General features: G+C 42.7%; 2 protein-coding genes and 1 non-coding gene across 13 annotated transcripts; 1 reads left to right on the top strand and 2 right to left on the bottom strand.

Moving 5' to 3' along the window:
• Nucleotides 1-19,881: 19,881 nt before the first annotated feature.
• On the bottom strand, nt 19,882-62,770 carry ZCCHC4 (zinc finger CCHC-type containing 4). Of its 6 annotated transcripts, XM_056555813.1 has the most exons (15): nt 62,655-62,763; nt 60,435-60,726; nt 56,581-56,699; nt 52,632-52,714; nt 52,262-52,537; nt 47,113-47,193; nt 42,316-42,388; nt 39,550-39,700; nt 35,195-35,292; nt 33,383-33,504; nt 29,962-30,030; nt 28,928-29,003; nt 26,832-26,883; nt 22,712-22,862; nt 19,882-20,462 (listed from the first exon to the last, which is right to left on the bottom strand). In XM_056555813.1, exons 2-15 carry the CDS (start codon nt 60,628-60,630, stop codon nt 20,345-20,347), a joined length of 1,665 nt encoding a protein of 554 aa, XP_056411788.1. In that variant the 5' UTR covers nt 60,631-60,726; nt 62,655-62,763; the 3' UTR covers nt 19,882-20,344. The 6 variants fall into 6 exon arrangements, with proteins under 6 accessions (XP_056411788.1, XP_056411811.1, XP_056411797.1 ...); XM_056555836.1 differs by lacking the exon at nt 22,712-22,862 and having other exon boundaries at nt 62,655-62,770; XM_056555822.1 differs by lacking the exon at nt 29,962-30,030 and having other exon boundaries at nt 62,655-62,759.
• SEPSECS (Sep (O-phosphoserine) tRNA:Sec (selenocysteine) tRNA synthase) lies at nt 56,811-118,425 on the top strand. 6 transcript variants are annotated; one of them, XM_056555898.1, is made up of 10 exons: nt 56,811-57,113; nt 65,532-65,686; nt 68,280-68,398; nt 68,488-68,646; nt 76,353-76,506; nt 76,619-76,721; nt 77,176-77,397; nt 90,756-90,849; nt 105,859-105,949; nt 117,968-118,425. In XM_056555898.1, exons 2-10 carry the CDS (start codon nt 65,598-65,600, stop codon nt 118,272-118,274), a joined length of 1,338 nt encoding a protein of 445 aa, XP_056411873.1. In that variant the 5' UTR covers nt 56,811-57,113; nt 65,532-65,597; the 3' UTR covers nt 118,275-118,425. The 6 variants fall into 6 exon arrangements, with proteins under 6 accessions (XP_056411873.1, XP_056411837.1, XP_056411880.1 ...); XM_056555862.1 differs by lacking the exon at nt 56,811-57,113 and adding an exon at nt 62,642-62,773; XM_056555905.1 differs by lacking the exon at nt 56,811-57,113 and adding an exon at nt 62,900-62,919.
• TRNAI-AAU (transfer RNA isoleucine (anticodon AAU)) lies at nt 62,278-62,351 on the bottom strand. Its single transcript has one exon. It is a non-coding gene; the product is annotated as a tRNA-Ile (tRNA).
• Nucleotides 118,426-128,634: the final 10,209 nt, after the last annotated feature.

Here is a 128,634-nt window from a genome sequence, read left to right as displayed (position 1 = left end):
GTAATAACGACGCCGGAAAGCAAGGCCCGGACCCTGGAGAAGATGCGCAAGAAACCGGAGGATCGCAAAGCGGACCCGGAGCAGCGGGAATAGGTAAGCGAACCTGCCAGGGATGCTTAAACTGCTATCCGACAGCAGCTTAAGCATTTTGCGCTGTCGGATAGCAGTTAATGCGATGGCCCCGACATATAAAAGCATCGTATGTCGATGCTGACATCGACATGCGATGGCCTCTGAGAGGCCATCGTATGTCGATTTTATCATATGTCGGGGCCATCGTAGGTCGGGGGGTTACTGTAGTCTCCTATAGTGCCTATCCAGTCTCCTCACTGCCTACAACATCACATAATACCACTTGTGTGACGTGCGGCAATTAAAAGAAATCCTTGCTAGATGTGTGTGTGTGTGTATATGTATATATATATATATATATATATATATATATATATTGTCTGTGGTGGTAATAATGGTGGTTGTCAGCCTGTCAGGGGCGTGTCTGAGGGTGGGCTAGAGATGTGTCTTAGGGGGTTAGGGGCATGGCTGGGCTTTGGGCTCTAGCCCTGGGTCTTTTGAAGACCTATCAATACCCCTGTCTGCACGGATATTTTCCGTGCAGACATTCCGATGTGTGAACATAGCCTAAGAGATCTGTGGACCTTCACATGTTTCCGGCATGCCTGGACAGAGTTGTAGTTTTGTAACATCTGGAGGTCTACAGTTTGGAGACCATTGGTCTAGACTGCTTACTGCTGTTTTTCAATGCCCTCCAGGCTGCAGCTGCATTATAAGTTGTGTATAGTGTGTAGACAGATAGAAATGCCGGCTTCCCTCCTATGTGTGTATATGGAAGACCACATAGATATTAGGCTCCACCCACCAGCTGTAGGAGAACTGCAAATTATAGATGAAGCCTACAGAGAATAAATCTGCTAGAAATTACATATACAAGTTATTTAATGACCAGAAGTAGTGCAGCTTCTCATGTAGACATGGCAGCTTACCCTGAAAAGTCACCTGCAACCGCATGAAAACTAATTTAAAATACAGTATGTTGGTCCATATCACCATCAATGTATGATCAGCTTCATTAGGGAGGCCCTGTCCTTCATTAATATTAGGAAGGATCTTCTTAAGATGTGTGGGCGTTTGACACGGGAAAGTCAAAGTCTGAGGTTATACAGAGTCATAGTTTTTCTGAAATGATATGGTTGTATCTGCGTTGGAGGTGACCTTTGTGCCATCAGCTGTTTTTATTGCACAAGTATATGCATGACTGTCCTTGTGGTGTCTTTCACTAAATAAATATTTAAGAGTTTTTGGAGACTTTTTTGGAAACTTTCTAAGTTTGAGGACGAAATAAAGTAATAATACCCACAGTCACTTCAAACATTTATCTTCCTTGTGATAGCCAATGTGATTCCTAAGTGTAAATTACTTAATTTACTAAAAATGACTCCCTACCCAGGAGAAAACCTCTGGTCACTAGGTGGCTCACTTCCCTGCAGTCTGCAGTCTAACTGTTGTTAGTGAAATTCTGTCTATAGAAACAGACAGAGCAAGACAAAACACAGAAATGTTAGGCATGGCTTAGCAACTGCTTTGTGTTGGAGGGAGATAGAAGAATCTGAAAATTTCTGGGCTGTGTATCTACAAGGAGCATAAAACTGGTGCAGGCAGCATGATGCCGAGACACAATGAATTACTCAGATACACCTGGATTAATTCCGAAAGAGAAGACGTCATTCAGGTCAATGATATCTATGTGTATTCTCCTGACTGTCCCATCAGCTGTAGTCACTTGTAAGTTCTGTGGGGATGATGGAAAAAAGTGTACCCCAATCTGTGGATTTACAGCTGTTGCAATTATGTCTGAAAAGCCTCAGGCATAATGTGAGTTGTAGTTTTGAAACAACTGCAGAGCTACTAGCAATAAGGTGATCAGTCAGGGCCCCAGTAGTTGGACCCCCACCAAAAAAATGGGCTGCTTATTCAAAAATTCTTGGGCTTATTTTTGGTCCCAGTCTGGCCCTGTTGAGCACCACTGTCTGAATGCCCATCCATAGAGGTGATATATTTCCAGGCAATGTGCCAACTGTGCCATCTCTTGTATGAGGACTCATCTGATATTGATAACATTTCTTGAGCATTGGTCATCATTAAGCTTTACCATAGCTAACTTGGAATAATGTATTGCCCTGCAACATTTTGACAAGTCATAGCATTTTTAATAAGAACTTTTTTGTTTTTGTTGTTGTTTATATTTCTACAATTCAGGTTTAGTTTTAACCTGTTAAGGATGCATGGAGTACAGATATGCCCTTGCACCGGAGCCCTTAATGATGCAGGGCGTACATGTACGCCCTGGTCCCCTTACCAGCATTTAAAACATGCTCATGGGCTGCATTAAACACGGTTTTTTTTGCTGTTGTTGCTTATTTTTCTACAATCCAGGTTGAATTTTAACCTGTTAAGGACTCAGGGAGTACAGATATGCCCTTACACCCGAGTACTTAAGGATGCAGGGCATCCATGTATACTGTGGTCCCGTTACTGGTGTTTAAAACACACTCATGGGCTGAGCGTGCGTTAAACCCGGTGGGTCGCAACTGCTATCAACAGCTAGGACCCAGGGTTAGACGTTGCGATCAACTTTGATTGCGGCTTCTAAAGGGTTAATGCCGGGCATTGTCCCTATCGATTATGCCCGGCATTAACCCTTTAGACGCCGCAATCAAAATTGATTGCGGCATTTAAAATGAAAGTGAAACCATCACGATGTCCCGATCAGCTGAGAGGACAACGGGAGGGACCTTACCTGCCTTCTCGACGTCCAATAACACTGATCAATGCTATACTATGGCATAGCATTAAATAGTATATGCAATCAAAAGACTGCATGGTATAGCCCCCATGGGGGATTAAAAAAAATTATAAAAATTTTAATCACCCCCCCCCCATTTCCTATTTTTTAAATAAAATAATGTAATAAAAATATAAATAATCATATGTGGTACCGCCGCTTGTGTAAATGTCCTAACTATTAAAATGTAAGGTTGGCTAAACGTAAAAAAAATACCAGAGTCCAAAATTGTGCATTTTTGATCACTTCATATTCCATAAAAAATTTATAAAAAGAGATCAAAAAGGACCATCAAAACAAAAATGGTACCAATAAAATCTAAAGACCACGTTGCAAAAAATGGGCCCTCATATAGCCCTGTATGCGGAAAAATAAAAAAGTTATAGGGGTCAGAAAATTACAATTTTAAACATTCCAATTTTGGTGTATGTAGTTATAATTTTTTTTTTTAAAACCTACATAAATTGGGTATCCTTGTAACCATATGACCTACAGAACAAAGATAAGGTGTCAGTTTTACCGAAAAGTGCACTGTGTAGAAATGGAAGCCCTAAAAATTACAAAATGGCGTTTTTTTTTAAATTTCATTCCACATATAAGTGTTCTTTGTTTCGCCGGAGATTATTTTATAAAATAAGTGGTCGTTACAAAGTGCAATTGGTGACGCAAAAAAACAAGCCTTTATATTGGTCTGTAGGTGCAAAATTTAAAGCATTATGATTTTTTGAAGGAGAAGAGGAAAGTCCTTAAGATGAAAAGGGGCTGAGTCCTTAAAGGGGTACTCCCACCCAAGACATCTTATCCCCTACCCAAAGGATAGGGGATAAGATGTCTGATCGCGTGGGTCCCGCCGCTGGGGACCCCCGCATTATTCCATGCGGCACCTACCTCTTTTTACACCGGAACCGCTGAAGGCTCCGAGTCACGACTCCAGGACGGAAGTCCGTGACATCAGGACTCCGCCCCCGTGTGACGTCACGCCCGTCCCCTCAATGCAAGTCTATGGGACTCGCGACTCAGAGCCTTGTTTAGATCATTGTTTAAAGACAGAGTTGAAATTAATTCTGGTATGTCCCCCACTGTAAATGACATGGGGTGGCAATTGAAATGTACCTTATATGTATGCTTAGTATAGCTTATAAATGATATTTATACAAAATATTTGTTTTTAGTGGACCTGTCATTTCAAAATTATTTTAAAAACTAGCATTAACTCTTCTGAGTGATGATAAGGTGACTTTAGTGCTCTTCCTGCTGTCCATGGTACACAGCTTCAGTGGGGCAAAAAAGTATTTAGTCAGCCACCAATTGTGCAAGTTATTCCACTTAAAAACTTGAGAGAGGCCTGTAATTTTCATCATAGGTATACCTCAACTATGAGAGACATAATGAGAAAAAAAATCCATAAAATCACATCAAGAATTTATTTGCAAATTATGGTGGAAAATAAGTATTTGATCACCTACAAACAAGAAAGATTTCTGGCTCTCACTGACCTGTAACTTCTTCTTTAAGAGTCTCCTCTATCCTCCACTCATTACCTGTATTAATGGCACCTGTTTGAACTTGTTATCAGTATAAAAGACACCTGTCCACAACCTTAAACAGTCACACTCTAAACTCCACTATGGCCAAGACCAAAGAGCTGTCAAAGGACGCCAGAAACAAAATTGTAGACCTGCACCAGGCTTGGACGACTGAATCTGCAATAGGCAAGCAGCTTGGTGTGAAGAAATCAACTGTGGGAGCAATTATTAGAAAATGGAAGACATACAAGATCACTAATAATCTCCCTAGATCTGGGGCTCCACGCAAGATCTCACCCGTGAGGTCAAAATGATGACAAGAACTGTGAGCAAAAATCCCAGAACCTCACAGGGGACCTAGTGAATGACCTGCAAAGAGCTGGGACCAAAGAAACAAAGGCTACCATCAGTAACACACTACGCCGCCTGGGACTCAAATCATACAGTGCCAGATGTGTCCCCCTGCTTAAGCCAGTACATGTCTGGGCCCATCCGAAGTTTGCTAGAGAGCATTTGGATGATCCAGAAGAGTATTGGGAGAATGTCATATGATCAGATGAAACCAAAGTAGATCTTTTTGGTAAAAAAAATCAACTCGTCATGTTTGGAGGAGAAAGAATGCTGAGTTGCATTCAAAGAACGCCATACCTACTGTGAAGCATGGGGGTGAAAACATAATGCTTTGGGGCTGTTTAAGGGACCAGGATGACTGATCTGTGTAAAGGAAAGAATGAATGGGGCCATGTATTGTGAGATTTGACCTCCTTCCATCAGCAAGGGCATTGAAGATGTGGGGGAACTATACTGCCAACCTAATGTGGGGGGACTGTACAGCCAATCTAATGTGGGGGAACTAAACTGCCTACCTAATGTGGGGGAACTACAACCTAATGTGGAGGAACTATACTGCCAACCTAATGTGGTGGAACTATGCTGCCAACCTAATGTGGAGGAACTATACTGCCAACCTAATGTGGAGGAACTATACTCCCTACCTAATGTGGGGGGACTATACTGCCAACCTAATGTGGGGGAACTATACTGCCAACCTAATGTGGGGGGGAACTACATTGCCAACCTAATGTGGGGGAACTATACTGCCAACCTAATGTGGGGGAACTATACTGCCTACCTAATGTGGGGGAACTACAACCTAATGTGGGGGAACTATACTGCCAAACTAATGTGGGGGAACTACAACCTAATGTGGGGGAACTATACTGCCAACCTAATGTGGGGGGTCTATACAGCCAACCTAATGTGGAGGGAACTATACTGCCTACCTAATGTGGGGGAACTACAACCTAATGTGGGGGACTATGCGGCCAACCTAATGTTGGGGAACTGCAACCTAATGTGGGGGGAACTATACTGCCAACCTAATGTGGGGGAACTATGCTGCCAACCTAATATGGGGGAACTACAACCTAATGTGGGGGGAACTATACTGCCAACCTAATGTGGGGGAACTATACTGCACCTAATGTGGGGGGAACTGTACAAAAATATAAAATTGTACTATTCTGATACCTATAACTCTTTTATCTTTCTGTATATGGGGATGTATGAGGGTAATTTTTTGTGCTTTTATTCGTAGTTTTTATCGGTACCATTTTTGTTTTGATGGGACTTTTCAATTGCTTTTTAGATATTTTTTATGGTATTTGAAGTGACCAAAAATTTGCAAATCTGGTTAGTCCACTATTAAGACTTTTGGGGCCCCTCTTATATTTTTGCCTAGGGCCACGCTGAGCCTAAAACCGGCCCTGAGCAGGGGCTGACACGCCCCCTCCATGCATCTCTATGGGAGAGCCGGAGATACAACTCTCCTTTGGATATAGGGGATACGTTATTAAGTACCAGATTTCCCTCAAGGACACAGGCCATTTTCATTCTTGCATTCTTGTTTTTTGTGCCAAACCAAAAAAATCTTGTTTGTGTGGGAAATTGAAAAGAAACCACATTTTTTCCACCTTTGGAAGGTTTCCTGTTTATGCTGTATATTTTACTGCAAAAATGACTGGGGGTCAATATGATTAAAATGACGCCAATGTTAGCCTGGCACCGATAGCCAGGGGGAGAGAACAGGCAGCGGCACCGATAGCCAGGGGGAGAGAAGCGGCGGCAGAAGGGCTCTAGACCCCAGGACAGGCAGGGGCAGAGAAGCCGGCAGCGATGGCAGGTCTCTGCACCTGCAAAGCCGCTGCAGTTCATTGATTTAAAGCGCCCACTTTAAATCATTGAACTGCAGCGGCTTATCGGCGTATAACACGCAGGTAGACTTTAGGCTAAAAATTTTAGCCTAAAAAGTGCGTGTTATATGCCGATAAATACGGTATGTTAAAACTGCCCTATCCTGACCACCTATAACTTTCTCCTTTTTCCGTATACGGGGCTGTATGAGGGCTCATTTTTTGTGCTATGTTCTTTTGTTTCTATTGGTTCCACTTATGTGTATATGTAACTTTTAATCACTTTTAATTAATTATTTTGGGGATGTGACCAAAAAACTGCAATTTTGGGCTTTTTTTTATATTTACGCTGTTCACTGTACGCAACATTTACACACATGATAATACTAAATATGTTTATACATTTTTGGGGAAAATGGGAAAAAAGGTATGATTTAATTCTTTTATTGATAAGGGGCTTATTCACATTTTTTTTTACTATTTATTTTACACCTTTTATTTTCCCATAGGGGACTATTAAAAGCAATTTATTGATTGCTAATCAGTGCTATCAGTGCTATGCATATGCATAGCACTGATCAGGATTATCTGTGATATACTTCTCTGGTCTGCCAGAATGCAGACCAGTGAAGAAGACTGCAGGAGCAGGCCAAGAGCTGGTAAGTGGAGCTCTGCCGGCCATCTTTACTCATTAGACCACAGCAAACATGGCTTCAGATGCTGTGATCAGAATTGATTACAGCATCTGAAAGGTTAATGGCAGATTGCTGATGTCCGCCATTATCCATGAGGCTGATAACTGCAGCCAGCTGGTTCTGATCACAGCAACGTACATGGCCACATGTATCCCAATGCAATCTGTTGTGTGCATGTAAAATAATGCACAGGCAGCTGTTAGGGCATACTTTAGGCTGGTGTTTTTCATGGCTTTTTCAACAATATTTTTCCTTTGGGAGGAAATGTGTTCTTCATGATACAGCTCTATCGTAGCGCTATATACCATTTACACTGCTCAAAAAAAAAATACTTAAACAACACAATGTAACTCCAAATCAATCACACTTCTGTGAAACCACACTGTCCACTCAGGAAGCAACACTGATTGACAATCAATTTCACATGCTGTTATGCAAATGGAACAGACAACAGGTGGAAATCATAGGCAATTAGCATGACACCCTCAATAAAGGAGTTGTTCTGCAGGTGGGGACCACAGACCACTTCTCAGCATACGCATAGCACTGATCATAGCGTATGCATAGCACTGATTAGCACTGATTAGCAATCAATAAATTGCTTTAAATAGTCGTCCATGGGAAAATAAAAGGTGGAAAATAATAGTTAAAAAAAATGTGACTAAGCCTCTCACCAATAAAATAATTAAATCATAAATTTTTTCCCATTTTCCCCCCCAAAAAGTGTAATTTTTTTTATTTATTTATAATTTTTTTTGGCATTAAACAATAAAAGACACACTATGTTCAGTATATACCGAGGTTTCTGTGTTACACGTAACCCTACGTGTCAAGAAAGAGTAAGGGATAGAAATAACGGATACAGACCTCTAGGTATATAAGTGTAAATGTATGTTATGGCAGTGTTTATTTAGAGGATATAGAGAGTTGAGTGAAATGTAATTAAAATACAGGGTGGGCCATTTATATGGATACACCTTAATAAAATGGGAATGGTTGGTGATATTAACTTCCTGTTTGTGGCACATTAGTATATGCAAGGGGGGAAACTTTTCAAGATGGGTAGTGACCATGGCGGCCATTTTGAAGTTGGCCATTTTGAATCCAACTTAAATTTTTTTCAATAGGAGAGGGTCATGTGACATCAAACTTATTGGGAATTTCACAAGAAAAACAACGATGTTTTAACTTGGTTTTAACGTAACTTTATTTTTTCATGAGTTATTTATAAGTTTCTGACCAATTATAAAATGTGTTCAATGTGCTGCCCATTGTGTTGGATTGTCAACGCAACCCTCTTCTCCCACTCTTCACACACTGATAGCAACACCGCAGGAGAAATGCTAGCACAGTCTTCCAGTATCCGTAGTTTCAGGTGCTACACATCTCGTATGTTCACAGCATAGACAATTGCCTTCAGATGACCCCAAAGATAAAAGTCTAAGGGGGTCAGATCGGGAGACGTAGGTGGCCATTCAACTGGCCTACGACGACCAATCCACTTTCCAGGAAACAGTTCATCTAGGAATGCTCGGACCTGACACCCATAATGTGGTGGTGCACCATCTTGCTGAAAAAACTCAGGGAACATGCCAGCTTCAGTGCATAAAGAGGGAAACACATCATCATGTAGCAATTTCGCATATCTAGTGGCCTTGAGGTTTCCATTGATGAAGAATGGCCCCACTATCTTTGTACCCCATATACCACACCATACCATCAATTTTTGTATTCCAACAGTCTTGGAGGGATCTATCCAATGTGGGTTAGTGTCAGACCAATAGCTGTGGTTTTGTTTGTTAACTTCACCATTCACATAAAAGTTTGCCTCATCACTGAACAAAATCTTCTGCGTAAACTGAGGGTCCTGTTCCAATCTTTGTTTTGCCCATTCTGCAAATTCAGTGCGCTGATCTGGGTCATCCTCGTTGAGATGCTGCAGTAGCTGGAGTTTGTAAGGGTGCCATTTGTGAGTAGCTAATATCCACCGAAGAGATGTTCGACTAATGCCACTCTCCAGTGACATGCGGCGAGTGCTACGCTGTGGGCTCTTTCTGAATGAAGCTAGGACAGCCACTGATGTTCCTTCATTAGTGACAGATTTCATGCGTCCACATTTTGGCAAATCCAACACTGAACCAGTTTCACGAAACTTAGCAAGCAGTTTGCTAACTGTAGCCTGGTAGATGGGTGGTCTCGTAGGGTGTCTTGCATTGAAATCTGCTGCAATGACCCGGTTACTGCGTTCACCAGACATCAACACAATTTTTATCGTCTCCTCACGTGTTAACCTCGACGACATGTCAATGGCTGTAAGCAAAGAGAAACTTGTAAATAACTCATGAAAGAATAAAGTTACGTTAAAACCAAGCACATCATTGTTTTTCTTGTGAAATTCCCAATAAGTTTGATGTGTCACATGACCCTCTTCCTATTGAAAAAACAAAAGTTGGATTGAAAATAGCCAACTTCAAAATGGCCGACATGGTCACCACCCATCATGAAAAGTTTGCCCCCTCACATATACTAATGTGCCACAAAGAGGAAGTTAATACCACCAAACCATTCCCATTTTATTAGGTGTATCCATACAAATGGCCCACCCTGTATACTAGTTGTATAGATAATAGTAAAATAGTATTTATTGTGTAAAATTATTTGCACGGAAAAGTCCAACAGGGCCCTTGCTGTGGACTAACCGAATAGGCAATATTAATTACAATAATAATATGCAATATAAAAAGAGTCAGGATGAGTAAAATTAAATAAAATGATAATAAATTAATCCATATGACAGCCACCTATTGTTGTGCTTACAATATAGTGTTTTTGGATCCAATTTTGGCCGTATCTCAACAGTTTATGGTCGTATCATTAGCAAAAGTAAAGTATCAAATCTTCTGTCAGTGATTATGACAACAGATAGTAAATTTGTAATCCAAAAGAAACAAACTGTTAGATGAACGTTGTTGGTGCTTCTGCACCACTCACTGCTCCGTGGCAGAGGGATCCGGGGTTGGGGATCTGGTAAACAACCACATACATAAGTGGTGTTTATATATATAGAGGCCATAAAGAATAACATCTCAGAGTACCTGCTATTTCAGAGCTATCCTAGAGCAAGTACCAATACAAGTAGCCCCTAAGACCATAATCATAGGTGGTGTCTGCATATGAACGTTATATACAACATCACTCCTGAGTGGTGAACAGAATATCAATAGTGGCTTAAACGCCTGGAATAGGTCTGGCCAGTATCTTTATAAGCCTATTACATACATTGACCAGTGATTTATTTGTTTAGCCAAAGTGGTCAGATTCCTCAACCTCTATTGATCTATCTAAGTTGACCCTGTATGTCCACTCCTAATGAGCCTGGGGTCTCCAGTGGAGCAGTGTTTTTAAAACGTGTGTTCCTCACCTTTATTTATTAACTAGTACACAATAAAAAGTTAAGTTTTATTATCTGTGACTATGTATTATATAGGTTCTATCTTACCCTTCGGGGTTATATTGTTGTGGGTTGTATATACCTCTACATGTGTTATTGGGCCAAAATATAGTAGTGTGACTCCACATCCAGACCTCCATGGGTTGATAAATTTGATGTCCATGGATAATTTTTGTGTGATTTTGTTGTCAGCACATTCAACTATGTAAAGACGAAAGTATTTCATACAATTAGTTCATTCATCCAGATCTAGGATGTGTTATCTTAGTGTTCCCTATATTTTTTTGAGCAGTGTATATAGCTAGGTTAAAGGTTTATGTGATACAATGTTTTTTCTTTGGCAATATCTCTAAGGTGTGAGCTCCAAAAATAGATTATGCTCATGATTGCCAATATTTTTTCTTTTTGTGTTTTTTATTGAAGTTAAAGTGCAACAACTCTTTTATAAAAAATAAAAAAAAAGATGAAATGCAATAGGGAAGACAGATGAAATAGCATTGATATCATTTTATTACCAATCCCTACCACAAATGGCTTCTTCTACATGAGTAATTGTATTTCCATTGCTTAACAAAAGGGACATTTACAAAGGGCATTTATTGTGGAAAAAATAAATAAAATTGTCCTATCAAGTAAATGTTCCCAGTCATTAGGCAGTTAAGCATGTGCAGAAATTGCTCAATCAGATACAGTTTGAGAGTTACGGTAATCCTATCTAGACCTTCATGGCATATCCTACAGGTATCCCACAGGTATGGCATAGCCAATAACATTTCATACTGAGGCATTTTAAGTGTTTTATAAAAGCAACAAGTGGGAAAATGTGGACCACCATGATTTGACACCATGTTTTCTCAGCAGGGCTAGAATAAGGAAGCGTGACTCTACTCCCATCAATATGATAGCCAGGCTCCTGAAGTAACCTCTTCGGGTAGTTTAACCTGTGGTGTTGGGTGAGGGTAATGTGTGAATTAACCTTTTCGTGATGCCAGGGCATGGTTGATCTATACGCCACTCGAGGTAGACCCGCTTCTCCTGTGCCAGGCTGTGGGACAAATAATTACTCTGACGCTTGCTGGGACTTAGTTCATTGTGCTGTATATGATGGACTGGACTTGTATGCAGCCCACGCTAGAACTTGGAATTGGCTAACTTGACTGATCCCCGGACTTTAGTGCTTGCTGCAAGGCTTTGACTTACACCTGGGTACTGGGGTTAAGTGGTAGTAGAAGTGTGGTTGCTGGACTGGGCCTCAGGCCTTCTTCAGAATCACCTCTCAGACTTCTCTCAACTATCTCACCTGAAATTTGAACTCCGGTTACATTCTATGCGGGAGCTGCGTCTCCAGTTTCGGAAACCTCCGGGTTTCAAGGAATGGGGACGTGACGTCACGCCCCGCCTCCCTCCATTCATGTCTATGGGAGGTACATAGAACGCGGGTGCTGCAGGGAGATCGTGGGGGGCGTGGGAGATCGTGCTGCAGGGCGATCAGACATCTTATCCCCTATCCTTTGGATAGAGGATAAAATGTTTTTGCTGGGAATACCGCTTCAATAACTCTTAGATGCTTTTACTTTTCATTCTGATTCCGAAATAGTTTTTTTTGTGACATATTTTACTTTATGTTAGTGGTAAATTTTGTCGATACTTGCATCGTTTCTTGGTGAAAACTTCCAAAATTTGATAAAAAATTTGAAAGTTTAGCATTTTTTTAAATTTTGAAACTCTCTGCTTATAAGGATAATGGACATCCTAAATAAATTAAATATTGAATCACATATACAATATGTCTACTTTAGACACCAGAGGGCTTCAAAAGTTCAGCAGCAATTTTCCAATTTTTCACAAAATTTTCAAAATCAGAATTTTTCAGGGACCAGTTCAGTTTTGAAGTGGATTTGAGGGGTCTTCATATTAGAAATACCCCATAAATTACCCCATTATGAAAACTGCACCCCTCAAAGTATTCAAAATGACATTCAGTAAGTGTTTTAACCCTTTAGGTGTTTCACGGGAATAGCAACAAAGTGAAGGAGAAAATTCTAAATCTTCATTTTATACACTCGCATGTTCTTGTAGACCCAGTTTTTGAATTTTTTACAAGGGGTACAAGGATAGAAATCACCCTAAAATTTGTTTGTAACCCAATTTCTCTCAAGTAAGGAAATATCTCATATGTGTATGTCAAGTGCTCTGTGGGTGCACTACAAGGTTCAGAAGAGAAGGTGCGGCAATGGGATTTTGGAGAGTGAGTTTTCTGAAATGGTTTTTGTGGGGGGCATGTCACATTTAGGCTAAGTTTCTTTGTTTCTTTGTTATTTTTTTTTTTTTTGGGGGGGGGACACCAAGAAAAAAAGCCAATTCTGCCGCATGTTTTTTTTTTTTTTGGCTGAAAAATGCTGCGGCCAGATGTTAGCTGTAATCCAATGGGAAATCGCTAAATTCTTTTTCCACTTGGCATTTTTCAGTTTGGCATTTTTTTTTTATCCTTTTGGCATTTTTCAGCTCCTTGGCGGCTTTGCAAAATTGCAGCATTTTGAGCCACTGGTGTTTTTCCCCCCCGAAGTAGTGGCGTTTTTCTCCCATAGAGGTCTACCCGTAGAAGCCTAGGAAAGTAAAAAAACACCAAGAAACACGCCATGTGGGTTTTAACTTTGGCGTTTTTTTCAGGCGGTTTTTATTCTCTTTTGGACTTTAGCAATCTTAGTGTAGGGTACCATTAAAAAAATTATAAAAAAAAGATACAGTGATGATGGAAAAAATTGTATTTAATGAAATTCATCTTTTTTTATAACAAAATGTTTACATTATTTTTTATGTGTGTGGGCAGGGCACTAAAAATATAACCGACAATAATAAAAATTTAGTGTGTGTGTGTTTATCACTTCTTTATTTTTTAGATGGTACTACTACTCCCAGCATGGAAAACCCACGGTTCCATGATGAGAGTAGTAGTACCTGTACTAATTGACAGATCGTCCGGGGACCGTTGCGAACCTCCTGTATAATGTATAGACACGGCCGGCCGCTCTTCTATGGTCCCCTGCACTGCCGTATATATACACATATTCATATTTCCCGCAGAGAGCTGTGATTGGCCAGACGGTTTCAGCCAATCACAACTCTCTGTGGGAAATAATAATAGGTGTGTATATATAATATATATATATATATATATACATACACACACACACACACACACACGTCAGTGCAGGGGACCATAGAAGAGCAGCCAGCCGCATCTATACATTATACAGGGGGATCACAGCGGGTGTCAGGAGTGACATCCACTGTGATCTTTCCTTAACTGCAGGTACTACAGCTCCCAACATGGAGCAGAGCGTGCTCTATGATGGGAGTAGTACCTGCAATTAAGGACAGAACACAGCGGGTATCGCTCCTGACATCCGCTGTGATCGTACTTTCTATTGCAGAGATGCGGAGCAACTCTATACAGCGCTCGCATCTCTGCACTATACTCCGGCCAGTGATGTGAATAGAACATCGATGTGAATAGAACATCACTCATTCATATTTCCCTCTGAGAGCTGTGATTGGCTGCAACCATCCGGCCAATCCCCACTCTGGGCGGAAAATATGAATGAGTGATGTTCTATTCACATCACTGGCCGGAGTACAGAGCAGATGTGAGCGCTGTATAGAGCCGCGCCGCATCTCTGCTATATTATGGGCGATCGCATCGGCGATATGTCTATTAGTACAGGTACTACTACTCCCATCATGGAACTGTCTGTTCCATGCTGGGAGTAGTAGTACTACCTAAAAATTTACAAAAAATAGAGGGGAAAAAAGTGAAACATACACACACACTTTATAAAAAATTTAAGTTTTGTTATAAAAAATATAAATTTAGATAAAAAAAAATTTCCATCACTACTGCATCCTTTTTTTTGGTACCCGACAAATTTTGGGTACCAAAAAAAAAACAAAAAAAAAAAAAACGCCAAAGGGGCCAAAAATGCAATTTCCACACACATGAAAAAATGCCAGAAAAAACGCCAGACGCAGGAAATTGCACTGGCGTTTTTTCAGACGTTTTTTCTTTTCAAACCAAAAAACGCAGGACAAAAAAACAAGTAGACACTTTTAGCCTTAGGAAGCCCCTATGGTGCCAGAACAGCAAAAAAATAAATAAAAAAAATGGCATGCTATTTTGGAAAACATAACAAGGGAACGTAACAAGGGGTACAGTGAGCCTTAATACCCCACAGGTGTTTGACAACTTTTTGTTAAAATTGGATGTGTAAATGAATTTTTTTTTTCACTAAAATACTGTTTTTTTCCCCAAATTTTACATTTTTTACAATAGGAGAAAATGTTTTTTGTTTTTTGGAAAAACAATTTGCTGAAATGGTTTTGCTGAATTTTTTTAGTTAAAGTCGGATGTGTAAATGAAGAAAAATTAATTTTTCACTAAAATGCAGTTTTTTCCCAAATTTTACATTTTTACAAGGGGTAAAAGGAGAAAATGCCCCCCCAAATTTGTAACCCCATTTCTTCTGAGTTTGGAAATACACCATGTGTGGACGTCAAGTGCTTTGCTGGCGCACTACAATGCTCAGAAGAGAAGGAGCGTCAATGAGCTTTTAGAGAGAGAATTTCATTGGCATAGAAGTTGGGGGCCTTGTGCATTTACAAAGCCCCCCGTGGTGCCAGAACAGTGGACCCCACCACATGTGACGCCATTTTGGAAACTACACCCCTCACAGAATTTAATAATGGGTGCATTTACACCCCACTAGCGTTTGACAGGTCTTTGGAACAGTGGGCTGTGCAAATGAAAAATTACATTTTTCCTTTTCACGGCCTACTGTTCCAAAAATCTGCCAGTACCCCTTATAACATTCCGTGAGGGGTGTAGTTTCCAAAATGGGTTCACATGTGGGGGGGGGGGGGGTCTATTGTTCTGGCGCTATGTGGACTTTGTAAACACACATGGCCTTTAGTTCCGTACAAATTCTCTCACCAAAAGCCCAATGGCAGTCCCTCTCTTCTGAGCATTGTAGTTCACCCGCAGAGCACTTTACATCCACATATGGGGTATGTTCTTACTCAGAAGAAATGGGGTTACAAATTTTGGGAGGCTTGTTTCCTATTTTTCCTTGTGAAAATGAAAATATTTGGGTAACACTAGCATTTTAGTTGAAATTTTTTTTTTTCGTTTTCCCATCCAACTTTAACGATAATTCGTCAAACTTGGGTTGTTAAGGCTCACTATACCCCTTGTTACGTTCTGTGAGGGGTGTAGTTTCCAAAATGGGGTCACATGTGGATATAAATTTTTTTGCGTTTATGTCAGATCCGCTGTAAAATCAGCCACCCCTGTGCAAATCATCAATTTTGGCCTCAAATGTACATAGTGCGCTCTCACTCCTGAGCCCTGTTGTGCGCCTGCATAGCATTTTACGCCCACATGGGTATTTTCATACTCAGGAGAAATTGTGTTACAAATTTTTTGGGGGGGTCTTTTTTCCTTTTACCTGTTTTGAAAGTGAAAAGTATGGGGCAACACCAGCATGTTAGTGTAAAAAATGTAATTTTGTTACAATAACATGCTGGTGTATACCCCAACTTTGCCTTTTCATAAGGGGTAAAAGGAGAAAAAGACCCCACCAAATTTGTTAGGCAATTTCTCTCGAGTACATAAATACCCCATATGTGGCACTAAACTGTTGCCTTGAAATACGACAGGGCCCCGAAGTGAGAGAGCGCCATGCGCATTTGAGACCTAAATTAGTGATTTGCATAGGGACGGACCCGGATGCAAGTATGGTGTTTGCCTCATCGTCCACCAAAAATACCCTATGGTACTGATTCCCAAACAGGGTGCCTCCAGCTGTTGTAAAACTCCCAGCATGCCTGGACAGTCAATGGCTGTCCGGCAATACTGGGAGTTGTTGTTTTGAAACAGTTGGGAGGCTCAGTTTTGGAAATAATTTTCATATTTATTGGGGGGGGGGGGGGGGGGTAACCGTGTAGGGGTATGTGTAAGTGGTCCCTCAACATACGATGGTAATTCGTTCCGTCGTTTGTCGAATCCATCGTATGTTGAGGGATTCGTGCAATGTAAAGTATAGGAAGTTATACTCACCTGTCCCCGCCGCTCCGGACCGCGTCCTCACCGCTTCCGATGCTGTCCCGCTGCTCCGGCATCTTCTTTGGGGTCCTCCGGCTTCTTCCGCATCTTCTGCAGGGTCCGGGCCTCGCTTTCTGGTGATGTTATTACGCTGCTGCGCCGGCACGGCGTGCGTAGCGATGTAATAACGATGCCGGAAAGCGAGGCCTGGACCCTGGAGAAGATACAGAAGACGCCGGAGGATCTCGAAGTGGACCCGAAGCAGTGGGGATAGGTAAGCGAACCTGTCCGGGATGCTTAAACTGCTATCCGACAGCAGCTTAAGCATTTTGCGCAGTCGAATAGCAGTTAATGCGATGGCCCCAACATATAAAAGCATCGTATGTCGATGCTGACATCGACATGCGATGGCCTCTGAGAGGCCCTCGTATGTCGATTTGATCATATGTCGGGGCCATCACATGTCGGGGGGTTACTGTATATGTAGTGTTTTACTTTTTATTTTGTGTAGTGTTTTTAGGGTACATTAACATGGGCGGGGGTTTACAGCGAGTTTCCCGGTGGGAGTTTGAACTGCAGCGGAAAATTTGCTGCATCTCAAACTTGCAGTGAGAAACTGTTGCAAAACTACAACTCCCAGCATGCCCTTTTGCTGTCCGTGCATGCTGGGGATTGTAGTTTTGCAACAGCTGGAGGCACACTGTTTGCAAAACACTGGGAGTTTGTTACTTAGTGTTTCGCAACCAGTGTGCCTCCAGCTCTTGCAAAACTACAACTCCCAGCATATATGTTGGTGCATGCTGGGAGTTTTAAACAGCTGGAGGCACACTGGTTGCGAAACACTGAGTTAGGTAACAAACTCTGTTTTGCAACCAGTGTGCCTTCAGCTGTTGCAAAACTACAACTTTCAGCATGCACTTACTGCCGAAGGGCATGCTGGGACTTATAGTTATGCAACAGCTGGAGGCCCACTGCTGCAACTCCCAGCATGCCCTTTGGCTGTCGGTACATGCTGGGGGTTGTAGTTATGCAACAGCTAGAGGCACACTTTTTGCATAACTAAAACCCCCAGCATGCACAAACTACCAAAGGGAAGTGCTGAGAGTTTTAGTTGTAGCATGCACAAAAGGGCAACTCCCAGCATGCCCTTTTGTTCATGCTGGGAGTTGTTGCTAAGCAACAGCAGGAGGCCAGCCTTCCCTCCTGCTGCTGCTCCTGGATCCTCCTGCTTGCCGCTGCTCCTGGGGCCCCGATCCCGCCGCCGATGTCAGGGATCGCAGCCTCAGGTACTGACTCCGCCCCTACCAGAATAGGGGTGGAGCGGGTGCCGTTAGGGACACCCCCACAGCAGCAGTTCTGATTCGACGGCCGGTGATGGCCGACAAATAACTACGATTGTGAGGTGTCACCTCACTCCTGCTGCTAAAGGATGATATTACCTATTACCCTTTTTTTCGGGTCACAGAAATCGGGACCCGATTGACCCGGAATCGGCGCAAATCGCCGATCTGAATTGATCGGCCGACCTGTGGGAGGGGGGGTTGGGGATGCCTCAGGATTCCCACAGGTGTTGTCACGGAGTACGTATCTACAAAAGTACAGCAGAGCTTCTCATGGAATAGTATAACAGTACAGCTTCAGGCAGTAATGATAGAAGCAGAACTGCTCACCTTTTGTGGTTGTGTGACAGACACAACCACCAGTAATAGCGTTGGGTTACGGAGCAGCCTCCCCGATTTTAAGCAGTCAGGTACCTACTGCCAAACAGGGATAACATCAAAGGGGTATTCTAAGAGGAAACAAGTCCACGGTCCTCGGCGCAATCCGTGGAAGTAGGTTCACATGAAGCAATGTATTAAAACAAATGTTTCATTTATTCATGGTGCCAAACTGACGAATTTCGAGACAAGAGCGGTCTCTTTTTCGAAGTTAAAATGGCTCATACAGACACTGAAGACCATATGGTATATAAAAGAGTAAAAAGGGCGCTAAAAGAGTTCAACTAATTAGCTAGTTGAACTCTTTCAGCGCTCTTTTTACTCTTATATATGTTGTCTTCAGTGTCTGTTTGAGCCATTTTAACATTGAAAAAGAGACCGCTCTTGTCTCGAAATTCGTCAGTTTGGCACCATGAATAAATGAAACATTTGTTTTAATACATTGCTTCATGTGAACCTACTTCCATGGATTGCGCCGAGGACCCCCGAACTTGTTTCCTCTTGGAATACCCCTTTGATGTATCCCAGGCGTTGTCACAGGATGCCTGCTGAATGATTTCAGCCGGCATCCCGTTCCAGTCCCTGCCAGGCGAGCAGCGGGGAACGGAATTCCCAAGGACGTACAGGTACGCCCTGTGTCCTTAATGGGGTAAAGGACTTAGAGTGCACCTGTCACATTTTTGTTATTATATCTTTACATGTGACAACACTTAAGAAATGACACTACAATGTACAGTAGTGAGTGCACAACCTGTATAACAGTGTTCAATGTTGTGTCCCCTCAAAATAACTCAACACACAGCTATTAATGTCTAAACCTTGGCAACAAAAGTGAGTTGCCATCTCCCATTGTTTTCAATGAGATTCTACACCATTTACTCTACCGAATTTCCAAACCCCAGAACATGTTCCTTCTTTTAGCAGAATCTGCGCAGAAATGCATTGCCGCATATATCTACAGACGGCACCTGCTACAGATAGAATCTGTAATGTGAATGAACCTTAAGTATATGGATAGGGCAACTATTAAGGGAACACAAGTAGGATGTGACTTACTGTCATCTGTGACTTCAATTGAAGGGCAAATCCATATCACTTAATATGAGGTTTTGTATGTAAGCTGGTTGAACCAGTAGAGGATGTATTGATCTCATGGGATAACACTGGATTAGCTAGCTACATATATAGGCTAATTGAACTCTTGGAGAGTCAGGCAGAGTATACAAAGCTGAATATTTCTAGACTATAAAATGTCTATTTGTATACAGTGAAGAATAACTTGTTTGAACATGTATCATATGAAATGACTGATAATAACTGGTTCAGCACAACTGAGTCATATGACAGAAGTGAATTGGGTTGGTTTATTAATTATAAAGATGTAAGACAATATAAGGAAACATGCTGAGACATAGGAACAAAACAGCAGGATGTACCTAGATGTTAAAGGGAACCTGTCTCATTGAACATGGTGTTTGAGCTGCAGAAGGAGCTGAGCAGGTTGAAATATATGCTTGGGGGAAAAAAAACAGTATAACAGTATTTTATGTATCCAACATTGTTCTTATTTTGGGCTTAGAAGTCCAGTGGGTAGGATCTACTGAGTTCTTGACAGCTTAGTAATTTAGACCGTCAACTGGACTCCTAAGCCTAGAACGGGCAGGTATAAAGGTGAAATATACTGAATCTCTTAGCTATATATCTGTCTGCTTAGAAAATCCTGCTATATATTATAGTGTTGGCAGATCAGACTGCTAGTTCAATGTGATAAGTTCCCTTTAATAGAACGTTATTGTGCTATAAACTCAGGATACTGGTTTCTTCCTCTTCTTCTTCTGTTTCTTTTTAGTCTTCCAAGCGACTGGAATATGGGAACTTTTCTTTGTGCTAATTTTTAGATTTTTTTTGCCCTGATTTAGCATTCTGTAAGGATAAAACAGATAAGAGTTTTTTTTTATAGGAAATACTTTACATTGTACTCTATATGAACACAGTAAAGACACAGACAGTGCTCTATAAGGAGATTTTTTGTACCCGCCCACAGGAAGTGAGGTATCCAGTTTTGTCACAAAGCAGTAGGAGAAGCCAACCAAGAACATGTCTGAAGGACCCTAGAAAAGAATCTCAAATAAAAAAAACAACCACCGGATAGGATCATTCGGACAAAGAGTGTAGAAATGGGTGGGTGCGGTGTCCCCCAATGAAGCCTACGAGAAAAAGATTTTACAGGGGGATACAAAAAAAATCTCCTTTTCTCGGGCGCTCTTCATTGGGGGACACCTTACTGATGGGATGTACCAAAGCAGTCCCCTAGGGTGGGAAAAACAACCACCAGAGAAAAGGAATCAGTCCTGAGACCGAACTCACGTGTCCACAAGGCCTGCGGATGAGCCCCTAGGCCAGAGACAAACAAGGCCAAGCAATTGGGCTCCCGGAAGATCCCCCGTCCACAGGCCATATAACGAGACAGGAAAGGTCTGGTGCATGAGAACCAAGACCTGAACAGCTGCAGACCCAAAAAACCCTGTCCCAGGGCCCACTATGAGTACCCAGAAGGCGACAGTAGCCAGGCTGGTGTATTCCGGATGACCTGAACACTCCCTAACTCAGGAGGACACAAACCCTGAAGGAAGAAGGGAGCAGATTGCCCTGAAAAGGGGGTATCCCAGGAACCAGAGAGACAGACAAGTAAACTAGAGATGTCTGATGCACCCAGGAAGACGAACCCGCAAATCAGACGGCCAAGGAACAAGCAGAAGACCCCGAATAGGAACATCCCAGAACACTGGAGCGGCCAACATGGGAATTGGAGGTTCCCGAGTCACCTGAAGAGTAAGGAAAACAGACGTCCGCAAAAACTCTCTAGACGACAAGCTTCCCTGTGGAAACTTGAAGAAGTGAAGAAGTGCAGGACAGAAGGAACACACCACCAAAAGGGATCGTGGAGGAGCCCAGGCCGGGGCACTACACATACAAGAGACCTCAACCATAAATAAGGCCCAAGGATCGAAAGAGTCCCCTGAAAGGAAGGCACGCCACAGCATGCCAGGACAGGACAAACCGAACTAGGCTCCCAGTGGTCCGAACGGACCAGAGAACTCCGAAGAAAAGTCCCGCCAGAACGGAAATGGAGGGAAAAACAAAAGAGGATCCAGCCAGGACTCTCAGGTACTGGGCACAGGAAGGTAACTCCAGAAGACTATTGTGACAGTGCAGTACAACTGACACAGATAAAAGGGAAGGAAGAACACACCCTTCCATGGAGATTGCGCGAAGGGAGGAGAAGAGCAATGGCAGGACCCAAACAACAGATGGTGGCTAGACCAGCTGTCGCAGGCCATACAGGATAACATAAACTCCTCCAACAGAGGAGAGAGTCAAGGCCGTGTGAGCAGCAGTAGAAAAGCAAAAAAACTAAACGAGAGCCAGGCTGCAAAAGTTGACAGGAAGCACATCGCTCCCAGCAAACAACATGGGGCCAGCCAGATACCCCACCTATATAGTGGGAACAGAAAGATGGCATCATCCTGGCAGAAGAAAAAGCTCAACAAAAATAGTCCCCCTAAAGGAGGGAAAACAAGGGAAAAAAGACCAGGTCTGGGGAGCTTTCAGACCTGTGTCTTGCCTCCTGCTGACACTAGCTTAAACTGGTTACCTCACTTCCTGTAGGCGGGTATATCCTGCCAGGGAGGAGCTGACTTGTTTTCCTAGTGTCAGTGCCTCCTAGTGGCAAGAGCATATACCCATCAGTAAGGTGTCCCCCAATGAAGAGCGCCCGAGAAATTATATTTTTCAGTAAAGACACACAATATGCTCTAAACAATATAGACTGCAGTGAGCTCACAAAGCTCTATACAATATACTGTATCATACAACACATAAATAGCACAGTTCTCTAAACAATATAAAACTAAATGAAGCCATTCACAATGCTTTATAGTATATATAACACAATGCTCTCGACAATAAACAATACCATGAAGTCACTCATAGTGCTCTGTACAATATATAACACATATCACAACACACACAATATACAACACAATGAAGTCCCTAAATAGTCTATACAATATGTAACTCAATACAGTGTTCTAGACAATATGATGAGGTCACTTATAGTGCTCTTTACAATACAGTGGAGACACAAACTATACAATGTTGTCATAACTCACTTTTTGTGTCCCCCGGGGACAAGACGACGAGGACAGCTGCTGCGCTTATGACCTTTGTCTCCACAGAGAAAACAGCCTTCCTTCGCCAAAGTACTACCACAGGGATGGTCTTCAAGAGCGCAACGGCCACAAGAGGAACAATGACTCCATGCTGTGAAATAAAGCCCTTGATAAATTATATGATGCTCTGTTGTGTATATTGTGTTACATTATATACAATAAATCTGCCTGCTGCTAAATATTCTAAAAGCCATGCTAAGTTTTTTTTTTTTTGTTCAAATGTCAAACAGATTTCAAAACTACCCCAGTCCAACCCTAAAAGAAACAACACAGACTCATTTCGGACATGCTCTGAAATGTGACATATAGTTAAGTTAAATCCTATGGACACCTTTGCACTAAGGTTTTTTTTACTATCTGTTTCTTGAATTCAAAATAAAGCTATTTTCGAAATAGTCTTTATTAAAACATTTCTACCATTTAGCTGCTACTCAGAGAAAGAAAGAAAAGTCCATCAGATAGACTTTCTGCTCTCTCAGTGTGATTTGATGGCCAGAAAAGCCTAGCATGTTGTGTTACCCAATGAAAAGGAAAAAAGAAAGTGGACTATCATTGTCAATGAGGAAAAGAAGAACAGATCATAATAGAAGCAACAAAAATGGCTTACCTGCCAAAATGCTGCTGTTCTTTAGAACAATAAAGTGTGGCCCTTTATGCACCGGTTATGATGACCACATACAGTTCTCGTGGTACAACCAGACTATTGGATTTTACTGACCAGAACGAACAATTACATAATAATTAGCTATAGAAGTTGAAATTATAGTTTTATTGTATAATCCTAACATCAAAATATAGAGTTTGCTGAGTGTTCCAAAGAAGTAAAGGGAGTTCAATACACTTGTACAGTTCTGGTGAAGCTTTCCCAAATATGTGCTAAGTTCAGTAAATACATTGTCCCACTGAATTGATCTGAAATGCATACACATTACATGTCTGTGCAGACAAAGGGCCCTTGTACTGAATTCTTTGTGCAAGTATAAGTGGAGGTCAGAATGGGCTGAGCAAACATAATGTCCCTCTTGCTGATCTCACCTCCTCTCCCCCCCTTCAGCTCTTGTGCGAAATTACACATGAGAGGCGTGGATTACAGTACAGTCTACTAATAGTTAATCAGAGGGGTAGAGGAGGTAATGAGTGACAAGAGGGGCGCTAACAACAACAAGTGAAAAGGCAAAACTGTAATGTGCTCTCTAGCAGCAATAGGAACCGCCCAGTAGGTTCCTAAGTCTTATATGCATATCTTTTAAATAGGAATGAAGCAAAGATTATCGTGAAAAAAAGGTGCTTATGGCATTATGCTGATAATATCAGGGCGTGGCTTACAATAGGGGGCGTGGCTTTGTGTGCTCTGTATAATCAAGTGGCATGGAGGCAGGTTTGGTGGCGCCCAGGTTTGGCTGTCAGTTGGGGGAGGAGACGGGCAGGACATGGCTACAGCTGATCAACCAGCCGAGTTGCCCCTCTTTTCCCCGCCTTGCACTGAGCTCCAATACTACAGCCCTGGGATCTGGATGATCACTGTCCCATGGCCCAGGACGTGGACACTGAGCCTGGGGAGCACCACAGCCTAAGGTTTGTCCAAAACACCCGAGCCTCTCTCCCAGGGCACCACACACAGCAAAGAGTGGCAGCTCTGCCCTGTCCCCTCCTGTCACTGCCTGTCCTCTGTGTAGAGACCCGTCATCAACTCCCAGCATGCTTTGAGACAGCATATGGCTCTGCAGCTGACCCAAAACTAGTACTACAACTCCCAGTAAGTCATAAAACATTTTGGGTCAGCTGCAGAGCATATGTTAAGTAATCTGTAATGTGTTAAGTAATGTGTGATAAATAATCCGCTATAAAAACTATAAAAAAAGAAAAGAAAAAAAAAAAAAAAAAAAAAAGAGTAGTGGGCAGGGATCTCTCAGTACTGGAGGGATCAATTAACTAATAATAGGTATGTGGGCATTTAAGGCCAAAGGTCTTATACAGCCATGACCTTACTTTATAGCATAAAAACTTTATGACAGGTTCACTATGAGTATATAAAAACAATACACAGAAACAACAAATACTTTTGATGTAGCTGCTGTCGCCATGCTGTGGCCTGAATACAAAAATAAAATAAAAAAAACACAAATTTTTCTTCTAATAAATCCCTATGAATCAGAACTGATGTAAAATTTACAAGCAGATTTGCAGCCGCTCATTATGTCGTGCTTTTTGATTAATTTCACCGTGTTCTGCGTATATGGGTGAGATCCACACATTTTTGATGCATGTGAAATCACCCTAATCGGGTATATTCAGTTCATGTGCCTAGGGCAGAAAGAGCAATAAATGGATGACATGTCAAAAGTTTTAATTAAATCTGCGCAGATACAGAGGCAGCCTGTCAAAATTTGATGCCAGCATATCAGTGCACAGACAGGCATGAGCCAAATAGACTTCAATGGCCTTGTTTGTGCTTGGAGCCTTAAAAAGGTTTACTCCGCCCCTAGGCATCTTATCCCCTATCCATAGGGACCCCCGCAATTTCCCTGCTGCACCCGGTGTTCGTTTAGACCGTGGGGTGCAGCGCCGGAGGCTCGTGACATCATGGCCACGCCTGCTCATGACGTCACAGCCACACCCCCTCAACGCAAGTCTGGCGTGGCTGTGATGTCACGAGCCTCCGCCCCGCATCGCCAGTCATCCGGCACGGAGCATCCATGCACCGGAAGTCTGGGGTGCTGCAGCTAAGATCACGGGGGTCCCCAGCGGTGGGACCCCCGCTATAGGACATCTTATCGCCTATCCTTTGGATAGGGGATAACATGTCTAGGGGGAAGAGTAACCCTTTATAGCATTGTATGCTTCACTTTAGGGTCTAACTGTGAACATGTACAGTGGTCCCTCAAGTTGCAATATTAATTGGTTCCAGGACGACCATTGTATGTTGAAACCATTGTATGTTAAGACCAGAACTCTAAGGAAACCTGGTAATTGGTTCTGAAGCCACCAAAATGTCATCAAAAATAGGAAAAGGTGAGGATTAAAGAAAAATAAGTAGATAACTAATAGAGATAAAGCAAATCCTTACATATAAAAGTAAGAAAGATCTGCTGGGAGCTGTAATCACTGTCTATGTCAGTGTTTCCCAACCAGGGTGCCTCCAGCTGTTGCAAAACTACAACTCCCAGCATGCCCGGACAGCCAACGGCTGTCCGGGCATGCTGGGAGTTGTAGTTTTGCAACAGCTGGAGGCACTCTGGTTTGGAAACAATGGTTTATGTAGAGGACAGAAGCTTCTTCAGGGTCCTATACAGTACACACAGTGTCCCAAATGGAGCCGCCCTTACTTGGTGTCCAAAGGAGCAGCTAACCCTGGCACAGGTAAGGAGTAGTACGGAACTTGTAGTTCCTCCCTGTACTGTAGGGGGCGCTACCAGACAGCCAGTCAGTGCTTGTACTTCAGTAATAGAGGTGATTTACCAGTCTGAGTCTGGTTTCAAGTTACAATGGTCCAGAAAAAAAACATTGAATGTTGAAACTATTGTATGTTGAGGCCATTGTAAGTTGAGGGATCACTGTATATGTTTGAATAATGACCCGAATGTAGGCCCTAGCTAAGTACATTTGGGCCATTAAAGTCTATTTGGCCCTTGCCTGTCTGTTTACTAATACCTTGGCATCACATTACTAAAATCAACTAAACCTGTCAAATCCAGTGACCGATTCCCTTTAAAGTGGTTATAGGAAAGTTATAGTTAAAAAAAAAAAAAAAAAAAAAAGGAAGTGCAGATAAAATTGCCAACACCACTCATTTATATATGTGCAGGGGTGTGAGCACTTAATTTTGATAGATTATCTTTCTCATGAGAATTAAGTTTAGGTTTTTATCTATTTGCATATGGTTTATTGACCTCATGCCGGGTTCCGCCCAATACCTTTACATTTTAAAGACAACACATAATATGATGTATAAGGAAATGTATAAATACATTAGAAGGAAACTGTAGCTCACAAATAGTATAAACAACAGAATCCTTTTTAGAGACTGGTAATGTATACTGCTACAGAGGGTGATACTTACACGGCTTCACGCATTTATTACACAGGGAACAATGTGACCACATTCTGCCATCCTATAAGGAAATAAGAATATTTTTATAGTCTGACTCATATAATCCTCAAATGATTTCAGCAGAGTATAAGGGAGATTGTAATTCTGATTAGTTGTTTACAATGCACACATTCTGGATTAGTTCTGCACAATATGATTTCCAATGAAGGTTAGATCTATGAAATCTCCATACTGATCAAAAAGGTTTAAAATAATAGAATACAAAAAAGTATATATTACATTACATATTAGATATACATACATACACACGCCCCCAGGCTGCCTGATTAAACAATAAAAAATAAAAAAACACAACTGTACTTACCTCCCCTGTTTCCCTGTAGACTTCAGTATCGCCTCCATGCTTCACTTACTAGGGCTGGGAGGGTCAATACTTCACAGTGCTGTTCAGCTGATCACGAGTTGCATCAGCGCTTGGAACAAACTGCTCCGAAAGCTGGAGCCGCCGCCGGGAGCGTGTGACATCATAGCCCCGCACCCTCATGATCTCATGCCACGCCCCCTCAATGCAAGTCTATGGGAGGGAGCCTCCCATAGACTTGAATTGAGGGGGTGGGGCGTCATGAGGGGGCAGGGTTATGATGTCACAAGTAGTGCTGAGCGGTATACCGGTATGAACCGGATACCTTTTTTTTTCTCCCACGGTATGGATTTTTGACCATACCGCTATACCGGTCTGGCCCCTCCCCCACCCTCCGAGTCAATAAAAAAAAATTAAACTTACCCATAATGGGGGTGGTCCGGGCCATCCATCCTTCCTGTAGTGTCCGGTGGCATTCCGGGTGGAGGGTGAACCGGTCCGGGCTGTCCTTCTTCTCCAGGGGTGCTCTTCTCCACTCCGGGCAGGCTCCGGCCTAGTACGCTGCATAGACGCCGCTACGCCGTGACGTCAGGTGCGTCGATGCGCACTGACGTCACTGCGCAGCGGGGTCTATGCTGCGTTACTAGGCCAGAGCCTGCCCGGAGTGGAGAAGAGGACCACTGGAGAAGAAGGACAGCCCGAACCGGTTCACCCTCCACCCGGAATGCCGCCGGACACTACAGGAAGGATGGATGGTCCAGACCACCCTCCCCGGACGTTCCCTGCAGCAACTGGGAAGGTGAGTCAGGGTTCTGGGATGGACAGGGGTCTGTATAATATACTATACCTACAGTAGGCCCTCCAGCTGTTGAGGCCCTCCAGCTGTTGCAAAACTACAACTCCCAGCATGCTCGGACAGCCAACGGCTGTCCGGGCATGCTGGGAGTAGTAGTTTTGCAACAGCTGGAGGCACCCCTAGTTGGGAAACACTGACCTATACTATACACTACTATATAGTCCAACATGCTGGGAGTTGTAGTTTTGCAACAGCTGGAGGCTGTAGGGTTGTTTGTTACATCTATTTAAAAGGGTACTCCACTGCCCCAGTGTTCAGATCATTTAGTTCCAAAAGCCCATTTAGTTCCGCTACGTCACCTCAATGCAAGTCTCAATGTAAAAAAAAAAAATACCGTGATACTCATTTTTGGTCATATCACCCAGCACTAGTCACAAGCTCCCGGTGGCAGCTCCGGCGTTCGGAACAGTTTGTTCCAACCGCTGAGCAGCGGAGTACCACTTTAACTCTCTGGTGCTGTGGGGCAGTATGTTACATTGATGCTCAGCCAATCACTGGCTGAGGTGGGATGCTGCTGCAGCCAGTGATTGGCTGAGCTGCAATGTGACATATTGACCTACAGCACCAGGAAGTGGAGCCCAGCAGAGATCAGGCGCACGATAACAGAGGCTATAGGGAAGCGTGGGAGGTAATTAATCTTTTTTTTGTTTAAACAGGCAGCCCACATGATTTCTTTGGATATGTTCACATATATGCACAAATTATAGCGCTAAAACAATTTTTTCGCAGATAAATGGCCCAAAACACAAAAAAAAAATAAATAAAAATTGTGCACAAATGATAAATGCCCCCCATAGCGTGGCAACACTACACAATAAGAGGATTTTCAGGTGTCCACTTAAGTATTTAAAGGGGAAAAAAAAATAGCAATAGAGACCAAGCTATTACCTTGGAGGTACAAGCCATGCAGATTTCACAGTGTTTATTTTCAGCAGACACGTATCTCTTACAGATGGAGCAGAACCTAAATTTTCAAGTAACAAGTAAGTGTCAAGACCAAAAATATTAACATATAAACTATATAAATTAATTTATGAAGAAAGAATGTCTCATCCTCATCTATGGTTATAGAATAGAGAAGGACTTCAGAGGAAGCAGGATTTTCGGCGCTGACCACGGAGGAATAATTGGAGCCCAGGTAAAGGAATAAGATTTAATAGCAACGCATTTCCCCGCGCTTGCGCGGCTTCATCAGGGAGCCTGATGAAGCCGCGCAAGCGCGGTGAAACGCGTTGCTATTAAATCTTATTCCTTTACCTGGGCTCCAATTATTCCTCCGTGGTCAGCGCCGAAAATCCTGCTTCCTCTGAAGTCCTTCTCTATTCTACAATTCTTCAGGAAGGCTGCAGACCATAGGATTGTGATCCTTAAATCACATGCGTTCAGCATTGTTGTGTATGCCACTACACAACTTAGCAGGGTGAGCACGGATATTTCATCCTTCCCTTCCCCCACCCTCTTGCTGGCTATACTCCACAGGGAGCGCCTTCCTTTTTTCATCTATGATTATGGTAACATAGTAAACAAAAAAATCTAGCCTTTTGAACCTATTTTACTGTTCGCTGTGCTCCAACCTGTGAGTCTTCAGCTGTTGCAAGACTACAACTTCCATCAGACATGATGGGAGTTTGAGTTTTGCAACAGCTAGAGATTAATAGGTTGGGAAACCCTGGTCTACAACATTGCAAGAAGAGTAGATAGGCTGTAAAAATACGTGACGAAGGGTCAGACTACACTATTTGTAGTTTGTAGCCATGTAGACAAATTGAATATAAATGATTTTTAAACAATATCATTTGGATGGTTGCTTTATTTTGGTAGCAAAAGCACAGATAGCCTTTTAACTAGATCACCTTCATCCTAATGTTACTTTTATTCAACTTTTCCACAGAATTGACCCTGTTTTATGTGAATAAACCTACCTAGAAAATGTCCTGAAGCACAAGCCAAAATAAACAGCAGTGGCTTCAGACATCCATTTTAGGGAAGAACTGCATGGGAAAACCGGTTTGATGAATAATAATGTACAATATAAGTAACAAAGTGGATGTGGTATATTTTTGGATAATGTAGCGTAGAACTATACAAAAGCTTATTGTATCAAAAACATCTCAAAGAATGCAACACAACCAAGTTCCATACACTTCCCTAGCCGTAGGCCGAATGTTTACCTCATACACAAACATTTGGCTTGGCCAAGTTTTTCTAAATTCTAAACGGCAAGAGGTGAGAGTAGAAGCTGCTGCCAGACAGCTCTGCTGGTGGCTTATTTCCCCATAAACTAAGCAGATGAAACCCAACATGCTAGATCAGGGGTGTGGAAATTTTATAAAAAAACAAAGCAAAGCAAAATCTACTTGTCCCTCATGACGATCCACTTGTCCGGGCCAATTTTCGCTTTTACGCTCTAATTTTTTCCCCCTTGCCCTATAATAGCCATAACTACCAACTATAAGGATACCTTTTAATTTTTCAATAACATATTCTCTGAACCAAAAAATAAATAAAAATAAAAATATTATATATATTTATTAAGGGAAGTGAAATTGAAATAGTAAAAGATAATTTTGCAGATTTGGTGGTTTTCTTTTCTGCGCCATTTACCTTGTGGTTGAGGTAACATGTTAGGTTTATACTTTAGGCGCCTGATTACAGCGATACCAGATTTGTATCGTTTACGTCATGTTTTACTAATTCTGAACTTTTTCTAATTTTTTTAATTGCCATTTTTTAACCCCTGTAGCTTTATTTTTTTTCCGCATACCAGGCTGCATGAGGGCTAATTTTTTGCGCCATAATCTGTTTTTTGTATCGGTACCATTTTGGCATTGATCTGACTTTTTAATCGCTTTTTAACTTTTTTTTTCCTGGGATATTATAAAAATTGCAAATCTGTGGTTTGGTATATTTTTACATTTACCGTACGGGATACATAATGTTATATTTTAATAGGTTGTACAATTACGCACAAAGCGATAACAAATATGTTTATTTTTATTATGTTTGCATGTTTTTATATAGGAAAAGGGGGTGATTTGAACTTTTAACATGGAAGGGGTTAATGCAGCGGTCTTCAAACTGTGGCCCTCCAGATGTTGCAAAACTACAACTCCCAGCATGCCCGGACAGCCAACGGGCTAAGGGCCGGACAAATTCACCTGCCCGACGCCCAAAACTGCTAGTCCCGGTCGTCGGGCGATAGGAATTCCTCATCCCTGCAGATCCTTCTTCCCTCCAACATCATCTGCCACTGGAAGGAGGCGGTCACATACACATGAGATAGTAAGGTGGTCTAGCTGAAAATGTCAGGTTCAGACAATTTTTCACTAATGTGTATGGGGGCCTTAAAGAGTTACTGTCATTTCAAAAACATTTGACATGTCACACAGACATGTCAAAATTGCTGATCAGTCAGGGCCTCAATGCTGAGACCACCACTGATCTTTGGATATAGCTGGGAGAAGTATGCGGCAGCATGTATCACAACCCAGCTTGGCACTCAGTCCACCCCAGCACAGGCTAACAAGTGAGGGGTGAAAAGGCAGAGGATAATGCTGCCCTCTGGCACCTCCTGTACATGAATGTTTAGTGCAATGACATGACTGGAGGGGGCGTGGCATGATGTCACAAGGGGGCGTGGCATTAAGTCACATCTCCAGTTCCGAAAACTTCTGGTTTCCGAGCCTGGAGACTAAGCTCTGCACATAATGTGGCTGCTGCAGGGAGATCGCAAGGGGTCCCGGCGGGCCCCCTGCAATCAGACATCATCTTCCCTATCCCTTGGATAGGGGATAAAATATCTAAAGCTGGAATACCCCTTTAACTCCCATTCCTATGTTCCCCCTTTGCTCCGGTATCGGTGTCCCGTTCCTCCGCTGCTGCTCGGATCCATGCTTCTTAGGCTTGAGATGTCACACTGCGGTCAGCATATCGCCGGCCACAGCGATGTCCCATCACGGCCAGCGATAGACTGAGAACCCCTGTCATGTAAAGAGCCCGCCCGAGCTCCTTACATGACAGTGCGCTCAGTCTATTACCAGCTGAGATGGGATATCGCTGTGGCCGGCGATATGCTGACCGCAGTGTGAAGTTTGAAGCCTAAGAAGTATGGAGTTAAAGTTTGTTTTTTTGCAGCCGGGGCACAGGAGGACATAGAAGTTTTCCACTGCATATCTCTTCTAAACATTCTGCTGACTGTTTGGCGGCAGGTGCAGAGAAAAGTGCAGGGGACAGGATATGAGGATGGCATGGGGACAGGATATGAGGATGGCATGGGGACAGGATATGAGGATGGCATGGGGACAGGATATGAGGATGGCATGGGGACAGGATATGAGGATGGCATGGGGACAGGATATGAGGATGGCATGGGGACAGGATATGAGGATGGCATGGGGACAGAATATGAGGATGGCATGGGGACAGGATATGAGGATGGCATGGGGACAGGATATGAGGATGGCATGGGGACAGGATATGAGGATGGCATGGGGACAGGATATGAGGATGGCATGGGGACAGGATACGAGGATGGCATGGGGACAGGATACGAGGATGGCATGGGGACAGGATATGAGGATGGGGACAGGATATGAGGATGGCATGGGGACAGGATATGAGGATGGCATGGGGACAGGATATGAGGATGGCATGGGGACAGGATATGAGGATGGCATGGGGACAGGATATGAGGATGGGATGGGGACAGGATATGAGGATGGGATGGGGACAGGATATGAGGATGGCATGGGGACAGGATATGAGGATGGCATGGGGACAGGATATGAGGATGGCATGGGGACAGGATATGAGGATGGCATGGGGACAGGATATGAGGATGGGGACAGGATAGGAGGATGCCATTTGAGGACGGGACAGGAAGACCAGGCAATGCCGAGTACTCTGCAAGTCTCTACATATAGCCTCGTGAAGTACGCTGTCAAGCACTTCACTCCCTGGCTGGCTGCGATTTCCATTCAATTGCAGGAAATAGTCCCATAGACTCATAGGGAGCCATGTTCTGCAACTAGATGGAGGTTGTGGCCAGAGGGGGGGGGGGGGGGGACAGCTATATCTAAAGATCGTATGTGTCTGAATTCTCAGACCCCAGGTGATCAAAATTTTATTTAATGTCTTTGTGACATGGTAAAAAGTTTGTATAATGTCCTAGATGCATCTCACAAGAGACTGAGTTCCTCAACTGGCCCCCCTCTAAATAAATATATATCATATCTTAAAAGCAATATACTAATATTGTGCTCTATTATTCTATATGCATGAAGCATTCCATTGAAAGAAATGTAACATCAGCTTATTAAGTACACCACACACTCTACTTTGTACCTGTAGCCTTCGTTGGCTGGAAGAATGATACTTTCTGGGGTAATATTGGTGAAAATTCGGACAGGTGATTGCTTCCTCCCAGTTCTCCCATGTTTATACTGGGTGTGGTTATCATAATCTACCTGGAATGATATATAGCAGTTTATTTTGCAGAATAAGGATAGGTATGATAATACTACTAAAAAGGAAGGAAGTAGGAAAGAGAGGGAGGGAAAATGAATAGAAAGAAGGAAGCAAAGGGAAAGGAGGAAAAAGAAGTGAACAGAGGGAAGGAAAGGGAAAGGAGGGAAAAGGAAAGAAAGTATAGAAAGGAAGAAGGAAAGGAAGGGAGGGAGGGACGAAAAGAAGAAAATAAAGGAAAAAAAGAGGGAAGGAAAGAATAATGGAAGGGAAAAATCTGTTAACTCATAAAAATAAACTGTACAAATGACATAGGCCGGCATTTATCATTGTAGGTGTAAGTGAAGCATTTATCATTGTAGGTGTAAGTGAAGCATTTATCATTGTAGGTGTAAGTGAAGCATTTATCATTGTAGGTGTAAGTGAAGCATTTATCATTGTAGGTGTAAGTGAAGCATTTATCATTGTAGGTGTAAGTGAAGCATTTTTCTACACCTTTTTTGTGTGTTGGTAATGTGTAGGCGAACCAAATTTATTAAATGGGCACGGAGCATTTGATAAATTTTGTGCAGGTCACATTTTCTGAAATTTCTCTCTTCACATAAACCAAAAAGCTAAGCTAAGTCTGGGCTGGTGTAGTTTTAGAGACTTTACAGTGGCTTTGTGCCTTTTCACAAAAAGGTGCAGTTCATAAAACCCTTCTATATCATGTGTATTGCCAAAATCAGTGGATTGCAACTCAAAATCAGCAGAACTGTGTAAACCAAAAGGCGCAAATAAACCCAGCCTGCGCCTTTTTTAGACGCAAAAAACTGTCTAAAGACAATGATAAATGTCGGTCATTGTGTTTCAGAGAGACGTGAGTGCATGTCCCCTGCATTTTTAGTCTAAATCTACATATAACATCTGGTAACTTTGTAAATACTTTGCAATACTTCTACTTATCCTGTGTCACAGCTTGTATAAACTGTGCTTTATTATTTTCTTATTAAATATCTTTCTAAAATGTATTATTTTCCTAATTTACCCAGTCTGCCTAAAAAATAAACACTAACTTACCTTCCTCCCCTCCCTCATAGCTCCGATATCAGGGCGCCCCCGTCTCCAACTGGTTTCTGCCGACAGCCTGCATCACAAGGCTGGACGGTGCTGTATACGTGCAGTCACAGTGCCACTCAATCAATCCCCATTGGCCAGTGATTGGCGAGCGGCACTGTCCGTTTCCACGACTGTAGAGGTTCAGCTCTACAGTTCCGGGAAAAGTAGAGTCACCAGCCGCAGAGAGCGAGCCCTGATACTGGGGCTACGAGGGAGCGGAGGAAGGGGAGTTAAAATGTTTATTATTTTATTAGGCTGGCTGGGGACAAATGAAAAATAATACATTTTACCTCAATGTTTCTCTCTAAAGATTCCTGTTCAGTGCCACATGTTAAATCCCAGATTGCAAATCATCAGAGTATGTTCTGAGCAGACATTACTCCTACTACAACCCAGGAATGCTGGGAGATTTCAGCTCTGAAGCCTGCAGGATTTCTCATCTTTTGCAGCTCTGGACTGCAAAAGATGAGAAATATATTTGCAAATACATTGCAGAAATCTATTTACAAAGTTACTCAACCTTACTATAAAAAGGTCTGGATAAGGTGTTAAAATTATATTAAAGCAAGAATAGTTATACCGAGAGGGTCTCACCTGATAATCTAACATGCGGAAATCAGGAAAACACTGAAGGATACGAGACTCAAAGAAGTAGGGGAAGATCCACAACATGGGCAGCTCTGAAGAATCATCTGAAACAAAGAGACTTTATGGTTTAGTGTCCCTATAAATTGTGAGGGATCATCTGCAGGGATTAGGAAACTCTCCGAAAACTATCCCTCCCCCCGCCCCCCCTTCCGCCAGCCTCCACCCAAAAATAAATGACAAATATTATCCATTAGTCCAGATGGAAATGGGAACAGTGGCAGAGTGTGGAAATTTTGCGATGTCCCTGTTTGGCGGTGGCGCCAGTTCCTAAATGGCAACTCAAGCTTATTCAGCACACAGTGGACCCCCACAATTTGGGAGGCAAACACACCAGAATCATTTATTTATGCGCAGGCAAAACAATGAACACATAAGAACACTGGGAGATTAAGGTTCGGATAGTGATGTTATTCCACCGTATGAGACACTATCTGAATGTCAGTGAAGAAGCGCCTGAAGGCTAGGAAAACAAGATAGACATGGCATGCCCTCTAGTGGGCAAATGTTTATTTACAATAACAAAGCAGATCAACAAGATAAACACATGGAGAATGTTATCCGTCTTCTAGGTGAGAGGTTAGGGGCTCACATCAAGATTTTGCCATCTGACAGTCGGACTGTAAAATTTAATGAAATCAGATGTTGCAAAATCTGATTAAATCAAAAGTAAAATCAGAAGATAGAGCTTTTTTTTTGCATGATTTTGTCTGATTTCTTTTTTATTTAAATTTACTACTATTATGCGCAGTTTAACTGTTGAAAGTAATTCAGTAATGCATTTCAATACGATTTACATAGACATAAAATTATATGAAAGTTGGATGCGACTTCAATCTGATTTTGAAACACAAAATCATAGTCAACCAAGATTTTTCCCCCAACCAAAAATCTGATAAAAACGTAATTGGATGAAAATTGATGCACTTCTAAAATACATGTCTTTTATACATGTATTTTAGAGGCACTTGATCATTTGCAAGCAATATTTGAGTATTTTTCTCAAATTAAGTGTTCCAATGGTCTATAGAAAAAAAAGTGCAGTAATTTTACATTGAAATTACTGCAATTAATATATATGTGTGGTGCACATGTTTTTCCATATACTTTCATGAAACAAATTAAAGGGGTACACCCGTCGAAAACTTTTTTTTTTAAATCAACTGGTTCCCCAAAGTTAAACAGATTAGTAAATCACTTCTATTAAAAAATCTTAATCCTTCCAGCACTTATTAGGGGCTGTATACTAAAGAGAAATCCAAAAAAGAAATGCATTGCCTCTGATGTCATGACCACAGTGATCTCTGCTGATTTCTGCTGTCCATTTTAGGAACTGTCCAGAGCAGCATGTGTTTGATATGAGGATTTTCTCCTGCTCTGGACAGTTCCTAAAATGGACAGCAGAGGTCAGCACAGAGCACTGTGGTCATGACATCAGAGGAACTGAATTTCTTTTTTGGATTTCTCTTTAGTATACAGCCCCTAAAAAGTACTGGAAGGATTAAGATTTTTTAATAGAAGTGATTTACAAATCTGTTTAACTTTCTGGCACCAGATGATTTAAAAGAAAACGTTTTCCATGGGAGTACCCTTTAAGAGTAAAAAAAAAACAAAACAAAAAAAACTATAGTGTTTTTTTTTATTCATATTTTACTGCGTGTTTGTTTTTATTTTACACTGTGTGAACATAGCCAAAAGTATTAATAAGTCATGTCTTTAATTTCACTTAAATGGTCACTGTCAGATACAAAAACTTTTGATATGTTGTAAAGCATGTATAACCAATAGGTTTTGCAATTGCCTTCATTAGAAAATTTTCAGTATTTTATACTGAAAAAGCCAGTCAAACAACTGCCCCCCCCTGCCTGCTTGGACACATACTAGTCCTGCTGTGTCCATGCATCATGGACACACTTCCTTGATTGACAGCTGTGAGAGCAGGGCTCACAGCTGGAGGAAAAATCCTCCCACTGTCATCTTGTGTCCCTCTACTGTCAGTGAGGACAAGCTGGGAGTTGTAGTTGTGCTAATGCTAGGGGAGATGTGAGCAGACAGCATACTGAGGGAGGGGGCGGAGACCTGCACAGTCCGGCCGCGCCCCCTCCATTTGAGATGAATTCAGAATAGTGAGCTAAATTAAAAGTGTAATAAAAAAATGAATAAAGGTGCTAGACACATACAAATTAGATGTACATGGTCAGGATTAGGTACGGAGTGATATATTAAAAAAATATATATGTTTTGTTGAATCTGACGGGTACACTTTAAAATTATATGTATAAAATAAAACAACACCAGCTGTGCAAATTTGTCCCATGATGTCATTAGAAGTGAAACAGATTTATGGGAATAAAGTAGGTGAACTTAACACAACTATTTCCAGCAAATGGAAAATAACTAATAAAAAAAAAAACGATAAGAACCAATAAAAGATTTTTCCAGTTGCTTTATCTAATTGTCCTGATATTTTGATATGGTGTTTGCGTAGTATGATTGGAGATTATGAAATATTCTCCATTCAGCATTTCAGCTACTTTAAATATTTCTTACATAATGCAGCAGAGATGCCCAGTTTCTAGTGCAGTATTTCCAACCAGGGTGCCTCCAGCTGTTGCAAAGCTACAACTCCCAGCATGCCCGGACAGCCAAAGGCTGTCCGGGCATGCTGGGAGTTGTAGTTTTGCAACAGCTGGAAGCAGCCTGGTTGGGAAACACTGCTCTCCCTCCTATTCATTTTATTGGGGGGGGGGAAAAAGTGGCACACAAAAAACCACATTCAAAGCATTTACATTTTATTTAGAAATGTAAATGTATTATTTGCAGTTTTAGAAAGTCGTAATGTGACAGAATTTTAGCATCTGCTTTATGGATACAATAGCCAGCAATCCTGTAGTTCTGCCATAGAATCACATTATGTTCTGGGTAAGGTGGAGGCAATAAGGACCCCAAAACATGGTTGTAATCTGACTCTGGCCTTATTTTAATGTGCTGTGGAGCAGGGGTCTCTGTGTAATGGAAGTAAAGTATTACAAGGCACCAAGTGGAATATATGGAGTGATAATAATTAATAATAGTGTAATATACAGACATGGCAGATCTTCTATAGGTAAAGAAGCTCTATGCAGCGGCTCTACGCTATGGGAGATGGAGGGGGTTCCCAGACACAGGAGAACCCATTATAAAAAAAAAAGTATTGTTTATCAGGGGTCTCAAACTGCCGGCCTGCGGGCCATTGCGGCCCGCAGAACGAAATTTTGTGTCCCTCACCAGGGATGTGTAATTTGCATCACCCGACGCCCGGGACATGCAGTTTCGGGCGCCAGGCAGGTGATTTCTTCAGGCATTTAGCCCTGCTTCAGGGAAAATGCCAGAAGATGTCACACAATACTTGATGGGGGAGCATATCTGTCCCCTGTGTGTGTGTGTGTGTGTGTGTCTGGTCGCTCTTCATCTGTGTCTGTGATCAAAACCCCCCCACCCAGTTCAATAGAGCCCATTACCTTCACTCCCCCTCCCAATCTCCGGTCGGCCGGAACGAGTCTAATGAGGGACGTTGCGCCGGAGGACGAAAGTGACGTCACTGGTCAGGCCGCCGGCGGAGAGGGGAAGCGCTGCACAGGACAGGTAAGTGTGTCTGTCTGTGTGTCGGGGGGGATGTGACACAATGCTACCTAATGTAGGAAACTATACTACCTAATGTGGGGACACTATGTACCTAATGTGGGGAACCTATGTACCTAATGTGGGGAAACTATGCTACCTAATGTGGGGAACTATGTTACCTAATGTGGGGAACTATGCTACCTAATGTGGGGAACTATGCTACCTAATGTGGGGAACTATGCTACCTAATGTGGGGAACTATGCTACCTAATGTGGGGAACTATGCTACCTAATGTGGGGAACTATGCTACCTAATGTGGGGAACTATATTACCTAATGTAGGGAATCTATGCTACCTGATGTGGGGAAACTGCTGCCTACCTACCGTCCAGTCCCTCCAGCAGTAGCACCCCCATCATGCGTCAGCTCTTGCTATTACCACAGGGGGGTAGGGGGAATGGGGGGGTTGCTGTGGATGAAGGGGGGTGCTACTGCTGGTGGGGGTGTTGCTGATGGATGATGATGGACGCATGATGGGGGCATTATACGTGAGGGGCGCATGATGGGGGAATTGTATGTGAGGGGCACATGCGGCCCAGCCTCACACAGCAGCTACCAACAGTGGCCGCCAGATAATTTGAGTTTGAGACCCCTGCTGTAAATACTAAAGCAATAGGTTATATCCATTAGCTCTGGCTCACCTGTGTTCACTGTCATCCTCCACAGATCGCTCATTCTTTTAAAGCTGAAAGCCAGAGGTTCCACTAAGCCCCCAAAAGGAGGATCGGTCACCATTATGACCCCTTGTCCATCATCTTCCTGTAGAAACTTCTGACAGATGCTCCGTGCGGCCTGAAACACATTATCATGATCTGAGAATCTGAGACAGGACATACTAAGATAAATTATACATACACATACACACTGCTCAAAAAAATAAAGAGAACACTTAAACAACACAATGTAACTCCAAGTCAATCACACTTCTGTGAAATCACGCTGTCCACTCAGGAAGCAACACTGATTGACAATTTCACATGATGTTGGGCAAATGGAACAGACAACCGGAGGAAATAATAGGCAATTAGCAAGACACTCCCAATAAAGGAGTGGTTCTGCAGGTGGTGACCACAGACCACTTCTCAGTTCCTATGCTTCCTGGCTGATCTTTTGGTCACTTTTGAATGCTGGAGGTGCTTTCACTCTAGTGGTAGCATGAGACGGAGTCTACAACCCACACAAGTGGCTCAGGTAGTGCAGCTCATCCAGGATGGCACATCAATGCGAGCTGTGGCAAGAAGGTTTGCTGTGTCTGTCAATGTAGTGTCCAGAGCATGGAGGCGCTACCAGGAGGAACAGGAGGAGCACTGCCAGAGCCCTGCAAAGTGACCTCCAGCAGACTACAAATGTGCATGTGTCCAAACAGTCATAAACAGACTCCATGAGGGTGGTATGAGGGCCTGACATCCACAGGCGGGGGTTGTGCTTACAGCCCAACACCGTGCAGGATGTTTGGCATTTGCCAGAGAAAACCAAGATTGGCAAATTCGCCACTGGCACCATGTGCTCTTCACAGATGAAAGCAGGTTCACACTGAGCACATGACAGGCAGGACAGAGTCTGGCGATGCCATGAAGAACGTTCTGCTGCCTGCAACATCCTCCAGCATGACCGGTTTGGCGGTGGGTCAGTAATGGTGTGGGGTGGCATTTCTTGCCAGAGGTAGCCTGACTGCCATTAGGTACCGAGATTAGATCCTCAGACCCATTGTGAGACCATATGCTGGTGCAGTTGGCCCTGGGTTCCTCCTAATGCAAGACAATGCTAGACATCATGTTGCTGGAGTGTGTCAGCAGTTCCTGCAAGAGGAAGGCATAGATGCTATGGACTGGCCCGCCCGTTCCCCAGACCTGAATCCGATTGAGCACATCTGGGACATCATGTCTCGCTCCATCCACCAACGCCACATTGCACCACAGACTGTCCAGGCAGATGCTTTAGTCCAGGTCTGGGAGGACATCCCTCAGGAGACCATCCCCCACCTCATCAGGAGCATGCCCAGGCATTGTAGGGAGGTCATACAGGCACGTGGAGGCCACACACACTACTGAGCCTCATTTTGACTTGTTTTAAGGACATTACATCTAAGTTGGATCAGCCTGTAATGTGGTTTTCCACTTTGATTTTGAGTGTGACTCCATATCCAGACCTCCATGGGTTGATAAATTTGATTTCCATGGATAATTTTTGTGTGATTTTGTTGTCAGCACATTCAACTATGTAAAGATGAAAGTATTTCATACGATTAGTTCATTCATTCAGATCTAGGATGTGTTATCTTATTGTTCCTTTATTTTTTGAGCAGTAATATAAAATTATATATAAATATATATACACGTGTGTGTGTAAAGAAGAATACTACTACAGCATGTGGAACTACAATGAATACTGCAATTTAATGCGACAGCCCTTTTACATGGGCATATCCACGTCTATAAACAAGCACTGATCCAGTTTAAAGAGCCTTTACACAGATTGATCAGCTCGATCTCTGGAATATTCGTGCAGCCCTTGAAATTCATCATTGCTATCAGTACATCCGCTGATTTAGTCAGCCAATGTACAACAGTTTACTCATTCTTTGCTCGATGGTCCTTTTAGAGGAGCCATGTAGAGGGGCCTTTACTTTATAATGAATGTGCCATACACACAGCCCATCTAGTCTGCCCAATATTCTGAACACTATGACTAGTCCTTGTCCCTATCTTCTATAAAGGATATACTTACGCCTATCCCATGCACGCTTAAACTCCTTCACTGTATTTGCAGCTACCACTTCTGCAGGAAGGCTATTCCATGCATCCACTATTCTCTCAGTAAACCCATACTTCCTGATATTATTGCAGAAACATTTGACCCTCTAATTAAAAAAAACGATGTCCTCTTGTGGTAGTTTATCTTCTTTTAAAATATATCTTCTCCTTTTCAACTGGGAACTCCAACACACCATGGGAAGGGAAAAAAAAAGGTGCATTTTTGATGCTTTTTTTTTTTTCAGCCCTCCAAAAATGCAGTGCCAAAAGTATGTCTGAAAGAAGCATCAACAACCAGTGCTATTTATCGAAGAAAAGGTTTGAAATATCATATATACAGGGAAAATGTGTTAAACCTAGCACACGGCTGCTTTCTTTATACGACCTACAACCTATGGCCGTTAACATGTTGGAAAACTATATAGTCTGCCTCTGCCACAGGTTAGGTTCCTTTGTCAAATAAAATGCTTTCTGACCTGCAAGATAAATATATAAAATATATATTCTCCATTAAACAGATCCATTTTTGTGGTAAGTGTCCATGTAGAAGTTAGTAATGTGTATGGTGCTGCACCTTAAGACAAATTGATTTAAAACCACCTAAAGAAATTATATTCTGATCATAGATGCAAAACAAACATGTAAAATAGTTACCTCTCCACCAAAAAAATGATGGTTAAACATATTATAATGACAAAATTCATCCTGGCCATAGAACTGAGAATACCTGAAAGAAGAGGAAAAATAAACGTAACTTTAAAATAGTTTATGAAACAGCAGACATTCAATACCTATAAGGCAACATTCACATTAACCCCTTAAGGACCAGGCCATTTTACACCTTAGGACCAGAGCATTTTTTGGACATCTGACCACTGTCACTTTAAACATTAATAACTCTGAAATGCTTTTAGTTATCATTCTGATTCCGAGATTGTTTTTTCGTGACATATTCTACTTTAACATAGTGGTAAAATTTTGTGGTAACTTGCATCCTTTCTTGGTGAAAAATCCCAAAATTTGATGAAAAATTTGAAAAGTTTGCATTTTTCTAACTTTGAAGCTCTCTGCTTGTAAGGAAAATGGATATTCCAAATAAAAAAAAATTTGATTCACATATAAAATATGTCCACTTTATGTTTGCATCATAAAATTGACGTGTTTTTAATTTTGGAAGACACCAGAGGGCTTCAAAGTTCAGCAGCAGTTTTCCAATTTTTCACAAAATTTTCAAACTCACTATTTTTCATGGACCAGTTCAGGTTTGAAGTGGATTTGAAGGGTCTTCAAATTAGAAATACCCCACAAATGACCCCATTATAAAAACTGCACCCCCCCCAAAGTATTCAAAATGACATTCAGTCAGCGTTTTAACCCTTTAGGTGTTTCACAGGAATAGCAGCAAAGTGAAGGAGAGAATTCACAATCTTCATTTTTTACACTCGCATGTTCTTGTAGACTCAATTTTTTTTTATTTTTAAAAGGGGTAGAAGGAGAAAATTTATACTTATATTTGTAGCCCAATTTCTCTCGAGTAAGCACATACCTCATATGTCTATGTAAAGTGTTCGGCGGGCGCAGTAGAGGGCTCAGAAGCGAAGGAGCGACAAGGGAATTTTGGAGAGTACGTTTTTCTGAAATGGTTTTTGGGGGGCATGTTGCATTTAGGAAGCCCCTATGGTGCCAGAACAGCAAAAAAAAAAAAAAAAAAAAAAAAAACATGCCATACCATTTTGGAAACTACACCCCTTGAGGAACGTAACAAGGAATTAAGTGAGCCTTAATACCCCACAGGGGTTTCACGACTTTTGCATATGTAAAAAAAAAAAAAAAAAAATTTCACAAAAATGTGTGTTTCCCCGCAAATTTCAAATTTTTGCTGGGGTTAATAGCAGAAAAGACCCCCCCCCCCAAATTTGTAACCCCATCTCTTCTGAGTATGGAAATACCCCATGTGTGGACGTCAAGTGCTCTGCTGGCGAACTACAATGCTCAGAAGAGAAGGAGTGCCATTGACCTTTTGGGAAAAAAATTGTTTGGAATGGAAGTCAGGGGCCATGTGCGTTTACAAAGCCCCCCGTGGTGCCAGAACAGTGGACCCCCCACATGTGACCCTATTTTGGAAACTACACCCCTCACAGAATTTAATAAGGGGTGCAGTGAGTATTTACACCCCACTGGCGTTTGACAGATCTTTGGAACAGTGGGCTGTGCAAATGAAAAATAAAAATTTTCATTTTCACGGACCACTGTTCCAAAAATCTGTCAGACACCTGTGGGGCGTAAATGCTCACTGTACCCCTTATTACATCACGTGAGGGGTGTAGTTTCCAAAATGGGGTCACATGTGGGTATTTATTTTTTTGCGTCTATGTCAGAACCGCTGTAAAATCAGCCACCTCTGTGCAAATCACCAATTTAGGCCTCAAATGTACATAGTGCGCTCTCAATCCTGAGCCTTGTTGTGCGTCCGCAGAGCATTTTACGACCACATATGGGGTATGTCTGTACTCAGGAGAAATTGCGTTACAAATTTTGGGGGTCTTTTTTTTTCCTTTTAACACTTGTGAAAATAAAAGGTAAAGGACAACACCAGCATGTTAGTTTAACATTTTTTTTATTTTTTTACACTAACAAGCTGGTGTAGCCCCAACTTTTCCTTTTCATAAGGGGTAAAAGGAGAAAAAGCCCCCCAAAATTTGTAGTGCAATTTCTCCCGAGAACGGAAATACCCCATATGTGGCCCTAAACTGTTTCCTTGAAATACGACAGGGCTCCGAAGTGAGAGAGCACCATGCACATTTGAGGACTAAATTAGGGATTGCATAGGGGTGGACGTAGGGGTATTCCACGCCAGTGATTCACAAACAGGGTGCCTCCAGCTGTTGCTAAATTCCCAGCATGCCTGGACAGTCAGTGGCTGTCCGGAAATGCTGGGAGTTGTTTTGCAACAGCTGGAGGCTCCGTTTTGGAAACACTGCCATACAATACGGTTTTCATTTATATTGGGGGGGGGGAGACAGTGTAAGGGGGTGTATATGTAGTGTTTTACCCTTTATTATGTGTTAGTGTAGTGTAGTGTAGTGTTTTTAGGGTACATTCGCACTGACGTTTGAGCTGCGGCGAAACTTGAAGCAGGAAACTTACTGTAAACCCGCCAGTGTGAATGTACCCTGTACGTTTACATGGGGAGGCAAACCTCCAGCTGTTTCAAAACTACAACTCCCAGCATGTACTGACAGACCGTGCATGCTGGGAGTTGTACTTTTGCAACAGCTGGAGACACACTGTTTGGAAAACCTTCAGTTAGGTTCTGTTACCTAACTCAGTATTTTCTAACCAGTGTGCCTCCAGCTGTTGCAAAACTACAACTCCCAGCATGTACTGATCGCTGAAGGGCATGCTGGGAGATGTAGTTATGCAATAGCTGGAGGTACGCAACTACAACTCCCAGCATGCCGAGACAGCTGATTGCTGTTTGGACATGCTGGGATTTGCAGTTTTGCAAAATCTGGAGGGCTACAGTTTTAGAGAACACTGCAAAGTGATCTCTAAACTGTGGTCCTCCAGCTGTTGCAAAACTACAATTCCCAGCATGCCCCGACAGCAAACAGTTGTTTGGGCATGCTAGGAGTTGTAGTTTTGCAAGATCTGGAGGGCTACAGTTTAGGGACCACTATATAGTGGTCTCGAACTGTAGCCCTCCAGCTGTTGCAAAACTACTTATTCCAGCATGCCCAAACAGCTGTCTGGGCATGCTGGGAGTTGTAGTTTCGCAACATCTGGAGGGCTACAGTTAGAGACCACTGTATAATGGTCTCAAGCTGTACCCTCCAGATGTTGCTAGGCAACTCACTGACTTCCGTCGGATCCAGCCGCACGTTATCGCCGCCCTCCGATCTCCGTCGCCCGCAGCCTCCGTCGCCCGCCCTGATCGGTAAGTGGATCTTCGGCGCCGGTCCCTGTCGTTTCCCCGTCCTGCCCCGTCTATTGTGGGAGGGCAGGACGGGGAAAACTAAAGTAAACCCCCCCGCCTCCGATCTGCTATTGGTGGTCTAGACTCTAGATAGCCGGTGTTCAGCACACTGCGGGACAACATCGCGGAGGTGATCGCAATGTGAACCTAACATACCGGTGCCCGGGAGCGGTGAGATATAACGTATCCTGTTCTATTACATATTTGCTATGTCCGCACTTACAGTGTAAATCTGTCCAATTTGCTACTATCCTGCTGGCAGAATTATTTGAACATTAATGACTTCTTGCATACAAAAATGATTGACCCAAAATATTCAGGCTGGTGAACCTCTGTGCATGGTTACTCTTGGTTACCAACACCTTAGTTTGGATTTTGTGGAGATTAATTGGAATACATTGCTAACCGATTTTGAATGGATGCTACTGGTTACTGATATCAGACTGAAACTGACTTATATTGCAATATCCTGGAGAGAAAGGATAATTGCATTTTCCAGATGAACTTGAATTTTTTCCTACATCAAATTTTTATTGATAATTATTTATGAAGTGGTCTCATTTTTAACTTAGATTTTATATTGTATTTCTTATATTAATTCTTATTTTAATATTATAATATTGTAACAGTTGGAGTGGTGTTATCAGAAGGGCCCTGTGAGACACTTATCTCCACTAGTTTACCATATATCTATATCAGTATTAATAAATTCAATTTACCTATATTTTATCTTTGCCATTTGTTCAAGACCTTGAGCCCCAATTTATTTTTATTTTTAGATTTGTAAATTACTTCTATTAAAAAACTCTTTACCCTTCCAGTACATTTTAACAGCAGTATGCTAAAGAGGAAATTCTTTTCTTTTTGAATAAATTTTTTGTCTTGTCCACAGTGCTCTCTGCTGACACCTCTGTCCATGTCAGGAACATTCCAGAGCAGCATAGGTTTGCAATGGGGATTTTCTCCTGCTCTGGACAGTTCCTGATACGGGCATCAGGTGTCAGCAGAGAGCACTCTGTAGCATACAGCTGCTAAAAAGTACTGGAAGGGTGAAGATTTTTTAATAGAAGTAATTTACAAATCTGTTTAACTTTCTAGCACCAGCTGATTTAAAATAAATAAATAAATATATATATATATATATATATATATATATATATATATTTTTTTTTTTATTTTATTTTTTTTTTTCCACCGGAATACCCCTTTACGTTCAAAACATTGGACAAAAAAAGAAGCAAGCACTATTTTTTAGCTGGTAAAGTTCATGAAAATGACGGACACCATGCAGGAAACTAAATAAATCCCACTAAAGTCAATGGGGTCCATCCAACTCCTCCACTGTGTAGCGGATTAAACAGATTTTTTTTCTACGCCAATGATGGACAGGTGAATAGAAAGAGAAGTGAGCCATTAACGCAGGTAAGCATACAATGTAAGCCCATCTTTCTAGGTACATAAACATTCTTCCTTACCTAAAGTCAATGTCTAACAAGAAACTCTTCACCTTTGGATTTGAGTTTTCAAGGGACTTAAACCTTATCCACTCGTGTAATCTGAAAAATAATGCAGACAGTGCTCAATATGGCAGACAGGCTATTATATTATCAGTTCAAAAAGGCCACCGCTCACCTATTTCCAATTGGTGCACGGAGACCAATTCCGTAAGGCTGAGGTCACATCTGTGTTGGACCAGCGAGTCCTGACTGGACAACTAACGCTGCAAGCAGTACTTTTTATGTCTAGTACAGGCATAGGCAACATTCAGCATGGCAGATGTATTGGACTATATCTCCCATGATGCTTTGGCAGTATATTGGCTGTAAAAGCATTGAGGGGGATGTTGTCCAAAACATATGTAGTGCCGTAGGTTGCCTTTGCCTGGTCTAGTAAATCCAGTTAAATAAACAGTCACCAAACAGAAACCCAACAGACCCTATTAATCAATGGGATCTCTTGGGATCTGTTGTACAATGGACCATCTGGCTTCTTTTTGATTACCGCATTTTTCGCCGTATAAGACGCAATTTTTCTTCCACAAAACTGTGGGGGGGGGGGGGGGGGAGTTGGTGCATCTTATACGGCAAATACACATTAAAACCATGTCCTATCGCGGTGGTCCCTGCGGCCATCAACGGCCGGGACCCGCGGCTAATACAGGACATCACCGATCGTGATGCCCTGTATTAACCCTTCAGACGCGGCGATCAAAGCTGACCGCCGCGTCTGAAGCGAAAGGGACACTAACCTGGCTGCTCAGTCGGGCTGTTCGGGATGGCCGCGGTGAAATTGCGGCGTCCCGAACAGCTTACAGGACACCGGGAGGGACCTTACCTGCCTTCTCGTGTCCGATCGGTGAATGACTGCTCCGTGCCGGGATCCCCTGCATGGCCGGCGCTCTCCGTCGTCATCACGTCGTCGCGCACGCCGTCCCGTGATCCAATAGGAGCGGCGTGCGTAGCGAAGTGATGGCGGCAACGGAGAGCGAGGATACCAGGCAGCAGAGACGTTCCGGAGCGACGGGGGTACCCCGGGGACGCGGCGACAGCGATGGAGGGCGACATTCAGGGCAGCGGGGACGATCCGGAGCAGCGGGGACACGTGAGTACTACCTCCTATACTAGTGGTCTTCAACATGCGGACCTCCAGATGTTGCAAAACTACAACTCCTGGCATGCCCGGACAGCCAACGGCTGTCCGGGCATGCTGGGAGTTGTAGTTTTGCAACATCTGGAGGTCCGCATGTTGAAGATCACTGTCCTATACTTTACATTGTATTTGGTTCAGAATCTTTTTTTTTCTAGATTTTCCTCCTTTAAAATTGGGTGCGTCTTATATGCCGGAGCGTCTTATATGGCGAAAAATACGGTATTTTGACAGAGGCTGCGAAACAGATGTAAACATAAGTAGAACCAAGAAAATTGTGGTGCCCAGCACCTTTGTCTTCTTAAACTACTAGTCTTTATTAATTCACAATAAAAGCCAAAAATTCGGAGGTACAAAGAACTGCTATATGGATGTAGCTGGAGAAACAAAATAAAGACGGACACTTTTCAGGTCTTCATGATTATTATGCAGTCTATGAAACATCTCTGTTTTTTCTCCTGCTACATGCCTTAGTGCAATTTTTTTTTTTTTTTACTTTTTTTGTAATGGCTTTCAATATGGATTAAAAACATGAGTAGATTTTGTCTGCTATAGTTCCCATCTGTGCCGAAGCCTCCATCACAATACTAAAAAACAGAGCCAGAATGGTCCATTACAACAGATGCCCAAGGATCCAGAGGAATCCAGTTGACTATATTGGGGTCCTTCAGGTTTCTGTCTGGTGTTCGTCTATTTAACCTCTTAAGGACCCAGGACGAATGGGTACGTCCTGGGTCCCGGTCCTGCGATATAACGCGGGGTCACACGGTGACCTCGCATCATATCGCGGCGGGCCCGGTGTCATAGTGAAGCCGGGATCCGCCTCTAATAGCGTGCGGCACTGATCGCTGTGCCGCGCGCTATTAACCCTTTAGCCGCACGCTCAAAGCTGAGCGGCTAAAAACGAAAGTGAAAGTTGCCGGTTAGCTCAGGGAGCTGTTCGGGATCGCCGCGGTATAATCGCGGCATCCCGAACAGCTGTAGCACAGGAGGAAGTCTTCTTACCTTCTCCTGTGCTGTCCAATCGCCGAATGAATGCTTCAAGCCTGAGATCCAGGCTTGAGCATTCAATCGCCGAAAACACCGATTGATCCATTCCTATGGAGATGGATCAATCAGTGTAAAAGATCAGTAAATGCAATGTTATAGCCCCTTATGGGAGCTATAATACTGCATAAGAAAAAAGTGTAAAAAAATCATTAACCCTTTCAATTATCCCTTCCCCTAATAAAAGTTTGAATCACCCGGCATTTCCAAGAATAAAAAAAACACACTGTAAATAAAAATAAAAATAAACATATGTGGTATCGCCGCGTGTGGAAATGTCCGAATTATAAAAATATACCACTTTTTAAACCGCTCGTTCAATGGCGTACGCGCCAAAAAATTCCAAAGTCCAAAATAGCGAATTTTTGATCACTTTTTATACCACAAAAAAGTGAATAAAAAGTGATCAAAAAGTCTGATCAGAACAAAAATGGTACCGCTAAATACTTCAGATGACGGCGCAAAAAATGAGCCCTCATAGCGCCCTGAACACAGAAAAATAAAAAAGTTATAGGGGTCAAAAGATGACCACTGTTTTAAGTCTGGTCCCAAAACCAGATACGGGGCAAAAATGAGCCGACTGGAGTCACTATCACTATATTCAAATGAATCAGAGGGGGTACGGGTCCAGCTGGGATACGGCGGCGCCCGGTTTTGAAATTTTCCAACCGGAACCGGCAGCCGTAGCCACTAACCATGTTGTGAATACAGTCTAAGGCTGGGTTCACACCACGTTTTTTGCAATACAGTTCCCGTATAAGTTTTCAATTTGAAAACCGTACGGAACCGTATTGAAAACCATATGCATTGACTCTCCATTGAAAACGATGCATCTGGTTGTGTCTGTTTTTTTCCCGTACCCAAAACCGTAGCCTACCCCGGTTTTTGGTCCGGGTGAAAAACCTATTGAAACGTATATGTTTTTTTTTTTTTTTTTTTTAACATGGGAGTCAATGGGAACCGTACAGAACCGTATGTGCGTACGATTCCATTCAGTTTTCACCACACGGTTTTTGACTTTGCATAGTTTTTTTTTCTTAGAATTTCAATCAAACAAGTGAAACTTTATTCATATTGGAGTGAAAAGTTAAAAACGTATAAAAAAAATTTCCTAAAAAACGGATGCAACCAGACATCATTTTTCAAACCGTATACAGTTTTCAACCGTATACGAATTAAAATTTGTACACGTTTTGATACAGTTTTTGAGGAATCCGTTTTTTTTTTTGTTTTTTTTTTTTTATCAAAAACCTGATACGGGAACTGTATTGCAAAAATGTGGTGTGAACCCAGCCTTACAGGATTTGTCCAGACAAAAGATACTGCTTGTAGTGTTTTTTTGTCTGGTCAGGTTTCGCCATTTAAATAAAATTTGTGACAGAGCTCCCACCTCTGAACATAGCTCTGACACATATGTTAACTATATGCTATATAACACATGTCAAGCTATTTTGTCTGTTATCACCAGTGATATCACCACTCCAATAGTAATCACAGTATCATATTATTTACCTGTATGGGCGAATTCATAAAGGGATGAAAAAAAAACTTCAGATGTGTGCAGATAAATATGGGAACAAACAAGCAAGTGAGATTACAAAAATCCCACCGGCATGCTTTTTTTTAAATGAACTGGTGCCAGAAAGTTAAACAAATTTGTAAATTACTTCTATTAAAAAAAAAAATCTTAATCCTTCCAGTACTTATTAGCTGCTGAATACTACAGAGGAAATTATTTTCTTTTTGGAACACAGAGCTCTCTGCTGAATCACGAGCACAGTGCTCTCTGCTGACATCTCTGTCCATGTTAGGAACTGTCCAGAGCAGCATATTTTTGCTATGGAGATTTTCTCCTACTCTGGACAGTTCTTAAAACAGAGATGGACAGAGATGTCAGCAGAGAGCACTGTGCTTGTGATTCAGCAGAGAGCTCTGTGTTCCACAAAGAAAATAATTTTGTATTCAGCAGCTAATAAGTACTGGAAGGATTAAGATTTTTTAATAGAAGTAATTTACAAATCTGTTTAACTTTCTGGCACCAGTTGATTTAAAAAAAAAAAAAAAAGTTTTCCACCTAAGTACCCCTTTAATTGAGATGCAGATTTGTATTCCCCCAGTAGAACAATTCTGTTGTGGAAAGAGTCCAATGATGATCATGATAAAATTCACAATGAAAACCGCGGGTAATGTACAGTTACAGAGTTTGCTGTGGATCTTAGTCGCAGACTCACAACACCATCTGTGAATTTCCAAAACATTCATTCCCCCCCTTTTCAGATTTCACATGAAAGTATGAATCTGCAAATCAACACCAAATCTGCACAGACATCTATCTGCATGATTCAGTGTGAATCGGACGGTCGGATTTCCATGCAGATTGTGATTAGAGATGAGCGAACTTACAGTAAATTCGATTCGTCACGAACTTCTCGGCTCGGCAGTTGATGACTTTTCCTGCATAAATTAGTTCAGCTTTCTGGATGCTCCGGTGGGCTGGAAAAGGTGGATACAGTCCTAGGAGACTCTTTCCTAGGACTGTATCCACCTTTTCCAGCCCTCCGGAGCACCTGAAGGCTGAACTTAATTTACGCAGGATAAGTCATCAACTGCCGAGCAGAGAAGTTCGTGACGAATCGAATTTACTGTAAGTTCTCTAATTGTGATCCATGCAAATCCGAACGATATGGCCTTTTCTTTAGAGCAGTGTTTCCCAACCTGGGTGCCTCCAGCTGTTGCAAAACTACAACTCCCAGCATGCCCGGACAGCCGTTGGCTGTCCGGGCATGCTGGGAGTTGTAGTTTTGCAACAGCTGGAGGCAGCCTGGTTGAGAAACACTGCCTTAGAGTAAGCATTCTGAAGAATATGATCGCCATGAGGACATACAGTCATAATCATTAGTGTAATAGCGGTGCGTTTATTGTCTGGCATACCTGGGAGTGCCCACACACAGTACCCGGGTAAAGCCCAGGCTGATAATTGTGTCCAGGAAAAATGTGCAGCTCCTATCTGTAAACAGGTACTGGGCATTACTCTTCTTGTTCTTCAGTGGGACCAGCAGCTGACTGGGTCTCTTCATTTGAGATAGAGAGACATCACCAAGTAGATGGTGACCCGGGTGCTCCGGCCAGTCCCCCTCCAGTAAAAGCAGCTGGCACTCTCTGCAAAACTTCCTCTTTGCTAGTGGGAGTGCAATGAATTCTTGAAACCTGTTGTAGAGATTTCCGTATAGATTTTAATTGATCAGATCAGAACAAAATTTTCTTCAATAACTCCACACAGTTCTGTCTTGTAATAAGGTACCTTGCCACGTACTGTTGATGGGTTATAGGCGGCTGACAGCTGCGATTATGCTCCTCTCTTGCTAGAAGACGGGCTTGTGAGACCTGTCAACAAATCTTGTTAAGGTGCCTTATACCGACTATGTTATGTATCTGCATCAGCCACAAACATTAAAGGGTACCTTTCATCAAAAACACTTTTGATATATTATAGATTAATGTACGCAGAATAACTTTCCAATAGCATGTTATTAAAAAATATGCTTCTTTCTATTTAATTTTCCACTTTGAAAAAAAATGACCACTAGGGGTCTCCCTACCAGTCCCTTTTTTATAGATTTCAGACTCATGCTGGAGTCCTAAATCTCAGACTGCAGCCGGGACACAGACAAACTCACCAATACACACTGCCAGGGAGCAGTGTTAAGCTTGTCTGTGTCTCGGCTGCAGTCTGAGATTTAGGACTCCAGCATGAGTCTGAAATCTATAAAAAAAAGGACTGGTAGGGAGACCCCTAGTGGTCATTTTGTCAAAGTGGAAAATTAAATAGAAAGAAGAATATTTTTTAATAACATGCTATTGGAAAGTTATTCTGCGTACATTAATCTATAATATATCAAAAGTTTTTTTTATGAAAGGTACCCTTTAAAGGAGTTATCCATTGAAAAACTTTTTTTTTCATATCAACTGGCTTCAGAAAGTTAAACAGATTTGTAAATTACTTCTATTAAAAAATCTTAATCCTACCAGTACCTATCAGCTGCTGAAGTTGAGTTGTTCTTTTCTGTCTGACAACAGTGCTCTCTACCGACACCTCTGTCTGTCTCAGGAACTGTCCAGAATAGAAGCAAATCCCCATAGCAAACCTCTCCTGCCCTGGACTGTTTCTGAGACAGACAGAGGTGTCAGCAGAGAGCACTGTGGTCAGACAGAAATGAACAATTCATCTTTAGCAGCTGCTAAATTATAATCCTTCCAGGACTTATCAGCTGCTAAAGATGAGTTGTTCTTTTCTGTCTGACCACAGTGCTCTCTGCTGACACCTCTGTATGTCTCACAAACATTCCAGGGCAGGAGAGGTTTGCTATGGGGATTTGCTTCTATTCTGGACAGTTCCTGAGACAGACAGAGGTGTCAGCAGTAAGCACTGTTGTCAGACAGAAAAGAACAACTCAACTTCAGCAGCTGATAGGTACTGGTAGGATTAAGATTTTTTAGTAGAAGTAATTTACAAATCTGTTTAACTTTCTGGAGCCAGTTGATATGAAAAAAAAAACGCTCTTTGTTTTTGCGGGTTTTCCGCTGCGTATTTGAAAGGGGCGGGCTCTTCTCGGCTGTCCATAGCAGATTTTCCTCTGCCGCAGTCCCTACTGACTTCAATGGGGCTTGCGGCGGATTTTCCGCAGCGTAAATTCCTCCGTGGAAAATCTGCTGCGGATAGCCGAGAAGAGCTCGCACCCTTTCAAATATGCAGCGGAAAACCCGGAAAATCAACACTCATAAAAGTGTTTTGCTGCAGTTGAGCTATAAACCTACCATTCTTTTGTGCCATCTATTTTTTGGAAAGCTGAACTACAGCCAACATGACCGTTTTTATAGCTGCCATCTGCACTTCGCATTCCTAGACCAAGGCCTAGTAACATAGGGGGGAGAATTTATTAAAACCTGTCCAGAGGAAAAGTTGCTCAGTTGCCTATAGCAACCAATCAGATCGCTTCTTTCTTAAGGCCTCTGCAAAATGAAAGAAGCGATCCAATTGGTTGCTATGGGCAACTCAGCAACTTTTCCTCTGGACAGGTTTTGATAAACCTCCCCCATGGACCCTATACCGCGTAGGCTAATAACGTCCAAATGCAATGGTGTCCGCTCACCTCCGGAGCCGAATCTCCGGCACACCTGTGCTGTCACGGACCCGCCGGTCCCGCCCCGGCTTCAACAGCGTATAGAAGGAAGGATTGTCCGGCACCAGGTATGCTCTAAAAGATTTCTTTTATTCAAGCCATAGCAAGGAAACAGACATCACAGGACTGTAGTAATCTGACGCGTTTCGCTCTCTCTTGAGCTTAAACGTAGTCTGTTTCCTTGCTATGGCTTGAATAAAAGAAATCTTTTAGAGCATACCTGGTGCCGGACAATCCTTCCTTCTATGCGTAGGCTAATAAGACCTACATCTGTTCCCTATGTTAGACAAAAAACTATTGTGTTTCACACAGACAAAACTAGTTCTTGCAGTTGACAAAGTAAAGTAACAACTTGAAAAAAACAACTTGGCTGAATAAATAAACACCCTTTTTTATTATTATTATTATTTAGGGGTGAACACCATTGGCTGGACAGTGGCTTCACATTAGAGCCTTGCCAAATGTCCCGCAGGATCCAATAGAAAACTTGCGGTGGTAATGAGATTGTTGCGGGTGGGCAGTCACAAAACATACAGCGGGTCCCAAAAAATCCCATGCAGTCCAACAAACCTCAAATGCTACAAGAGGCTGATGAAATGACACGGGGGGTACTTTTTTTTTTTTTAAACTGTGACAAAATGTTTACAGGAGCGAGTAAGATTGGACACACACCTTGCAGGAGGAGGCGGTGGTAATGGTAAGAAATACATTGGGAGAAGGATTATACTTTACATATATTGGTAATGCTGAAACATTAGATTTATTAGGATTACATTGGTGGCCAAAAGGCACTGGCACCATCACAGTGACAGGCATGGTGACTGATCATCAGCCTTTCTTATGAAGTGGGCAGTCAAAATCTAGAAAACGGGTATTCCAGTCATTGACACTTAGGGCCAATGGCTGGAGATAACAAGCAACAATCTCACCTTTGAAATTCTTAATTATCGGCCGCACATCCCTTTTACAAAGGCTTTGTTGGCCGTGTGATGGGCTAACAAACAGGCAATTGCTTATTAGTCAGACAAAAGCTGGCCTTTTTACATAAGCCGAATATTGGGAACAATCATTACTAGAAACACTCAATCACCCAATAGTCGACCTATGTAAAGTTGCAGTCACATGTACTGCACGTGCTGCTGATCTGACTACGCAGGAAATCTGCAGCGGATCCCTACACACTTACCTTAATGAGTCCTCAGAAAATCTGCCACTATTGCGGAATTTCTGCGCACCCATTAGAGGGGTTGTCCAGGGAGCAGAAAAGGTCATATTTGTTCCGCCCCCCCGATTCACCATTTTCGCTTCCCGGTTGTCTCAGAAGTATATTGTTCACTACATCCCCACATTCTGCAGAGAGACAAGATCATGTGACGTCGGCCCATCAGGATGTACAGATGGACCGCATCCGTCATCAGGGGGCTGGCTTGTCAAAAAAGACATCAGCTGCTGTCTCGAGCCACAAAGGATCGCAGAATAGACGGGAGACAAATGTCAAGACCTGAATGGAATGCTTAACCTTGAGGCACCGTATAAAGAAGAAAAAGTGGACGATCTGCACCAGAGCCGTACAGCAAGTAAATGTTCTGCTAACATAACTTTTCATAATGGGCAGGATAGCTTAAAGGAGTAGTCCAGTCCTGAAAACATATCCCCTCTCCTAAGGATAGAGTGATCTCCTGTACAGGGCCCCGGAAACCTCCGCACAAAGCAGTGGCTGACACGCCACATCAATGCAACGCTATGGCAGAGCCGGAATGTTGCCTTCCGCAATCTCCGGCTCTGCCATAGCGCTGTATTGAGGGGGCATGTTGGCCGCCACTTCGTGCTTTGGTCAACACGCCCCCTTCCCACCGGCTGCCGGGGCCCTGTACAGGAGATCACGGGGGGCCCCAGCAGTCGGACCCCCTGCGATCTGAAACTTATGCTCTATCCTTAGGAGAAAGGATGTTTTCAGGACTGGACTACTCCTTTAAAGTTAGTTTACCCTGATACAACCCTTTAAGGGGCTATATACACACAGCGGGGAGATCACTTGCACAGACAGCGAGGTTTTAAACTCACACTTACCTTTTCATCCGCCCACTGGAAAAAGCGGCAATCCTTCCTGTCGCGACAGGCCGAACACGCGTAGAATCTTCTTCCGTGCTCCTTCCCTTTAGATGTCTTTACAAATAATAAAGTTGGACCTGTGGGACCATAAGAATACAGAGACTCTTACATTTACTATACAGTCTATCATTCCTATATTGTACCCTTTATTATAAGGCAAAGAAACATACTAAGGCTGGGTTCACATCACGATTTTGCTATACGGTTCCTGTATCAGGTTTTTGGTTAAAAAAAACAAAAACGGATTCCTCAAAACCTGTATCAAAACATATATACAAATTTTTATCTGTATACGGTTGAAAACCGTATACGGTTTGAAAAATGATGTCCGGTTGCATCCGTTTTTTAAGAAAAAAAACGTATACGTTTTGAACTTTTCACTCCATTATGAATAAAGTTTCACTTGTTTGATTGAAATTCCAAAAAAAATAAAATGTGGAAAGTCAAAAACCGTATGGTGATAGCTGGATGGAACCGTACGCAACATACAGGTCTGCACGGTTCCCTTTGACTCCCATGTTTAAAAAAAAAAAACATATACGGGTCAAAACGGTTTTTCACCCGGACCAAAAACCGTGGTAGGCCACAGTTTTCTGTCCAGGAAAAAAAAAAAAAAAAAGTACCATGAGGGAGATTTATCAAACTTTGTGAGAGAAAAAATAGAGTGATGTTCCCACAGCGACCAATCACAGCTCAGCTTTCACTTTACCTCAGCTCGTTAGCTGAGCTGTGATTGGTCGCTGTGGGAAAATCTCTCCATTTTTTTCTCTCACACAGTTTGATAAATCTCCCTCCATGTGTATAAAAACATGTGGTTTGAAAAATGGAGACAACCGTATACATTATGGTGCATATGGTTTTGAATGGAAAGTCTATAGCCACGGTTTGCTGTACGCTTGCATACGTTTTTTTTGTTTTTGTTTTTTAAACGTATCCAAAAACTGTATAGAAAAATTGTGGTGTGAACCCACCCTAAATAAGATCGAGAGTGCATTAGGAGCAGTGGTGCAAAGTTTTGCAGCATTGTTCCATTCAAGTGGAGGGACAACTTTACAGGACCTTGACCCAGGTCTACTTATAGTACTATAAGAACAGGTATGAGCTCTGGATAACCAAACCCTCTCATATACAGTGCTCCCTCAAGTTACAATATTAATTGGTTCCGGGACGACCATTGTATGTTGAAACCATTGTATGTTGAGACCAGAACTCTATGGAAACCTGGTAATTGGTTCTAAAGGCACCAAAATGTCATCCAAAAATAGGAAAAAGTGAGGATTAAAGAAAAAGAGAGTAGATAACTAATATAGATAAAGCAAATCTTTACATATAAAAGTAATAAAGATCTGCTGGGAGCTGTAAATCACTGTCTATGTCAGTGTTTCCCAAGCAGGGAGCCTCCAGCTGTTGCAAAACTACAACTCCCAGCATGCCCGGACAGCCAACGGCTGTCCGGGCATGCTGGGAGTTGTAGTTTTGCAACAGCTGAGGCCACCCTGCTTGGGAAACACTGGTCTATGTAGAGGACAGAAGCTTCTTCAGGGTCCTGTACAGTACACAGTGTCCTAAAAAGTAATGGAGTCGCCCTCACCTGGTGTCCAAAGGAGCAGCTAACCCTGGTACAGGTAAATAAAGTGTACAGAACATGTAATACCTCCCTGTACTGTAGGGGGTGCTACCAGACACCAGTCAGTGCATACGCTTCAGTAATACAGGGGTTTTACCAGTGAATGCCCATTCTGATTGGTCAGTTCTTCCAGCCATTGACAGGTATCGCAGATCTGGACTGTCTGTACATTGTATGTCGAGTCTGGTTTCAACTTATGATGGCCCAGAAAAGACCATTGTATGTTGAAACCATTGTATGTTGAGACCATTGTAAGTTGAGGGATCACTGTATAGGCATCACAGATGACCAGTAAGGGAAACCATGAGGGTACTATGACTGTATACAGACTGTAAGCCCAGGTTCCTGCTGAGCAGTGGATCTATTGTTCACTGTTATCAGCCTTTTCCCCCATACTGTGGGGCTGCTGATTGCACAGTTATTCAAAGAAATTACTGACAAGGGCTAGAAAAATTTCGACTGCTTTGCGGACTATTGTATCCCATAAATCTGTTATGGAAGGTTCACACTGTGCTCCTCTAAAGGAATCTTTGTCACTCCAGGACAGGAGTGGAACAATACCGGACACTTGTCAGACCCCATTGTCAAAAAACAGATACTCTACGGACCCCATTCAAGTCAATTTGATCCGTCAGGACCCAGTGGTTTCAACTGTGCTCCGTCTTGTTCAGGGTCCCTACGGCTTACCAGTGTGAACGTTACTTTTTAAATTTATTGTTACATTACATCTGATGACAGGGTTCAGGATATTGTCTCATATATATATATATATATATATATATATATATATATATATATAGTGGTCCCTCAAGTTACAATATTAAAGGAGTACTCTGGTGCCAAGAGTATTCCTGCTCCGTCCTGCCTGGGCTGCAACAAAAATGAAAATAAACCATCTCTCACCTTCCTGGGTTCCCGCGGAGCGCCACTACAGCTGATCGGTCCTCCGGTCCATCCTCTTCATACTTCCGTGTGAGCGAAGCGTCACATGGCGCTCAGCCTATCGCCGGCTGAGGGAGAACATCACGGCTGCGGGCGATAGGCTGAGCGCCATGTGACGCTTCGTTCACACGGAAGTATGAAGAGGATGGACCGGAGGACCGATCAGCTGTAGTGGCGCTCCGCGGGAACCCAGGGAGGTGAGAGATGGTTTATTTTCATTATTTTTTTTTTTTGCAGCCCGGGCAGGAAGGAGCAGAAATACTCTGCACCAGAGTACTCCTTGAATTGGTTCCAGGACAACCATTGTATGTTAATTGGTTCTGAAGCCACCAAAATGTCATCCGAAAATAGGAAAAAGTGAGGATTAAAGAAAACCAAGTAGATAACTAATACAGATAAAGCAAATCCTTACATATAAAAGAAAGATCTGCTGGGAGCTGTAAATCACTGTCTATGTCAGGGTTTCTTAACCAGGGTGCCTCCAGCTGTTGCAAAACTACAACTCCCAGCATGCCCGGACAGCCTTCGGCTTAGTTTGGCAACAGCTGGAGGCACCCTCTTTGGGAAACACTGGTCTATGTAGAGGACAGAAGCTTCTTCAGGGTCCTGTACAGTACATGCAGTGTCCTTAAAAAAAAAAAAAAAAAAAAAAAAGGAGCCGCCCTCACCTGGTGTCCAAAGGAGCAGCTAACCCTGGTACAGGTAAAGTGTACAGAACATGTAATACCCCCCTATACTGTAGGGGGCGCTACCAGACACCAGTCAGTGCATACACTTCAGTAATACAGGTAAAGAGTAGTACATCCCTGTAGGGGGCGCTACCAGACAGTCAGTGCATGCACCTTAGGACTACAGGGGTTTTACCAGTGAAATGTCCATTCTGATTGGTCGGTTCTTCCAGCCATTGACACGTTTCGCAGATTCCATAGCATTGTATGTTGAGTCTGGTTTCAAGTTACAATGTTCCAGAAAAGACCATTGTATTTTGAAACTATTGTATGTTGAGGCCATTGTAAGTTGAGGCATCACTGTGTATATATATGTGTATATATATATATATATAGTGATGCTTTACTATAGAGCAGTGTTTCCCAATCATGCTGCCTGCAGCTGTTGCAAAACTACAACTCCAAGCATGCTGTCTGGGTGTGCTGGGAGTTGTATTTTTGCAACAGCTGGGGGCACACCGGTTGAGAAACACTGATGAAGAGGCTCCATACACTTCCGAAGGTTTGTGTCTCACCGTGTGGGCAGTGCGGGGCATGCTCTCTGCTCTGGTCACTCAGCAGCACTTGGATGCCCTCAGTCTGCACTTCTTCCCCAGCCATGTCCATGCTGCCGGCTGCAGTGTGTGATGATGTCACTGTGTCATGTGACTGATCCTGGCCAGGCCCACATTGTGTCATGTGACTCATCCTGGGAGGACCACACTGTATCATGTGACCGGTCAGTCCATGAGAGTACTGTTCATGCTGAAAGTTATAGGGTGGTGTTCACATGTTCAGGTTTTTATTTGCAATTATAGAATACAAAGCCTGGAATAGATAATAAAAGAAACGTATAAAGGAAAGACTGGGTATTCCCCTCTTTTCAAGCCCATTCGTGTATATAATAATTGAACTTAAATACATAAAAGTGGGAAAACACTCATAGAAAAATGGAGTTTTGCATCTAATATTTAACCCCTTCCCTCCCCAGGGCGTATGCATACATCCTTGCTGCCCACACGTTCACACTACAGGACGTGTGCATATTGTCTGCTGCGCACGGCGCAGATGAATGGCGACGGGAATCCCTCCACAGTTGCAGAGACTGAGATCGCGTTGGTCTCAGCAGAATTAACCCCACAGATGCCATGATCAGTCACGGCATGTATCGGATTGACACGGGGAGGGGGCTCCCCCTGTCTCCCAACGGCGACCCCTGATGCGTTTGCGGGATCTCAATGGTATTGACTGCAGCCTTTGAGGTGGATTGCACTGGCTGCTTGTCAGTGTAACACTGACAGTCATACTGTGTTTTACAGATGTATAGTATAACCTGTAAAATGTATAAAAATAAAGGGTTTACCCATAAGTAAATGAAGCATAAAGAAAAATATACCTCTTTCCCAATAAAGCCCTATAGTAAACCCCTCCCCCCCAAAAAAAAAAAAAACAAAAAAAAACAGCCTATACATTACAGGTATTGTCACGTCTGTAATGACATGTACTAATTATCCCGCATGATGAAATCCATAAAAAAAAAAAAAATCATTTTCATTTTATTCACTATTACATTATTACCTGCAATCTTTCTAATGTGGTCCTGGTCATCCTTTAGCTATCTAGTAATGGTATTTAACACATTTAGATATCTCAATTAACTTTGGGAAGGGGGAGCCAGGAGGCAATGTGAGGAAATTAAGCAGTGGGAATGGACCCCTATTTCCACGTGGAAATTCCGTGAGGTTCACGCTACGGAATTTCCGCCTGCAATTCCGCTTTGACATTGCAGGCAGAAATTCCGCTTAATAAAATGTATAGTGTAGTGAATGGTTTTCCGTTCAAAAATTCACACTTTGGAATTTGTGAAGCGGAATTTGTGAACGGAAAATCCGCTTGGAAATTTCCGCCTGAAGAATGGCGTTGCTCATTCTTCTGGCGGAAATACTCTCTGAACACATTGCAGTCTATTGGAGGCTGCAGTGTCCGCACGGTCCTAGCGCCGACTGATTCAGTCAGCACTGGACGCACTCGGAATCTCCGGGTGGAAATTTTCTGCCTGGAAATTCCGTAGTGTGAACCTAGCCTAAAGGTCACCTCAGTAATTGTTTACTGGTCTTGTAATATTAAATAGTGCAATGACCAGAAAAACACTGGACTCTGGACTGGCAGACTTTTTGGTTTCCATGGTAACAGAATGTTCAGGACTAAATATAAGCGCACATTAAAAGTGGAGTAAAATTTGTTATTTTCTGATCACTCCAGTGACATTGCACAACGTGTGGTAAATTATCGTAGACAGCAATATAAATATACTGTACACATATATATATATATATATATATATATATATAAACTTATTGAAAAAGAAAAAAAAAATAGTGGCCCGTACGGGGATCGAACCCGCGACCTTGGCGTTATTAGCACCACGCTCTAACCAACTGAGCTAACCGGCCAGGTTGTACATTGCTCTAACCAGCATGATTCTTACACATAGATACGTGATTCGAGGACAATGTTTCCCCTCCCTGTTGTGGGCGTGGTTTAATCGGGACGCTGAGCCATCAATGTTTTGACTTTGGTTACAAAAAAGAAAAGAAAAAAAATCAAATGATTCTGATTGGCCGACGCTGTATGTTCACCCCGTGCTGACTTCTAATTAGCCAGCTGTACCAGAAGGGGGCGGGGTTTATTCGCGACGAGTCACGCTGTGCCCCGGGCTGTAGAGTTACCATCTGCCCATGTAGAGAACTCGTTACCGGCAATGAACGGAGAAAGCTTCAGCGCCGGAGAGCAGCTCGTCTCCCCGGCTTATATCCGGCAGGGCAGGGAGGCGCGGCGCAGCCATGAGCTGCTTATACGGCTCCTACTTGAGAAGGTAGGCCCGGGGGCGACGTGGTCACATGACAGCGTGCCGCAAGATGTCTTGGGACTTGTAGTTTGGACCATAGTGCTGTGGTGGTGACATATGGAGGTCCAAAGCATGGCTTGGCATAGGTGCTGCCTACAATATCCAATAAAGCTGTATAGATATATATATATACACACACACACAGTTTTGGGGTACATGGCTTCCATGTTCTGCAGTAAAAACTACAGTGGTGTCCAAACTGTGGACCTCCAGCTGTTGCAAAACCACAACTCCCAGCATGCACGGACAGCCGTTGGCTGTCCGTGCATGCTGGGAGTTGTAGTTTTGCAACAGCTGGAGGTCCACAGTTTGGAATCCACTGGTCTAAATGTATGAAATTAGGGCCATAGCTGGGTGCTCTGTATTGGGGCTTATTCACCCAGAATTTCTATGCAGATTCTGCGAGGCTCTGACGCATTCAACCTTTTAACCTTATCTGCCAGAAAAGTGCGCCTAGTGAATAAGATGTCACTTAGGGCCCAATGCTAAGGAAAATCAGCCGATACATGCGTCCCAGAATAACCATGGAAAGAAGTGATTATTAGACTTTCTTTCTGAACAGTATCTACCAAAAGAATGAACGTGTCCGGATCCGCAATCTGCGTTGCACGTTCCGTCATGTAACGTCCCACATGTGATGAGAGCGTCTGCGTCCCATTAAAAATCAAGCAAATTCTGTTGCAAGCGGATTTCGCGTTAAATATTTCTTCTTGGAAAATTTTAACACACTTTTTGTTCTTAGGACCAGTTCACACTGACAATTTCGGGGCGGAATCTGCTTTGCAGTCATCTCCCATTGGGAATCCTGCTGATGAGTTTCCTCCGCAGAATTTCTGTCGAAAGAATGAACATGTTTATTCTGTCATTACCTGCATTTGCAGTCAATAGTGACGGTGCAAGTGTGCAGGGTCCTGGCGCCAGCACTAAGAATTTCTGCCCGGAAATTCCCATAGTGAATGTACCCTGAGGCCAGATTCACACTACGGAATTTCCGACCAGATTTCTGCTTAGGAATTTTGTCTGGAAGTTCCGATGCAGCAGAATCCCATTGCTGTCAATGAAATTCCACTGGACAAAGCAGACTACAGAATTTCAGCGGCGGACCAAAATATTGTAGCAGACTACAGAATTTCAGCGGCGGACCAAAATATTGTACTTGTTCATTCTTCTGGCGAAATCCTCTCCGCAGGAATTGCCGTCTATGGGGATGGCAATTAGAGATGAGCGAACTTGCAGTAAATTCGATTCGTCACAAACTTCTCGGCTCGGCGGTTGCTGACTTTTCCTGCATAAATTAGTTCAGCTTTCAGGTGCTCCGGTGGGCTGGAAAAGGGGGATACAGTCCTAGGAGACTCTTTCCTAGGACTGTATCCACCTTTTCCAGCCCACCGGAGCACTGGAAAGCTGAACTAAATTTATGCAGGAAAAGTCAGCAACCGCCGAGCTGAGAAGTTCGTGACGAATCTAATTTACTGTAAGTTCGCTCATCTCTAATGGCAATGTCTGGCTGGATATTTTCAGTGTGAATCCGGCCTCACTGTCGGTGCCACGTTGCTGCTAACAGTAAGCACCAAATCCGGAGGAGGATGCTGTAGGCATATGTTCATATGATGAAAGGCGGACATCCCACAGACAAGGGACCGCTTAGAAATGCGCCATCTACATAAATGCCAATGCATTTCCCAGCGGATTCCGCAGGAAGAATTGACATGTCAATTCATTCTACGGAGGTCAGAATCAGAATTTCCGCTGCAGATGTTTTTGCTGCAGAAATTCTGCCTCATGCAGGGAGCAGCAGAATCCCATCAAAAACAATAGGACTCTGCTTCAACAGAATTTCTGAGCAGTGTGAGTGGGCCTTTAGGGGGCAGCAAAGCTTCATGTATGGGGAGGGTGGCTAGAGGTCTATGACAACCACTGGGTCATGGAGACATACCGCCACATGGTACCTCCTATATGGCATCTTGGGGAGATTTATCAAAACCTGTGCAGAGGAAAAGTTGCTGAGTTGCCCATAGCAACCAATCAGATCGCTTCTTTCATTTTTCAGAGGCCTCTTTGAAAATGAAAGAAGCGATCTGATTGGTTGCTATGGGCAACTCAGCAACTTTTCCTCTGAACAGGTTTTGATAAATTTCCCCCATAGTGTCTACTGAGCTTTGAAGTTCTAGGTCTATAGACCAGTGTTTCCCAACCAGGTTGCCTCCAGCTGTTGCTAAACTACAACTCCCAGCTGTCCGGGCATGCTGGAAGTTGTAGTTTTGCAACAGCTGGAGACACCCTGGTTGGGAAACACTGGTCTATAGCATCATGTGCCATAACCTAATCGGATAGAGGTGGTTATCCTTTTTTTCTCTATAGGTATACGGCCATACTGGCAGGTTGGCTTTTATACCTGTTTTATTCTTTCACAGGCAACTAAAGTCTTTCTGTGTCCGCTCCTTTTTGGATACTGCCCTTATATTGATTTACCGAATTGTGACTTGAATCAGGAGCTTCCTTTTGTGGTGTATATGTGTTTTTATTTAATTTTTTTATGTGTTTTATTTTTTGTACAAATAAACTGTATTTCAGTCTGTGATATTTTGTGGTGTTTCTTGTTTGACATTAGATGCACATTTATAGGATAGGTAGTGTTGATTTAGCCCTTGTGCTAGATTTTAGTGATTTACTGTGACCTAAATGTCACCATTGTAACTACATTACACTTCTTTATGTTTTCCAGGGTAAATGTCCGCAGGACCCTTGGGATGAGAGCACCATTGAGCTCTTCCTTCATGAGCTGGCCGTCATGGACAGTAATAATTTCCTTGGAAATTGTGGCGTAGGGGAGCGAGAAGGAAGAGTGGCTTGTGGCTTGGTTTCCCGAAGACATTATCGGTATTCCTCTCTTTTAATGTAAAAAAACATAGAAGATGTTTTAAGCTAGCCACACCAATACAATAGCTGTCAGCCGAACACTATACTCATGAAAGCTCAACTCAGCTGAGCGTCCATGTGTCCGTTGTAACCCGCCTGTAACGGGTCAGTTACCTGGCTCTTTGTTTTTTTTCTTCCGGATCCCATTGATACCCATTGATTATAAAGGAGTCTGTTGTTTTAGAGGAGTATACTTCCGTCGTTTTACAATGGCCGGTGTACTGTTGGGACATAACGGCTGTGTGAAAGTAGCCTTTTTAAAGAAATCAACTATTTTTCTAATCCTGAATAACCCGTTTCACTGTCCTGAGAGGCACTAGTTGAAGACAATGTGCAGAAAGTATTCTCAAGGGGGTGTGCCAACCCCCACACAGAGCTGTGGCCAACACACCCTCTCCATGTATCCCTATAGAGATATATGGAGGGGGCGTGACAGGCGCGGCTTCTTGTGGGGGTCGGAACGGCCACTTCCGGCAGTCTGCGGGGCCCCGTTCAGGAGATCGCAGGGGGTCCCAGCGGTCGGACCCCCCGCGATCTATAACTTATTTGTTTAAAGGAGTAGTGCAGTGAAAAATATCTTATTCCCCTATCCAAAGGATAGAGGATGTTATTTTTCACTGCACTACTCCTTTAAAGGAGTACTCCAGTACTTTTTTTTAACCCTCTCTTCCCAGGCTGCCAAGCGAAACAAAACCAACTTTAATTCACCTTCCTACGTTCCCCCGTTGCGCTGATATCGATGTCCCGTTCTCCGTTCCCCGACTTCTTCCACTTCCCGTAAGTCGAAGAGTCACGTGACGCTCAGCGTTTCACCAGCCGCAGGGGGGACACTGCTGCAACAGGGGAACGTAGGAAGGTGAATTAAAGTTGGTTTTGTTTCGCTTGGCAGCCCGGGCTCATAGGTTAAAAAAAAAAAAAACACTGGAGTACTTCTTTAAATCAATAAGTGAAGGTCCAAGTGATCACTCCGCTACTTATTATGTAAACAATCCATTCCAGCTCTGTTTCTTCTAATATCAGATGTGAGGACATCTGTCAGCCACGATAGATTTTATTCTCTCATGGGGAAAAAATATCCTGCCCATTGTTTGCCAGTCAGCACCAAAATATGTTCAGGCATTATAAGACTCTGAAGGGGATTTGGAGTGCTGCATGTGTGCCTTTTTTAACCCCTTCCTGCCATAGGACGTATGCATACGTCCAAGCATCCGACACGTTCGCGCATTTGGACGTATGCATGCGTCCTAGCGATCTCCGTCACTGCCAGGGGCAACGCAGGAGATCTGCGACGAGTCCCGCTGCGATCGCGCCGGTCCTGGCAGCATTAACCCCCTAGATGCTGTGATCAATCCTGATCACAGCATCTATGGTGTTGACAGGGGGAGCGCTCTCACGGGTCGCCGTTGGTTGCTATGGCAGCAGGAGGTCAGATCATGACCTCCTGTATGCCTGCTACGGAAGCCTGTGAGATCCAGCCAGAGGCTGGATCGCACAGGCTGTACTGTGTGCAGCTCATCAGGTCATACTGTGCTGCAGTACAAATTTATTGCAGCATAGTATAATCTGTAAAAAGTGTAAAAAAAAAATAAAAAATAAAATTATAAGTTTCTTCAATAGAAGTGTAAAAAAAAAAAAAAGCCCATTTCCCAATAACAGCCCTGTATTATCACCAAAAAAGGTAAAAAACACAAATCATATACATAATGGGTATTTCCACGTCGTAATGACATGTACTATGAAATTATAATGTAAATTATCCCGCACAGTGAACGCCGTAAAAAAAAAAAAAGTGCAAAATTCACCAATTTTGGTACAAATAGCACGTAGCAAGGTAGCACAAAAATGATAGCAATAAAAAGTAAAGTTCATCCCGCAAAAAAAAAAACCCTTACTCAATGGTGTCGGACGAAAAATAAAAAAGTAACGGCTGTTGGAAAATGAATGGAAGAAAAATAATTTTGCTCAGAAAAGGAAAAAGAACATAGAAAGCTATATAAAATGGGTATTGCCATAATTGTACTGACCCACAGAATAAATATAACATCACTTTTACCCCTCAGTGTACACCATAAAAAATAAAATAAAAAAAACGCCAGCCATTTTCAAGTTTTTCACAATATTTTGAAGTTTTTCTCAAAAAATGCTGCATGTGTCAACAAAAATGCACCACTTATATAAAGTACAATATGTCACGAAAAAACTGTCACAGAATCGCTCTGCTCAGAAAAAGCGGTCAAAAGTTATTACCATTTAAAGAGATACATATCAAATAAAAAAATTTAAAAAAAGAGCCTGGTCATTGAGGCAAAAAATGGGTCCATCCTTAAGGGGTTAAATATGGTTTTGCTTTAAAAATGTTGGATTTATCAAACTGTGAGAGAAAAAGTGGAGACATTTTTCCACAGCAGCCAATCACAGCTCAGCTAACCAGCTCTGGTAAAGTGAAAGCTGAGTTGTGATTGGTTGCTGTGGGAAAATCTCTCCACTTTTTCTCTCACACAGTTTGATACATTTGGGCCGTTGTGTTTTTTAATTTTTTTTATTTTCTCCCCAGACTTATACATGGAATAGGAAGGTCAGGGGATATATCTGCTGTGCAACCCAAAGCTGCGGGCTCAAGTCTCCTCAATAAACTAACCAATTCCCTCATGCTGGATGTTCTCCGGACTGCAGGCGGGTGGACTCATCCATTACCTTTCACATCACCACCAAACACAATGCAATGAAAAATGACTCATTGTACCGGCCACTTCTCATTACAGGTGTGCGAACTGCAGCCAGCTGCTTTGTTGTTCCTATGGCAACTGGAATGAGTTTAACTCTTTGCTTCCTGACGCTCCGCCATAAAAGGCCGAAAGCAAAATACATAATTTGGCCTCGGATAGACCAGAAGTCGTGCTTCAAGTCAATGATCACTGCAGGTATGGCGGAATGCTTTATTGTCCTGATAGGCATCACACATTTTCTTGTGAAGTTTTCCTTTCATTATTATTTCTTAATTAGAAATTTTCCTGTCCTTGGTGACGGAAAATTTGTATTTTATTAAAGACTAGAGGCAAGTGTGCTTTTAACTTTTTACTGAACTCAGCAGCAAATAAGTAATGTAAATATCAAAGAAAAAACTTTAGCTATATGATGCAACCAAACATGCTGCACCAATACAGCAACCAATCACAGCATAGCGTAGTCCATATAGGTAACTGTCGCCCTGGTAACTTCCTTCTTTGCGATGAAGACTGGATGAGTAACATGGCTTGAACAAAGAATCTCATAGGAACGAGGAAAACATCGAAGAGGAGTATAAAAAAGATGTCCCATCAAATGAGATTCTGGTTTAAAAAAAAAGTTTTAAATGTGGAATTAGAAGACCAATTGGCAGCTTTCATAATATCCGAGAGAGAAGCTCCTGATCGAAATAATTTGGTCTAAACAGCTCCTCTGGTAGAATGAGCGCCGAATTTGGAGACATCAGTTCTGGCCAAGTCCATGGCTTGTCTGACCCATCTAGCGAGAGTGGATGAAGAAAGAGAAGCATGAGGTTTGCAAAAGGAAATGAGTAACTGAGAAGAAGAGAGTCTGAGAGATTCAGTTCTGGATTCATAGGAACGAACACTGCAAACTACACAAAGTTCATCATGATGAGGGAAAGAAGGATAAAAGACTGAATGTAAATTAGTTTTGGTACGACGACAACAAGTAAAGAGGAGTAAATTGTCTGCGAGAAATATCAAGAGATCTGACATCGGAAACACGTTTAACTGAGATAAGGCAGAGAAGAACCGTGAGTTTAAAAGAGAAATTTTAAAGATAGCCTGTCATTATTATCCCAAGAAATTAACATATTAAGAATATTAACATCCCAAGTGGAACTATATTTGGGTAAAGGGGTCGACAGAAACAAATGCCTTGGCAAATCAAAGCATGTTTGCCGATAGGAATGGTATCAATAGGAAAATGTCTTGAAGAAATTGCCAAACGATAAAGATTAATAGTCCTATAATCTTTAACAGCATCATAAGATGCCGAAAGGAAGTTCAGGATATGAGAGAGAGGTGCTCGTAAGGGATCCAAATCCCATTGATCGCTCCAATGAACCCAAAGTATCCAGGCCGATCTGTAAGCTGATCTGGTACCCGGAGGCCAGGCGTCATAGAGGATGTCTCTAGTTGACTGAGAAAATTGTAAGTCAGATCTAGTCGACCAGAGGTAATTGGTCGGAGAGTACTAAAAGATAAAAGTTCCCTTGAGGGTCTAGAAGAATATTCGGAATGGAAGAATACGTGGAAAGTCTATTAGTAGAGGTAAGATTTGAGGGAACCAAGACTGAGTTGGCCACCAAGGGGTAATCAGAACTATCGTGGATTTCCGACTTGAAGTTTGGAGAACTCGTGGAATGAGATTGAATGAGGGAAAGGTGTAAAGTGTCTTCTGAGGCCAAAATTGAAGGAAGGCGTCTACACCTAGAGCTTCTGGATGTGGACGCCAACTGAAGAAAAGATGAAGTTGACTGTTGAGATGAGATGACAATAAGTCCAGATGTAGAGGGCCCCATAAAAGATTGATCATTTGTAAGATTGGTGGATGACGTTTCCAATCGCTTGCATCTGTCAAGTAACAGAAGTACCAATCCGCTACAGAGTTGGAAATTCCTGGAAGTTATTCCGCCTTCAGGACAATGTTCCTGTCCAGACAGAAATGCCAAAAATCTTTGAAAAAATCAGCAAGAAGTTTCGAAGTCGTACCTCCCAAGTAATTGATGTATTGGACAGCAGATATGTTGTCCATACGAAGAAGAATGCAATAATGGGAGGAATTTTTTGCAAAGCTCTTTAAAGAGAAGAATCCCGCCAATAGTTCCAGGCAATTGATGTGAAGAAGGGATTCTGAGGGAGACCATTTTCCTCCAGTGGAGAGGGAACCACAATGAGCCCCCCCAACCTATGAGGCTCACGTCTGATTCTATGAGGATATTTGGATTTGGATGAAATATCGCCTTCTTGTTCTAGGTTTCTATGTGAGTAAGCCACCAAAGGAGTTCTTCTTTGGCTTTTGGATGAGAGGTGAATCTCATCGGAATAACAGAGATCTTCTCTTAAGTGGTGAATCTTCAACCGCGGGGCAGGAAAAATGGCCTGAATTGAGGCTGCAAAAAGACCCATAATTCAAGCTATGGTCCTCAGAGATTAGATCCTTGCGAAGGACTTGTCGAATTTCCTTTCGATTCGTTTTCAACTTTCTGGGGATGGGAAGACTCAGAGTGGTCAACTTAGTATTGATCATAAAGCCCAGAAATTCTAGTTCTTGGGATGGAACAAGAACTGATATTTTTGAAATTGATGATAAAACCTAAATGAGTCAGGAAAGACTAGGTCCAGTTCATGTGATGCATAAGTAAATCTTTTGAGTGAGAGAATGTCGTCAGGTAAATTATAAAACTGACCCCGCTACTTGGAAGGGAGGCAACAACCGGCTTCAGAAGTTTTGTGAAGCACCAAGGGGCTGAAGAGAGGCCGAATGGGAGGCAAGTCAACTGCCATTTTTTTGAGAAAACTTTGAGATGAGGGATGAAACGGGACGGTTAGATAAGCGTCTTTTAAATCTATTTTAATCAATCCTCTTTTAACAGAATATCTCTTAGATGTATGCCTTCCATTTTGAAGTGGTGGTAAACCCATTAATATAGTGTTTTCGCTCAGTTGCAATCGCAGAATTGGCGTTGCCAAAAAAAGCACACTGCTCGTTGACCTACCTTCTAAGGGTTCCAGTGTCAACAGGTTTGCCTGTGTTGGCAGACTTTTCAGCCATAGCTTGTCTTGACAAGCTTTGATACTTCTATCCACTCCTTTCTTGGGATTTTTACCAGTCTTAAGTAAAAACTTTATAAGGTTAGGATCAAGCTCTGGTGTGGCAGAAGAATTATGAGGGAGAGTAGGGCGAGGGCATTCCGCCTTTAAATTTATTGTGAGAAGCCCTATCTAAACTCTTCTTAACCCAAATGGACAAATAATTAGCCACTTTAGGGTCTGGCAACCATTCACCAGATCGGGCGTGGCGAATCAATGAGGGATCAAAGAAGGGATCACCTGAGTCTCCCACAATCATGTCTTCCTGAATATCAGGGTCATCATGGTAATCACCACTTTCCTCAGACGTATTCAATATCCTCAACATCTGCAATATCTGAATCAAGACATTCATCAGAGGAGGATTCTCTGGAGGAGTCCGGTTTTGCTCTGAGTGGTTTTCTGAGCCCTAATAGATTTTGTCTTCCTCACGGGCTGAGGGTAAAGTGCATGGAGGGTTAGTCAAGCCAGTCATATCAACCTCATGCTGTAAATATTTAGAGGAATCTTGACGAACTCCTTTTGTGGTGTTTTTATTAGTTTAGAGGAGTATGGGCCGTCCGACACATGGTGTTTCTTGGATTTAGACTTGCCTGGACCTTTAAGGCCTTTAGCAAGATTGGATATAGAATCCTCAGGGAACCAATATAGATCTGAGGGAGTGGAGTGGGTAAAGCCACCACGTCCTGAGGGGTAGAATGGTTCAGTGCCATACTGACCGATTTGAAAATAGATTCCTGAAGGACCGAAACAGCAGATTGCACTGCTGAGTGGACTGACCTAGAAACGGAATCGTCTACCATAGACTGGAGATGTTCTTGAACTAAGAATTCTTTAGCATTCCTTCTATTGTCTTCAGACATGTTAGAAATATGTAATGGATGGTATACAATATAAACAAATTAATGCAAATATATGTATATACTGTAGATAAAATTAAGGAATATAATATATTTTAAATATGTAAATAATTAAAATATATAAACATATAAATATATATAGTCGGCTGAAGAAAGCTAAATAATTGTAACAATTAGAATAAATAATATTTAAAGGGGTTATCCACCATGAGGTGATTTTAGCATGTACCTGCCAGACAGTAATGGACATGCTTAGGAAGGATCTGCGCTTGTCTTGGGGCTAAATGGCTATGTTGTGAGATTACCATAATACTGTGGCTAGATTTTTGTGAACTGGTATTTCCTGTTTTTCAGTTTTCTTCTTTGCCTATAAATTCCATTTTCCTCCCTCCCACACATCAGCCACCCCACCCATTGAAACATAAATGAGCTGCATCCATTCATAGGACCTGTGGTTTTCAATCAGGGTGCCTCCAGCTGTTGCATTAGTTGCAGATTGAACTCTCTCCCACCAAGTGATCCCTCCACCCATTGAAGCAGACAGGCTCCCTATCATCAGCTGACTAGTGAGTAAAGTCTTGGCCGCATTGCAACCTGGGAAAAATCTGAGAAGTCATTTTGTATGCTGTTAAAAATAAATAATGGGGTGAAAATCACATAAGAATTGTGAGACCACCATCACACAAGTTACAGACACTATATTATGAACTACACTAACTTTAAAGCCCCTGTAGCATAGTCAAATAAAAATCCTGGAATACCCCTTTAATTGAGACTAACTAAAAAATTTTGGTTGTAGTAGGGAAAAGAAACCACTAGGTGGCAGCAGAGGCTTAGAAATGAGGTTCAAGAGAAATAAAATATGAATATACAATGTAGAAATATTTTGAATCACTGTGAGAGGATATAAGTATACTGAAGGGGCAAATACGTCGGGCTGGCTCTGTCACTTTGAGGTGAATGACAGAAGCCCGCCAATGCCTGACAGGAGATCACCTCACTGTCTGCGAAATCTTGCGAGCGCAAACTGCTGAGCACATGCTGGGAGTTGTAGTTTTGCAACATCTGGAGGTCCACAGGTTGAAGACCACTGGTATAGGAGGTTATACCGTACTCACCTGTCCCCGCCGCTCACCGCTGTCTTGGATGCCCTGGATGTCACGTCGCTGCGCACGCCGCGCCTATTGGATGATGGGACGGCGTGCATGATGACGAGATGAAGAGGATGGAGAGCGGCGGCGATGCAGGGGATCCCGAAGAGGATGGTCCGGAGGGCCGGTACAGGTGAGTGACACCCACCGGACCACATGGGGCACCTTAAACGGCTATCCAACAGCAGCTGATGCAGTCTGCGCTGCCGGATAGCCGTTTATGCGGTGGCCCTGACATAAAAGAGCATCGTATGTTGATGCTGCCTTCAACATGCGATGGCCTCTGAGAGGCCATCGCATGTTGAAATTATCATATGTCGGGGGGGTCACTGTGTGTGTGTGTGTGTGTGTGTGTGTATGTGTATGTGTATATATATATATATATATATATATATATATATATATATATATATGTATGTATATATACAAAAATATGAAAACCAATATATATTATACAAAATGAGAGAGCACAAAACACTGAACACACTTCCGAGCAGCAAAGAAGGCTGCAGTTACCAGGGTGACAGTTACCTATATGGACTACGCTATCCTGTGATTGGTTGCTATATTGGTGCAGCATGTTTAGTTGCATCATATAGCTAAAGTTTTTTCTTTGATATTTACATTACTTATTTGCTGCTGAGTTGAGTAAAAGAAGTTAAAAGCATAATAGGAGCGTCTTGTCTTGTCTTAAAATCTGAACATTTAGTGGGGAGATTTATCCAAACCTGTCCAGAGGAAAAGTTGCGGAGTTGCCCATAGCAACCAATCAGATTGCTTCTTTCATTTTTGAAAAGGCTTCTGAAAGCAATCTGGTTGCTATGGGCAACTCAGCAACTTTTCCTCTGGACAGGTTTTTATAATTTCCCCCTTAGTGCGTAACTGCGATCTCACTCGGGTGGCACAATATCTGTTTATCTCCTGTAACTTTATAGCCTGAGACTACAGCAATCAGGATACAGATTTGCTTGAAGTCCCATGGGACTTCAGGCAAATCTGTATCCTGATCGTTGTAGTCCTCCCCAGAATGTGGGGGGAATTAATCAAATCCAGTGCAGCAACATGATAGACACTAGCCGGTCAGATTCTAGCTCTCATTTTGCATTGCACAGGAAATGGTAAGGAATTTAAAAAAATAAAGAAAGAAAGCTCTCGCTCTGGTGTCCCCTGCCAGAAGTGATTCTGTGCAATAACTCTGCAGCTATCACTGGCCCCAATCTTATGCGATACATGTAAGAAGAGACAGCATAAGCCAGGGATTGGCTGCAGCATAATGTGCACATTGTACAGGGATGTCATTGCAGCAGCACTTCTCTTCTGGCAGGGGAGACTGGAGAGTGGTGCTGTTTTGAAGGAGAGAACTTAAGTGTGTCATATATATATATTTTATATGGTGCATATAGCATAGAATATGTGAGGGCTTTCAGAGGTGCAAGTCCTTGGATCTTCCTTGATTTCTGCCTCCCATACTCTTCATACAGTTCAGGAAAGAGCATTTATCCAAGCAGCAGCACCTCTATTCTTTGGCCTGCTCATGTCCCTGTGCTCAGACACCCCCTCCCTTTTGTCTGTGACATGATTGTTAGGTTACAAACACACACAAGTTTTTTTGTTTGTTTGTTTTTTCTTACACTATGCAAAACTCGTAAAGTTCTTTATGAATTTTGGTGCAAATTGTTAGGTTATTCTACCTCATAAATTTTACTTGCTGTGTGAACCTACTCAGGTGAAAAAGGCACATACAGGCCGTACATTACTTTTGAAAAAGATGAAAATACATGTTCATCAAACGTCAGGAAAGGATGTGGATACAAGGAAATCATAAATGCATAAGAATTTCCTTGTAAAATCTGTAGTTGTGGATCTGCAATTGTGGATTTTACAACTTTAAATCTGCAGCAGATCCTTTGTGTGTGAATAAGAGAAATACCTTTAATTAAAGGAGATATACGGCAGAAAAAAACAAAAATATATCCCCTATCTGAAGGACAGGGTATAGGTGTCTGATCGTGGGGTGGGACGGGGGGTGGGACGGGTCCAACCACTGGGACCCCTGTGATCTCCTGCTCAGCCCTGGCTCTGCTTCTGTAATGATGTGTCACACCCAGCATGTAAGCTGGTCGAAACTCGCCCCCTCCATTCATCTCTATGGAAAAGGGCATGTTTCGACCAGCTTCCATGCTGGGTGCGACCCGCGCATTAGAGGAATAGAGACGAGGCCCTGTACATGAAATCATGGGGAGTCCCAGTGGTCTGATCCGCACCACTGCTCACAGCCCCCCTATCTCCGAGGTCATACACTTATACCCTATCTTGCAGATAGAGGATACGTTTTTTCTGCTGCGTATCTCAAATGACATCGGCTTGAAGTCCTGAGACCTGCTGTGAACATGACATATTAGCCGGTGAAGTGTGCAGCAGTGTCTTGCCAGCTGCCAAATCAGATTCAGTCTGTGGGTAATACGTTGGGTTTCGGTGGCAGCTGGGGAGTGAGCAACACACTTCACCTGGCTGCAGCTCACGATGCAGCAGGTCTCAGGACTGATGCTATCTAAACTTTTGGCATATCTGGGCAACAAGTCAAAAGTTGTTAAAATCGAAAATTATGCTCTAAAAAATAAACCTGTTTAGATATCAGCACCTATAGAGAAGAGGACAGCACCCCCTCTTTCAATAGACATGTAATAGAGATTAGTTATTTTATTATATCTCTGACCAACTGGTTTCTATGTGTAACTAACCTTTTTCTACTCTCCCACCATCTCTAATGAAGGTTTTGAGCCAGTGGTGATTGAGAATGTTCTGGAAGGGGATGAATTGCGCACTGATCTGAATGCTGTAGAATCCCGAATCGCTGAGCTGGGAGCTGAGAATATCCTGTGTATTCATTCAACTACATCGTGTTTTGCCCCTCGTGTACCTGACAGGTAAAAAATTAATAAATAAAAAAATAAAAAAAGACAATTTATATTTTCTACCTTTTTATCAATAAAACAACCTTATGAGTGTGTTATAAATTCTATCTTTTCTCTCCTTTAGACTGGAGGAACTGGCAGAGATCTGTGCCAAATATGATATCCCTCACATAGTCAACAATGCTTATGGTGTCCAGTCTTCAAAATGTATGCATCTCATCCAGCAGGTACTATATGTAATGTATACTTTATTATTGCAACACTGCAGAATTGTGATGAATTCTGTAAACTACATTTTGAAGCATTGACTTATAAAATTTGAATATATAGAATCTGCTAATTTTTGAGCAATTTTAGATCTATCAAAAAATTAACATTTATTCATTACATATGTAGATCATGAAGCGTTTCTGCACTGCAGCTCAGTCTGCACATGGCCTCTCATAGTTATAGATCTGGCAGTGTAGATTTATAAGATCCAATCTATTCGAAAAATAGTTGGCAGGTGTCCGGAGCTGTTGTCCATACAGTGGAGGAATTCTGTAAACTATGTACGCCAGTTTTATGGTCTTATAAAAAATAAAAAAATAATAATTTGAGCTTTTACCAAGTTTACCAATTTTTTATTTATTTATTTAGTCTTAAACTGCAAATATGAAGTGTTGCTTCTCCGTATTTCAGGGCGCCCGCAAGGGCAGGATTGATGCTTTTGTGCAGAGTTTAGACAAGAACTTCATGGTTCCTGTTGGTGGCGCTGTTGTAGCAGGCTTTAATGAGTCTTTCCTTGAAGAAATTAGCAAAATGTATCCTGGGAGAGCGTCAGCCTCTCCATCTCTGGATGTCCTGATAACACTGCTGTCACTTGGGGCAAGTGGATATAAGAATCTATTGACAGAAAGGAAGGTAAGCTGTTCTGCAGATTTTTTTCTATGTGAAGGAAAATACTGTGCAACTATACAGCTAATATGTTAACATTATAAAAGCTGGTCTACCCACCATGTGCAATGTAGATGGAGGCAGAATATGTGTCTTCTGAATTACTAAGGTTATGTTCACACTGAGGAATTGGGGCGAAAATCGCACTGTAGATTTCCGCCCCAAAACACTGTTTTTTTCCGCTCAGAATTAGCAGCGATTTCGCGCAGAATTGGCGCGGAATTCCACACGGAAATGCAGGTTTCATGCGGAGGAGGAGTATCAAGTATTCCTATTCATAAATTTTTTTTTATTTTTTTTTTCTCACGAATTCCACTTGGAAATGCTTCTGACTCAAAAAAATATATAACATTGATCTCTATGGGAGAACGACGTTAATTCCACCTGAAAGAAAGAACATGTTCTTTCTTCAAGCGGAACAGACTTCCTCGTCAGAATTCTGCTTGAGGAAATTCCTCAGTGTGAACTGAGGGGCAGAAATTCTGCTGAATGATTTGGAGAGGAAAAAGCGAGCAGATTACTCGGGGAAATTCCTCTCCAATTCCTCAGTGTTAACATACCCTAATGAATAAAATTAGCTTTTAATCCATTCTGCATTGTCATGCACATCTACATCAATTAACGTGTCTCTTTCTTGCAACCCACCATACATGTATGATCACATGCTGGACAATGGATATGACTGACAGCAGTAACGACTGGGATCTCAGAAGACTAATCCTGTAGAACTCCCTAAGACATAAGACGAATGACAATCACTGTGCAGACGAAGGGAAAGGACTTCCTTTATTCTGTTGGGCCAACAACATGATACCACATCTGACTGGGTATTAGAGACAGCTCTGGGCCTTCTAGGCATCTAGTCACTGCGCCTAGACACTAATCGTGCTTTACAGGCGTGATTGACTGGCAAAGAGGCTTCTACGTCATTCTCTGCCAGGACATAGAAGCCTCTTTGCCTGTCAATCACACCTGCAGATTGTGATTACAGACAAGGCTGTTCCAGTCCCAATAACTACTTGGGGCTAATTTGCATACGGCATGCATAAATAAACTATAATTTCTTTTTCACCCTATGACAGCAAAAAGGAGCATATTAAAGGACTAGTCCAGTTTAGGAAAATGTATCCCCTATCCAAAGGATGGGGGATAAGCGTCTCATCTTGAGGTGTCCAGCTGCTTGGACCCCCTGTGATCTTCTGCATGGCGCTCCAGCTCTACTTGTGCACGGAGTGGGGGTCAGCATGTGCCCTCCTTACATCTCTATGGGAGAGCCGAAGTGCTCTACTTATCTCCGTCTCTTCTATAGAAATGCATTGGAGGTTCATATCGACCACTGTTTCGTGCATGTGTAGAGCCAGCAGACGATCATTGGGGGGGGGTTCAGGGGTTGGACCCTCAGCGATCAGACACTTATCCCCTATCTTTTGTATACATTTTCCTAAACTGGACTACTTTTAAAGGAGGCACTCAAGGAGAACTGCTAGCCTCGATGCCCACCTTAGCCTCAGCAGTGGACTTTCTGTCAGACACATTAGCAGATGTTCTGCACCTCACAGCAAAAGCTATAGCAATGTCCAACTCGACAAGTGGGGCACTTTGGTTAACCTCCTGAGCGGTAATCCCGAGCGTGACTCGGGGTTAATTTTCCCTGCCAGGATCGGTAACCCCGAGTCACGCTCGGGGTAGAATTGCAGAGTTCCCGGCCGGGCTGCACGATATATCGCAAAAGCAATGCGATATAGCGATGCGGCCCCCGGGAAAACATGTGATTATCTGCTCTGGTCGGCTCCCGTGGTTTTTCCCTACCAGGGGGCCTCCAGCTGTTGCAAAACTACAACTCTCAGCATGCCCGAACAGCCAAAGGCTGTCCGGACATGCTGGGAGTAGTAGTTTCACAACAGCTGGAGGCCCCCTGTTAGAAAAACACTGAGCTAAGTGTAAAAGGAAAAAGTAGTAAAATAAAAAAACCTTTTGCTCACCTAGTCCCGGTCCCTGCAGATGTCGTTCCCCTCCGTGCGCTCTGGTTCCTGCTCTCTTCACTATTCATCTTACAGGACCTTTCCCTTTTCAGTCAATCACAGGTCGCAGTGGTGTAAAGCCAGTGATTGGCTGAAGGGGAAAGGGCTTGTTCTGCAGCAAATACACTAGGTTTGAAATCTGCCGGCAAACCCAGTGTATCCTGCTGCAGGACAAGGTGAGAAGGGGAGATGAATGTGACGGGGGGGGGGGGGGGAAAGAATGTGACAAAGGGGGGGAATGTGACAAAGGGGGGGAATGTGACAGGGGGAGGGTAATGTAACATGAAGGGGGAGAATGTGACAAGGGGGAGAATGTGACAAGGAGGGGGGAGAATGTGACGGGGGGATATGACAAGGGAGAGGGGGAATGTGACATGGGAGAGGGGGGAATGTGACATGGGAGAGGGGGAATGTGACGGGGGAGATGTGAAATGGGCGGGGGGGGGGAGATGTGAAATTCAGTGCAAAAAATTGTACCGCTTTTGGTACAAATTTCCAGACAGAATCCTACCGCCAGGGAGGTTAAAGGACTGGAAAGGCGATATTACATCTAAGTCTAGACTATTTGCCATACCATGCCATGGAGAAGTATTTTGATCCAAGCTAGAAGCTGTACTTGAAAGGATCTCTGACAAAAAGGGCTTCCCGGTGATGTGAACTGGTCATGTCATGTCTGTCCTTTATAAGCAATCCTTGAATGGGAGAGGGAGAAAGCCTCCTAGTTTTGACTCCACAAGGGTTAGCGGTCGGAAAGGATCTAGAAGAGGACCCCTGACCCCACTAAAAAGCCTCAGCAAATGACGCCATGCCCTCGGTGGGAGGGTGACTTACCGGGTATCATCACGGGTGGAAAAAGAGAACTTCAAGAGTATGGTTAAAAGACATAATAAAACATGGGTTCAAGGTTTAGTCTCATCCAGTAGAAAGGATTATCAGAACAGTTCTTTGTGCAGATCTGGCAAAACAGTCAGCCTTAGTCAGCCATTATTTTGTTACCGCAGAAGAATGTTTGGATACCAGTTCCTGAGAAGGACAGAGGGAGAGTTTTTTTTACTCCTCCTTTCTTTCTGATAAGAAAATCAAATGGTTTCTGCCGTACGATAATAAGTTTAAAACAACTCAACCAAAATCTGGTTTATAAGATATTTAGGTTAGAGACCATTCCCTGAATTTCTCCAAAGACAGTTTTATGGCAACACCATATCTGCACGATGCATACTACCATGTACCAATCTATGGTCCACATCAGGAACTCCTGAGAGTGGAGGTTTATATATTCATACTTTAATTCACCTGCAAATCCAAGCCCTGCCCTTTGGCCTGTCCCAGGCCCCTACAAGCTTTTACCAAGATTATAGCGGAGGTAATGATGTTAAGGAGGAGAAACTGGTTATAATCCCATACTTGGATGATTATTTCCTGGTAGCCAGATAGAAGACCATCTCCTTCAACACATCTCGAGAGTTGAGAAGATCTCTTTGTAACTGGGTCTAGAGATGAACATGGAAGCATCCTTAGGGATTCCCATAATGAAAGTTTCTGGGAATTCATCTTGATTTAGAAGAGCTGGTATCCTTCCTTCCCCAATCAAAGGTGTTAAGAATAACATCAGGTAGAGGACCTGTTCACAAAACTCTACTCTAAGGGGAGCCATGTCACTTTTGGGAATCTTGACAGCTGCCATCCCTGCAGTTCAGTGGGCTCAGTACCACACATGGGTCCTACAGGCTCAGTTTCTCGACTTATGGGACAGGTCAAATACCTATTAGATCTACAGATGTACTTATCCCTCAAAACTTTGAGATTTCTGGTATGGTGGACATATCCGAGAACTCTGTTCAAGTGTATCCCCATGGCTCAGAAACCACAGATGCCAGCCCAATAGAGTGGGGAGCACAGAGGCAGCAGACTCTAAAAATGTAAGAGAACTACAGGCAGTATTTTACATCCTATCCCAATCCTTAACCCCTTAAGGACGGAGCCATTTTTTGCAATTCTGACCACTGTCACTTTATGCATTAATAACTCTGGAATGCTTTTACCTAGGGATGTCCCGATACTAGTATCGGTATCGGGGCCGATACTAGACATTTACATGGTATCGGGGACTTGTTTAATGTCCCCTATACCATGTCCGATACTTGCTGCCGCTCCGCTGCCCCGTTCTCTGGTCCTCCCGTCCACTTCATAGTGTTCCATGGAGGAGCATGTGACACACACGTCACTCCGCCTCCTCCCCTGCACCCAGCGTAATGCTACGGAGGAAGCAGAGTGACGCATTTGTCACATGCTCCTCCATAGGATGACACGATGCGTACGAGGACGGAAGAACGGGGCAGTGGAGAAGTAGCACCCGACGGAGGACAGCCGCAGGTGAGCTGTGTGCTGCAGCTAATGTCTACAGGGGGGGGGGGGGCTTGCTGTCTAAAGGGGGGGCCCTGCTGTTGCTGTCTAAAGGGGGGGCCCCTGCTGTTGCTGTCTAAAGGGGGGGCCCCTGCTGTTGCTGTCTAAAGGGGGGGCCCCTGCTGTTGCTGTCTAAAGGGGGGGCCCCTGCTGTTGCTGTCTAAAGGGGGGGCCCCTGCTGTTGCTGTCTAAAGGGGGGGCCCCTGCTGTTGCTGTCTAAAGGGGGGCCCCTGCTGTTGCTGTCTAAAGGGGGGCCCCTGCTGTTGCTGTCTAAAGGGGGGCCCCTGCTGCTGCTGCTGCTGTCTAAAGGGGGGGCCCCCGCTGCTGCTGCTGTCTAAAAGGGGGCCCTGCTGCTGTCTAAACGGGGGGCCCGCAATCTATAGAGGGGGGGTGCTACTAATGTCTGCAAGGGGATACTACCTACTATTAAAGACAATCTTATAGCAGAGTCACCTGCACTGACTTGAATTTATAGGTAGATAGTGCAGGTCACCCGGTTTCTACCGCTGCTCACCATGTGGTCATCGGTCTCACCGCCAATACAAATTCCCTGTTCTGTCCAATGGAGAAGAGAGAAATCTTGGCTCATACTACAGCAGCCGCCTCCATTGCGCACAACAAGGACCCACATATCATACGGTAAACAGCGCCAGAAACCGGGTCACCCTGCTGTCAGATTCCCTTTAAAATAAAAGTACTTGTAATTGTTATCGGCGAGTACTAGAATTAAAGTATCGGTACTCGTACTCGGTCTTAAAAAAAAAATGGTATCGGGACATCCCTACTTTTACTGATTATTCTGATTCTGAGATAGTTTTTTCGTGACATATTCTACTTTATTTTAGTGGTAAATTTTCGTCGTTCCTTGCATCCCAAAATTTCATGAAAATGTGGAAAATTTTGCATTTTTCTAACACTTAAACTCTCGGCTTGTAAGGAAAATGGATATTCCAAATAGATTTTATATTGATTCACAAATACAATATGTCTACTTTATGTTGGCATCATAAAATGGACATATTTTTTTACTTTTTGAAAACATTAGAGGGCTTCAAAGTATAGAAGCAATTTTCCAAATTTTCATGAAAATTGCAAAATCTGAAGGGACAGATGTTACAGAACTACAACTCCCAGCATGCCTTTGCAGTCTAGGCATGCTAAGAGTTGTAGATTGCAACATCTGGAGGGCTACCGTTTGGGCACCACTGTAAAAATGGTCTCCAAACTGTGACCCTCCAGATGTTGCAAAACTACAACTCCCAGCATGCCCAGACAGCTTTGGCTGTCTGGGCATGCTCGGAGTTGCAGTTTGGCAACCACTGGGAAGGCAGCAGTAAAGATCGTTTTACTGCCACCTTCCTTGATGCTCCACGCCGTTGCCTCCCTACCTGCGCCGCTGATCTCCTCTGATGCCACCGATGATCGCCGGTCCCCACCGTATCTTCTTCACAGGTACCGGCCGCCATCTTCTCTTCCCCCCCCCGTTCTCCCCGACATCTTCAACTGCCATTGGTCAGTACTCATTGCTGACTAATGGCAGGGGATAGGAGGGGGTAGCACTACTGCAACCTCTCTCCCATCTCTCAGGATGATCGGGGCTGTCACTGACCGCTCCGATCATCCCTATTTTCCGGGCGATCGGGTCACCAGAGACCCGATCAGCCCAGAATAGCAGAAAATTGCATGTCTGAATTGACAGGCGATTTCCTGTGATCGCCGACATGGGAGGGGGGTGTCTCAGGACCCCCCTCGGCGGTGTGCCTGGATGTCCTGCGTCCTGAACAGGTTAAAGAGGTACTCCGCTGCTCAGCGTTTGGAACAAACTGTTCCAAATGCTGGAGCCGGAGACGGGAGCTAGTGAGATCATAGCCCCGCCCGTTCATGACTGGTCACGCCCCACCTCCTCAATGCAAGCTAGCACGCCCCCTCCGATAGACTTGCATTGAGGGGGCTGGATGTCATGAGGGGTGGGGCTATGACATCACGAGCTCCCGACTCCAGCGTTCAGAACAGTTTGTTCCAAATGCTGAGCAGCGGAGTACCTCTTTAATAGCAGTAGTGTGGGGAAATATAATGAGAGCAAGTCATTAAACGGTATATTCAGACTAGCAGAAAGTCTTCTAGACTTCCCGTCAGCTCTATATATAAAGGGTATGGAGAATTTAAAAGGAAACTACCTCTACCTCAAACTACCTTAGCCAAGTCGTGTGTTTCATCATGATGTTAAATAACACTAATTGTCAGAAACCGGATTACCAAAATAAGCAATAAAAAAAGTTGCAAAGTAAAAAAATAAAATAAAAATTATATATATACTCTATCTCCATACTGGTATTACACTGTACTCTCTTCATAAATTGTAGTGTGAAAAGGCAATAGCAGGACAAAACAATAGGTCTTCAAAAAGCTAGGTGATCATGAACAGTTATGGACAATGGAATGCAAAAAAAAAAAAAGCTAGCCACAGTGTTATGGTAATCTCACAACATAGCCATTTAGCCCCAAGACAAGCGCAGATCCTTCCTAACCATGTTCATTACTGTCTGGCAGGTACGTACTAAAATCATGTTATGGTGGATAACCCCTTTAATATTGTTACCCCTTTTAAATGAGAACTCCAGTCAAATATTTTTTATCCATGATGCCTGGGTTGCTGGAAAAAATTTAATAACTTTCGTTCCACCGCTCCCCTGGTGCCAAATATATCACCATCCTGTCCTCAGGATCTGGTTTTCTTCTGGCTTTTGGGGCCCGATACGTCACACTGCGGTCAGCTAATCACCAACCCCAGAGGTGTCCCGATTAAGCAGGAGTTTGATGTTACGGGCCCGGGCACCAGGAAGAAGGCCAGGCCTGAGTCTGTTACATGACACATCACCCTCAAGTTCCAATTTTTTAGTTACTTAGTAATCCTTCCGTTTACCTACTTTACTATTTGCCCAATATGTTAAGCAGTTGCCTTGAACATACGCAGCATTAAATTGGTGTCTAAATCTCCCCCCAGATTGTGTTATCGCCTATATTAATGACAAGACGCTTGTCACAACCAGGCAGATGGGTGGCAACAGAGCTTCTCTTTTGAGTGGTGGAAATGCGTAGACCAAGGCACCTTTTAAGACTCAGCCTCTTAGTGACTAATATAGAAATGACCTTCCCCGTTGTTTATCCTTGAAACCTATATAATATGGTATTGAGAATCAATTGCTATATTGCTATTAAAAACACAGAGGATAATTTGTTTTTAGATTTAGATTAATCTAATTTAGCCTTTACCACCGCGGCACCTTCTGCGGTTTGACATTGATTTATTTTGCGGATTCTCCCCACCAAAATTACAAGGGGGGGAAAAAAATCCAGCGCTTGCTATTTGGTTATATCTTGCACTTCAGCTTTCAGGATTTTCCAATTGTTCATCAGAAAAGAAGGGCTAAAATGCAGTTAAATATAGTACATAAAAATCAATACTGTTACCGTCTCATCTCTGAAACCTTGCACCGCCTCTGCTTGGGGTGCTATTAAGTTCCCCTTTAAAGTAGCTCTGGAAAAAATAGCCTGTTATTGAGTTGACCCCTGAAAGGAAGAATCCTCTAAGCCAAAAAGCTCTATTAATCTCCATTAAACAGGATCCCCATCAGTTTGTGTTTGACCAAACAGGATATGTATGCCTCTGTATGTTAGAAGTGGAGGTCGGGGCAGGGGGTGGGGGGAAACTTATATTCACAGCTAGAAGTTATAAAAAAGTCAGCGTGATTGATGGAGATGACTTGTGTGGTATTCCCTTCCTTTGATAAAACCGCTGATACTTAATGCATTTTATTGATGGGTAAGACCAAGGGCAACCATCGTCGCTCGAATCTGCGGTCAGATGAAGGAGACGCCACAATGATGGCGTTATCCGCTCGCTATCTGATTAAACATAGCATATTACTAATTTATCCTCCCGAGATTTACATCCCTGATAGACTACAGGCTGACCTTCCATGTGTCAATCACTTCACGCCTATTAAGCTACATTGTAATAACTATAGAGTGTAAAAGGTACAGGTTCTATGCAAGCAGCAATACTCTTAAATGGATATTTCACTTTAATAGGATTGCACTGAATTGGTAGGAATAAAAGTATACTCTGTCAAAGGAGTAGTCCAGTTTAGGAAACTGTATCCCCTATCCAAAGGATAGGTGATAAGTGTCTGATCGCGGGGTGTCCAACCGCTGGGACCCCCGCAATCTCCTGCCCAGTGCCCCTGCTCTCCCCATGAATGAAGGTGTGTTGACCACATCATGAAGCCATGGTCAACACACCCCCTCAATGCATCTCTATGGGAGAGCCAGAGATACATGAGTACAGTGCTTTTGGCTCTGCTATAGAGATGTATGGAGGGCACGTGCCGACTCCCGCTCCGTGTACAAGGAGAGCCGGAGCGCCATGCAGTGTCTTTAGCAGTCTGAACCATTTCACAAGTGCTCACAGGGAAGCCTGTCAAGTCCCCACTGGCATATACAATGGTATGTTTAAGGCAGAGAACCTTTCATCTCTTGCATGCTGCCTGGACCAGAAGTCAAAGAGGTGGGGAGAAACTGCTGGGGACCTCCCTACCCTGCAAAAGAAGGTCTTCAAAGGGAGGAGGGGGATTTTTTTTTCGTTTTTTTTTCTTTATAAAGAACAGTTATATTGCAAATGCAGCTTGTTGTAAAGTTTAGTAGATTGGTATATAAATTTAAGCTAAAAGATTTAATATAATTTGTTCTTTCTGTGTATTCCAGTGGGCAGTTCTTCTAAGTAACAGCCATCCCTGTATACCCATACAGGGATGGGAGGCAATCTCTGCATAGGACTGCCCACCGGACTCTTAAGCAACTTAAATAACTTGTATTGAAATTTTTTTTTTTTCATTTGTAACTCAGCACATGCTGGACTGTGTCCATTTAGATTTTACCCAGCCATATACATGGTTAATATCAATTGTTGATAAATTAAACTGGATAATTCTGTCCAGTCATCCATTGGTATAAATGGTGAAACACTGGTCTAGAAGCATGGGTAAATGTTGTGCTACTGAGCAGAATACTTTATAGTCTCTATAGTCAATAACACTGCTATGCCTGGAGCTGTATTGTGTATCTGGACAGAATAGCCTGTAGTATAATCTGTTCCTCTTGGTGTCACTAAAGACCATAAGATTATTGTGTTCTGAATACATTTATTCACTGTATGTATCAGTGTTAGACACTTATTTATTTAGAACTCATTTTGTTTCTAATATAATTTGTTTGGTTTAAGCTTTTTACTAAGAACAGTAATCTCTTTAAATTCTTCAAAATATAAGATCTTCTTGAAGAAGGCAATCGGTACCTCATGAGAATATTAGTATCCTATAAGAGGACACAGTTTGTATACATTTGTATATTTTTTTCTTTTAGGATGTATTCACACATACAGTATCCGGTGCTGGTGCACATTTGGCAGCACTTTTTACCTATCCATGAAATAGGTTCTAAGTGTCTGAATGCAAAAGGCACCACCTCTTGTAGTTCCTTGATAACAGTTGTGTTCCTGGTTTGACATTATGGGACTGATGGTGATAAAAAAGTACAGCTCCCTGCTATCTCCATTAGTCCTAGATAAATGGATCAGTAGAGGGAAATCGCATTGAAAATGCAGTCCAATGTGCAGGCAGCATGTTGTTGATCCCGAGGAGCTGAGCAGTTGAATATATAGTTTAGTGGGGAAAAGATTAAGATGCACTAGTAACTTATCCATTTACATCGCTGCTTATTCTGATCTTAGGAGTCCAGTGGGCAGTCCTATTAGGTGGTAATGCATATTTGTTCAGGAGAGGCTGCCAGTCACTGATTAGGACCACACACTGGACTCCTAAGCCCAGAATAAGCAGAGAATTTAATGATTAAATTACTAGTCCTACTTAATCTTTTCCCACATAACTATATATGAATCTGCTAACTAAGCTCCTTCTGCTGTATAACATACAGACTGAAGGTTGGACTGTATATTCAACCTTTCAATGAGTTCCCTTTAGTTACATCAATATGGGCCTTATAAATACAACCTAGCCAGTAAGCTACGTGGGATTTTTCTTTGACTATAGCTGGGTCTCCCAATTAATTATTATTTATTTATTTTTATATATTTTTTTCTGTGTCCAAATGTCAATATATTGTGTATTTTGGCAGGATGAGTATCCTTCTTGGTCCAAACAGCAGTGCCCATTTATAAACTTCAAAAAGAAGGAAATGCTGCAGCACACTTCCAATCCAGTCAAAGACTATTTTATTGAAAGACAAAGTTACAATGCTGAAATGGGCAACAATTGTTCGCTCTTAGTACAACCTAAACATCCTCCATATCCACAGCCTCCATATCCCTTTATTTACATTGCACTATGTTTCAGGTGACATTCCTTGGTGTCTTGCATTAACCAGCAGTGTTCTCCTAATTCTACTTGTCAGTTTTCTTGAACTAAGTTTGGGGCGGCAGCAGCAGCATGGAGGACATTATACAGCAGTACTTAGCGAGTTTAGCACTGGGATAATTCAGTAGAACAGTAGAAGTAGCAGTGTCTTAGCTATTCCTCTTACAGCAACCCCCCTCCCCATCATAGACTTCTATGGGCAATATCCTAATCTGTCAGTGAGGCAGATAATCTGTCTTCATCTCTGCCTCTCTCAAGATCGATTTTACCAGCGAACTGTGAGTGTGTGATCAGTGCAAGAGACAAGAAAAGAGTAGAGCATAAGTAGAGCATGAGATATACCGTATATACTCGAGTATAGGCCGAGTTTTTCAGCATGATTTTTCGTGCTGAAAACACCCCCCTCGGCTTATACTCGAGTGAACTCCCCCACCCGCAGTGGTCTTCAACATGCGGACCTCCAGAGGTTTCAAAACTACAACTCCCAGCAAGCCCGGGCAGCCATCGGCTGTCCGGGCTTGCTGGGAGTTGTAGTTTTGAAACCTCCGGAGGTCCGCAGGTTGAAGACCACTGCGGCCTTCAACATCATCCAGCCCCCTCTCACCCCCTTTAGTTCTGAGTACTCACCTCCGCTCGGCGCTGGTCCGGTCCTGCAGGGCTGTCCGGTGAGGAGGTGGTCCGGTGAGGAGGTGGTCCGGGCTGCTATCTTCACCGGGGAGGCCTCTTCTAAGCGCTTCCGGCCCGGCCTCAGAATAGTCACGTTGCCTTGACAACGACGCAGATACGTCGCTGTCAAGGCAACGGCTCTATTCCGGGCCGGAAGCGCGGAGAAGAGGCGCCCCCGGTGAAGATAGCAGCCCGGACCACCTCCTCACCGGACCACCTCCTCTCCGGACAGCCCTGCAGGACCGGACCAGCGCCGAGCGGAGGTGAGTACTCAGAACTAAAGGGGGTGAGAGGGGGCTGGATGATGTTGAAGGCCGCAGTGGTCTTCAACCTGCGGACCTCCGGAGGTTTCAAAACTACAACTCCCAGCAAGCCCGGCCTCAGAATAGTCACGTTGCCTTGACAACGACGCAGATACGTCGCTGTCAAGGCAACGGCTCTATTCCGGGCCGGAAGCGCGGAGAAGAGGCGCCCCCGGTGAAGATAGCAGCCCGGACCACCTCCTCACCGGACCACCTCCTCTCCGGACAGCCCTGCAGGACCGGACCAGCGCCGAGCGGAGGTGAGTACTCAGAACTAAAGGGGGTGAGAGGGGGCTGGATGATGTTGAAGGCCGCAGTGGTCTTCAACCTGCGGACCTCCGGAGGTTTCAAAACTACAACTCCCAGCAAGCCCGGACAGCCGATGGCTGCCCGGGCTTGCTGGGAGTTGTAGTTTTGAAACCTCTGGAGGTCCGCATGTTGAAGGCCGCAGTGGTCTTCAACCTGCGGACCTCCGGAGGTTTCAAAACTACAACTCCCAGCAAGCCCGGACAGCCGATGGCTGCCCGGGCTTGCTGGGAGTTGTAGTTTTGAAACCTCTGGAGGTCCGCATGTTGAAGGCCGCAGTGGTCTTCAACCTGCGGACCTCCGGAGGTTTCAAAACTACAACTCCCAGCAAGCCCGGACAGCCGATGGCTGCCCGGGCTTGCTGGGAGTTGTAGTTTTGAAACCTCTGGAGGTCCGCAGGTTGAAGACCACTGAGGGCGAATGATGAGAAGAGGATAATGAAGGGGGGGGGGGTGTGGGGATGATGAAGGGGGGGGGGTGTGGGATGATTACAAGGGGATGATGAAGGGGGGATGTGTGGGATGATAAGGGGATGTGTGGGATGATGACAAGGGGATGATGAAGGGGGGATGTGTGGGATGATGACAAGGGGATGATGAAGGGGGGATGTGTGGGATAAGGGGATGTGTGGGATGATGACAAGGGGATGATGAAGGGGGGATGTGTGGGATAAGGGGATGTGTGGGATGATGACAAGGGGATGATGAAGGGGGGATGTGTGGGATGATGACAAGGGGATGATGAAGGGGGGATGTGTGGGATGATAAGGGGATGTGTGGGATGATGACAAGGGGATGATGAAGGGGGGATGTGTGGGATGATGACAAGGGGATGATGAAGGGGGGATGTGTGGGATGATAAGGGGATGTGTGGGATGATGACAAGGGGATGATGAAGGGGGGATGTGTGGGATGATGACAAGGGGATGATGAGGATGTTAATGACGGGTCTGGATGATGACAGGGGGGATGAGGTATTTCCCACCCTAGGCTTATACTCGAGTCAATAACTTTTCCTGGGATTTTGGGTTGAAATTAGGGGTCTCGGCTTATACTCGGGTCGGCTTATACTCGAGTATATACGGTATTTCTGTAATGAGATACATTATAGAGTTTCTTCACATCGCATGTACTATTGATTTATGTAAATTAACGTGATGCTTACACATTAGGTAACGCCACATCATTTCTTTCCAGGAGTTATTCACATACCTTGCCAATGAACTGAAGGCCTTGGCGACAAAACATAATGAAAGGTTACTAGATACCCCACATAATCCCATTTCACTAGGTAAGTAAGATTAAAATTCATGGGAGTAGCAATCTTTAATATTATTCTTCAGTGCCAATTGTTTTTTTTTTTTTGTTTTTTTTTTTTTTTGTTACATGTGTTTCATTCGACACTGTTCAGTCATTTGCTGAGTAAATCAGCCAATTGACCTGAATATATATTGCTAAATCCTGTCCTAAAAAAAATAAAACATTCTTATCAGTTATCTATATTGTTATCTAAGGGGGGGGTATATATAAAATAGAAAGAAAAAAAACATACCTTACCCCATTCCCCTCTGGTCCCCTGCAGCTCTTGTCTGACTCCGTCCAGTCCCCCAATTTTCTCTCTTCTTGCTTGCATGACAAGCATTCTGCGCAGAACCTGCCTGCTCTCCAATCACTGGCTGAAACTAGACACAACTGCGGCCAGTGATTGCCTGTGCAGGGAAATCTTTCACCGAACACTTGCCTTGCAAGCAGGAAAAAAAACTGAGAAATCAGGTGTACGAGATGTAGCCAAATGGTAGCTGTGAAGGATCAGACCTAGGTAAGTGTGTTTTTTATTTTTTTTTATTTTTTTCTATTTATTTATTTTTACACGTCATTGCTGGTCCACATAGATGGCAATGTATGTATTTTGGTCTGGCAAAAAAAAAAAAAAAAAAAATAGTGAAAAACCAGATGTTAAAATTTAACATTGAAGTCTATGGGAACCGGATGTTGTCCGTTATCAGTTATTGTCAGGTTTTTTTAACATATACGTTAAGTACAGCTTTACAAAAACAGGGTTAAAAGCCTGGTTAAAAAAACGAATGTAACTGGTAATAACGGTTGATTTTGGATGAACAACATCAGGTTTTTTTAAGAAAAAAAAAAAAAACATAAAAAATAAAGGATGATGGTTATCAGTTATTATCTGTTATTTCCTGTTATTGCATCCGTTTATTTTTCATCCGTTTTTGTAAAATATTGGCAGAAAAGAAAAAAAAACAGGATGATACCTGTAGTGTGAAAGGTCCTTAATCCTTCAGGTCGATCAATTTCAGTGGTAGAAAGTTCTGTCGCTGAAATTCTGTAGTGTGCACTGTGCAGCGGAATCCCATTGACATCTCATCTGCAATGAGGCTCCTCTGCACCAGAATTTCCAATAGGAATTTCAAAGTGGAATTTCTCAGTAATTCGGCAGTGTTAATCGGGCCAAATCAATGGGAATGTGGAGATGTTTTGTGTTCTTAAGGTAGAAGTGTGCTAAATGGGCGATCATCCGATGAAATAATAACAATAACCGAATTCCGAACAGGAAAATAAAGCAAATGGCTTTAGAACCTGACGAAGAGGGGGTGCCTTCCCTCGAAATGTGTTTTTTGTATGTTTTGGCAATAAAAGCCATTTGCTTTATTAATATCCTGTCCAAAGTTTGGTTATTGCTATTAACTCCTTCCCGCAGAATGACTTATATAAACGTCATATTATGCTGGTAGTTTGCGCATCATGATTATATAAATCATTCAGTTAACCCGGCGATGTGCGGCACTGCACGGGTTAACAGGCAGAAGTCCCGCTGTTACCAGTGGGAGACAACTTCTGCAAGCCCCCCCCCCAGGACCATCTGTGGATGGTCCTGTCAGCGATCACTGTGATTGGTCCCTGTGGACCAATCACAGGGTCTCAGCTGACTGGGGGGGGGTTAAAGTTAATTTCCCCAGCTCTGCCCGCCCCTAGAATTCCAGGAAGAGCAGGGGAAGATGAGACCTGCAGTGGGGACATACCGCAGGACGGGCGAATGCAGCGGGGACCGGGAATCGGCGTCAGGCAAGTGGAGGACGCAGCAGTGGTGTCGGCATCAGAGGCAGCAGTGAAGATCGCTGTAAATCTCTGCTGCTTCTAGGAGTTTCAAAACTACAACTCTCAACATGCCCAAATAGCCTTTGGCTGTCCGGGCAAGCTGGGAGTTGTAGTTTTGTAACATCTGGAGGGCCACAGTTGAGACCACTGTGCAGTGGTCTCCAATCTGTGCTCTTCCAAATGTTGCTAAACTACAACTCTCAGCATGACCAGACAGTCCAGGGATGCTGGGAGTTGTAGTTCTGTAACATCTGGCCATTCAGATGTTGCCGAACTACAACTCCCAGCATGCATGGGTTGTCTGAGCATGCTTGGAGTTGTAGTTTTGCAACAACTGGAGGTTTACAGTTTGGACACCACTACACAGTGGTCTACAAACTGTTCTCCTCTAGTTGTTGCATAACTATAACCCCCAGCATGCACGGACAGCCAAAGGGCATGCTGGAAGTTGTAGTAGTATGCCTCCAGCTGTTGCATAACTAAGTCTCAGCATGCGCTTCTCTCAATGCATGCTGGGAGTTGTAGTTTTGCAACAGCTGGAGCGTTCCCCCCCCCCCCAAGCTACATATACATATACCCCCCCCCCCCCAATAAAAATGAAAGACATCAGGTACGGCACTGTTTCCAAAATGGAGCCTACAGCTGTTGCAAAACAACAACTCCCAGTATTGCCGGACAGCCATTGACTGTCCATACATGCTGGGAGTTTAGCAACAGCTGGAGGCACCCTGTTTGAGAATCACTGGCATAGAATACCCCTATGTCCACCCCTATGCAAATCCCTAATTTAGGCCTCAAATGTGCATGGCGCTCTCTCAATTCGGAGCCCTGTCGTATTTCAAGGCAACAGTTTAGTGCCACATATGGGGTATTTCTGTACTCGGGAGAAATCGCCTAACACATTTTGGGGGGCTTTTTCTCCTTTTATCTCTTATGAAAAGGTAACGTTGGGGTCTACACCAGCATGTTATTGTACAAATGTTTTCTTTTTTACACTAACTTGCTGGTGTTGCCCCATACTTTTTATTTTCACAAGAGGTAATAGGGAAAAAAGACCCCCAACATTTGTAACACCATTTCTCCTGAGTAAGGAAATGCCCCATATTTAGACGTAAAATGCTCTGGGGGCGCACAACATGGCTCAGGAGCAAAGTGCACCATGTACATTTGAGGTGATTTGCACAGGGGTGGCTGATCATCACAGCAGTTCTTACATAAACACACACAAAAAAAAAAGAAAACACCCACATGTGACTCCATTTTGGAAACTTCACCCCTCACGGAATGTAACAAGGGGTATATTGAGCCTTAACTACCCACAAATGTTAGAAAAATTTTTTCACTAAAATGTTGTTGTTATCCCAAATTTTTCATTTTCACAAGGAGTAATAGGGAAAAATCCCCCCAAAATTTGTAACCCCATATTTGTAACCCCATAAAATACCACATATGTGGATGTTAAGTGCTCTGCTGGTACACTACAGGGTGGAAATACCCCCCCCCCCACATGTGAGCCATTTTAGAACTACACCCCTCACGGAATGTAATAAGGGGTGCAGTGAGCACTTACACCCCACAGGTGTCTGACAGATTTTTGGAACATTAGTCCGTGAAAATGAAAATTTTTATTTTTCATTTGCACAGCACACTGTTCCAAAAGTCTGTCAAACACCAGTGGAGTGTAAGTGCTCACTGCACCCCTTATTACATTCCGTGAGGGGTGTAGTTTTCAAAATGGGGGTCACGTGGGGGGGGGGTCCACTGTTCTGTAACCACAGGGGGATTTGTAAACGCACATGGCCCCAGACTGCCATTCCAAACAATTGCTCCTTCTCTTCTGAGCATTCTAGTTCGCCTGCAGAGCACTTTACATCCACACATGGGGTATTTCCTTACCCCCATTGGGTTACAAATTTTGGGGGGCATTTTCTCATTACCTCTTGTAAAAATGGTAAATTTGGGGAAAAAACTGCGTTTTAGTGAAGAAAAAAAAAATTTCATTTAAACGTAAGAATTTAATGAAAAGTCGTCAAACATCTGTGGTGTGTTGAGGCTCACTGTTTCCCTTGTTACGTTCCTTGAGGGGTGTGGTTTCCAAAATAGTATGCCATGTGGGGGATTTTTTGCTATTATGGAACCGTAGGGGCTTCCTAAATGTGACAGCAAAATTCACTCTCCAAAATCCCATTGTTGCTCCTTCCCTTCTGAGCCCTCTAGTGCACCCACAGAGCACTTTACATCCACATATGAGGTATTTCCTTGAGAGAAATTGGGTTACACATTTTTGGGGGCATTTTCTCCTTTTACCTCTTGTAAAAATTCAAAAACATGTTAGTCTAGAAAATTTAAATTTTTCAGTTTTCGCCTTCACTTTGCTGCTATTCCTGTGAAACACCTAAAGGGTTAACAAACATTCTGAATATCATTTTTCATACTTTGAGGGGTGCACTATGTATAATGGGGTCATTTGTGGGGTATTTCTAATATGAAGGCCCCTCAAATCCACTTCAAATCTGAACTGGTCCCTGAAGATTCCAATTTTGAAACTTTTGTGAAAAATTGGAAAATTGCTGCTGAACTTTGAAGCCCTGTGATGTCTTCCAAAAGTAAAAACATGTCAACTTTATGATGCCAACATAAAGAAGACATATTGTATATGTGAATCAATCTATAATTTTCCTCACAAGCAGAGACCTTCAAAGTTAGAAAAAATGCAAAATGTTCAAATTTTTCACCAAGAAATGATGCAAGTATCGATGAAAATTTACCACAATGATAAAGTAGAATATGTCACAAAAACTATCTTGGAATCAAATTAATAAGTAAAAGCATCCCAGAGTTATTAGTGCTTAAAGTGACAGTGGTCAGATGTGCAAAAAATGCTCTGGTCCCTTAAGGCCAAAATGACCTTGGTCCTTAAAGGGGTTCTCCGGTGCTTAGACATCTTATCCCCTATCCAAAGGATAGGAGACAAGATGCCTGATGGCGGGAGTCCCGCCACTGGGGACCCCCGAGATCTTGCACGCGGCACCCCGTTTATAATCAGTCCTCGGAGCGTGTTCACTCCGGGTCTGATTACCGACGACCACAAGGCCGGCGGCGTGTGAGACGTCACGCCTCCGCCCCCGTGTGACGTCACGCTCCGCCCCCCAATACATCACACGGGGGCGGAGGCGTGACATCACATGCCGCCGGGCCTTGTGGTCATCGGTAATCAGGCCCGGAGCGAATACGCTCCGGTGACTGATTACAAACGGGGTGCCGCGTGCAAGATCCCGGGGGTCCCCAGCGGCGGGACTCCCGCGATCAGGCATCTTATCCCCTATCCTTTGGATAGGGGATAAGATGTCTAAGCACCGGAGAACCCTTTTAAGGGGTTAATATTTCATTATTTGTATTTGTTGGTTTCATATTTAATATATTGAAGATGGTTTTCCCTCACTTTATACAAATTCTCTTATTACTGTGCACATGAGTATTTTTTATATTGTAAAATAAAAAGCAAAAAAAGCCAGTAAACAGGATATAAAAAGCTGCAGTATTTTTAACCCCTTAAAGACATTGGACATAAATGTATGTCCTGATAACCTGGCATACATTTACCCTCATACATTTAAGCGTCATTCTGTCTATGAAGCGAACTTAGGAGCTAATAGCAGCCGTGCACTCACAGTTAATGACTGACATTGGCAATCCTTTTGATGTCCATCATTAACCTTTTAAGTGCCTTGATTGATAGCGATCACAGCACTTAAGAGCCACAAGGAATTCCAAATGTCAAGATTGCTGATTTTTGGTCACATCATATATCCAGGGATGTGGAATTCCTATCACCCGATGCTCGTTACATGCAGTTCCGGGTGCCGGTCAGGTGAATTTTTCAGGTCCTTAGCCCTGGGTCGGGCCTCAAAGCCCCCGACAAGCATGGTGGCGCTCACAGGGGAGTATGGAGCGGGCTCCTGACTCCTGCCTGCTCCGTACTCTGCAGCCCCTGGCTGTTTTCAGTAGCTGGGGGCCCCGCTAATAGCCAGCATGCGGCGATCGCCACGGCTGGCTATTAACCCTTTATATTGCCGATGTCAAAGCTGGCATCTAAAGGGACATGTGAATGCTCCCTGGTGGGCTAGTGGGGAGGATAATTTTAATAAAAGCTTAAAAGATACACATTAACCCCTTCCATATTAAAAGTTCAAATCGCCCCCTTTTCCTATATAAAAACATTTGGTTTGGTATAAAAAAAAATACCAAACCCAAGAATTGCTATTTTTATAATATCCCAGAAAAAAAAGTTAAAAGCAATTAAAAAGTCAGAACAATACCAAAATGGTACCAATACAAAAAACAGATTATGGCGCAAAAATTTTGCCCTCATACAGCCTCGTATGCGAAAAAAAAAAAGAAATAAGCTTCAGGGGTCAGAAAATGGTAATTAAAAAAATTTCGAAAAAGTTCAGAGTTTCTTTTTTTAATTAGTAAAACATGACAGAAACTATACAAATCTGGTATTGCTGTAATCAGGCGGCCTAAAGTACCAAAATAACATGTTAGCTCAACCACAAGGTAAATGACGTAGAAAAGAAAACCACCAAATTTGCTAAATGATCTTTTACTATTTTCATTTCACTGCAGCAATATCTTTTTGTTTTTATTTTGGAGCATATGTTATGGAAAAATTTAAAAGGTATCATTATAGTAGTTAGTTATGACTATTATAGGGCGAGGAGGAAAAAAAGTGAGTGTAAAAGCGAAAATTGCCCAGGACAAGTGGATCGTTATGAGGGACAAGTAGATTTTGCTCTATTTTAGTCCCGTGGACAAGTAGTTTTTTTATTAAATTTCCACACCCCTGTATATCAGAAAAAAATAAGTGATAAAAAAAAATCCCTTCTAAACAAAAATCGTCCCACCCTATCTCACGCCAAAAATATATTTTGTTTCACAGTATATTTTATGGTAAAATGAAAGGCATCATTACAAAGTTTAGTTGGTAGTCCAAAAAAGAAACTTTATGACTTCTGCTGTGTCCTTAAAGAGAATCTGACACCCTGTTCACCTGCACTAAACCCAATATACTGGTTTATAGTGAGGGTGAACACTTTTACAAAGAGGGGGACTCTTCCTTAAATTCGTTGAGTATTTCCTGAGTTATGATACTGTAATGTTCACTGCGCAGCTCTGCGCAACTCTGCGCAATGGAGGTAGGAAACGGACTCACCCAGCTCCCCTGCCTCCTCCATATTCTCCACCCGGGCCGCCCCTATCAAATAATATGGTAATGAATGCTGTGGGTGAGTGCACAGAGAGTAGATCGCTCACCTGCGGCATTAATTAGCAAATTAATTAGGGAGGTGAGCCAGACAGAGATTGTGGAGGAGGCAGGGGAGCTGATCGAGCAGAGCTGCACAGTGCAGCAGGAAGATTACAGTGTCATAACTCAGGAAATACTGAATAGATTTAAAGGGGTACTCCCACCCTAGACATCTTATCCCCTATCCAAAGGATAGGGGATAAGGTGTCTGATCGCTGGGGACCCCCGCATTATTGCATGCTGCACCCACCTGTTTTTTCACCGGAACCGCTGGAGGGTCTGAGTCGGACTACGGGAACGGAAGTCTGTGACGTCAGGACTCCGCCCCTGTGGGACGTCACACCCGTCCCCCCAATGCAAGTCAATGGGAGGGGGCGTGACGTCACACGGGGGCGGAGTCCCGTAGTCGCGACTCAGACCCTCCAGCCGTTCCGGTGAAAAAACAGGTGGGTGCCGCATGCAATAATGCGGGGGTCCCCAGTGGCGGCACCCCCGTGATCAGACATCTTATCCCCTATCCTTTGGATAGGGGATAAGATGTCTAGGGTGGGAGTACCCCTTTAAGTGACCCCTCTTTCTATATCTGTTAACTCGCACTATAACCCAGTATATTGGGTTTAGTGTGTGTGAACATGGTGCCAGATTTTCCACTGGTAAAAACAAAAAGCGGTAAACACAAAAACTCTTTTATATTGCCCATAGCAGCCAATCACAGCTCAGCTTTTATTTTACTAAAGCTCATAACTGCATCCACTGGATCCATTGCCTATTTCACTTGCTGGTCTCTATGTTCCTGGAACCAAGAATACAGCATCCATGCAGTGGTCAGTGAACTGCTTTGCCCTGTGAACTGGATATTAACAATTTGCATATTTCCCATGACACTTTAGAGCCATGAATGGCACATAAGGCATCTAAATAGCAACTCCTTGTCATGTCTGTCTTGGTCTGTGTTCACACACAGCTATTGGATATGCTTGTGTGTGAGCAGTTTTATGTTCCCTGATTACGGAATAGTTAAAGGTCTCTAGCTTGTTAGCCAATAGCTCCTTGGGTGTGTCTATTTAAAGTCAGCCCAGTCTAGCCTCTGGGCTGGTGATACTTCATTATATCCTGACTTTCTAAAATGCTGGACATGCTGCATGGAGCAATTGGTGTAACACTCTCTGAGCTTTTAATCTACTATCTCTGTCTTAGCATGCACTTTGTATTTTAGGGTTTTAGCCAATTTTATGTGGCATGCTCTTAGTTGATTTTAACCCCTTAAGGACGCAGGACGTAAATGTACGTCCTGGTGAGGTGGTACTTAACGCACCAGGACGTACATTTACGTCCTAAGCATAACCGCGGGCATCGGAGCGATGCCCGTGTCATGCGCGGCTGATCCCGGCTGCTGATCGCAGCCAGGGACCCGCCGGCAATGGCCGACGCCCGCGATCTCGCGGGCGTCCGCCATTAACCCCTCAGGTGCCGGGATCAATACAGATCCCGGCATCTGCGGGAGTTCGCGATTAAAATGAACGATCGGATCGCCCGCAGCGCTGCTGCGGGGATCCGATCATTCATAACGCCGCACGGAGGTCCCCTCTCCTTCCTCCGTGCGGCTCCCGGCGTCTCCTGCTCTGGTCTGTGATCGAGCAGACCAGAGCAGGAGATGACCGATAATACTGATCTGTTCTATGTCCTATACATAGAACAGATCAGTATTAGCAATCATGGTATTGCTATGAATAGTCCCCTATGGGGACTATTCAAGTGTAAAAAAAAATGTAAAAAAATGTAAAAGTAAAAGTAAAAAAAAAGTGAAAAATCCCCTCCCCCAATAAAAAAGTAAAACGTCCGTTTTTTCCTATTTTACCCCCAAAAAGCGTAAAAAAACATTTTTTTATAGACATATTTGGTATCGCCGCGTGCGTAAATGTCCGAACTATTAAAATAAAATGTTAATGATCCCGTACGGTGAACGGCGTGAACGAAAAAAAATTAAAAAAGTCCAAAATTCCTACTTTTTTAATACATTTTATTAAAAAAAAAATTATAAAAAATGTATTAAAAGTTTTTTATATACAAATGTGGTATCAAAAAAAAGTACAGATCATGGCGCAAAAAATGAGCCCCCATACCGCCGCTTATACGGAAAAATAAAAAAGTTATAGGTCATCAAAATAAAGGGATTATAAACGTACTAATTTGGTTAAAAAGTTTGTGATTTTTTTTAAGCGCAACAATAATATAAAAGTATATAATAATGGGTATCATTTTAATCGTATTGACCCTCAGAATAAAGAACACACGTTATTTTTACCATAAATTGTACGGCGTGAAAACGAAACCTTCCAAAATTAGCAAAATTGCGTTTTTCGTTTTAATTTCCCCACAAAAAGTGTTTTTTGGTTGCGCCATACATTTTATGATATAATGAGTGATGTCATTACAAAGGACAACTGGTCGCGCAAAAAACAAGCCCTCATACTAGTCTGTGGATGAAAATATAAAAGAGTTATGATTTTTAGAAGGCGAGGAGGAAAAAATGAAAACGTAAAAATTAAATTGTCTGAGTCCTTAAGGCCAAAATGGGCTGAGTCCTTAAGGGGTTATGCTGTGTTTGTTTAGTCTGTTTTAGGATTTGTATATACTTTCTGCTATGTTTCTGTTCACACTGTGTTTTCTCTTGTATCAGTTTTTATGTCCAGTTTGTGTGTCCAGTGTGAACAGTGTCCTATGTTAGATCCCCGTTACTGCTCCATGGGGACTCCGTGTCTACTGGAGGTGTTCGGAGGGATTGCTATTTGAGTTCAGTGTGAACAGTGTTCTGGCCATGATTAAAAGCTACTTTTGAGCCTGAAATGCATCGGCGTTTACCACTTTTACTGTGACATGTTGCTTTTGTTTTGTTTTTAATCTGGATTATTAAAGTTTGAAGATTTTATTCTTTTCCCTGGTAGCTGGATGTTCACCCTTCTTTTGCTGTCATTAAAAATACTTTGCCGTATAGGAATTGTATCTTGGTGTCCGGTGCTCTTAAAAATCTAATTCTTCATTTTATAAAGCTTTATATTCAGATAAAACCATATGAAATAAGTATCATCTCGGATACATTACAGTGTCCTCGGACTTTGTCTACAGTGATTTTGTATTATCGGCACAAAGGAATACTTGCAGTAAGCACTTAGACCGGACGGACGTAATGGTTTCGTACAATCAATGGATCCAATTCTTTATGGCGCTGTGTGAATGCCGAGCACAAATGGTCTCGGGTACTCACTTTGTGCTATGTGACATTAAGCCTATTAATGCTATAAAGTCTTCTGCTGCAAGGAAATGGTTGTCAGAGTCTGCTGGGATTCTGCCGTTTGCAACACACATTTTATTTTAAGATGTCTTGATTATACCTCAATCTGTCTAAGACGCCTGTACTCTGATATCATTGATGTACCTTATCTCCTTACCACATATTTAGGCAGTTATATAAAAAGTGTTAAAATGGTGTGCAATTTACCTGATGTGAGTCTAATGCATAAATAGGGTGTATAAGAATAATCTTGTGTCCCCTCAAAATGACTCAACACACAGCCATTAATGTCTACACCTTGGCAACAAAAGTGAGTACAACCCTAAGTGGAAATATACAAATTGTGCTCAAAGTGTCAATATTTTGTGTGGCCACCATTATTATCCGTAAAGGAAATCTGTCATCAGTTTCACCTGCACTAACCTGTCAGTACAGACAGGTAGTGCAGGTGACACTGATGGCAATGGTACTTACCTTGTCCCATTCTGTGCTGTGGTTCTCTGGCAATCATATTCGCTATCTTCAGCTCCAGGCCTGACTTGAAGCATGGGCAGAACTTGGTGACATCACCGCTGCTGTTCTCTGCTTGGTCCCGCTGCTAGCAAACAGCAACAGTGATGACACTAAGCTCCGCCCATGCTACAAGTCGGCCCGGAGCTGAAGATACCCAAGAGGATTGCCAGCAAAACCACAGCACGGAACGAGGTAAGTACAGTTGTCATTAGTGTCACCTGCACTACCTGTCCGTTAGGTTAGTGCAGGTGATACTGATGACATATTTCCTTTTAAATGGTCACTGTCAGATTCAAAAACTTTTTATATGTTGTACATTTTGGCAAAACATTAACCTTTCTAATATACTTCATAAGAAAATTGTATTTCCTTTTTATAGAAATCATGGTTTTGTCCAAGCTGAAGCACAAGCATGGATAAAGTCCAGTAAGAGAGGGTGGGCTAGCACTCCTCTGTGCTCTCTCCTGTCTGATAGTATTCCTCTGTGCTCTCTCCTGTCTGATGGCACTCCTCTGTGCTCTCTCCTGTCTGATGGCACTCCTCTGTGCTCTCTCCTGTCTGATGGCACTCCTCTGTGCTCTCTCCTGTCTGATGGCACTCCTCTGTGCTCTCTCCTGTCTGATGGCACTCCTCTGTGCTCTCTCCTGTCTGATGGCACTCCCCTGTGCTCTCTCCTGTCTGATGGCACTCCCCTGTGCTCTCTCCTGTCTGATGGCACTCCTCTGTGCTCTCTCCTGTCTGATAGAAAGCACAGAAGAGGGCTAGCCCACACTTACTGGACTTGATTTCATAAGCCATGAGTTCTATAAAAGGAAATTTTCTTATGAAATATGTTAAAAAGGTTAATGTTTTGCCAAGGTGTACAACATATAAAACGTTTTTGTATCTCATCGTGCCCATTTAAGTCTCTTGGCATGGAGTTGCCACTGGAGTCTTCTTCCACTCCTCCATGAAAACATCAGTCGGTGGATGAGACCATGCACTCCTCCCACCTTCCATTTGAGGATGGCCCACAGATGCTCAATAGGGTTTAGGTCTGGAGACATGCTTGGCCAGTCCATCACCTTTACCCTCAGTTTCTTTAGCAAGGCAGTACTCGTCTTGGAGGAGTGTTTAGAATATTATATTGCAGTTCTGCACTGCGGCCCGGTCTCTAAGGGAAGGGGATCATGTTCTGTTTCAGTATGTCACAGTACATATTGGAATTCATGGTTCCCTCAATGAACTGTCTCTCCCCCCCGACCCCCCCCCCCCCCCCCCAGTGCCAGTAGCACTAATGCAGCCCCAGACCATGACACTCCCACCACTATGCTTGACTGTGGTCAAGATACACTTGTCATTGTACTCCTCACCTGGTTGTCTCTACACAAGTTTGACACCATCTGAATCAAATAAGTTTATCTTCTCATCGGACTACTGCACTTGGTACCATTGATTCACGTCCTTAGTGTTTTCTTCTCTTTAGCAAACTGTGGGCTTTCTTGTGCTTCATCTTTAAAAAAAAAAAAAAAAAAAAAAAGGCTTCCTTTGGGGATGACAGCCCTGCAGACCAATATGATGCAGTGGGTGACGTATGGTCCGAACACTTACAGACTGGGCCCAATTTGGACATTTCCACTTAGGGGGTGTAATTGCTTTTATTGCCAAGGTTAAGACATTAATGGCTGTGTGTTAAGTTATTAAAAGGGGACAGCAACATTAAAGGAGTACTGCAGCGATGGACAACCTTCTCCCCTATCCGCAGGATAAGTGTCTGATCGCGCGGTGGGAGAGGTATGAACTCTGGGTCCCCTGCAATCTCCTGTACAGGGCCCTGGCTCTGCGGTGGCAGACATACCCCTTTTTATGTGTCTCTATGGGAGAGGCGGAGATACAGTGTTTGTGCAACCCTGCCTCTCCCATAGAGCTGAATGAAGGGGGCATGTCTGTCGACCTCAGTGAAAGATGTCCATGTCTGTCTATGGGTGCAGGAACACCCATACTATGGTTTTAGGTCCGGTCAGGAAACCGCATACGGGTCAAAAATGAGCCGGCTGGAGTCACCGTTTGACTTCAGTCGGCTAATTAAAGTAGATGGATTTCAGCGACGGTCCGGCTGGGGTACGGGAGTGCCCGGTTTTACCCCTCCCCAGTCGGAACCGGCAACCGTAGACTGAAAACGAGTTGTGAATGCAGCCCTATACAGGATGTGCACTCACTACTTTACATTGTAGCAGAGTGTCATTTCTTTAGTATTGTCACAGGTAAGATTAAAAAAATATATATTTACAAAAATGTGAGGGGTGGACTCACTAATGTCATACTGTATGTGTGAATGTTCCTGCACATAGACAGACTTTTTTCACTAGGTACTAGACAACACCACTGTTTACATCTCCTGCAGAATGAAATTCTAGAGTTGCATGTGCTTGGCTCTGCCATTTTGTAACTCCCATAGACTATAGCAGTCAAGTCCAGAGTCGAGACCTCTGCTCTTTCAGTTGGTGGGGATCCTGTGAATATGCCACACAGAAATTACTATGCTATGGCCCCCCTTTTTAATGAATTTTTTTCAGCTATATTTTGTACCCAGTTTTGCGGCTGTAGCCAAAGCTATAGCCTCCCAAAAAAACTACTTTTTTTTTTTTTCCCGATTAGCCCAGACTTTGTTCTATTTATAGCCTGAAATAAGTGGTGAAATATGACCATGGGCAAATAAAAAGGCCCCGTCATTTAATTTTACAGCCATAAAATTAAAGTGTGGACACTAGAGGTCATTTTCTCATGGAGTTTAATAGAACTCATCAGGAAAAACAGTGAGAAAATAATCCTGATATTATCATGTAAAATGAGACCTCTATAGCATAGACCAGTGTTTTCCAACCAGGGTGTCTCCAGCTGTTGCAAAACTACAACTCCCAGCAACTGCTGGAGGCACCCTGGTTGGGAAACACTGGCATAAACCATCGAGAGTTTTCCGGCTGTAGCCAAAGTTATAGCCCCCCCCCCCCCAAAAAAAACGACTTTTTTTTTCGATTAGCCCAGACTTTGGGCTATTTATAGCCTGAAATAAGTGAGAAAATAGTCCTGATATTATCATATAAAAGGAGACCTCTATGGTATAGACCAGTGTTTTCCAACCAGGGTGTCTCCAGCTGTTGCAAAACTACAACTCCCAGCATGCCTGGAGTTGTAGTTTTGCAACTGCTGGAGGCACCCTGGTTGGGAAACACTGGCATAAACCATCAATTTGTGTTTGGAGTGACTCAGAACCCAGGACTTTTACATTAGCAGCATGAAGAGGACATGGTGGTCTAGCATGCTTCAGGTGTACCTATAAACCACATTAAGTAGAAATGGGCTTATGTACAGAAAGGTAGGCGAGGGTAGGCCATGAAGGTTTTAGTCAAGGAAAACCCCTGTGAATAGCCTGAACTATGTTTGCTGCAGTGCATTAGTATAGGCAACATGTATCAGCATAATCTGGTCAGGACGGTAGATTGTAGAGCAAATATACATTGCCTTTACTGGATTTATTTGTAGCAAACTGAGAATTGTTAGGTCTGAGCAGGTTATCAGCCCCTGGAGGTAAACAGTGTATATTAGAAAGTTATATAACTTCATTACATTGCATTTACATAAAACCCCAAAGATAAAGGGATCTTATTTATATTGTATCAGGCTGTGTGCATCTAATTTTATTTCACATCTGCAAACTGTTCAGCAGGCAAAGAACAAATGCCCAAGACTAATAGAGATCTTATTTCTGCACCTACTGTGATACCTAATAAAAAAGTAATAATAACTTTATTGCTAATAAAATAAGCAGTAAAATCAGAGGCTGTTTAAATATCACCTATGAGATTCATGAGCATATAAAGCATAATGCTACAGGTTCTGTAAGGGGACACTCCCGTCTTTCTTTTCTTCATTATAGTATCATGGCTTGTACAATATCATATGTATGTGTATATATCTTTATTTTATGTTCCTATGCTCCTATCTTAATTTTTCTATGAAGTTTGCCTAGCTATGTCATACATGTGGCATTTTACATAGTAATTCTTCTTCCACCCTTTTTAACTGTAAAGCTATGTCTTTGAAGAATCTGAGTGAGAAGGACGGTCAAGCCATCACCCAGCTTGGTTCTATGCTCTTCACAAGACAAGTGTCCGGTGGCAGGTAAGTTTGTGTTTTTTTTTTTTTTTTTTTTTTTTTTCTTCTTATACCAATAACTTGTAAATTACTACCAAAAATGATTCCTTACTCATGTTTAAAAAAAATAAAGAAAATAAAAAAATAAAATAAAAGCTCCACTTGGTGTTTCACATTTCTGGAAAGTGCACTGCACTGCCTGTTAGGGGAATTCTGTCTCTAGTAACAGAGACACAAAGATGGAACACAAGAAGCGGAGAGGAGGCTTAGATAATACAGGCTCTGAGCATGCAGCCTGTGTTCAGTGCATAACTGCTGTACCTAATAGAACAGTAAAGTAGTTTTCTGCACTTTATCTCCCCCCCCCCCCCCCCAAAGTTTCTTACAAATAGTTTCCACCATGACTAAAGTGGTACACTTCTGACCTGTAATCCTTCTCTCCTCTGCCTGCCGACATCCAGTAGTCATCATCTTCTGGATGCATTTGTCTGACACTTGGGATTCTCCACCTGCTGTGGTCTTATATACATTATACTTTGGCAGTGCCACATACAAGAAAGGAAGTGGTGTCTAACTGTATCTGACACAATGGTGGTGGTGATGTCTACAAGTTGTTGACGGGCAGAGGATGGAGCCGTATTACATTTCTGTACAGGAAGTGAAAAATACTACCATTCCAACACTAGATAATACTGCCATACCATGACTGAACAATGCCACCATACCAAGACTAAATAACACTGCCATACCATGCCTGAACAATGCCACCATACCAAGACTAGATAACACTGCCATACCATGACTGAACAATGCCACCATACCAAGACTAGATAACACTGCCATACCATGCCTGAACAATGCCACCATACCAAGACTAGATAACACTGCCATACCATGACTGAACAATGCCACCATACCAAGACTAGATAACACTGCCATACCATGACTGAACAATGCCACCATACCAAGACTAGATAACACTGCCATACCATGACTGAACAATGCCACCATACCAAGACTAGATAACACTGCCATACCAGAACTGAGCAATACCATCATATTAAGACTAGATAACACTGCCATACCAGAACTGAGCAATACCACCATACGAAGATTAGATAACACCACCATACCATGACTGAGCAATACCACCATACAAGCCATCATTCTGCATAAGGGTACATTTAAAACATGCATATTTTACTTTGTGTTTTGCTGCTGATTTTCATACCCATTGAAGTCAAAGGCCAGCTAAATTAGCTGCAGAAAATCCACAAAGGGCAACAAAATATGCCTTCATACGGGCAGATTTGTTGTCAAACTCAAACTCATACCGGGTTTCTCGCCGTGAGTTTGAATAAGGATGGGCTCTGTGCTGCAAATATGTTTATTTTTATTATGTTTATATATTTTTTATATGGAACTTGGGAAAAGGGGGGTGATTTAAACACATTTTTAGTCCCCTTAGGAGGAATCATTTGATTCTTCATACAGATCAATGTGGTTCTATAAAACCATATTGATCTGTGTGCTCTGCGCTCGATTGATAAAGTCTGGCCCTACCAGGCTTTATCATTCAGAGCGCCGGAGCAGGCACAGGACATGAGGTAAGCCCTCAGGCTACCTCAGCAGTGGATCGCACCACTGTAGAATCAGGGCGGCCAGAAGGGGTCAACCTCCTTCCATCTCCCTCACTGAGTTTGCTGAGCTCCGTGAAGGCAGATAACAGGCCTGTGTGTGAAGGAGAGGTTTCCACCAATCAAAGCTCATCTGGCAGAAGCCTCCACCAATCGGAGCTCAGCTGGCAAAGGGAGGGGGCAGGTTTAGCTCTCTCCGCTCTCTCACAGCGCAGAGGTCTTATAAAAAATACCAGCCATTGCATTGCCGGTATTTTTACATACCGGCAGGGAGTTTAAAATACTGGCCAAGTGGCAACCCTACTATAAACAGGGCACTACAAGGAAGATTGACAAAAACAGTACAATCACAAAAACCCCTTTGTCAACCATTCTTATGGTAATATGGACATACTAAGGTGGGGAGATTCATCAAAACCTGTACAGAGGAAAAGTTGCTGAGTTGCCCATAGCAACCAATCGGTCACTTCTTTCATTTTCAAAAAGGCCTCTGAAAACTGAAAGGAGCAATCTGATTGGTTGCTATGGGCAACTCAACAACTTTTCCTCCGGACAGGTTTTTGATAACTTTCCCCCACAGAGTCATTTTATTAATTTATTTCATAAAAGGTGAGGTACACTTTAAAGGGAATATGTCTTCTCTAAATGATGCTTAGGGCTGCAAACATGAGAGATAAAATCCATGATGGTGGCTGTTTGCAAAGTTATAAAACTGTTTTCCGTTCAAGCACAAGTGTCATAGAAACAGTACTGAACTGCAGGATTTTGCCTTCTACCTCCCCCACCTTTTCCTGTATGGCTTTCAGCACTGAACCCTCTACATCAGTCAGTCAAATAGAGCTGACCTATTCCCTTTAATGGGGTACTCTGCCCCTAAACATCTTATCTCCTATCCAAAGGGGATGTCTATGGGAGGAGGCGTGACTGCTAGTACATAGCCTTCATGCCTCCTTCCATAGACATGACTGGAAGGGGTGTGGCATAACATCACAAAGCTGTTCAGAACACCGCAGTGCCAGCCCAGAGATCGTGGGGGGGATCAGACATATTATCCTCTGTCCTTTGAATGGGTATAAGATGTCTAGGGGCTTAGTGCCCCTTTAAGTAAAGCCCAGAAAACCCATATAAAATAAACCTCCAGGGTTTCCCCTATTGAGGCTTCATTTTAAGTGAATGTGGCACAGTTAGCAGACAAACTATTTGTTGAACTTTTTTTCATTTATCTTTGATCTGAGAGCAATGCTTTAGGGCTGTATTACACAGCCTGACCCCTGCCGGATATGAGCTGTGATGTCTTAGATCAGCGCTTGTTTACGGAGCCTTTTACGCAGATTCTTACCGAGCGGTCAGGGCTACCTGAATGATTACTGGGTTGTATGTACAGCCAGTTATTTATATCAGTGGTGATCCTATTACACATGATGTGCAGCTGACAAACAACAATTTTTAAAAACCCTTCATTGCCAGATAGACCTAAAAAAACTGGTCACTTACCTTAGCTATGTCCTCATGGCAGAGACCTAAAAAAAAAACAATGTGAACAATGCTGAAATATTTAAAAAGTCTAAATTCTTCACTTTAGGCCAAAAACTTAACATCTGTTTAATTTTTGTGTCTCATAAATTCTTACAGGTGTATACAGTATTTAGACATTTTCTGACATAATGGTGGGGAAAAATTACTTTTTGAGAATGTTCGCTGGTGTCTTTCATTCTTCACAAGAATCATCTATTGTAAGGATTCCTCCTTGGGGATTAGCTCTGGGATCGTCCTGGTCACTTGCCACGGGACACGTTCCTCACAATAATACAGCAGACCACAGTTCCTCATACAAGTCTGGCTCCTCGCCGGCTTTATTTACACAGGTTGCAGGTAAAACAAAACATAAACAGGAACAAAATAAAGTCCTAGACTGTCTGGTCGCTGACTACACATATCAGCATGCCCTGACTACGAACTGGTGAGCTACCCTCAGCCAGTTAAACATGTGTCTCCTGCAACCTGTTACTCACAGTTCAGACCACTTCTTGGACCACTAACAGCTCCTTCTGCGTGTTACCTAAACAGGGTCCGTGTGTCTCCCCCTCTAACAGCCAGCATACTGTTTACAAGGGAGAGCTCCAACTATTCTGTTTCCTTTCCTTTTAAACACACTTTCCCTTCCTGATACCCCATTAATCAGGCCACAGGTGGATTCTCCAGAGTTAGCAAGGGAAATACACCCTTTCCTTGCCACACTATGTAAAGGGAAGGACCTGATACTACTCAAGACATGTCTGTTTTATGAAATAATAAATCTACATTTCTTATTAGACTGATAACTAGATGTTACAGTTCTCTCTATTAACATGGTGTCACTTTATTGAACAGTTTCATTGTATATGCCCCCCCCCCCCAACTTGTAAGACCCAGTTGTCATTTTCTTAAGATTTTTTTGGGGAGGAATTAAAAAGGAACAACGAAGCGTAGGATGCTCCATACTTGTTACTTCATAAAGAATATACGTATTTACTATATAGACAGGTCAGGGATGCTGACAGGTCCTTTTTAAGCACAAAATGCTTTATTACTCTGAATTATTGAGTTTTCTTGACTAGCTTAGAACAAAACTGCTGTATCCACATGTCCGGCATTAAGCAGCCTTGTGGATCATATTCAGCTGACACGGTAAAGTGTCTGTACTGCTGGGAAGTACAGCAGCTGAATGCTATCTGAATGCTAGTAAACAGCTATAGGACTTAGGCAGGGCTTTTTAAAAAAAAAAAACTTTACTCATGTAAGACATCCATTTTTAGACAGTAACATTTATCTAATATTACGAAAAATGAAGGGGGTATTCCAGGATTTTTTTTTATTTGACTATGCTACAGGGACTGTAAAGTTAGTGTAGTTCATAATATAGTGTCTGTACCTGTGTGTGACAGTCTTCTCACAATTCTTCTGTGATTTTCACCCCAATATTTATTTTTAACAGCATACAAGATGACTGTTGTCTCAGATTTTTCCCAGGTTGCAATGCGGCCGAGACTTGACTCACTAGTCAGCTGATGACAGGGAGCCTGTCTGCTTCAATGGGTGAAGCGATCGCTTGGTGGGAGAGAGATCAATCTGCAACTAATGCAACAGCTGAAAACCACAGGTCTTTTGAATGGATGCAGCTCATTTATGTTTCAATGGGTGGGGTGGCTGATGTGTGGGAGGGAGGAAAATGGAATTATGGGATTTGTAGGCAAATAAGAAAACTCAAACTGGAAATGCCAGTTCACAAAAAGCTAGCCCCAGTATTATGGTAATCTCACAACATAACCATTTATCCCCAAGACAAGCGCAGATCCTTCCTAAGCATGTCCATTACTGCCTGCCAGGTACGTACTAAAATCACCTTATGGTGGATAATCCCCTTTAATCAGTAATACATCAGTGTGCCCCATACCTCATTGGTAGTGTTACTCTTTGAAATATTTTAGCAATAATCTCTACAATCAGATATTCTTATCAGTAAATTATTGTAATAATAAAATCTATAGTTATTTTTTAGAACTACTTTTGTTGTGGTTTTAATAGAAACCAAATAATAAAAGTGCCGAGTGGACAAATGTAATTCCCTGTACTAATGGAACCCTTAAAGTGTCCCTGTCATGTGCCTGACATGTCAAAAGTTTTTGATCAGTGGGGGTCTCAATACTAAGACCCCCACCAATCAGGAGAACTATTGGTGATAAGCATGTGATCTCTTGATCGAGGTCTCAACATTCATCAAAACTTTTGATTATATAATTTTTATTATTTTATTTTAACCTCTTTTTTTGATTCTACAGAACAAGTCAGTTAGATGTAGAAGATCAAACATAGAGCGGCATTAGGAGCTGTTCCCATTCTTAAAGTTGTCACTCAGCTGCAATAGCAAGGATCCAGGGAAACTCTGATCCCAGCTGTTTAATCCCTTAGATGCTACTGTCAGTAGTGACAACACCACGGCAATGGATCCCTCTATCAGTCCCTTGCAATGCATTTAGGGAGGGAAGGGGGTAGGGGTACCATCAGGTTGGTGTAGCATCTAGGGGCCTAATAAAATCCACCAGGTCTGCCATAGTTTGTAAAAGGGTTTTCTAAGGATTTTGCTCTAAAAATAATGCATACTTATCTGCCTGATACATTATAATGGCAGTGACAGGAGATTGTTCAGACAAATATGCATTATTTCATATTTGTAAGGTACTTTTGACCCCTTTTTCTCTCCCTGGAAAACTGTAAAAAGGAAGTCTGGCACAATGCAATACAGTGTATTTTACAACAGATTAAAAGTTTACAGTGTTAAAACACAGTTTAAAGAAAAAACTAAAAAAATGCAATAAAAATAAAATTCATGACTTTAAAAAGTAGGTCTTAAATTGGGTATTACAGCATCTGAAATAATATTTTTTTACATTTGATAAACACAAAGAAAATTAAGGGAATCATTTTTATTTGCTTCTCTTGCCCCCCAAAAATTAAAAAGTGATAAAACTACAGCTTGCTCTGTAAGAAAAAAAAAAAAACACCCAATAAACCCTAAGTGAATATGGCTACTCGAGGCAAATTTTTGTAAGTTTTTTTTCTTCTTTTTTCTAAAGTAGTAAAACATACCACTAAAGTAGTTGAACTATATCCATTTGGAATTGACTGAAATCTACTGACCCGTTGAGTAAAGGTAATGGCCCAGGTTTAAATTTGGGTCAATAGCTTGAGAATGATTCCATTCATCCAAATGTCACAATTTTTCACTTGATGGTTGAATAAACCTTGCTTTTTTTTTTTTTCTTCAATGGAACATTGTAGTGCTGCTTCTCCTTTTTGTTTTCTGGATTTACTTGCCCCCAGACCTGAGGTCTGGTCCTGGGAGCTAAGCTTCCCCCCATTAGGACTAAGTCCCATCATTGGACTACAAGTCACAGCATTGTGCCCTTTTGTTCCCGCACAGTGGTATTACATGGTGGAAATGTATTGTTTTTCCCATTGTACTCCACAAAAGTTTTTAGTACATTACTGTATATGGTACACTAAACTGTGCCAATATATAAAACTTGTAAAAAGCAAGACCTCCTACAGCTTTGTCTACAGAAAAAAAAATTAAGGTTTTAGCTGCTCAAAGATTGGGTAGAAATAATAAAAATACTGCTGTCAAGATTGACAGCTTTGGGAAGGAGTTAATAACCTTGGGTTATTGAGCAAGTTTAACAATCCATTTCTCTCATCATGCGTGCCGTGTCCCAGAAGTATGAGGAGGAGCTCAAAGAAATGGTATTTTAGAGATGGTGTAAAATAATGCATGTCTCAGATGGTGCTCTTTATACATTCGCCCTACTGAGAATTCTAGCCGCAGAAATACATTTAAAAGCTTGCTGCATCTGGGGAAAAAACAATAGGGAGATTTATCAACACTGCTACACCGCTCATAACTCTATCCCCCAGTGCACCGTGTGACGGTTTCCTCCACATAGGGTAGCCCTGGTGATGAACTTATCATTGTTTCTAGCATTCTTCTTTTAGAAAAGCCTTGGAAACCTTTCATAGCCCAACACAATTCCACAAGTAACTTGTGAATTGTATTTTCATATTTTCCATTTTACTATCCATATTAGAAATTAATCCTGAAATCTTAGTTTTCATTCTGGCAACTGAGCCTAATAATAAGCATACACTTTTTGCTCTGTAAAGATCACTTTCCATCATTCTCCTTATTTTATTATCACAGGAAGGATTACAGTGAAAAGTATTACAAGCAGGGCTCAAGTCCTGCAGGAACACATGGGAACTGAGTTCCTGCACTTTTTCCACAGCATGAACACCGTTCCCATTAGCAGGACCAGCCCTTGAGTGACAATCTTGGGTGTGTTTCCACACTTTATTCCCCCCAAGACTTGACCCTGAGTAAAAGTATATAGATAGGATGGGATCAGGCAATTGACAATAAAAGTTAACCCCTCTACTTGCTCACTGAACTCCGGACAGGTGACAGAGCATGCCTAAAAGTCAATAGCAATATTTATTGAGCTTGTGTCTATTAGGTTTGCTGTAAAGCATAGTTCTAAATGCTCTGCAGAAAGCTCAGGCAAGATGGTCGCCTTCATAATATTGTACAAAAAAATGAAATAAATGATAAAAAAGAAACGGACTAGAAAAAACGAACATGTATCAGCATCTGGCTGTAAATTACTTACTTTTCTGAATTAATCCCCATTGCACTGATGAGGATTTTTCCTTTTCCTCCTCTGAGTTTGTGCATCAGCATTGACATATTTAGAAATGGACCATACCTCAGTCGTCCCATACATGCTATGAGAACATCGAGGTATGGCACCTTTCTAATAAAAAAAAAAAATATATATATATATATATATTTTTTTTTTATATCTGAGGTAACTATACACTGCCCCAAAATGCATGCTGGATGCAGTGTACATAATGTCATAGGAACAAGAGGAAAAAATTAACACTGGTGTCATCTGACACACCATAAGAGCAGTGCAGTAGGATTATTTTAGGTAGGTATGTGATTTACGAAGTTGCTAAATTTCAGTTTTTATGTGGAATTAGAGAACTTCTTTTTTTTGTGCGCTACCCTGCCTTTCGGAGCTCTGCTCGCAGCGTCCGAAAGTTCATTACCCCAAATGCTGTGTGCGGGCTTCCGTGTTCGCGGCCGCCCCCTCGTGACGTCATGCCCGGCCCCTCGTGGCGTCACGCCCAGTCCCTCAACCAAAGTCTATGGGAAGGGGTCGCGACCGCTGTCATGCCCCCTTCCCATAGACTTTTGTTGAGGGGGCGGTCGTGACGTCACGAGGGGGCGGCCGCGAACACGGAAGCCCGCACACCGTTCAGAGTAATGAACTTCCGGACGCTGCAAGCGGAGCTCCGAAAGGCAGGGCAGCGCACAACCTCTTTAATATATGTATATAACTGCAGATCAGGTAACAGAGCAGCCACCCAATAGACTTCGCTGTGATCAGAATGTCTACCTTAAACTGTCTTTCCACTTTATATCCAGGAAACTGCTCTCACCAAATTGACCAATATTCTCAAACCAATACTCCTTTTCATCTTTTTTATGCCTTTGCACACAGTCAACTATTCCCTTCTTCTACAGACTCTCTCATCCCTCGGTGTCACAGGCTCTCCTGGATCTTCTTGTACTTCACCATTTGTACATTGGGGGTGATTTACTAACGGTGGAGTGTGGTTTTCTTTTGTGGGTTTGGATTCCCAACAGGTATTTTCCCACGGTATTTACTAATGTTTCCCTAATGTTTTTTCTTTCAACTGCCCTGAGCTGTCGGGTTTTTCAGAGCTCAAATCCTCCTCTTTTTATGTGGGAACATAGGTAAATATGTTTGGATTTTTCCAAACTGTTGGGACCACGCCCTTTTTTGTCGGGACCATGCCTCTTTCTCCCAAGATCACTTCCCTTGTGCGAAACAATTTGGGCGCAAAACCCGAGAAAAAAAGACTCAAGATAATGTTAGGAAATAACCCCCATTGTGTCTCCATTCACACACCGCCACCTCACCTCTCCTCCTCTCACTAGTCCCTCAAGGCTCTGTCCTGGGGCCCTTTATATTTCCAATCTATATTTTTGGCCTTGGATAGACCACAGAATCCCATGGCCTCAAGTATCACTTAAATTTGACTCTCTGGGTCTGATGTGATCTCTCTGCTAGCCATGATCCCAGAATGTCTGTTAGCTATATATTCCTTCTTCTCCTCCCACTTTTAACGGAATACATTGTCTACACAGTCCTTCTGTTCTTTTTACACTGCACATCCAGAACCCTTCCATCGCCTGCCATTTCCACCTTGTAAAACATTTCTTAAATCCGCACTTTTCTCAATTTTGACACAACTAAACTACTGGTATGTGCCCTGAACAACTTCTACTTGGATTACTGCAACATCCTCCTTTGGCATTCCGTCAGACACTCTTGCTTCCATCTTCAACTTTGCTTCCTAACTAATTCACCTCTCCCCTCGCTCTTTTTTTTGCCAATTCCTTAAATAGCTACCCATTGCCCAACAAATTTAGTTTAAACTGTTAAGAATGACATACAAGCCCATCCATTACCTGTCCCCTCCATACATCTGACCTGATCTCTTGATATAGTCACTCTGATAATAGTTGATCCTCACAAAACCTCCACCTGTGCTCTCCCCTCGCCTTACCGCACAACAATCTTCAAGATTTCTCCCATATTGTGAATGGCTGCTTTCATAACTGCTCACAGATGACCAGCTTTTCACCTACTGTATCCTTACCCTACTCTTGTAGATTCTAAATCCTTGTGGGCAGGGCCCTCTTCCCCTCTGTATCAGTCTGTCATTTAACTCTATTTCACACTCATTGTGCTGGCATTTGTGCTGGCATATGTATTTTAACCCCTTATCATATGTACAGTTCCCTGAAACCAAGGGTTCTCTAAACCTAAATAATAAAAATAATAGTCAAAAATTATAGGGGTGGAGATTTTGTAGGGAAGGAGGAAGCGGAGAAAAGTTACAGAATAGAACAGGAAAATGTGGTTTTGCTTGTACCTAGGTATTGTTTTTGGTGTCCATGAAGAAGGGGCTTTTTACATCTTAAGAAAGAAGCAAAAGAAAAAGGCCCGCTCGGCACTGCGATTTCAGAACTGCTGGAGGTACATAGGATAGGGTGTGTAGTTGGTTCTTGCAATAGGTGTAGGTGGTGCTCAGGCTACTTGCAGTATTCAGTGAATACAATATTCATAAGAAGAGAGAGAAATGAAAAAGTGAGTGGCCGGCTTTTCATTTCTCTCTTTTTTTGCTTTTTTCATCTTTCTTTGTGCTGTTACATAGTCTTATAGAATAGGGAAGCCTGTCACAGGAAAAGACTTGGGGTTGTGGCTTAATTCCCACCCAATAGGAGCAGCGTTATCCTAGATCAGGACATGTTTAGTCAGTCTGTCACATTACTCCGTATCAGGCAAGCAGGACCACATAAACAACCACTGAAGTTTTCCTGCACCACTTTATCTGACAAACGACAACTTTTAACATTTCCAAAATCCCCAAATGTTTACTCGTTATAAAGGGAGATGGTTGACCTTGCAATTGGATGTGGTTAAAATGGATGATGGCAGTAGCTTGCTCCTTGAGCCAGGCACAAAAGGGGAGATATAAGTAAACAGATGGGTGCAGTGTTATTGAGTGCCTTGAATGTTAGGGAAAGACTTTTTCCCATGGCCTGTTTTGCACACTCTTTTTTTGTTTTCAATTTTGGACAAAAGCATGTACAAGTTTAGTGTATTCTTGTACTTTGTAAGTAGTATAAAGAATTCTAACGTTGGTCCTTTGTTTTATCCTTCATGCATCAACGCTTTAATTTCCTAGGATGCTTTCCCCTGAGACCTGCCTTCTAGGTGTTATTGACACTTTAATTTTTGGCTACACAGATTGTGAGAAAAACAAGCATTTGTAGTCTATTGCTCTGTGCCACAATTTGTTTTATGATGTAGTGAAAGTCTACTAACAGTCCTGCCCTTTCTCAATGGCTTAAACTAGTTAAAAAGGAATCTGTCAGCTGTATTTGCTTTTGAGAGCTGCAGACACCATTAGATTTCTGTTAGGATATAAAAGCACACTGGACTTTTTCAGGAGCTGATGGTGGTTGGCAAACTTGTAAAATCACCTTTTTATTTCTCAGCCAAGTGTCAAGGTTGTTGAGTCTAGTTGCCCAAGTGCCACAGCCTGGCTTGCCTCCTTCCTGCTTGTCCTTACCTTTCAGCCCCTCCTTGACTGGCACGCAGAGCCTTGCAGCCGTAAACCTCTGACAAAGGCATAAATAAGAGAATTATTGGGCATTAAAATTCAGCAAGCCCAATCCTTCTTTCTCCCAAAATCATTTTGTCAGGGGATTAGATGGTCACTCGCTCTGCTGAAATCACCAGGTGTGGGAAGCTTTTCTCGAATGTTCTTGGTACCTTAAAGGGGTACTCCACAGCTCAGCGTTTGGAACAAAATGTTCCGAATGCTTAAAGCGGACGCCGGAAGCTCATGATGTCATAGGCCCGCCCCTCCACGATGTCATGCCCCATCCTCTCAATGCAAGTCTATGGGAGGGGGCATGACAGCTGTCATGCCCCCTCCCATAGACTTGCATTGAGGGGCCGGGGCGTGATGTCATGAGGGGGTGGGGCTATGACGTCACAATCTACTGGCGCCGGCTCTAAGCATTCGGAACATTTTTTGTTCCAAACGCTGAGCAACAGAGTACTCCTTTAAAGAACATTGTTTTAGCTAAGTATAGAACCCTTTTTAAATCCAGTATATGTATTTTTGATATTATTCCTATTACTGTAGGAATTGGTAGTCTGGGTTTTTATTGTTTAGCTCTGACTTTTTTCACTTGAATCTTTTCCAGGGTTGTGCCACTTGGAACATCACAAACAGTGAGCGGATATGTCTTTAAGGGCTTTATGTCCCACAGCAATGACTATCCATGCGCTTACCTGAATGCAGCATCAGCCATTGGTATTAAAAAGCAAGATATTGACCTGTTCATCAAAAGACTGGACAAATGCCTCAGGCAATGCAAGAAAGGGAAACACTCGGAGATTGATGCTTCAGGTTCTGGACAAATGCCTCAGGCAATTGCAACACTGGAGGAAGATGTTACAGAATTAACCAAAGATTTTACAGCTTCTGTGCAGGTAGAAGCTGAGGCCTAACACTATATAAAAGCTGAAGATCTAGACGGAATCTCTGCAATGCAGTTGGCTGCATCCACACTTGTCATGAGTTATGTGTAGAAGGCTTTTAAGAGTGCTAAATCTCCTTATTTTAGAACCTATATAATTTGGATAAAAAAGAGGCACTTTCTGTTGATGAGTCATGTGTTCATAATTTTCAGTAGGCGATGGAATGTGGGAAACCCAGCTTTATACAAAACGTATGACATTGAAGTGCCTTTTACCCATATATTCTCATTGCCCAGGGCTGCATTATATGTTTTGATTTATTTCATAAATAAATCTTTTAATGTTGTATTTCTTTTTATACATTCTTTTTTACTATTAGCCTTTTACAAGGTACAGCCAACACGTCCATCAAGACAAGGCTAATAACTAGGGAAGTAGGCAGAGCTTCATTGTATCGTTGAACATCACTCCTCTTTTTAACCCCTTAAGGACGCAGGACGTAAATGTACGTCCTGGTGCGGTGGCACTTAACGCACCAGGACGTACATTTACGTCCTAAGCATAACCGTGGGCATCGGAGCGATGCCCGTGTCATGCGCAGCTGATCCCGGCTGCCGATCTCGCGGGCGTCCGCCATTAACCCCTCAGGTGCCGGGATCAATACAGATCCCGGCATCTGCGGCAGTGCGCGATTTGAATGAATGATCGGATCGCCCGCAGCGCTGCTGCGGGGATCCGATCATTCATAACGCCGCACGGAGGTCCCCTCTCCTTCCTCCGTGCGGCTCCCGGCGTCTCCTGCTCTGGTCTGTGATCGAGCAGACCAGAGCAGGAGATGACCGATAATACTGATCTGTTCTATGTCCTATACATAGAACAGATCAGTATTAGCAATCATGGTATTGCTATGAATAGTCCCCTATGGGGACTATTCAAGTGTAAAAAAAAAAGTAAAAAAAATGTAAAAGTTAAAGTAAAAAAAAAGTGAAAAATACCCTCCCCCAATAAAAAAGTAAAACGTCCGTTTTTTCCTATTTTACCCCCAAAAAGCGCAAAAAATTTTTTTTATAGACATATTTGGTATCGGCGCGTGTGTAAATGTCCGAACTATTAAAATAAAATGTTAATGATCCCGTACGGTTAACGGCGTGAACGAAAAAAAAAAAAAGTCCAAAATTCCTACTTTTTTAATACATTTTATTAAAAAAAAATTATAAAAAATGTATTAAAAGTTTTTTATATGCAAATGTGGTATCAAAAAAAAGTACAGATCATGGCGCAAAAAATGAGCCCCCATACCGCCGCTTATACGGAAAAATAAAAAAGTTATAGGTCATCAAAATAAAGGGATTATAAACGTACTAATTTGGTTAAAAAGTTTGTGATTTTTTTTAAGCGCAACAATAATATAAAAGTATGTAATAATGGGTATCATTTTAATCGTATTGACCCTCAGAATAAAGAACACACGTCATTTTTACCATAAATTGTACGGCGTGAAAACGAAACCTTCCAAAATTAGCAAAATTGCGTTTTTCGTTTTAATTTCCCCACAAAAATAGTGTTTTTTGGTTGCGCCATACATTTTATGATCTAATGAGTTATGTCATTACAAAGGACAACTGGTCGCGCAAAAAACAAGCCCTCATACTAGTTTGTGGATGAAAATATAAAAGAGTTATGATTTTTAGAAGGCGAGGAGGAAAAAATGAAAACGTAAAAATTTAATTGTCTGAGTCCTTAAGGCCAAAATGGGCTGAGTCCTTAAGGGGTTAAAGGTTTCCAACACTTAAAGTGAACCTGGGACAAAATACAGGACATTTTGTGGGACAAGCAGGTCTCTGTACACTGAGGACAAACAGGTCTCTGTGCAGTGAGGACAAGCAGGGCTCTGTGCAGTGAGGACAAGCAGGTCTCTGTACACTGAGGGCAAGCAGGGCTCTGTGCAGTGAAGACAAGCAGGTCTCTGTACACCTGAGGACAAGCAGGTCTCTGTACACTGAGGAAAGCAGGTCTCTGTACACTGAGGGCAAGCAGGGCTCTGTGTACTAAGGACAAGCAGGGCTCTGCAGTGAGGACAAGTAGGGATTTGAGCACTGAGGGCAAGCAGGGCTCTGCACACTGAGGACAAGCAGGGTTCTGCTCACTGAGGACAAGCGGGGCCCTGTGCACTGAGGACAAGCGGGGCCCTGTGCACTGAGGACAAGCGGGGCCCTGTGCACTGAGGACAAGCGGGGCCCTGTGCACTGAGGACAAGCGGGGCCCTGTGCACTGAGGACAAGCTGGGCCCTGTGCACTGAGGACAAGCGGGGCCTTGCGCACTGAGGACAAGCGGGGCCTTGCGCACTGAGGACAAGCGGGGCCTTGCGCACTGAGGACAAGCGGGGCTCTGTGCACTGAGGACAAGCGGGGCTCTGTACACTGAGGACAAGCAGGGCATGTCTCTGCACTAAGGACAAGCAGGGCTCTGCGCAAGGCGGACAAGTATGGCTTTGCGCAGGGAGGACAAGCAGGGCTCTGCGCAGGGAGGACAAGCATGGTTCTATACACTGAGGACAAGCAGGGCTCTGTGCACTGAGGACTAGCAGGCTGACAAGCCAATATCCTGCACAGAGCCCTGGTTGCCCTGCCCGCCCATTCTTCCAGCACACTTTATGCTAGCAGAATGCTTGAATGTATAGGGAGAGGTATTAGCAGTAGAAAGAGGGAAGTGCTCATGTGTATAGGGAGAGGTATTAGCAGTTGAGAGGGAAGTGCTCCTGCTACTGTGCAGAGCACTGGTGAGACCTCACTTGGAGTATTGTGTGCAATACTGGATACAGTTTCTCCAGAAGGATATAAATATATGTCACGCCCCACGGGGTGTGGACCCACTGTGCCACAAGTGGCAGCCGGCCTGGCAGGCAGAATGGGGCTAAACTGACACTTAGTGCCAGCCACAGCAATGCTGATAATGGTGTTTGTATGCACCTTGTAAATAAAGTCCAGTAGACAGGCAACGGATCACAAACAGAATACAGATCAGGCAGAGACCTAGCAATGCAGACAGACAAAAGCAGAATCTTGCTGAGGCCCAAAACATTAGGTGTGGCCTCATTATACAGGTGGTGCCTGGCAGGAATTGGCTTGGAAACTAATAGGGAGTTCACACTGGCCCTATAAGTCTCAGCCAGTGCTCACACAAAGCCCCTAGAGGACAGAGGGGAAACTGCAGTACTGGCAGAAACAGAGCAGGAAGTCCAGGAAATACAACACGCACATGGCACCCAGAATGTCGCTCGTCGCAGGTAAGACCCAGGGCACATGGTATGCTGGTGGCTTACAAACAGTAGCTTTAGAATATTGGGGAGACAGTTCAGAGAATATCTACTATATTAGGACATAGATTGGAGAATAAAACTTACCAGGAAGGGTTAAAGGACCTTAACATGTATAGCTTGGAAAAAAGACGAAACGGGATATGATAGAAACTTTTATATAGATAAAGGGAAATGGGGTAAAGGAGGAGAGCATATGTAAAAGAAAAATTACTACCACATTTGATTTTAAACTTTTGCCCCTCTAATTTACAACTAATATGAGGAAGTATTACTTTACTGAGAGAGTAGTGGATGCATGGAATAGCCTTCCTGCAGAAGTGGTCGCTGCAAATACAATGAAGGAGTTTAAGCATGAATGGGATAAGCATAAGGCTATCCTTCATATAAGGGACAGGAACTATGCATAGTATTCAGAATATTGGGCAGACAAGATGGGCCGAATGGCTCTTATCTGCAGAATTGAAAATGATGTTGGGGAGCAAGTTTAGCCATTTCCGCTTGAATTCAGCTTGAAACTGATTTCCTCAGAAAAAAAAAATGACCCATTGACTTCAATGGGCTTTTACAAGCGGATTCCTCCTGAAGAATGAATATGTTCTATCTTGAGGCGGAACAGAATTTAGCGTCCGAATTCTGCTAGCAGAAATCCCTTGGTGTGAACAGGGCAGCAGAAAGTCTATTAACCCATCTATGCTCGTCCATGTGGCGTTAACTGGGTATGACGTGGTCTCCCGACTTGAGCCCACGTCATACCGGCCGGCCCCCAGCTGATTGTTGTAGCTGGGGGCCGGCATTAATAACCGACATGCGGCGATCGACGCGGCCGGCTATTAACCTTTTATATCACCGCAGTCAAAGCGGACAGCGGCGCCTAAAGGTGCCGTTATCCCATCCCTGGTGGTCCAGTGGGGTGGATTGCTCCCCCCCCCCTGCAGCATGATTGTGGGGGGGCTTACCTCTGTTCCTGTGCCGGCTCCAGCACTCAGAATGATAAAGCGAGCGCAGAGCACACAGATCAATGTGGTTCTATGGCACCACATTGATCTGTATGATGAATCAAATGATTCCTCCTAAAAGTCCCCTAAGGGGGACTAAAAGTGTAGAAAAAATAAAATATAAAAATAAGTTTAAAAACACACATTAACCCCTTCCTTATTAAAAGTTAAAATCACCCCCCTTTTCCCAAATTCCATATAAATAATATATATACATAATAAAAATAAACAAATGTGGTATCACCGCGTGTGTAAATGTCCGAACTAAAAAATTGTTAATTAAACTGCACGGTCAATGGCGTACGTGCAAAAAAATTCAAAAGTCCAAAATAGCGTATTTTTGGTCACTTTTTATGCCATAAAAAAAAGGAATAAAAGCGATCAAAAGGTCAGATCAAAACAAAAATGGTACCGATTAAAACTTAAGATCACGGCGCAAAAAATTAGCCCTCATACCACCCCGTACGCGAAAAAATAAAAAATTATAGGGGTCAGAAGAGGGCAATTTTAAAGGGTACCTCTCATCAAATAAACTTTTGATATATTTTAGATTAATGAATGTTGAATAACTTTCCAATAGCATGTTAATGAAAAATATGCTTCTTTCTATTGTATTTTTCCCGATCAGTCCTGTCAGCAAGCATTTCTGACTCATGCTGGAGTCCTAAACACTCAGAGCTGCCAGCCTGCTTTGTTCACAGCCAAACAGGCTGTGAACAAAGCAGGCTGGCAGCTCTGAGTGTTCTCCTTTGTGAACAAAGCAGACTGGCAGCTCGTAGTGTTTAGGACTCCAGCATGAGTCTGAAATGCTTGCTGCCAGGACTGGTAGGGAGACCCCTAGTGGTCATTTCTTCAAAGTGGAAAATGAAATAGAAAGAAGCATACTTTTTAATAACATGCAATTATAAAGTTATTCTGCATTCATTAATCTATAATATATCAAAAGTTTTTTTGAGAAGAGGTACCCTTTAAATGTATTAATTTTCGTGCATGTAGTTATGATTTTTTCCAAAAGTACAACAAAATCAAACCTATATAAGTAGGGTATCATTTTATTCGTATGGACCTACAAAATAAAGATAAGGCGACATTTTTACCGAAAAGTGTACTGCATAGAAACGGAAGCCCCCAAAATTTACAAAATGGTGTTTTTTTCTTCAATTTTGATGCACAATTATTTTTTTTTCCATAGATTTTTGGGTAAAATGACTGATGTCATTACAAAGTAGAATTAGTGGCACAAAAAATAAGCCCTCGTATGGATTTTTAGGTGGAAAATTGAAAGGGTTGTGATTTTTAAAAGGTAAAGAGGAAAAAACGCTTGGTCCTTAAGGGGTTAAAGTAAATGAAAATTTTCATTGTTAGATGATTTGGAGCAGAATTACTCGAGTAAATTCCTCTCCAATTCCGCAGTGTGAACATACCCTATGGGTCCTGCAGCCTCTCACCCTCTAGCCAGTTTCTGGTTATGATGCTTAGAATCTCCAGTTAGCTTGGTGGTTATCACTGGATGTGATGGTGATGGTACCCTCTGCAACATTTAATTCAAAGATCCACAGTCAGGGACATAGCAGCTAAAGACTCGTTCTTCTAACTTTACCCATATGGTCATAGCCACTGTGTGTGGCTGTGGTCAAAAGCATTTTTTGGGGCGATGAAAGCCTGCAAAAATAAGGTAAAAACAATGCTGTACACACCATCTGCACACAGTACCAGGTCTGTGTGTAGGTTATAGCACCCAGAGTTCAAGACAGTTGCGCTTTAGGGGGGCCAATAATTTTGTCCAGCCCATTTTTGGAGTTTGGTGTGACATTATGTCCAATTTGCTTTTTTACCTCCCTTTTTTGGTTTAGTTCCAAACACACAAAGGGAGTAAACCGGTGTATAGCTATTATACTGCAATCCTTTTTTCTGAGAAATACTTCATTTTCTTGAAAAATTTCAGAGAGAGAGAGAGAGAGTTGTATTGTACAAAGGAAGAGTAAGTAGAAGGGAAAATCATGGTGTTGAGTAGAACACGCCTAAATTGTAGTGCTGTAGAGGAGACTTCAACAAGTTGATAGAGCAGTAGAGATCTGTGATAGGAGCGTAAGAGAATAAATACAGTCAACAAAGAACAAAAACCCTGAGTTTATTATGACACAGTTTAATAAAAGAAAATATATACCTGTATGCCAACCCACAGCAAAGTGGGTCCTGGATTGTTTGATGTCCCACAGCCTGAAATACAATCACACTAAGGCTGGATTCACACCACGTTTTTGCAATACAGTTTCCGTATCAGGTTTTTGATGAAAAACAGATTCCTCAAAACCGGGCTAAACTGTATCAAAACGTGAGTACAAATTCTCACCGTATACGGTTGAAAACGTATATGGTTTTAAAAAATGATCTCCTGTTGCATCCGTTTTTTTAAAAAAGTATAAGTTTTTAACTTTTCACTCCATTATGAATAAAGTTTTACTTGTTTGATTGAAATTCCAAGAAAAAAACTGTGCAAAGTCAAAAACCGGATGATGAAAACCGGATGGAACCGTACGCACATACGGTTCCCATTGACTCTCATGTTAAGAAAAAAACGTATATGTTTCAATACAGTTTTTCACCCGGACCAAAAAACGTGGTAGGCTACGGTTTTGGGTACAGGAAAAAAATTACAAAACCGTACAAGACGCAAAACTGACACAACCTGATGCATCCTTTGGCATACGGTTTTCAATACGGTTCCATACGGTTTTCAAATTGAAAACGTATACGGGAACTGTATTGCAAAAACGTGTATGTGGCAGTCTCTGCATGAGCAGATGGAGCCAAGCGCGGTATACTTCATTTGACTGCACATGCATTGAATTCCGCTGTCTTGAAATTACCTATCTAGGCCTGTGGGATGTTAGACATCAATCGAGCCTGGACTGCATGATTTTTCAGGAGACATATCAATGTACTCACAGCGCTTACTGTATTTTAGTAGAAACAACTTTTTTTTTCACTTACTTCCTTACAAACTAAGTATTTTCCTACTATACTTCATTAAACAAATGTGATTGCTAAAGATGTGAAAAAGGGTTTAAAAAATGGCCCCTAGTAGTCTCTGTCTTTTTAATATTGCAAACGAACCCTGTATATCTAACCTTTTTGGTCCATCAAAGAAAAGGATCAATATATCTGAGAGGAGGGGGAGGTAGGTGTGGTTTTCTCCATTCAGTGCCTCAGAGCACAGACAAGATGCAGACAGCTTGCAGTATTTAAGAAGAGAAGCATTTCCATGCACAGTGACAAGCAATACAAGGTGCTAAGATACACTGCTTAAAAAAAATAAAGGGAACACTAAGATAACACATCCTAGATCTGAATAATTTAACTAATCATATGAAATACTTTAGTCTTTACATAGTTGAATGTGCTGGCAACCAAATCACAAAAAAATTATCAATGGAAATCAAATTTATCAACCCGTGGAGGTCTGGATATAGAGTCACGCTCAAAATCAAAGTGGAAAACCACACTACAGGCTGATCCAACTTTGATGTAATGTCCTTAAAACAAGTCAAAATGAGATTCAGTAGTGTGTGTGGCCTCCACGTGCCGGTATGACCTCCCTACAACACCTGGGCATGCTCTTGATGAGGTGGCGGATGGTCTCCTGAGGGATATCCTCCCAGACCTGGACTAAAGAATCCACCAACTGGACAGTCTGTGGTGCAACATATGGCGTTGGTGGATGGAGCGAGACATGATGTCCCAGATGAGGTCAATCGGATTCAGGTATGGGGAACGGGCAGAACGTCTGTCACATGTGCCCAGTGTGAACCTGCTTTCATCTGTGAAGAGCACAGGGTGCCAGTGGCAAATTTGCCAATCTTGGTGTTCTCTGGCAATTGGCAAATGTCCAGCATGTTGTTGGGCTGTAAGCTGAGGACGTCGGGCCCTCATACCACGCTCATGGAGTCTGTTTCTGACCATTTGAGTGGACACATGCACATTTGTGCCCTGCTGGAGGTCATTTTGCAGGGCTCTAGCAGTGCTCCTCCTGCTTCTCCTTGCACAAAGGCGGAGGTAGCGGTTCTGATGCTGGGTTGTGTCCCTCCTACGGCCTCCTCCACGTCTCCTAATGTACTGGCCTGTCTCCTGGTAGTGCCTCCATTCTCTGGACACTATGCTGACAGACACAGAAAACCTTCTTGCCATAGCTCGCATTGATGTGCCATCCTGGATGAGCTGCACTACCTGAGCCACTTGTGCGGGATGTGGTCTCATGCAACCAATAGAGAGAAAGCACTGCCAGCATTCAAAAGGGACCAAAACATCAGGCAGGAAGTATAGGAACTGAGAAGTGGTCTGTGGTCACCACCTGCAGAACCACTCCTTTATTGGTGGTGTCCTGCTAATTGCCTATAATTTCCACCTGTTGTCTGTTCCATTTGCACAACAGCATGTGAAATTGATAGTCAATCAGTGTTGCTTCCTAAGTGGATAGTGTGATTTCACAGGAGTGTGATTGACTTGGAGTTACATTGTGTTTTAGTGTTCCCTTTATTTTTTTTGAGCAGTGTATTATTTATATGCAAAATGGTTTATCTTTGATCATTTTATGAATTTATTTCTTGTGTATTTGCACCATATAGGTTCCACATGGCTGGTTTAGGGTTATGAAAAGGATGCACTTTGGTTATAAAGCTGTGAAAATGTAAAAATGATAATTTTTTTGCACAAAATGCAGGTTTTTCTTTTGTACTTGCACCATATAGGTTAACATGGCTGCATTAGAGTTATATAGAGCATGCATGTAGGCAATATGCTTTGCAAATGTAAAAATGTTTGTGCAGACCTCATGACAGGAGAGAGAAGGAGAGGAGCTCATCATGTCTCCAACCTCTCAGAGAAATTCAGAAAGACTCATCACAGTAATACATAGATCAATTTAACATATTAACACATGCATATTATTATGCATACAGGTCTTGGGGCACATTACTACACTGACAAGCATTTTTTTATTTTATTTTCTTACTAATGACAGTAACGAACCCCAACAGTATAAGGGCATAGTGGTGGTTTAGTTGCCATAAAACTAGTGACAATTTCCCTAGTAAATATTAGACTTGTGCACAAGAAAAATTTTCGTTTCGTTTTTGCGTTTTATATAAAATTTTCGGTTCGGTAATATTTTCGGTTTTAATTTTTCGGATACATTCGGTATTCGGGTGTTTGGTTTGATTTTTCGGATACATTCGGTATTCAGGATTTTCTTTTCTTTCGGATACATTTGGTATTCGGGTAAATCTTTTTTAAGCAGGGGACCATTATCGGGAGCGTGTGTGTGCAGGAAAAGAGGGCAGCCACAGAGATTGGAACATTGGAAGACAGGTAAGATATTATAATTTTATGTGATTTATTATTAATACATAATGTAATGTTGAATGAATGAGTAAATGAATGAATGAATGAATGCTGTATGAATGATTGATGTGTTTGATTGATGTGTTTGATTGTCGGATGATTTATGTATAACATGTCATGTCACTTGCGCTAACACTGTTACTGTTACCAGGGTGCCTCCAGCTGTTGCAAAACTACAACACCCACCCAGCATGCCCTGACAGCCAAAGGCTGTCTGGGCATGCTGGGAGTTACAGTTTTGCAACAGCTGGAGGCACACTGTGGCAAACATGCGCAAAGCTTTTTAATTCATTTTCAAATTCCGCTGGCTTTTTTCAGAAATGGGTTACTAGGTCAATGACATGCATAGTAATTGCCGTGGGAACATTTTTCATTCATAAAACCGCAGACTTAATTGGATAATTGCCGTTTAGAATATTTGGGGTCCCAACGTTCTACACGGCAATTATCCAATTAAGCCTGCGGTTTTATGAATGAAAAATGTTCCCACGGCAATTACTATGCATGTCATTGACCTACTAACACATTTCTGAAAAAAGCGAGTGGAATTTGAAAATGAATTAACCTCCCTAGCGGTACGATTCCGTCTGGAAATTTGTACCAAAAGCGGTACAATTTTTTGCATTGAAATTCCACATCTCCCCCCGTCACATTCCCCCTCCCTTGTCACATTTC

Source organism: Hyla sarda, chromosome 1 (genome assembly GCF_029499605.1).
Source record: "Hyla sarda isolate aHylSar1 chromosome 1, aHylSar1.hap1, whole genome shotgun sequence".
Taxonomy (NCBI): domain Eukaryota; kingdom Metazoa; phylum Chordata; class Amphibia; order Anura; family Hylidae; genus Hyla; species Hyla sarda.
The sequence above is the reverse complement of the archived record's forward strand: the minus strand, read 5'-3'. Positions and strand labels throughout refer to the sequence as shown.

Coding starts and splice junctions, on each gene's coding strand:
- ZCCHC4 (XM_056555813.1), bottom strand. CDS start 60,630: ATGATACAGTGTGGTCCTCCCAGGATGAGTCACATGACACAATGTGGG. Junction 56,700..60,434: donor TGCCCCGCACTGCCCACACG/GTGAGACACAAA, acceptor ATGGTCCCACAG/GTCCAACTTTATTATTTGTA. Junction 29,004..29,961: donor TGCTTCAGGACATTTTCTAG/GTAGGTTTATTC, acceptor TTGAAAATTTAG/GTTCTGCTCCATCTGTAAGA.
- SEPSECS (XM_056555862.1), top strand. CDS start 62,660: ATGAACGGAGAAAGCTTCAGCGCCGGAGAGCAGCTCGTCTCCCCGGCT. Junction 62,774..65,531: donor TACGGCTCCTACTTGAGAAG/GTAGGCCCGGGG, acceptor TATGTTTTCCAG/GGTAAATGTCCGCAGGACCC. Junction 68,647..76,352: donor CAAGTCAATGATCACTGCAG/GTATGGCGGAAT, acceptor TCTCTAATGAAG/GTTTTGAGCCAGTGGTGATT.